Source organism: Centroberyx gerrardi, chromosome 6 (genome assembly GCF_048128805.1).
Source record: "Centroberyx gerrardi isolate f3 chromosome 6, fCenGer3.hap1.cur.20231027, whole genome shotgun sequence".
NCBI classification, from domain to species: Eukaryota; Metazoa; Chordata; class Actinopteri; order Beryciformes; family Berycidae; genus Centroberyx; species Centroberyx gerrardi.
Window position 1 is genome coordinate 28301444 of NC_136002.1, and position 142286 is coordinate 28443729.

Genomic DNA, 142286 nt, shown 5'->3' on the forward strand with positions numbered 1-142286 from the left:
GTTACTTTTTTATGATTTTTATCTTTTCCATATGATTCTAAAAGGAGAGAGGACAGAGTTCAAACTAAAATTGAAAATTACAAAATAAAGTGCACAAAGTAAAGCCAGATTACTCTTCTCTTATTTGCAATTGGCCAAGAGACACAAAATCTGTACTCTGCAATGGATGTGATTTAAAATGTAGAGAAGTTCAATATTTCAGCAAAAACGTAACTTGAGCAAAAGTAACTTAGTTACATTACAGTAACGTGAGTAAATGTAATTAGTTACTTCCCTCGGTGGAGGGTATGACTAAATCGGGGGGGGGGTCAACACACTTACTCACTATGCAATAGTCTCAAATACTACAGGATAATAAATAGTAGGAAACCCAGGATCGGCACTGTATGTAACGTATACTTCAGTCACACCGAGGCCTCGTCGCTCATTGGCTCCCGGCCCTGGAATGTCACTCGCGTCCCCCTGACCTCCGTCCGTCTCTTCCTCCAGTCGCTCGTATATCTGCGCTCCTCCATTTATGTTTGTTTTAACTTTCTCAGGACCCCCGAAGCCCACGCTCATGCATCTTACACCCAGGAGGACGGGCAATTTCCCTCCTCCGTCCTCCCACTCACCACATTTTCTACCTCTCCCTCCCACTCTGTCTCTCCCACTCACTGTCTGCGTTTACTCTCGTTCGGGGGCTGAGAAGTCTGGCCGTAACGTCGGTTCACTCTCAATCATACTTGTGGTGGTTCCTTTTTTCTATTTTCCTCTCTTCCCTCTACTAGTAAAACCATCAGAGAGGTAGACGTGTTATGGCTGAGCGGAGAGACGAGTCATAGATAATCTTGCTAAGAGAAAGTGAACTCATCACACTCCGGGGTTTGTAAGTGTTCGGCAGGGTCACGGTGAGTCACCCGGCTGATCGGGTTCTCGCTCTCTGCTGCGGGACGTCCCATGTGAGTCAGGGCAAGCAGACTGGACTGAGCCGTATCCTCTGTGTCACACGTTCTGCTTGAGCCGTGGGTGTGAGCGAGTCGACTTTGCTCGAGTCCCAAAGTCAGTCTCAGGTCTTGAGGTACAAGTGTCAAGTCAAGTCTCAAGTCTAAATTTAGAACACCAAGTCAAGTCCATGTCATTAATGTCAAGTCTCAAGTCCAGTCCCAAGTCTAAATGTAGATTACCAAGTCCATGTCACTAATGTCAAGTCAGGTCTCAAGTCTAAATGTAGATTATCAAGTCAAGTCCAAGTCAAGTCCATGTCATTAATGTCAAGTCTCAAGTCTAAATGTAGATCGCCAAGTCAAGTCAGAACAAATCAAGTCCAGCATCAATTTCATATCTTAAAGAAAACTAAATATCTAGGACTTTTCAATGCAATATGGTTTTAATAGGATACCAGCTTGGTAAGAGCATCATGAGTTTGATTTCTATAATCAGTTTCAACTTCACTAAATTCAATCATTCCATACAAATTCAGAAAACAGAATTTAAATTCAGTCGCCTGCTGGAACAAATCTCATCACTTTCAATCTAAATCATTTACACAAACACAAGATCTCAAGTCAAGACTTTAGAAACCTTTTCAAGTCATCAAAGCACAAGTCAAAGTCAAGTCCCAAGTCACCAGAACCCAAGTCAAGTCTCAAGTCATCTCTTCATGCATCAAGTCAAGTCTCAAGCAAGTAAAGTCATGTGACTCAAGTCCCCAACTATGACTTGAACTTCACTTCAACCTCACACACACACACACACACTCTCTCACAAACACACACACACACACACGCACAGAAAACCACAAACATGTCTTGACAGGTTGGCTCTTCCTTTGATCCGGATGACGGACGTCTCTCTCCATCCTGCAGTGACTGACCACTTACCCACAAACCCACAGTGTTTTCTGACTGCAGTATCAATTTTCTGGCAAAAGGAAAAAGTGTTTTTGGCTCGGACGTGTTTCTGTTTAAGGTTGCGTGATGTTTGTTGCAAAGCGGTTACTTGAGGCCGGGGTGCGTCAGATGCCATGTGCCGGTGAGTAAAGTTGCGGAGACGTGCACCTGTGCCATATTGTCCCCTCGCTCCTTATTATCTGCGGCTGCCAGAAGCCCACATGCTGTGTTCAGATGGCAGGAAACTTCCACTGCTGCATCCTCAAACCTCCAGGCATGTGGGAGAAGACCACAAGGAAACATGACTGAGGTTTCATTTTCATGTTAGGTAGGCCTCAGGTTTTTTTAATTTGAATTTTATTGCCATTATTCAGACAGGGAGAGATACAAGGCAAATGACAGGCAAAGTCTGAAATGAAAAGTTCCAAATCCAGATAAACTAAAGGAAAATCGGCTCCCACATGAATCATTTGCCTAATCCTGAACTAATGAGGTGGTAATTTCACATTAGTCACCATTGGTACATTTTTCTGGTTAACCTCACAGGAAAATAGTTCCCTCTATCAGCAGTCTTGTACTATTGCTGCTGTGTGTCATGAGTTTATTATGGGTATTTCAGTGAAGATCAGTACTGCCCCCTGCTGGTTGATGAACTGAAAGAATTCATATTTTCTACCTTTAATCTGGGTAACTTTGAAACGTTATTGCACTGTCCCTTTTGCAGAACACACACACAGTAGTGTAGCCTACATAGTTTACCCCCGGCCGTATTTATCTTTTACATTTTAATTAATGGAAAATTAGGCTACTTGAGGTCAGACAGGTTAAAAAATAATTTGCTTTAAAAAAATAAATAAAACACCAGTAGGCCAAAAACTTAAGGTGGACAAAGTTGACAGCAGTGTGTTAACAGTAGCCTAATAGTGGATAGTAGAAGGAAAGGGAGGGGGGGTTTAGAGTAATAAACGTTATGAGATGTGAGGGGTTTTCTTTAAAGAAACTTTCAGTGACTAGTAATTTAAAAGGCTATTTGTTTTTTGATTAAACATTTTGCTTGTAAGATAAAAAAAAATAGTACAAATTGAACAGGTTTGTTATTAGTGTTATGATAATAACATATTCTTTAGTGTAAAAACCTAGTTTAATGCATCCATGGTAAAAACGTAAGTTGCATTCACACAGCAAAATATTTTGCGACCTTTGCGACTGTCGAGCCAATGGCGCACGCATCGGAAAACGGCAGTGAGAAGAAGATGGCGGAGGGAGATAAAAATGCAGAGCTACTCAAGGAGAAGGCGAATAGTTACTTTAAAGGTAAATTGGCAAACCTGTCAAGTTAATGTCTTATCACAACAGTGTGTAATAGAGAAAGTTGTGACATGTAATTACAGCAGCGATACGATTCTGCTGCCCCATGCTCCAGCCGGAGCCGGTTGCTAACGTTAAGCTAGCTAACGCTGGCTAGAGAGCGTGCTAACTGTAAACTCCCATTCATTGGATGATGCTACTGAATTGAAGCAGCAAGCCACAGCAGTTAGCTAACCAGCTAGCTCGGTAGCAACCACTAGCAGCAGCATCTAACCCACACTGTCACGCGTGTCATGTATGGTGCACCGCTGACTTGCTAAGATTTAGTCATGTCTCTGGATTTTAAACAAACCCCCTGCTAATCTGGCCTACATTTCCCTCTTTGGTTTAATTCCGTCGTTTTGTCTTTATCGTGCAGGATAAGGGACAAATCTAACGTTAGCTCCTAGAATTTTCTGTTAGCCAGCGGGCGCGTGAGAGCAGCAACAAGGCAGAGTCGCTGTAACGTTAGTCTGTTGCAAGACTGGCAAGGCAGTTTTCAATTTACTATCGATCGTTAATATGTTAGAAATATGTCTACATTTGAATTTAGATGTGTTGATGTAACGATGTTCATATTCAGGGTTAAATGGAGGTAAATATTGCAGCATTAAGTCTGTTCTGCTCAAAGAAAGAGTTCAACTTTGCGATATGAAGCATCGATAACGAAAGTCAGGTTCTTTTGATCAACTTTCTAAGGCCAGCATTAGCTGGGTTTGCGGTGTCGGTTAAACTATTTTGTAAACTCTCTTAGGTTGGTGAAGTTAAATTGCAAAGTAGTGACTTTTTAAATGGCCGTAAAGTCGCCCATAGTTACCAATACTCTATACGTTAGGGTCTTTTAATGTCATTGTTTCAGAGTGTGTGAATACCTTGGTTACGCTGTAGGCGAGGGATTTTGAGTGAGGAGGCCCTCCATGTGGCCGTGAATAGGGCTGACATTGTGTGATGAGTCAGAGCAGATGTAAAGGAAGGCATTCTGTTGTAGGATGGGGATGATTCCCTTGTGTCTGATGGATATGTAGAAAATGGGAAATAGGATAACATTAGATCAGACTGGCTCCTAAGCACTCTGAGCCATTGCAATTTGAATATGCCATCACCTGCCCCAGTACATCACTCTTTTCTTCTTGGTATCGGTGAGAATGTCACATCAAACTTGTGATTTCTGGCAGTTTAGTATTCCCGTATTTATTGGCAAACATACAAACCTTGCGAAACAAGACTTAAGACCTGTTTTGAATTGTTAAGATCTGTTATCAATTGTTGTCTACTCACTGGTAAAGGCTTGCGATCTACCAAGCATCACTTCTAATCTAATTTTAGAACTGGTTAACATGTTATTCTAACTATTTTCCATCAACAAAATACACCCTGGTGGGTGAAAGCAAGCAGGGCAAAGTGATTTTTGGTGTATCATCTGTATGCTGAATTTACCTGCCAGTAAGCAAGGCAGCATTTAACTACCAGATTTTGCCATGGAGTTTGACATGAGGTTCTCTCCCACACAAAGAGAGAAACAGAACAGCATGAATCGGGCAAAGAGGCTACTAAGCATTCTGTGCCATTGCAATTTGAGTATGCCGTCACCTACCACAGTGTAGCCATGGTAATTGTTATAGTTGATTTGACTGAGAGCTCAGGAACAATAATCAATAGTCGAATTCTACTGGCATGACACACAGAGCAGTAGCCCGAATGTCTGTTGAGCAGTCAGGATGCCCTCATGTTCATGGTGATCTTTTTTGTGGTACAGTTTGTTAGTAGTGGCAACTGTCTTACAGTATATAGACTAAAGGGTTAGGGTGCTATGATGACCAGTGTCAGCTTTCCCATTGAGCTTTATAGGACCACAACTGCACTCTCTGATATATTGTGTCCAATGCTGATGTGGCATCTGTTTTGCAGAGAAAGACTATGAAAATGCAATCAAGTACTACACAGAGGCCCTGGAGCTCAATCCAGCCAATGCCATCTACTACAGCAACCGAAGCCTGGCATACTTACGCACAGAGTGCTACGGCTATGCCCTGGCTGATGCTACCAAGGCCCTGGAGATAGACAAGAACTACATCAAGGGGTACTACCGCCGAGCCACCTCCAACATGGCACTGGGCAAGTTCAAGGCTGCACTTAAGGACTATGAGACGGTAAGAAATATGGCTTCTTTCACTGTAACTAGCCATATAGTCTGACACTATTTTTGGTATGGACTGCTTCAGATAACCTAAAACATGCAGGACATGAGCAATGCACATAGCAGAAGACAGAACTAAACCATTGGTGGTCTTTCTTTCCCTGAGTTTTCTAAAAGAAAATGAGGCAAGAGCTCTCTAGCCCCATCTGTTGATCTGTCATTATGAGTTAGGATCTTCATGTAGCCTTTACAGCCCAGTATGGGGATTATCCTTTAATCCATTGATGATGCCAATTAGATCCAGTCTGAAGGCACTCATACCACAGCTAATTTGGTGTCTATTGTTGTAAGTGCTGTTCTCATAATGAACAATATAAATGTATCAGGGTTATGGCAACAAAGAACTCTAATGCTAAGCCACAGTCAGCAATTGCTTGGACAAACTAGGCCAAGCACCATTGACTGCAGAACCTAAGACTTAATCCATATGAATCCGAGAGAGGTTGCACTGGATTCATATGTATTTATAGATCTTTGAAATGTATAGGGCAAAACAGTGCATGAATTTTAAAGTACATTTACCAGACAGCAAGAATGATTTTTCAGCCCGTTGAAACTATTTACATCATTAAGATGCATTTATAATGAATATATTTTATTTTATTGTTATTTATATCCTGTTCTTTGCAGCTATAATGACTCAATTTCCATCAGATCAATACATTTAATTTGAAGTCTCCCTTGATTGACCAATTAATGATTAGCAAATGTGTTTGAGTCATTTGTGTTATTCCCATGTTCTGATGATAGGTAGTGAGGGTTCGACCCAATGACAAGGATGCAAAGATGAAGTATCAGGAGTGCAACAAGATTGTGAAACAGAAGGCTTTTGAAAGAGCCATCGCCAGCGATGAGATCAAAAAATCTGTTGTGGACTCTCTCGACATCGAAAACATGAGTAAGTTCACTTTGTTACATGATGAATCTATAACAAATATTCACATTGAAATCTGAACACTATGAACATGGATGCCAGTATATTTCAATAGAATCATAAATGAGCATTGACTGCTAGCAAACAAATGGTGATGGTGATTTTTTTTTTTTTTTTTTACCCCAAATTGTATTTGTTTATTTATTTATTGGGAAAATCACCAAGGATCGGTTTTAAAAATTGACAAAGACTACATAAACTGCTACCGGAAACACAACTGCTCATCATGTCTCAATGACTTGTGGTTGGATTTTTTTATTTTGTTGTCCATGTTTTGTCCAGTGTCTGTTGTATGTGTCTGTTTAAGTTTTGTGTTGTAGCAAACAAGCTAGATAATGTGTATTACAACAGACATCACATTTATGCTGATTGAGTAAAACTTTTATTAGCATTTGGTTAGACTTGAAACAGGAACCAATGATAACCAAGTGCAGTGGTGCAAGGGTTGTACTCCCTATTTCATTATACATTTCTGATATATGTGCGTTTATGTAGAGATGTTTTTATTACACATTCTGAAATTAAGATTATCTCGTAATGCAGCGATTGAGGATGAGTATGCAGGCCCCAAACTTGAAGACGGGAAGGTCACATTGAAGTTCATGAAGGAGATGATGGATTGGTTCAAGGACCAGAAGAAGCTGCACAGAAAGTGTGCTTATCAGGTAAACATGCATATTTATTTAAAAGCTTCCCGTTGAAGCAAACTGTTGTCAACTGTAATTTTACACTGTTTTTATATTGTTTCAGATTTTGGTCCAAGTCAAAGAGGTTCTATCCAAACTCCCAAGTCTTGTAGAAATCTCATTAAAAGAGGTGAGGTCATGCAGATTTGTTTTATAAATACTGAAATCAATGAATGTTTACATTTACATTTCATGTGTTAAGCTGGTGCTCTTATTCAGAGTGATGTACAATGAGTGCAACAGTAGAATAATATGAAATTTTATTGATTACCAATAATACAAACAATCATTAGTAAGGACTGCATGGGTCAGTCACAGCACCTTGACAATAAATGTAACAAAATATTCCTGTGACCCTGGGAGATGTTTATTTTTTGATGACAGTTTTACGCTGTTATCCTCTTTTTGTTTGGACTATATTGAAGGTTTTCTCTTTCTCCCTACCGCAGACAGAAAAGATAACAATCTGTGGCGACACCCACGGCCAATTCTACGATCTCCTCAACATCTTCGAGCTGAACGGCTTACCCTCACAGACCAACCCTTACGTATCCTTTGTCTTTTTTAATCAAGTATCACATCAGCTTTTGAATGCATGTCCTGTGCAGTCGCTCCCCTGGTTTGTACTTTTCTGTATAACAAAAATGCCTCATACTCAAAACGTCTGTGTCATAGCGCTTAACCGCAGAATTCAGCTGTTCAACGGCGACTTCGTGGATCGCGGCTCTTTCTCTGTCGAGGTCATTCTTACCCTCTTTGGCTTCAAGCTGCTCTTCCCTGACTGCTTCCACTTGCTTAGGGGTGAGAGCACTCATGTTGTGCCTGTGCATGAGTCTGTGTATACATAATATCTGCAGCTGTGTGCTGTAGCTTGGTATGTTACTGTGTCTCATAACATAACTTAACACATACAAGCTGCCACAAGGTTCATCCCCGAAAATCCTTCATTAGCCTTTTTTATTTACATGTTTCATCTAGTTTTTAGAATTAACTCACTGTCATCGTATTAGTATATACAGAAACTAAAGGTATTTAAACAAAGGATTGTACTTATGGAAGAACACGTGATCGTTGCCTACAGGTAACCACGAGACGGACAACATGAACCAGATGTACGGGTTTGAAGGGGAGGTCAAAGCCAAGTACACAGCCCAGATGTTCCAGCTGTTTAGCGAGGTCTTCCAGTGGCTGCCTCTTGCACAGTGCATCAACAGCAAAATACTGGTAAGTGGAGACATCGTTAGTTGAAAGCTGTCACCGGGCCGTGAAATTAACTTTGTTGTTCACTGGCTACAGTCGCTGATTCATATCAAAACTCAGTAGCCACTTGCACCATTTTACCAGCCAGAAAGACTTTTAGAATAGAATAGGACCTCCAAATTAAATCTGTTTACCTTTTACCCTGGATATCACAGTGTTTGCTATTTTTGTACTGTGTGCACACTGTCTTAATAATAATAATAATTATAACAATAAACTTTATTATTATAGTACTTATCTAAAAACAGATTTTTCAAAGGGTTTCACATAAAAATAGAAGAAATAGTGCTTGTGGAATATAAATAAATCAAACAAAATTAAGATCAAAATGAGTAAAAATAATAAAATCATAACATAAAAGCCTGTCTATAAAATTGAGTCTTAAGCAGAGATGTAAAAGATAATACAGTTACAAAATAAGTACAGTGGACAAACCTATTGGACACAATCACAGCCTGTGTGTGTGTGTGTGTGTGTGTGTGTGTGTGTGTGTGTGTGTGTGTGTGTGTGTGTTTCTCCCCCTCAGGTGATGCATGGAGGTCTCTTCAGTGAAGACGGCGTCACATTGGAAGACCTCAGGAAGATTGACAGGAACAGACAGCCTCCAGACTCGGGTAGGGTCAGACTCTGAGTGCCCAGTCAGTCCTAATTGGCAGTAAGACACAGTCTCTAGAATGAAAAGCAGGTACACTGACACACCTTCCTCTGCTCTTACCTCCACAGGTCCCATGTGTGACCTCCTGTGGTCGGATCCACAGCCTCAGGTCAGTTCCCCCGTGCCTCATTAAGATCCACATCTATTTTAACAGATAATCCACAGGTTGCGTTGTGCGTAGCTCAAAATTCAGACTCACTGTTCCCTCTCCGTGTGTCAACGCAGAACGGCCGGTCGATCAGCAAGCGAGGAGTGAGCTGTCAGTTCGGGCCGGATGTAACGGAGCGCTTCCTGGACCAGAACAAGCTGGACTTCATCGTGCGTAGTCATGAGGTCAAGGCTGAGGGCTACGAGGTCACTCACTCAGGGAAGTGCATCACCGTGTTCTCAGCACCCAACTACTGGTACGTAACTGAGCCGCCTTGCTGAGACTCTTGTGGCCTGTTAGGACTTCAGAATTCACCTTTAGTCACAATGAAACTGCATTTTGAGAGCATCTTGTTTCCCTAATGTGATTTATTTCCTGTTGAAATAGGATATAATGAAGTGTAAACCAATGGGATATCAGTTGGGGAGAGAAAGGCAGATTTATTTGATGGGAGGGGCGGGATTGTTAAAAAATCTGACGGATTTATTGGTTGGAATTTTGAAATGCGCCTCCTGGTACACGATGAAGTCACCAATAAAGATTTAAAATTTTCCAGGAAGTACATATAATGAGATTATAATAGAAAAATAACATTTTTAGCTTTTTTTTGGCACAGATATGTCAATTAGGTATGTTATGATAATTAGAATTAGCTAAAATGGTGAAAAAGGCATTTTTCATTTCAGTGTGAGTTAAATAGTGTTGTACTCTGTCTCCCCCCAGTGATCAGATGGGAAACAAAGGAGCTTATATCCACCTCAGGGGATCTGACCTCAAGCCAGAATTTCACCAGTTCACTGCTGTGGTCAGTATCCTACGTCTCTACAGTGATCTCTGATTGTACACATGAAGTCCTTTGCTGTGCTCTGGCTTGCAGATTAGTTGACTCTTATTGAATCATTCTAGGGCTTTAAGATTATAGCTAAAATTGTAATCCCTATTTTTCTTGATACTGTGATCACAGTTATTTATCGGTCTCCATGATTTGGGGAACAAAATTGTTTTATGGCACTATTTTGCATTATTAGAATCTGAAATATTTTCAACTACAGTGGGCTTTCTAAATGAAATGAAATGTTTAAACGTCACCAAATTCTATGATTATCAATTGGGGGAATTAGCATTGCAACAGGCATTATAGTTGATTAATTGTGCAGCCCTAACTCTTTGTTTTACAAAAAGGTATTTGAAAGTTCTCAGAAAAAAGTGGGAGTGGCAGTTCCAAGGCACTCAGAAAAAGTTAAATCTTTATTGAATGGGCTAGAACATGTTACATTACATACTTTACATTACATTTCATTATGTAATTTAGCAGACACTTTAGTCCAAAGTGACAATAAGTACATTTTGTCAACAGTAGTCAATCTGACCGTATATCATGGTCTTCTTCAACTAAGCCTTCAATAGGAGTAAGTAGCATGTTATGTCATAGCAGTTGTAGCCCATTTAATAAAGTCTTTTTTTTTTTTTTTGACTGCCTTTGAACTCCCTTATTTGTAAGTAGTTTGTTACCTCTGTTTCCAAAGAGCACCACTACAGTTCTGTGTTTTCACACCGTTGAAGAGCACCTTACTACTTATTTGCTCGAGTATTTGAAAGTTGTTGAAGTGTGATCTAATCTTTTATTCTCCTCTCACTCTCCTTCACAGCCTCATCCGAATGTCAAGCCCATGGCGTACGCCAACACGCTAATGCAGATGGGGATGATGTAGAGGCGATGCTAGTCTGTCTGTGACACTGACGACCTCCCACCTGACCTGAACCACCCCGGCCACCTCACTCCCTCCAGTGCTTAGACAGGCTCTTGTTCATGCTTAGCCTAAGGGATCCCTCTCCCTAAAACCTCTGCTAGTTGTATTCAGAACACACGTGGTGTAGTTCAGATGGGACGAGATCGCTTAGACCAGCCCGGTCGAGAATCGGGCGCGTTCTTTCATGTATCAGTTAAAACTGGAAAAAAAATATCCCAATTTCCGTTGTCCGTCTGCCCGCTCATGTGTTCCATCACTGGGTAAAGAAAACTACCCCGAGAATTGCAGATGCATCCCGTTGGAGCTGCTTGGTTTTTAAATATTTGACTCTATGATGTATTCAGCAGATGGGATAAAATAGCTGGTTATGTACCAAAGATGTGTAATGGAATTGATTGTTTGGTTTTTACACGGAGCAGCCTCTGACTCTAAAACCTAGCATGGTACTGTTGGCCTGCGTACACAGCTTAGAACATCCTGAAATGAGTTGAGAGCAGCATGTTCATGTTTATCAGTATTTCTCAAAGCATCCTACAGTTTGATGCAGTTTATAAAAATGAATCTTTTTGTTTTACAGGATTACAAACGATAGTTAATTGGATGTATGATCCCATTCCAAAAAAACAGAGTATTCATTGGAGACCGCACTGATTGGCTCTGGGTACACTCTGAACGGTGCTGTTTGCCATTAGTGGTGTATTTAGCTGGTTCAATCATATAACTGTTGACATTTATTTTGCACTGCTGCACTACTTCCCGTTGAGGAAGGTACTGCTGCTCTCCACATCTCATCCCTGTCTGTCATTGTGCCCCTCACCCGGCAGCTCCCGCACACTCTACTCTCCCATCTAGCTTTGGTGTAAGGCAAACACTGGTGGCACTCCAGTCTCCAATACATGTTTGATGACCAGTGACTTACCCCTTGTGTGGATTTCTTCAATACACAAACGTCCAGAAACCAATCCTCTCTCAAAGCGCACAGCTGCATTGTCCAATGGCCCTCAACTTTTTAGATAAGAAAAATACACTGATGTGTATGTATATATACTGTATCATTTAAAGATTCCGTGTACATGTTTGGAGAAAGTTATTGAATAAAAAAATCCAGTCCAGTGATTTTAGAAACAAGTTGGTAGCTTTATTTCTTATGTTTATGAAGGTTGGGCTCGTTTTATAACTCAGAGTATCCCTTGTGGGCGGCGGTTAGCAGTTAACCTTTGAACAACGCTTTTTCAATATCACATCTCACCTACCTGTGAACAAATGTATTTTCAATACGAAGTCACATACACACATATACGATATAGTTCATTATGATGGACAAAAACCAATAGAGAAGTACAACCTGCGCCACAGAGGCTTTAAAATGACGGTCGCGTGTATTTTGCGTCACGCGTCAAACAGCTGATCGTCAACGACGCGCCACAAGTTGACAACACGCGTTTCACCTTGTTGGAGTGAGTTGGAAACGGAGACGAAGCCACAGCAAGACCGGCCAGAGATGCCGAAATATTGTTCTGTCCCAAACTGCAAGAATGACTCTGGAAACGGCAACGACAGGAAAAGCTTCTACAAGTAAGAATGAATACAGAGGAAGTGTTAACGGTCATTTAGCTAGCTAACTTAAGACGGACGTTAGCTACAAACTTTGATCAACATGTTTTTTTTTATCATGTTTTTATTCACTGACGCAGTGTTTAATGATGCAATTTCACGACATGTTTTGCTAGCTCGATTTAATAACTGTTACCGTCATTCTTTAACTGGATGTTGTTGACTTGCTGCCCGGAGCTCGTCTCTTGTTGACCTTTGAGACGATTTGATGGAATCAGGATTTCAACTTAACGTTGGTTGTTCTAAAAAGGTTAAAACCATGTATTTTCTCCCATTGAATCTTGGGATTTATTAAAACAACAGACATGCGCTTATAAATACTTCAAAAATGGGAATTCATTGTGTTTTTTCTTCCTCTCTGTGTGCGTGAACATCCCACTGAGCAATTTTATTTGACAATAGCCATTTAAAAGAGGTCTAACTGGTCAGACGTCTAACTGGTTTGACGTCTAGGCTCAAATGAGGCTACATAGGGTTTAAAAGTTTAGGTTTAGTAGACGTCTAGATCTTCTGGGGTATATGACAAAAAATAAAGCATTCTCTTGTAGACATGGACCTCTCTGTTGCATACCTTTTTTATATTTACAGCTGGTTATGGATTGTTTAAATATGTAATAATGTATTTACTGCTTGGTTTAAAAGTGGGCTATACACAGCCAAAAAGATCCTGGGCTATATGAGAGCTGAAGCACAGACGTAATGTTGAAATGAAGTCTCTGGCTCAGCTCAATGTGACCTGTGTGTCCTCTCTGTGTCCCAGGTTCCCTCTACAGGACCCGGACAGGTTACAGCAGTGGTTGAAGAACATGGGCCGTGAGAACTGGGTTCCCTCCCGACACCAGTACATTTGCCACGAACATTTTACAGCTTCCTGCTTCAAGGTCCGATGGGGGATCCGCTACCTGGAGAACGACGCCGTGCCCACAGTCTTCCAGGGGCCCGAGGTAAAACAACAGAGAGCGAACCGTGGTCTGATGTGAAATTTAACCCCAGACAGAAACAGAAGGGAAGCAACGCTGCATTGAGTGTAGGATGGAGACAGGGAACAGCTGACTCAGGAGAGGCCAAGAGTCTGTCAAGTCCAGACCAGCAGTTCCCAGCAGAAAAACTGTAAGGCACTCTTTCATTGCAAAAATGAAAATGCCAGATACAGTTGTACGATATTAACAAGTAATCATATTAGGATTAGTTTGCTGAATATTGCAATTGTGATATAAATTGCAATGCAGTATACAGACAGCTTTTTCGATATTTCAGATTGTTCAGCAAACATGAAACATTGTAAAAAAAAAAAAAACTGAGATGTTGCTGAGATGTCTTTCTCTGTTTGAATACAATGAGTTGTGTTTTTTTTTACAATACTCAATTTAAATAATAGGACAGAAATTGGGCCCAGCACCAGAATACCATGTTTAGGAGTCCAGTTTGAGCAGCCACCACTCTACTACTATACCTATAATAATAGTTCATATTGGGATTTTTGATTGCCATGATGCAATGTTTTTAATCTGTTCTTGCCATGTGAAATAAAGCCATTTTTATTTTATCAGTGAGTAAGTTTTGATAAAATTGTTGTTGCGATCTACTGGTTGTGACTGGATTCTATTCTTAATGTGGATTTGATTTGATTTGATTTGATTATTCACAAAGACTTTCCATGCATTTGCCTATTCTGATAAAATTTCACCCTTTCTGAAGTCAGTATGAAAACCCCATGTTGTGCAGCTTCCTCTAATCTTAGCTATTGTTTAGTTTTGCTGAGCTGAGCAGTAAACCTAATTGTGTTACTTTTGTTCTGATAAACACGCATGCCTGCTTATTCCTAGAAACGGAAAGGCGAGGATCATAGTGAGAAGAAAACAAAACGTCTTCGAGGAAGCGGTAACCTAAGGATAGCGATGTCAGATGACGGGACGGTGGCAGCTGACACCATAGAGCTGGACGGTTGCGTCAATACGGTTCACCTGTACGAAATCACCGTGGACCCGTCGCAGCCGGGAGAAACCGTGCTGGTGGAATCGAGCGATGTCGGAGAATCTACGGACTCCCTCCAGATGGACCTGAACCCTCCAGTGTCAGTGGACGGATTTGACACGGGAGCTAACTTTCCCGTAACTTTTTTCCAGACTGTGGACGATCTGAGCGGTCTTGACAGTGAGAGCACAGAGGTGGTGGTAATGTCCGAATGCCCTGCTGGTGAAGGGCAAGAGGAGCTGGTGAACGGGATCACCGCCGCCATACTGACTCAGGGCCAAGGCCTGGTGCTGAACGACTGCACGGCGGGCCAGACGGAGGAGGCTGCGACCTCTCTGGGTGTCGAAGATGCAGCTTCTGCCTCGGAGGAGCCGTCTGTCGTCCACAACGACCACGGAGCTCAGGTCATCGCCTACTTCGAGACGATACCCAACGTTTTACCCAATGGGACCTCGGCGCACTTCGCTGTCCCCCCGGATACGGTGTTGTCGTCCGCTCTCAGCTCCAAGCCCATCACATCCACTCTTCCCATAGTGTCCAAACACGTGGCGGCCTCCCCCGCGTCACTGGTGCTCACCATGGAAAGACTTGACGCTGAGGGGGCGGAGGGAGACGGGAGCAAGCCGGAGGAGGAAGCCACCGAGCGGCAGGAAAACCAGCTGGAGGAACACTGGTGAGTTGGATTGACTCCTACCACTCCTACAGGGAAGATTTGTTGAGCATGTATCCTCTTTTTCAGCAACTTCATGCTTAACGCTTAGTCAGTCAGACATTAATACCTGGGAGCTGCCCAGAACTACCACAATCTGTTGGCCATTTGAAGTTAGGTGCCTTGTTCAAGGGCTCTTCAACAGTGTCTTTGAGGATAAAGTAAAAGGAAAGTGTATCGTTCACTTCCACCACCCAGGTTTTCCTTAACAAGATTCCAACTGGTTGTCATCCAGTCACAAGCTTGCGTCTCTCTTTTTGTCAGGTGAAATTGATTTGTACAGGCTTTAATCACAGTTACACTGTCAAAGGGCTTCACACGCCCACGCTTTAACACAATAAATGGAGAAAACGACTCCCAGCCACACACACCTTAGACCCTCAATGAGAACAAGGAAAAACATCCAGGAAAATCTGTTTGTTTGAGAGAGAATGTTGTACCTGTGCTTGTTTGCAAATATGACTTGAGACCAGAATGGTTAGTCTGTTCAGATTTCAAATTCAGTTCAAATTCAGCATAGCGATGATGCACCAAAGAGCACTTAGTTTCGTTTTTTCACCAAATATTTTGACCAACCGACCATCTTTTGTTTTTTTGTTTTTCTAAGTTTACAGCCACACTACCCTGGGCACGCCTGATCTCGCCCCACCGACTCATCTTTTTGGTCCGGTGTTACTGCTCTTACACCATCTCACGTTTTTCCCATTCACAGCTACCACAAGAACAGCTTGAGTAAGGAGCAGCTGGAGGCGATAGTGGCTGAGCTGCAGAAAAAGGTGAAAGTGCTGCAGCAGCGACACCGTCGACACCTGGAGAAACTTCTGGGCCTGGAGAACACAGTCAGCCAGCTGAGGCAGAACAACCTGCTCAATGAGGAACGACTGCAGTTGCTTGAGAGGGTGGGGAATTTAATATCAAACTGAAGGATAGTGTCTAGTGTTTTTTCAAATAATAAAACTTGTGATTTTAAGTAGTTTTTTCAATATTCACATTTGAATAAAATTGATGAGGGGAAAGCAACTCCAGTCTAAATTTTTATTTTTTATTGGGATCTAGAGGGTTAAAAACTATATTTCTTTATGCTAAAATGTCAAACAATGCATATAATGTCAAAAAATAACATTTGCACTTTGTTGTCTCCCCTGTTATCAGGCGTACATACAGACCAGTGCAGCTGTGTCGGATGCTGGTGAGACTGTGGCGATCATCTATGAAGAGGACAACGCCGCCTACTTGTACACGCCACTGAATGACGGAGAGGAAGAGCTGTGAGGACAGACCGGCGGCTGACAACTCTGTTTTTGGCTGTGCCAAAAGTCGGGTTACGTGGCTTACGCTATTTAAAACAAAATGCTACCTAATTGTTTTCCTGGGTTTTCCCCCTATCTGAACAGAATCTGTGTATGACGTGTTGTGGCAGTACAGTTTGTTTGATCTGCTGTCAACTTTGCACTAATAAGGATGAGTAATTTGGGACAATGGTGAATGTGTGTTTTTAAGGTTTTCCCCTGGCAGCACCCCTCCTTCCCCACCACTTGGTTGACTGATGAATTAAAGTATGTTTGTTTGCATTAATGTACATATATTAAAAAATACTGTTTCCATTTAGCTGTTGTGGTTCTTTTTTTCTACAGCTGCTGCATACCTCAGTCATTAAGTAAGACAACAGAAGATTACCCGCAGTGAAGTATAAGCACGTCAAAAAGAGTGTGATTTAATCAATGACAGTACTGACCTTTTGTCCTTCAGTATCAGGATGGTACAAAAGAAACTGACTCAACAACACAGAAATCAAGCTGTTTCATCTAACGGCTCACTGTTAGGTAAATACATCATCAGTCACCAGTTAAGTTCAAGTTACTTGCATGAGACATTTCAGCACAGAGAACTAGCAGAATGAACTCAAAATGGTGTCGGTCCATTGAAAGGAAACAGCCAGCTGAATGCCAGCTTGCATGGCAAGTGGGTATCATTGTTATGGAAACAAGCTGCAATGTATTAGCTTATATCTGGAATGGAAAGCCATCAAATTCTCATTTTCTGTTGCTATAAAGTGACAAAACACGATTTATCAGTGACAGAGAAGGAGCTGAATCCATCCCAGACAGCAGTAACCTGAATCTGAGCAAAGCAGACAATTCAGCTCATGATTCCTGAAGCAATTCTCACCAATAGTCAAAGGATTGTGTCAAATAATTGAATGTTTAGTGGAATCAGTAAGGCTGTTACATTTCTTTCCCCCAGCTATTGTTCTGTAAATTAATACAATCCCGAAAAAATGACCACTGCAGTTCTTGTCTTTGTCAAAGTTCAATACATTGTTGTGATGCCATTGATGTAGTCAATATATTTTTCCAGAAAATCTAATTAACCCAAAAATCTAGAGTCAAATAACATGGAATAGCCCTGTACTCCCACCTGAACGGACTTAATTTGGATTAAATCTAATTTTCAACTGTGAAATGGTAAATGTATGCCCTGTATTTTTCCCCTCTTGCAGTGCTCGTTCTGTCCACTAGATGGCGTTGACAGCTGTTTTGGGATCCTCAGCTAGACACCAACACAGTGGAAAGAGGAGAACACACACAAATCAAAGGGAAAGAGAGCAAACTTTTTCAAGCCAAGGACCCTTAAACAGATCTGAATTTGACCCAGGACCTTCTCATTTGACCATTGCACCAACTAATACTGCATTGTGCTAAATGAAACCTTTTTAACTAAAACTTGAGCCACAGTGTTGTAGAGGAAGTAGAGCTGATCCTGACTGACAAGAGAGAGCAGCTAAAGAAAAGGGTTTGTGGAGCGGAGAGAGAAACAGGTGGAGGAGAGAGAGAAAAGGAGGTCAGGCAGCTGGAGAGGACGAGGCAGAAGGTGGAGGAGGAACTGACCAAAGCAAGAGATACAGAAGAAGAGATACGACACTCTGCTCTTCACTCTATCAAGGTTTCACCCTATCCTATATAGCAACCATTTCTATTTCCATTTCATAATCAAAACTGGGATTTAATCCAGGTCAGGTCCACTCAAGCGGGCCCGATAATCAGTTTTTGCGTGGATTAGCCCAGTTGTTTCTTGATCTCTGGCATCACAACACTATTTGGGAATATGTATTGGTCCGTGACAAAGGCTACATTTTCTAGATTTTAACTCATTTTGCACGATTGCGTTAATTTGTAAGACAATAGCTGGGAAAACCAATTTCACATAGAGGAGGCTTGAGGTGCTGAAGAGAGAGATGGAGGACAAAGAGTGAACAGAAGAACAAGGCAGTAAGAGAAAAAAAATGAATGTCTAATTGTCTATAAAAGTGCATCGTTCTATGGGGAGCGACATGAGGAATATTTCATAGGGCTGAAATGACTGTTAGTAGCTAAAAGTGTAACTGTTATGTGTGTGTATGTTTTGCCTGAGAGCGAGATCTGGCTTTCCTCATAAAGAGTAAAAATGTACATAAATTACTGTAATTTAATCCATTGTACAGTAAAAATTGTTCAAATGAACCATGGCTGGCACATTTTCTTTTTCATCTTTCAACACAAAACGGCTTCTTTATACAGATTAAGAGTGTATCAAGAGGTAGAAAACGAAGAACCAAACATGTTTTTTCCTTTCTCTTCAGATGAGACAAAGGCTGTACATTGTTATATCGTTCTTGTCTGTTGCTTCCGCCATGAGAATGAAGAATTTTCCCTCGTTCCCTTCCACAGCGAGGTCAGAGGTCAGGTTCGGCTACAGAGCAGCACACCAGGAGAACAGAATTCAGGATTCACTTTCTTGCTCAAAGACACTTCAGCAGGGCGGGCGCTTGCCGATGCGAAGACTTGAACCCAGATCCTCCAGTTAAAGAACAGCAGGGTGGAGCTTACAGCTCCACCCTGCTGCCCTACAACCACGCCACAGAAAAGCTCCCTGTACTTAGGATCTGATCTACAGTTGGCACTGAACAAAATGTGGATCCAGACCACAAGGAATTAGGTTAATATTGCACCTGAGATGAGCCTTGCCTTGTCAGAGTGTGTGTGTGTGTGTCTGCAAACAAAGTCTAGTGGTCAAGAGTCCCAGAATGTTGTCAAATCTAAAAAAAAGTTCCCCTCAATGATGGATGACATACAGTACTTCCTCCCAGTCAGTTTGTGCGATTGCCTTAGACGCACTAGTCGCCGTTAGTTCCCGTCTTATTTTGCCGTCCTCATGAGATCCCAGATCGCACGCCGCCAAAACGACATTCAAGGCCATTTTGAATTTTCAGCAGTAACTTTCAGAATACTTGTCATCTTCATTCCCTCCCTCTCCTCCTCCTCCTCCTCCGTTCCCCAGTCCCTCCTGTCTATGAGCAGAGATGTAGCAGTAGGTCTTGACCTGCCTGGCTCCCGGGTGGTGCTGCTGGTGCTGCTGGTGGTGCTGGTGGTGGTAAGGGTGAGTTGGGGAAGGCTGCGGGACAGCAGAGGAGAGGGGAGGCGGGGTGGAGGAGACGGTCTCCCTGCTTTCCTCTTGGCAGCAGATGGGCGGCAGGCAGGGAGAGCGGTGGAGGCACTGACCAGACGGCGGCACGCTGGCTCCCACCTGGAGAAACGGTTAAACAGTCACATAAACACATTTTTGGAGCGTCTTTATTTTGGAGATTTTAAGGGAAAAATGGGCCCATGTAACTGGAATCCATTGTCTAATGAACTTAGTCATAGTGATGTAACTTAAAAGTCCAATCATAAGTATGTGTTGTATTCATAGTATTCTGTTACATCACCACATGGCCAATCTTGGCAGGAAAATAACAGGTGAGCTGTGTATGTGGTAAAGCAGCATATTGGTAAATGCATGTGACATGATGGGAATACTATGACTATAGGCCCTTTTCACAAACATGGCTGCCGTACTTCCGCAGGGTATAGTATAGTCACAGACAGAGTTATGGGCGACAGAAAAGCTTTTTAACATTGCTGGCAATGGTGAGAACTGATCTATACCCTGCAGAAGTACGGCAGCCATGTTTGTGAAAGGGGCCTACTGCAATATTCACCCTGTTTTTCAAAGAGAATCAAGTGTCGAACACAAGTAACCCTTTTCAATGGCCTTATTCCACTCTGTTAAACTATGTAACAATGAAATGAAAAAATACTTTTTCACCTTTTTTATTTAATTCTACATATCATAATGTACAGCTAACAATAGATGTCAAATGTTCTCTCATATTTTTATATCAATATCCCATTACTTTTACTTCTTGGAAAGAGTATTTTTAGTTGTGACTTCATTATGTACCAGTAAGCGTACATAAAATTTCCAACCAATAATACCATCACAGATTTTTGATTCAAATTTGAACTTTTTAAAACCTTTGGACAGTCCCTCCTCTTATCATGTCCCACCACAACATCCTGTTTCAACCAGAAATACGTCAATCACAGAAGCAAGACAGCATCAAAATGTCTTGTAAAATGGAAGTCTTGTAAATACACAATAATTTTGTGTACGTGCTAAATGAAAATCTCCCTAATACATAATGTAGCAACAAAAGGTACAAACATAAATATTTGACCTTACTTTGTGTTAGAAATACATTTGTGGGGAAATTTTAAATATAATTCTTACTAGTCACATTGTAATTGCAGTCAGAATGGAATTACCATTCTGACTGGTCGCCTTCTCTGACTGGTCACATTATAATTATGACTAGTCAAATTGCATTTGTAGATATCTATAATGTAATTATGGATAGTCAAGCGCAACCATTTTATGTTGAAACGGCTTGCCATAGACCCTGATGGTCCACGGACATCTCCTAGTATGTGTGTGTTGTATGTGTGGCTGAAAGGATATTTTATACGTGTGTATTGTATTTCCTTATCTGTTTATTGTCACTATTGTTGTCTTTTAATGTGAAGCACCTTGAACTTACCTGTGTACGAACTGTGCTATATAAATAAAACTGACTTGACTTTGGCAGTTTTTAAGTGTTCCGAGCCTACTTGGTCAAATTGAAAATCACAGATAAATGTTACAACAATAATGTGATCCAAGAAATTCCTACCCAAGTATGTGCAGTGTGTGTGTGTGTGTGTGTGTGTGTGTGTGTGTGTGTGTGTGTGTGTGTGTGTGTGAGTGTGTGTGTGTGTGTGTGTGTGTGTGTGTGTGTGTGTGTGCAGTTTACCATCCTCAACTAGGCTACCTGATTTCCTCATTGGAGAGCCTACTTGACAGGTCATTTGCATAACAGGTACGTCACGGATCACAGAGGCCTCGACCTGGAGCAGCCCTGACTAGTCGTCGTTATGCGATGTTTTGGCATGTTTTGGTCTCTAGGTAAGTTGTTTTATTTAAGATTTTCTTTTCTTTTTTTTTTTTTTTACTTTGCAACACGCATCTATATGTCAAAATGTATGTAAAAAAATCAAACTTAAGGGACTATTTTATCGTTTTTTTAAATTTTTATTAACTTATTACGGCGGCCTGGTGTTTGCAGCATCCCTCGGGTGTTTTAGCTTCCAGGTATTCTTGTTGTGCTACAACTCAAAACTCTCAAAAATGTACAACTCAAAAGTGTTTTTTCTTAACGCAGGCAGAGAAAACTTCAGTAACCACAGCGGTAGTTTAATTCCTTACCAGCAGCATCTGGTGTGAGTGTTGGACGACTTCTGGCCTCCAGAAGCTACACCGACCCGAAGGCCTGTATTTTGCACACAGTGTTTTATTGCATTTCACGTGTATTTTGTTCAATTTTTCCAAAACGTCGCCTTTTTTACTTGGTTTTCAGTGAGTTTGTGGCCCGGGGAGGAGGATTGACCCGCTGCACTGCTATTCACCTCCACCTGTTTATAAAAATAACTTTTAACAACAGTAATATGGGATGAATGGCTTATAGTAGCAATATCTGGACATAAAACGTGTAGGCTATATGGCGACTGGAGTGCAGGGCAATTAAGATTATACGTTGCAGGAGGAAATTCGGTCCAGATTGTTAATTGTACAGCAAGTATGTTAAATTAGCTCCATTATCCACAAGAGACTGCTACAGCTCGTTGTCATTGTGAGAAGACTGGACCGTAAAGCCCAATTATTTTGTTGTGCAGACTATATTCAGTTGGATTATTCAGAAGTTCTGTTGCATCTTTGTTATTTCAATTAGCAGAAGATCACAGCAACTTTCTGTTTTTCTCCTCTCGCCTGGCGAAATCATCGGCGCATGCGCAGTTCACTGCTCAGTTTCCGTATAGGGAAGTGGAATGCCTTGATTTTTGGCATATACTATAAAGATACTCAAATCGGCGTTATTTTAGTCAAATAAACAGTTTGGCAAACACGAAGTAGAGAATACTGTTTTGTGGTGACTTCATCATGTTTACTTTAACGTTTTAAACTGTTTTCTTTACAGCACGACAGACGTATATTTCGCAATGCATGGCGGGAAAATAAACCCTAAAACAATTCTTAAAATAACGTTTATATTGCCTTTAAATCAAATCTTTCAAAAACAGAAAAGCGCTTAAGGAATTAGAAAATACCCACACATGTTGTGTGTGTGTGTGTCTATATTTCCCGCTAACACCGTGAGTCAGAGCTGTCTGTCTGTGAATGACCTCACCATCTCTGACGTGTACAACTCATACTTACCTGGCAGGGGAGACACCATGATCAAGAAGGTGGTTCACCTAGGGCGAGGCTCGGCCATTGCACTCCGGCTGTGCTGACCTCTATGAATTCCCCAAATGTGGGAATCTCAACTGCATAATTTCTGGTAGTGGGGGACTGCGTTCGCGCTCTCCCCTGATAAACTGTCTAATAAAACAAATGAATCCAGTACTGTAGTGTTATTGGTGGTTCGTCTACGATAGAGTTTTGTAGTCCGTCGTTCCCGCACGACAGAATGGCGTCACGTCCAATCATATCACTCCGCAGGCAAGGACTCCGGCAGGTTTTATTAAGTTACCTGAAACACTGTACTTCTTGGTTACTGCAGAAAGTGAATCTCAACTGTTTTTTGGTGGAGGCTTGAAAATAACTTTGGGCTTTTAAATACACATTTCGTGTCAAATGATTAATGTCTTTGGTAAGCAGTCGTGTAATAAGGGCGAATGTACAGCGACGCTGTCATTATTTCAAAAAATATTTTTATATAGTGTGTTTAGTTGTCCTGTAATGGTGTCTTTTGTCCCATTCTAAACAAACTAATTTTCATAAAGTACCCATGACTTAAATAATGAATATTTGCCATTTGACCATACTGTATTTCAAGTGTTGCACACAGTGTAGACAGTCATTGGTTTATACTCCAAAGCAGTACTATGTGACAAAAAATATGGCATGTTGTATGCACGCCACTAATAATAATAAAAAAAACACAGTTAGTGGTTATTGATTGAGTGGGATAAAATTATTGTGTGCTCTGTGTTCACTGTTCTTTTCTTTCCACATTTGAGAAACTTATATCACATGAATTCATTGCAGATATGCTTAACTTGAGGCTTGTTTGAATTTGCTGTTGGGCTGCATTACACTGTGGTCGTTTTGACCCATGCAAGTTCCCCAAATGTACAAATCCTGATTCCTGACTGCATAATTTCTGGTAGTGGGTCAATGCTCTGGTGCTCTCCCTTGACATTTTATCCAAAGGAAGCCAAAACACCCTGCAGAAGAGGTTACATTATCATAAGTTAATATGTTATTTTTTGTTATTTATACGCACACAGGGGCTATAAGATACAAATATTTGCTACTTGATCTAATTTTACAAAAGAAACAGTTGTGCACTGTGGACAGTTATTAGTGTACACTCTGAAGCAGTAGGTGGCAGTCACGGGGATGTTGGATGCCCACCAGTACAAAACAGAAAATGGATATTGAGTGGGACAAAAGAACCATGTGCTTTGATTGACGTATGATAAATGTATGGATCTAATAACCTCTCATTGCTGGTATGCTTTAGCTTTTGGTTTGTCTGAATTTGCTGTTGAGCTGTCACTCTTTTCTTAGAGGTAGTGTAGATATATTACAGACATTTTTGCTGTAGGACATCATGTGGCAATACAGCAATGCATGATGGGTATTGTCAAGTGAAATGGCAGTCCCTTTATCATTTTAACGGCAGTGGTACAAAATTAAGTTTAGCTAATGCCACAGGCTCTGGTGATTTGGTGATTTATAGGAGCTTTCCATAAAATTCTTGCACAGTGTAAATCTACTGTGCAATACTTTCCCATACACAGGCTAATCCACTAGAATAAAGCCGTTGAAAAGTAAAGTGTTACCAGCACGTGCCCTTTGAAATGCAACACATTTGTAATACAAGCGTCTTTCCCGTGTTTTAAGTGTGTACAGTTGTGACCGGCTGCAGCTCGGTGGCGCCCACCTGTGGCGTGTTGCTGCCGGTGTTTCTCAGGTCGTCCAGGACCGTCATCCCCAGCTTCCACCTCTGCCATTTCTTCTTTATCTCCGCCTGCACCTGAGAGACCAGGATGAGTTGTGGATGGGGAAAGGAGAGAGAGGGTAGGTGGGAGAGAAGCAACAGTATGATGAATTATGAATGGGGATAAATGGAGAAAAAAGAAAGAAATGTGGGTATAGGCTGAGCTTATCAGAAATGAAAAAGGTATTTCCTTAGTAATTCTGAATGTCAGATAATATGCAACATCTCAACAGTAAACAGTATGTGACCGTTCATGCCCAAACTCTCTGTGGACCCTTTCTGTGCCTGTAGGCAGCTGGACATTTTTGCCTTGAGCCCCTGATCATTTCTACCCCTGATGCACAGTGTATATAGCCTGTGTCTGTATACACTCCCTAGTTTGGTGTCATCTCACCTACACACACACACACACCCCACTTACCTCCTTGTTGACAAAACAGTAGAGGATGGCCACAAGTAAACCCTGGGGAGAGCAGCAAAACAGAGCTTTAGAAAGGTTCTTATGTCAAACCAAACTTAAACTGTGTCCATAACATAAAATATGCCATTTGGTGGCTGTACAGTTGCCTGAGTGCATATATTTATATATTTTCAGTATGGGTGGCCCATGGCTGGGTATCCGACCTCCTTCTCCTACCTGGAAAGAGTTGAAGAAGAGCTGGAAGAAGAGGGTGACGTTGCGAAGTACTCCCTCAGTCTGATCCTCTGCCAACACGGCAAAAACCACCTCATGTATCCCCAGCAGAGGAATCAGGGTCAAGGTGGATTTAGCCAGTCTGGAGGGAAGGACACAAGGAGAGAGGAGAGACTGGTTCAACACAGCTGGTTCAATAAGTTCACTGTGTAGCAGAGTATTACTGGCTACAGACCCTGTACGACACATTTTGGAAACCTGCACACTGTCTGAAAAAGGACAATGTGCACACATGAGGAAAAAAAATCAGAAAAATCTAATAGATCAAGTGTTGAAGTGACAGTGAAATTGCTACAACAACAAAAAAAAGGCACCCCAGCATGTTATGTATTATTTTTTTCTCTCATTTTTGCCTCAAACTTCTGAGTGGATGTTGTTTTTCCGAAAGCAAGCAGGATACTTTTCTCCTGATATAATGTGCTTTGTTTCCAACCTATGCACCGGTTGCTGACAATTACATGGACTTGTTTTTGAAAAGCGCAGACGCACTCCACCATCGCTTGGATAATCTGGTTATGGAATCTGGTCAAAACTCACTTTCCAGCCCATACTCCATTTTGTGGCATTTTCAACTGTTCAGTGATGGAAGACAGAGCAACGACCAAGTGGGCAGCATCGCAAAAGACATTTCAGCTGCAAAAGCTAAAAAGCCTCATTCTCAAGCCAAAAAGCAAATGACAAAGCAGTAGTTAGCATGGTGACATATTACCTCCTCACTAGTAATTAGCTAGTGTACTCATCTATATTGTGAAAATGTGACATTATTTTTTTTATTAATTACAGGCCGCCGTATGGGACAGGAGGGGTGAGAGGGCTGTACCAGAGACTGTTGATGTTATTGCAATTCCTACTGGTACCGTGGAGGCCATAGATTACTTAATACCCGTTTTAACTTTGGAAGATAAAGTTGCATTTGCTTTTCTTTGTGATTCTCTATTGATCTGTGAAAGAGAAGTTTGTCTTTTAGCTCGCCCCTTCCTCAGGGAGCTTCAGGATTACAACATCACCTTTGGATCTGGTAGGGATTCAGTGTTTTGCTCAAAGACACTTAAGTAGGGCGGATGATTTGCTGTCACAGGAGCCTGAACCCAGGTTCTCCCTTCACCACCCTGCTGCCCTTTCAGCTGAAGTTGCCCACAAGCTCTGACCTGGGATAAGCTAGAAAAAATCAAAACGAACTCATTCAGATTCAGCATTTGTACCTGAACCAGGAGCTCAAACAGAGCATGATGGGAGATGAGCAAGTAGATCTTCTTGCTGGAAATACTCAATGACTAAATGAGTCCGTTTGAGCTAGATAACAATCAGATTTTAGTGCATGTGTGTGTGTGTGTGTGTGTGTGTGTGTCCTGATGGCCAGAGTTATGTCAGAGGATTACGAGGGGCCTTTATGATGTCTTAAGTTGCTAAAAGCTTTTACGTCCCCTGGGCCTTGGACTCACTATCAAAGACATTTAGGCGGTGTGTGTGTGTGTGTGTGTGTGTGTGTGTGTGTCTCCCTTGGACTAATTATAACAGACTCTTCAAAGAGTAAAGCCATCTCAGCTTCCTCAACTTGGTCAGAAACTGGTTGAGGAAATAACTGTAACTAAGAATAGAATAGCATTTGTCATATTATGATATTATATAATATACTGTGCCTGTATTATATTCTATATAAGAAAGGAATATCTGTAAAGTCAATTTAAAGTGAAGAAGCTAATACAAAGATTGTGTATTAGGGTTAATATCGGGTCTATATTGATCTTTTATTAAATATCAGATATCAGTCAATGTTGTCCACTTCCGATATGATGAAGGCTCGTCCCTGACCACAGCTACAGAAAAACAAACCTGCAGTGAAATGTTATTTCATTTCATATGCAGTGAAATGTTATTTCACTGCAGGTGAAATTTTGCAGGTGAAGTTTTATTTATTCATGTAATTTTCATGTAATTCTTCATTTAAATACCTAATGTTCATTTAAATGCCTAATGTTTCTCCTACCATTGAATAGGTGGCAAGAGTCACCCTGCCTTAAGGAGCTTCTAACTCTACAAGGATTTCATTCAAGAGTTTTAGTGTCACACGATGGACTAAATGCTGTTTCAGAGGCTTTTCCACCCTGAGAAGAATAAAATTCTGGGGGAAACACTGAATATGTGTAATTATTTGGCACGAAAAGGTCAAATTTAAAGATACTGAATATTGGTGTAAAAATATCGGTATTCAAAGACCCATACAGGTCGAACCCTATGTGAAGTCACGAAAGTTATCTAAAAGCCAAGCTGCCAACACTCTCCCATTGTTCGACTTCAGCTTGCAGATTAGAAGGTTGTGTCAAGTTGTACCAGATATCAAAGGGCTGACACTGGCTCTGTGCAGCTCCTCTCATGTTAATTCTGCTCTGATCCTTTAATACTTCAATAAGAAGTTTCCCACACTACTGGTCCCACTGCAGGTCCCATGTTCACTGAGTTACACCATGCTATTGACCTGAAAACCATTAGCCTAGTTATTGTCTTGCCCACTGCCAAGACCATTTTCCTTGACTGAAGGAAGGACTGTAGTGTGCCAGGTAGTCTGTTGTATTTGTAGGTGTTTGTTGTATTTATCTTTTAGTGTTTCTCTGGGTGAAGAGAATATAACTTTAACGATTACTAAACTGCCATTTCCATGATGTGTTTTGGTCTTACCTGAACTTGTAGTCGGTGTACCTCATCTGATGTGCCTTTAGCTTGGATATAAGGATCTGGATGATGCGGATAAAGATGAAGAAGTTGACCTAAAGGCACACAATCAGTTGAATAGGTCACATGTAAATAATGCATTGAAACAAAGATTCTACCTCCAGTACTAAGCATTGAATGAATTGCAGTTTCAGTTTAGATTTTGAATCAACGTCTGATTTGAGCCTAAACAGAATTACACATCTACAGTTGACTTGTCCTGGTTTCTTTATTTTCAGTTCAACCAGCATGAAGAGAATCCGTACACTACTTAACAAGAGGAAAAACGTCCTTCTCACTGAGGTATCCAGAAATATATTTTATTACATGATGCTCATAGGAAGTCTTTATTTCCAGAGCATGCTCTGTCGAGACTTTATACACCGAGACGGGAAGAAGCAGAGAGGGAGACGGAAAGACGGGATCAGATCGCAGCAGCTGATTGCTCACTTAGCGAGTTGGGTGGTATTGCTTCAGCAAGCTGCACAGAGAAGCAGCTCTGATGTGTCGCGCCATCCAGCATAAATACTGAAGATCGAACCACCAGTTTGCCCTTTAATGCCCCCCCCACCCACCCCCTCTTCACTCTAGTGTTGATGCTAAGAAAAGAGTTCTGATGACGCGACCGGTCGGTATTCGGAGGCAACGATGAGTCACCCATCAACCCCTCAGGACGTCAAACACGGCCACAGACATGCTCTCCCTCATTATACATGTGTGTGTGTGTTGTTTGTGCGTGTATGAGTGTGTGTCATGGTTCAGTAACTTCAAAGAGACGAGGAATACCAGAGGGAGAAGTGGCACGTATATGTGCGGTAGCTACCGGTGTGTCAGCCGTGGCCCTCTGACACGTCCTGAAGGAGCGCTGCAAGGCATGATGGCTCACAGGAAGGAGGACGACATAACGCAGATGAGATGTGACACACAGCAGAGCAAGCACAACGCACATGTACATATGTACTGAAGAATTTCCCACAGTGCTTTGATGTTATTTTACTGGATGCATGTAGTCCCTTTGCATTGGGAAGTTTTGTTGATGTCAAAGTACAGTTTGGACAGGCCCATTGGAAAGTCCTGGTACTGCCCATCACCCTGTGTGTGTGTGTGTGTGTGTGTGTGTGTGTGTGTGTGTGTGTCTGTGTTTATATGTTACCAGAATGGCCAGCAGGATGGGTGTGCGGATTATCCACCAGTGTGCCATATTCTCGTTTATCTCCCAACACCTACAAGCACAAACACACAAACCGCTGTGTTGAATCTTTTTTCAAGGCTTCATTTCCCCCAATGAGAAATATTTTTTTATGTAAGGCATATAACAATAAATACACAACATACATAATGCAATAAACAAAATATACCCAAAAATAGAGGCAGACATGACAAAATGAACATGGAAAAGTGCAGAAAATTAAATGAAGTGGGGACATGAGAGAGTTTATCAGTTACAGTTTAGTAAATTTACGGCATGTGGGATAAATGAGAATTTAAATATGTTTGCTTCCATCTAATTCAATCTAAAAACACAATGTGGACAACCGAAAGGCACAAAGGATCATGCAATACACAGTAATGTCATTCTACAACTGAAAATGACTAACCTTGTGTTTTCATACAGGTAACGTACGATAATCCATGGAACCACAAATAACACCGGAGTGCCTGAACACATAGCAAATACAGAACACAGACACACACACACGCACACACACACACACACACATATCAGGTCAAAAGATAACACTACAGCAGATAAATGGTTTAATTAATTTAAACATGGTGACGTTTAAAGTTACAAAAAACCGATTCAATAATTAAGGCATTAATCATATCTTGTTTTTACTTCATCGCCATTCCATGTATGTGTGTGTGTGTTTGTGCGTGCGTGTGTGTGTGTGTGTGTGTGTGCCCGTACCCCAGCCTATGAGGAGGTATCCACAGAAGTAGCTGTTTTCAGAGAAGACCATCAGCACCAGCAGGTTGTGCAGATAAAGACCTTCCACAAGCAGCCAGTAGTAGTTTGCTCCAACACAATACTGCATTAACACCTGAGCCACACGGCAGCCAGACACAGCCTGTGTGTGTGTGTGTGTATGTGTGTGTGTGTGTGTGTGTGTGTGTGCATGGAGTGAGAAGTAAGGGAAGAGATAAAGGGTTGTTCAGTAGTTATAAACCAACAGACTTTTAACAGGCATCCATTTGGGTTTGCGTAATTAAAACAAGTGGAATTCACTCTGTGTAACTGAATTAACACAAGTCAACTTTTAATGTTTTTCATCTGTTAATATGCCGCTGCTCCATCAACTCACTGCATTTTACAGGGTTCTCACCAAGGCTCTGATGAAAAATGACATGACTTTTACTTGTTAAAATTCCCCAATATTCCCCGATTTCAGAGAATTGATCAAATTTCTGGACTTTTCCTCTCAAAATTCTACGATATTCCAGAAATTTCGGGACCAGTGGCATTATCTGGTCCATCTACTCTGGTTTCCAAATACACTTGTGGTCTGCATGGTTGATTATGTGTCATTGATAACCCATCCTTACTCCTGTGTGTGTGTGTGTGTGTGTGTGTGTGTGTGTGTTGGTCCTAACCTGATCACTGAGTACGTCAGAAACATCCCTGTTGTCTCTGAACTCGGGTGCGTCCCTGGTCAGCAGAGCGTCTCTGGTCAGGATGGAAACGGCTCGCAGGATGAACGACGCAAACAGGTTGGTGTGGATGTAGTTCCTGGTGCAGCGCAGCTTCCTGGAGACATTGAGACACAACACAGTGATGTCCGACACGTTACAGTGATGTTTCACAAAATACAATAATCAAGTAGTTAAATGAATAAAGGTGAAATTTGAGCGCTCTTTCTCTTCTCTAATTTTACTACGGAGGCCACAGTTTATCAGACGGATACTGGGTTGAGTTCAAATGTTAATCTGCAAGATCCTTGTTTTTAAATTTTTATTTTGTCTCCATCTTTGTTGCTCAGCGCTCATTGCTGTGGTGTTTCTGCACTGCACTTCCCAGAGATCACCTGTCAATCAAATAGTGTGGGCGGAGCTTGGATTTTCTGTTGATGCAGTTTGAGTTTCTCTTTTCTTTGTCTGTTCAGCCATGGTGGCTATCGCTGCTCATGCTAACTACCCAGTTCTTCTTCTTCTGTTTATTCCAAACAAACTGCTGTTGCTGCTTCTGCTGCTGGAAACATAAAATGCATGAGAATTTTTCCCGGGAAACATCTACCTGACACTGTGTGTTGGTGTTATGTGATGGAGAGTAGCAAGACTGACATTTATTTATGTTAAAAAGTTGTGGATTATGGCTGTAACTCAGCGAAGGCAGTTACTTTTTCACACCTGAGGAATGCATGTTTACAAATTCGATGTGAATAATGTGCAAAAATGCAGAAAATCTAACTTTAACCCTGTTGGCTCAATATGTACCATTCTGTTTTTCTCTGTTTGTATGGAAGAGAACTCCACGTCAAAATCTGGATGATGAGAGCGAATAAGAAATGCCATAGTACCTTTTTCCCACCGTTTGCATGCTAAGATTAAAAACTGTACAGAAGGATACAGCTTACAGAAATGCGGGCCTACCTGAAGAGCAGCAGTATGATGAGAGCCAGACACAGGCTTGCCAGACTGACAGAGTAACCCACTGTGTACATGACTCTGAAGTAGGCCAAGACCGTGATCTGGTTCTCCTGCAGGAAACACAGGAAACACACAAGAGTGGGTGTTAATACTGTAGACAGAAAACACACATGGCGTTGTGAGTTCCGCTGCGTTGGCCTCAGCGGTGCAGATCTTCCCAGATGACTGTTTCTTGATATGTTTTTGTTCCTTTGATTTTACTGCACCTTTATAAAATAGTGTATAAACACACTATTTTCAGCCAGTCTCTGTTTTAGTACACAATTTTAAAAGATGTGGAAAAAGTGGGGTGGGGGAGCGAGAGTGAATAGCTGTCGGTGATAACAGATCACCCATCTCTAGTGCCAAAGGCATAATACCTGCCTTGAAAGTAAGCACAGGATTAAAGCTATTCATTGTATAGAAGTCATATAACCATGTTTCCAAAATACGGCATTCAGTGCTGATTCACTCATACAACGGACAAAAATGTGCAGATTATTTTGCAGATGTTTTTAATGTTTCACTCACTTCTTTGTAAACTCACTTCTTTGTGCTCTGTAAAATATACAGTAGGCCTATAGTAGGAGTCTTAATTGTCATAATTTGCGTATATATGTGTGTGAATGAAAGCTCTATGTGTGTGTGTGTGTGTGTGTGTGCGTGTGCACCTGTTCTGCCTGTTGGCTGTTATCAGCGTTACACTGAGAGTGATCCCTCCAGGTGCGGCTGCTGTTGTTGGAGGCCCACTGACCGCCAGGACCGCACTCCCGCAGCACAAAGCCGTGACGCACTGCACAAACACAGCAAAGACACAAACACACACGAGAAATAAATACACACATGAGATCAGCAACACATAGTTTGTATGTGTGTGTGTGTGTGTGTGTGTGTGTGCCTTGTACCTTGGCTGTACCAGGGCAGGTACCAGGGGCAGGGCACCTTGACTGTAGAGTTGGGTTTTCCATCCGGCCAGCAGGCGTACATGTCAAACATACGACCACAAAACACTCCTGGAGGAGAGGAGAGGAAAGGAGGGGAGGGGAGGGGAGGAGAGAGAGGAGAGAGGAGGAGAGGAGAGGAGGAGAGAGGAGAGGAGGGGAGGAGAGAGAGGAGAGAGAGGAGGGGAGGAGAGAGAGAAGAGGAGGGGAGGAGAGAGAGGAGGAGAGGAGAGGAGGGGAGGGGAGGGGAGGAGAGAGGAGGAGAGGAGAGGAGGAGAGAGAGGAGGGGAGGGGAGGGGAGGGGAGGAGAGAGGAGGAGAGAGAGGAGGAGAGGAGGGGAGGGGAGGAGAGAGGAGGAGAGGAGAGGGTGAGAACAGGATGACAGGTAAAGTTGTACAATGTGTTGTGCTGCATTGTGCTATATTGTGTTTTATACGGTCTGTGTGTGTGTGTGTGTGTGTGTGTGTGTGTGTTACCTGTGGGTGTGGGCTCTGTACTCATGTGGAGCAGACATTCGTTCCTGTACCGGTTCCATTCCTTCACTGTATCCTTCACAGTCCTCCCTGACACACACTACACACACACACACACACACACACACACACACACCACAGTGTCAAGCCTGTGGTAATTTATTAATCCTCATTCAGCTTGTTCGGTTCAAGATGGCAGTGTGGCCGTGAAGTATGGCCTACTGTCCAATTTTGTACTATTAGATTTTTTTAATTGAGACAATTAAATGTAAAACCTCAAATAGGATAAAATCTAGATATTTTATAATAAAAAAAAAAAAGAAAAACTGAGCTGATTCATTGACTAATTTGTGCTTTAACCAACATTCAATTTAGATAAGTGTGTGTTGGGTCCGGTCACTACTGCAACTTCCCCCTACTAAAATCACTCAGCGGCTCTTGATAACATGAGCTACAGAGGAAGGACTGGTTCTCACACTGCATACAACTTGTCTTAAATCTTTATTTCCCTCTTGTAATTTTTTGTTGATCTTCGTCAACCAAAAATCTACAAGGAGTCCAAGTTTCAAAGGGATTAAAAGGCCACATTATTTGACTAAATGCAGCTTTGCAGGTTTCATCTGAATCTAAATCTGCAATGCATTTTGAGATGGAAGCAATGTGATTAGAGGTACGGCATGTATGCTGGCAGTAAAACAGGTTTATACATTTGTGAGTGGGGGGGGGTTACATTGAATTCTGGCCCAGAGATAAAACTCCTACTGTTTATCATTGTAAAGTCAACATTGCCCTCACAGAATATTTCCATGTTTACTGGTTTCTATAAAACCAAGCTGGATACAAACAGTTACAATACACTGTCAGCAGATTGGAATTTTAGTTATAGAAACATTTCTCAGAGGCACAGCTGCTCTGGAGGCAGAAATAATCCGATTGGTTGAGTTAAACCTCAGTGGGCGGAGCCAAAGAACCACAGTTTTTGAAGCGCAAGTTAGCTAATTGGCAAACTTGAATGGCAAAGAAGGAACTCTAAAAATCGAAATAAAAATATAAATGGCAATGACTTCGTTTTTTTAATTAATTCATAACAATGGCATTAAATGATCTTGGAAAGTCAGCAGACCAGCTAATTAACTTATCTAGATAGCTATTGGCTAGTATGGCTGGTTTGAACTTGGATGGTCAAATGTAGAGAGGAGAGGAAGAGGAAGGTGGCAGATGAAAAGTAACATATTAAAGGACCGTCTTCCAATAGTATGTAAACTATCAGTAAAATTAAATATTAATTACAAGACATTTTAGATAGCTGTAGTCTATTTAAAAGCCCAACTAGGGACTAGGGTTGGGAATTAACAGTAACTACAAACTCCATGTGCACACATCTTTTATATTTCAAAGTGAGGCATACTAATTTAACTTAATTTCACTGTCACTATTAAATAAAGTACAAAATAAATACATGCCACTACAGCACATACCACAGTCCTGTAGAGGAGGGAGAGGATGAGGATGAGGAATGTGTCAGAGACCTTCATCACTCAGAGGTGAGCCAGGGCGGCCGGCGGGGGGTCATCTCACAGCTGGAGAGGATACCATGAGGTCACCGAGAGGTCATCAGGAGGTCATCAGGGGGTCATCAGGGGTCAAGAGGAGGAAGAGGTATGGAAGTCCAGACCAGATCTCAGTCTCCTTCCACCTGGAAATATACAAAACAACTTTTTGCTACCAGTGAAGATTTTGAAATGTCAATCTCTCTGTCACCAAGATTTACATCCAAACATGTTGGATAAGACAGCAATAAATGAAACAATATAGATAAAAAGTATAACTTAAAATTTCAACTTCTTGTCATATATGGGCAAGGTAACTGCTGGAGTGAATGACAGAAAAGCCAGAAAATCCATCAAGGACTCAACAGTATTTGAACTTAAGGCCGACTGTAAATATAAAGGATGTTGGAAAATAAATCAACATTTTGTTGAGTCCATATAGACTAACACAGCTGGATTCAGCTTCTCTACTCTGCAGTTCAGACTTATTTCTGATCATTGGATTTACAAGCAACTGGGATACTATGGCAACTTTATCATGAAGACAAAGAACCAAAGAATAATAAGAAGAAGATCTGATAAGACGAGGATGATGGGACCACCAAGTCAAGTCAAATATATTTATAGAGCATTTTCATACAATGATGCAACTTTAAGTGCTTTACAAACACAATTTCAAAAACATCAGAAAGGAGACAAGAGAGTGTGTTCCACTCTTCCGCAGAGAGGAGCACAAGTCTTCTGTTTAATCTTGTATGGAGCGGTAAGGTTAGGCTGTTCAATTATTAATTCTCAGTTTGTGTGTGTGGACAGGGATCTAGAAAGTATCACATTATTATGCGAATGTGTGTACAGTGCATATGCATGTACTGTATGTGTATGTATGTGTGTGTGTGTGTGTGTGTGTGTGTGTGTGTGTGTGTTTTGAGCCCTCTGAGTTGACTTGAGTTACCTTCAGTCCGACTGTTCATGCCTATAAGAAACAGGCACATTTGCTGTTATGTAAAAGAGACGACTGAGATCACTGGGTTTCTAAATGGGTCACATACTTCAGCGGGCGATTATTTCATGCAATCATGTGCAAACATAACAGGATATTTACAGGATTTTTGCAGGATATTCAGTCTCCTCTTATGGGCATGACAGTAAAACTCAAAGCAGAATACTACTGAAGTTTTTGACTGACTAAGACCTTTGCTTACCAAATAGTAACATTATATATGACGCAAACTAAGTTGTATTAGTGAAATCCCATGCGATGAACATCAGGTACATTGGGCTTTTTAGAGTGTATCAAGCACTGTAGGGGTCCTTGCAGCAACAAAAAAAAAAAAAAATTCCTTAAAGGTTCCTTGAAGAACCCCGATAGGTTAGAGGTCTGTGGAAGTACCATCAGGGATCATGAACCCTTTATAAGGGGATTCTACAAGGAACCTTCTGCTGGTTGCAGTCTGTAGAACCCCTAAAGGTTCCTCACAGCCCCACTGAGTATGGAGCCACGGATGCTAACAAAGCCCTAGCCTGGAGGTGTTAGGTGCAGGTGACTCAGCGTCTTGCTCAAGGGCACTTCAATAGGACACATTAACTGTTGATGTTGCTGCAGAAATCATACCTGTGACCTGCTAGTTACTGGACAGTATCTCTAACCTGAAGACCATCCTGCCTCCTACTATACAGAGTAAAGGCTGGGAAACTGCCTGCCAGCACATTGATTTTCTGATGTTAGTCTGATGTTAATGTTAGATTTCAGTTGCCATGCAGCAGGGATTCCTGAGTGTTTTTTGCAAGATGAGAGAGAGAGAGAGAGTCATCCTGAATGTGGATTAAGATCCAACATGAAATCATCATTCTGCCTCCAATCAAATCAGCTATCACTAAATTCATTATGCTATCATAGAACAAAAGTAGCAGAGTTTTAAAGGTGAAGAGTTTTGAGGATGAACACTTCTGATTGGTCCCACTATGTAGAGCATCAATTTTCTGCAATACAACATTAACTAGTTGCAAACGACAGCAACATCAGAGAGGAAACCGGCTGCACTTTGCTTTCGAAATCTAATCTTGAGATTTCCCTTTCAGTTCCAAACCATATTGGTTTAATCTTGAATAGATTGTTGTATTGAACACAGAAACAGGGTTGTAAATGGAAAAATCTCAAAGGCTTTCAATTCACAGCTGTCGTTAAAGCTCAGTGGAGAACTGAGTAGCTAAACAACGATCATAACTTCATATCATAATACACCAAACAAAGACCTCACACTCATCTTCACATCTCAATAAGAAACCGCTTCTTCAACCTGAACTGAATCTCAGCATCTTGGCAGGTAAATATATAAAATGAGACCAGGGAGACTGCTGGAGTTTTGCAGATTGACAGTTGATGAGATCATCTGCTTACTCAAACACTTCAGACCCTCCGCTCTATTCAACTTGATGTGTGAGTCAGACTACTGGGTGCAGTTTACAGCCATCAAAGCGCACTGAGGGAGGAACATGAAAGACGACAGAGTAATCCTGCTCTAATCCCACTGTCAATACTGGTGGGTAACTAACTAGGAAGTTAGTGGGCTGGCATCTGACAAGCAAAGCCTGCTCCTGCATGAGAAGGAGGGGGGAAGGAGCAAAATAAGCAAAAGCAAGTTTATTAGAGAGGAGAGAAAAGTCAAAAATCCGAAAAAGAAGATTCACTAGACAAGAGAGTGTGGAGATATTCACAGATTAATGAATCTTAGTCGAAGCAAACCTCAAAGTCACATCTGCTTTAGTGTTTACCAAACACATCCTTCAATGTTTGTAACATCCGGGCTATAAAACCACCAGGGATCCCAGTCTTTAACAGACCATGGTGTACATTAACCCTGCAACAATACTGCATAAGGGGTTTGATTCCTGCCGGGACCACCCATACTGAAAATTGTATGCACTCATGGCACCATAAAGTGCTTTGGATTAAATTAAGGACTGATATATCAGGCCGATATTGTCCTTTTATTAAATATCAGATATCAGCCAGTCTGATATGATGGAGGTTTCTCACTGAGCACAGATACATAAAACAGTCTGTAAAAACTGCAATAATGTCTTTTTTCTGTGCAAGTTTTATTTCTGAATATAATTTTCTAATATAATGAAGTACTTTGTGACTTTAAACTTTGTCACTTTATAAATACATTTGGCCTGACTTGACTAAAGATGTTTTTGGAGTGTAAACAGGCAGAATCTGGCTTTGATTCTAACAGGCCATGTTTAAATTCAAAGGCAGTCTGTATACTATTAAACAGCTGTGTAATGCATATTTTCTACTGTAAACACACCCAGAGAGGGAGGGTTAATGATTTGTGAAGTGATAAATCTTAATGAAGGCCTGCCTCGCTGCCTCTGCCTGATGCTCAGGGTAACCTGAACCCAGAGGCATGCTGGGTAACGTTAGCTAAAACCTGCCGCCGTTCCTCTGCTCTGCCACAGAACGGATCGTTCCCCCCCCCCATGAGACGAGCACTCAACCTGCCACAATCAAGTTTTTAATTGTCATTATTGAATTACGCCTTCTCACTCTGCATGACAGATTATTGGTTTTCCCTTCTCAATAAAAGTTGTTTGTTATTGTTTTTGTGCACTCATCATATTAAAGGTGGCACCACCTCAGACTGGTATTAAATCTGCCAAGGCTGTTGGGAAAAAGATAATCATTAAAATCTCATTACAAACTATTCTCTGTGGCTTTCTCCATGGAAGGCCTCATTATGCAGGTAAACTGTAGCTTGTATTTATAAGCTTGCATTTAACCTTTGGCTTATGATAAGCTATAGCTTATAATCAATATTAGATTTTACTATCTCATGTTACTTTTGATGGTTTGGCCTTTACATTTTACATGCTAACTTTAAGAAAAGAGCTATGCAAATATAGCTATTATTATTATTTATTATTATCCTACTATAAATGAGGAAATCTCTGTCCGTCTGTCTGTCCGCATCCATTTTGCTCCTCAACGGGTTGGCCGATCAATCTGAAACTGCACATGGCCATTGATCATTGGCATAGGCAGGGACTGACGGAGCTCATTTTTCCATTTTCACAAATTTACACTGTTTATACGCTGTTTATGCACCTTTTTGGCAAGTCTACGCGGAGTTCTGGCGCGCGCATCCCCGGGTAGGGACTAGTAGTTATTATTATGCTTGTCTTTCTGTTTTAAAATTGTTAACTTGGATCAGAAAGAAGGGGTCAGAGGAAAACCAGGCTACACCACAACTGGTTTTACTGATCCTGAATGGAGGGGATGAAGAAAAGAGAGGGAATGTTTTTCTATTTTTAAGTTTCAATAACAGAGTGAGAGGCAGAGAAAAAGAGCTACAGAGAGAGCAAGACTACCTTATTCTCTAAGTAAAAACAGTGCAGTGACTACAAATCACAGAATTCAGTTTATAAAACAATCAACTTACATAAACTTATCAGCTATTACTGTAAAGTAGAATCGTGGTTAGGCTACTTAATCAGGGCCTCTCTTACAGTAGTAGTGGTAGGAAAGACAAATACTATCGAAAAATGATATATATGTTTCTCTATACTGTACAGTATACAATATAAATATTGTAATTGCAATATCAAGATGTGGACAAGGCCTTTCCTGTAGCTATTTCATCTATTTCATCAGTTCTTTTAGAGGATTAATAAAGTGCTATCTTATCTTAACATGTTCAAAAAATGAGTGGGAGAGAAAATTAGATGCTTATGTTGAGAAGTTTGAATTACTATTTTTTTGAAGATTTTGATGTCCGACTTAATTTGCAGGCCAGGGATTTGCACAGCACTGGAAACCTGTAGGAAGATCAATAATAACACCTCTCCCTTTAAGAAAACAGGTTTTCGTAGTTTGTAAATTGCAGTAATCGATATTTTAAATTCACACAGCCCTATTCTGGGTTTATTCCACAGAGATGGTGTGTCATGTAATTATCAGGTATGAATTTGTGAGGGCAAAAAAACAGCTGCAACTCTCCTTGTATTTCTGCTGATGGAAAATAAAAAACAGAAATTGAAAACAGTTTGTTGTTAACCTAAATAGGGCTGCAACTAACGATTATTTTCATTGTCAATTAATCTGTCGATTATTTTCTCGATTAATCGATTAGTTGTTTGGTCTATAAAATGTCAGAAAATGGTGAAAAATGTCGATCATTGTGTTTCCCAAAGCCCAAGATGACGTCCTCAAATGTCTTGTTTTGTCCACAACCCAAAGATATTCAGTTTACTGTCATAGAGGAGTAAAGAAACCAGAAGATATTCACATTTATGAAGCTGGAATCAGAGAATTTTGACTTATTTTTCTTAAAAAATGACTCAAACCGATTAATCGATTATCAAAATAGTTGGCGATTAATTTAATAGTTGACAACTAATCGATTAATCGATTAATCGTTGCAGCTCTAAACCTAAATGACATGTCACTAAAGAATCTGTCACAGAAAATCTGGATGGATTCTCTCTCTCTCTCTCTCTCTCTCTCTCTCTCTCTCTCTCTCTCTCGCTCTGGCCAAAGATAGATCCTTAAACAGAACAGCCTCCAGGGTGGAGCAGTGAGATTGGCCTGTCAACTGGCAGAGAGGAGGTGCTTGTGTATGATGAACCATGACAGTGGTTGGATGTGACCTTCTACCTGCAGAATTAAAGCACCGACTTGCTATCTGTACAGTGAGATAAATGCCTAATATCAGAGATCTATGGACCGGCCACAGCACTGCAGACGCATTACAGAAGCGCTTTCCAGTTAATTTTCCTCTGAACAAGTAGAGACACATAATCTGATTTCATGTCCTTGCAGCTGAAGTATAGAGGCAGTATGGAGTTGTAAAAGAGAAAGAGAGAGAACAAATAGAGAAAGAAAGGTGTGAAAGGGTGTGAAGGAGGATGAGGAACAGAGAGAGAGAGGGAGAGAGACAGAGAGAGAGAGAGAGAGAGAGAGAGAGAGAGAGAGAGAGAGAGAGAGCGAGAGAGATTTACCAAGCAGGATGTAGTTTGTCAGGAAGGAGGCAGGAGAGTCTGGTTGCATGTAGTCACCAGATCTGTCTTGCCTATGTGTGTGTGTGTGTGTGTGTGTGTGTGTGTGTGTGTGTGTGTGTGTGAGTGTGTGTGAGTGAGTGAGTGAGTGTGCGTTTGTTTTTAAGACAGAGATCCGACAGATACCAAGTTTGCTGACTGTTCCTGTTAGGGTTACACTGATATTTACTTTATAAAAATCTGATATTGGACAGTCATGTTGTCCACCACTGACATCACGGAGGTTCGTCCCTGACTGCAGACAATGTGTTTTTATTACTTTATTTTGGGGATTTCAGACGGCTGAGCAGGTAGGGTATAGGCCAAAACGTTTGCACCTTTGCACTTTATACAATAAATATGTCAAGAAGAATATTCATTATCGTCATCTTGTGAAGACTTGATTTGTTGGAGTGCGGATCCTACGCATTCTTAAGCCTACTGGATTTTTCTACCAGCGCAGCCACAACAAGGACAAACGAAGCGAAGGTGCTGTGAGTCGCATTTGACAGCTTGAGACTGCGGACCAGAGAAATAATTTCCAGTGTGACGTCGGAGGAGCTTTAGCAGCGGCAGTGTGCGAAACCAGCCATGAAACTCTTCTTTCTTTGCTTGTTTTACTTATTTATTCAATTCTACAATAATGTTTTTGGTAAATAATCCTTCATTTTCCCTAACATTGAATAGGTTGGATGGGTGGCAAGAAGTGTGTGTGTGTGTGTGTGTGTGTGTGTGTGTGTGTGTGTGTGTGTGACTTAAGTCACTTTCAGGGACACACACCAGACTTAAGACCAGTTGATTGGGGACGGCTTGTGCAATTGGGGACAAAAGATTTTTGGGTCAGTGGTTAAGGTTAGGTTTAGGTTAAGGTTAGGGTTAGGGTTAGGGTTAGGTCAAGGTCAGGGTCAGGGTTAGGGTTAGGGTTAGGGTTAGGCAAGTAGTGGTTATGGTTAGGGTTAGGGTAAGTCTCCAGGAAATGAATGTAAGTCTATGTAAATACCCCAAAAGTGACTTAAGTAAGACTCTGTGTGTGTGTGTGTGTGTGTGTGTGTGTGTGTGTGTGTGTGTCCCAACACATCATGGACAAAAAACCATGAGTAGAGGGAGAGGATGGAGTGTTTGGTAACAGGAAGGCTCTGACTGTACAGCTCGAGCCTTGATCTATGTCTGCCATGAACTTCAGGTGACACTCTTATCATTTCATGTAATACTGATTACTAGTGAGAATATACTGTAGCTCCTGTCTCTCTGGATAATCTGTCACTCTCGCTCAGACTGTCGTAACTCAAAGTTGCACGAACGTTTGTGTGTGTGCATCTGCTTGCTTGCTGTTCTTCCACTTAATTCACAGTCCTAGATAAATGCAGTATGACTGAGATTGGTTACAGTTTGAGGCAAAAGCTCAAGTTTACAGCTCTGCAAACATCAGTAACAAACCTGCTTTACCTGCTGTGCTGCTCTTCAATGTTAACTCTAAATTACGGGTTTCATTCCAGAACACTCTGCATCCATACAGGGGAAAAACTATTACCTGAAATGTATTAAATTAAGAAACACAGATAATTCTATCATGAAGAACAGAACTATTTTATAAGCAAAGGATGTCAGAGGACTCATAACTTTAACATCAATCCAAAATTCCTAATTTTGTAAGAGCAGGCATCAGTTTTGTCAAATGGTGGATATCTAATTTCTGAATGAAGCTATTCAAATGAATGAAAGCAGATTTCTTCTTCTGCTTGCCTCACGTGAAGAAGTGACATCTCATTAGAAACACACATATGCTATTATCCAGTCAGCTAAAAATGACAAGGCATCCTTTATAAAGATATGTAGAAGAAGAGGTTTCTATAGAATTGATCCAAGGTCAGTGAGGGTCATATATCATTTAGAGGTTTTAACCATTACGCTATTCCTCTGGACAAAAGAGCATCCTTTTGAACAGTGTGTGTTTTTTGTTGCCCTCCAAACAACAAACGCCACGACAATAAGTGAGACTACGCTGTGAATAAAGATTTTAAAAAAAGATGCAAATATTAAGATGCCGCTCAAGTATTCACTCTTTAAGTCCATAATCATGTCTAATGCCATTGACTAAGAGCTTTTAGTAAGTTGGATATAAAAAGAATATTATTCGAGAATCCATATTCTCTGAATGTAATGAGCACTGACATGCCTTCAGCGAAGGAGATGCAAATCTAGTCCATCTGCACAGTATATTATTATCATCGTGAGAAAGAGTTAATTATGCAGTGTTTGTGTATGTGTGTGTGTGTGAGTGAGAGAGAGAGAGAGAGAGAGAGAGAGAGAGAGAGAGAGAGGTAAGAAGACTACATCTGGATGAGTTAAAAAGCTTTTGACAAGAAACAGAAACATGCAGAAAGAGGGAGACAGAAAGAAAGAGAGAGAGAGAGAGAGAGAGAGAGAGAGAGAGAGAGAGAGAGCGAGAGAGAGAGAAAGCATAACATTAAAATAAAACAAACTATGACCTCCAATTGGTGATTATCATAAGGCAAACAATCACTGGTGATCAGCTTGATTTTCACATTAATTTATGCTTCCTTTCCTTTCCTTTCCTTTCCTTTCCTTTCATTTCCTTTCCTTTCCTTTCCTTTCCTTCCCTCACTGTGATAATACTTGCTATGATGTTCTGTATTCTATGAATTTAAATCAGAAAGAAGTTTAGGAGCTCCTAAACTTTTTATCTCATGTAAAATAAAGGAACCTTTTCTAGAGACTTAGAGTACGGCAAGAATCATATCTTTTATTTAATACCCTAAAAAATTAATTCAGTAGTGCAGGAGTTTATCAATTCTACACTGTATCCAGAAAGATTAATGTCAGGCTATAAAGGTGCGTGAATTGAGTTTAGGTGGATTTTCCCTCCACTACCTCCCCGACACCGAAGCTGTCTTTCTCATATTTCTCTTGTCGATCTCTCTCTGTTCTATTTCTGCTGTTCTCTGAGACACACACACACACACACACACACACACACACACACACACACACACACAATGACAAACCAAACTATATGAAGTCACCCTAAAAGCTTCTGTCTCCGATCCTCTCCAGGTATTCAGGTAACTCAGTATGCTGTTCCAGACTTTCCATTAGAGTGACCATGTTTCTTTGTTCAACAAGGTCCAAATGTTTCCCATCTCCTCTTAAACAGAGACACAGCCTTCTAAATTAGCTATAAATGCAAAAGAGAGAGGAGAAGATATACAGAGAGGAGGGCAATTTAGTGCTGAGTGAAAGGACAGGACAGGCTAAATAGATTATCAGTGACTGTGGGCTAAACAGACGACTACTGATCAGATGATATTGACTCGAATAGAAACTGACATCCACTGTCAGCCATGTGGGCTGCAAGACGTTTAGGAAACCAGCGAAGACGAACCAGATAACGAAGCGAGTGTGTGGAACATATTAAAAGGAGAAAAAGACTTAAGTAATTATCCATAACATTTTCATCTCAATAGATGTCAGTTTTGCTACTCTGTACTGCGATTGATGCAACACAATAGTGATTCAAACTATATCCAGTTCATGAAAGCTTTTCCATTGTCTGTTATAGTCTGGTAGCTCTGGGAAAAATCCTCTGCCGCACAGGAAGTGATGCGTTTTACATTTCTGGTTTGTTTGGAACAAACAGAAGAAGAACTGGGTAGTTAGCACGAGCAGCGATAGCCACCATGGCTGAACGGACAAAGAAAAGAGAAACTCAAACTGCATCAACATGGACACACTGTTTGATTGACAGGTGATCTGTGGGAGGTGCAGTGCAGAAACACCACAGCAGTGAGCGCTGAGCAGCAAAGATGGAGAATAAAAAACCCCTGAAAAAACAAGGTTCTTGTGGGTAATCCACAAGAACCTTGTTTTTTCAGGGGTTTTTTATTCTCCAACTTTAAAAAGCTGACTTGCATTATTTCAGAGCTCTGCAGTGTGAATTCCACTTGTTTTAATTACACAAACAAAAATGGACGCCTGTCTCTAGTGAGGCCAAAATCAGCTCAGAGGGATCAAACCAAACACACACACTCTCACACACACACACACATGAGAGAGAGGAATCAAGAGTCCTGTAAATATCAACCATCATCCATGAGGTTTGTTCGTGTCTTTCCAAAGATGCCGGGAGCAAAGAGTTCACTTTCGTTCACTTGTTGCTGAAATCGTTGCTAACATTCCCAAGACTCAAGGATAAGGTTTTGTTTCATGATTTGTTGTTATTCTGTTGCATAACGCTCTTCTTATGGAAACTCCAACTCCCAACTTCTCTCAACTGGAGACGACGCAGTTTAAGTTTAAAGCCAACCTGTCTTTATTAGATTGATTACTAGAATGAACAGGATTTCAGCTAACTAAACAAATGCCCATACAGTCAAACTTCACTGATACGAATCGCTTTGGAATGGAATTTGTCCACACTAGTGACATGTTTGGATTAAAGAAATATATTGAATTACTGGGGCAATTTGTATTCAAAATATGACATATTTATATGAACACTTTCCAAAACCCTCACACATACTGCAGAACCAAACTGATCGAAATCCCATCAGTGCATACATATAATAGAAAATAGTTTCCATCACTGTGTTTTTGCTCTTTGTAGATGCTCATTTAACCAGTTAGATGTCAGAATGAGAATCAGGATCACTTTATTTGCCAAGTATAATAAATATACAGGGATTTGTCTTGGTAGCAATGGTGCAGAGATCACCAACTTACACAGAAACATGGATACTGACACATGGTTCAAGTACAACAGGACCTCACATGCAGTGCAAAGAGACAGTCCAAGACCTGCATTAGACAGCAGACTACACATACCGCTCTACAAATATACATTAAACATAAAGTCAGTGTGTATTCAGGCAGCGTGGCATGCAGTGTGTTTGCAGCGTCTGCTTTTCTGAGTGAAGGTTTTGTTAAGTTAGTTAAGGTACATTTAATCTTCTGTTAAGGATTTTGAATTATTTCGTAGATGTCATGGTGCCAGTGTTTTACAGTGCTACACATGTATGCAGACGCACGCACACACACACACACACACACACACACACACACACACACACACAGAACAGTATGGACAGAAAGTGTTTTAGCCTGACTGTTGACTCTGTTTAGTCTCATGTCACCCTGCTTTTCTGCACACTGACAGCTGGTTCACCTCAGTGACAGACACATGACACAGCTGTGCACACACACACACACACACACACACACAAGCACGCACACACACAGGCACGCATAGGAAACGCCTGGCCAATTATCCTTGATAACGCTGCATGCAGCCGACAGGGAAAGTTCTCACTTTATGTAACAGTGCAGCTTCAGCAGCTGGCAGGCCATGTCAGTGCATTCAGAGGGTGTGTGTGTGTGTGTGTGTGTGTGTGTGTGTGTGTGTGTGTGTGTGTGTGTGTGGTAACCAGCTTCCCCAGATACTTAAGGCATGCCTGTGTTTCACCACACTGCAAAGTGGTATGTAATAATTCACACCACTAGAATAGCTTGGCAATTATCACCCACCCATTTCTAATCAGTACCCACTTTGTATTAACGTTGTGACACAGCTGTTTTGTAATCATATGGAATGTCTTTCTTTTTTTCTTTCTTTCTTTCTTCCTTTCTTTCTTTCTTTCTTTCTTTCTTTGCATGAGTTACACGTCCACAAACTCTGTCTGCAAGACAATAAAGTTTGGACCGAACTTAGCTGACTTGAACAGCAGCTGCTTTCCACACTGTATCGTTAATGCACCATAAACTAAAACATACTAAAACATTTTCTGCTACATTAAAGCCTAGAAGAGATGCTTTTTATAAACAGACGTCAGGGAGATGATAAATGACTTGCCACATGAAATCTGCTTACAAAGCTGCCACATCAGGGTGCCAGGGAAACAGGCGGGACATTTTCATCCACGGGCCAAAATCCATCAGCAACTTTCACTCTTTTACTCTTTTAGAGGCTGGTGGAGTAGGCAAACTTACCAGCCATGGTCAAAATTCACCAACATCTGTCTCGTCCCTGGTGTTAACTCCCCACAAACAATACAGGTGACCATTCAAATCATCCGGACACATCACAGTGCCTGTTAAGCAAATATCTAATTATCTAAAGGCCAATATAATAATGAATATAATAATAGGCTATTGGGTTAGACGTCTAATATTCTCCTGAAATGATTTTTTTGGAGCCAGCAGCTGGACTGAGCAGTATGACTGACATCCTTGAATCATCAGTGGCTTCTTTTAACAGTAAATACTTAAAGGGCTTCAATTCAATTGTAAAAGTTTTTGTTTTGTTAAAGTAAGCGCTGCTTCGAGGATCGGATGCTCGAAGAGTGGAAAAGGTCTGAAGTCATTATTTATGAGGTGTGTATGTTTGCCGATAAGCAAGGCAGCATTAACTGCCAAATTTGGCGTTTTCTCTTCATACAATCTCTCTCCTGTTGTACTGGGACTCCAACTGACCTTTCCCATATGAGGCTGGACTCTGTTTACAGTAAATATACAGTAATTAACTCTAATTCACTCTTTCTGGTCCAGATCTGAACTCAACTCACCCTGGCTGCAGTAAAACCTCAAGGTTTGTCTGCATGAATGCTTGAATTGGATTAGATGGCATCTGCCCCCCATGTGATGAAATGTAATAAAACTTGGAGAGATGATGCATTGTGGCCCTGTGTTCTGGCGTTTAAAAATTATTTATACTGATGATATCGGCCTGATGGGAGCACTACAACTAAAGGTCAAAATCTCAAACTTTGACAGGCCTTAACTCTGACACTGTTAAGTCTGAGTGACATGAAACTAGTTACACAAATTCAGCTTTCCTTACAAATTACACTGATAGGCCTAATGGGGGCACTATAATTAAAGGTAAAAAATGTTAACTAAAACTTGTTAATCTCAGATTCCACCGGTCCGATTTTGATGAAACTTGGAGGGACGATGCATCTTGTTATTGATTGGCCCCAAGGTGTGCCTGCATCATTTGCCATGTTTACTTGTTTTCTTTTTACTTGCCCCTCCTCCGGTCTCTTTACTGACTACACCATACTGCCAAAAACACTTTAGAGGGACTCCTGTCTGGGGATTTGATCTAAAATACATCATCTTGATCTTGTTCAGTGTAACAGTGACACACCCTCTCCCCTCTGTTGCAGCTGCACCTCTGCTTCTGCACTGGGTTTCACTGTCATATTCCTCAGATGGACCATGAGCCTTCACATCTTTTATGGGCTGGTATATGTTTCTTGTTAGAGTTGTGAAGTTGTGAGGTCATTATAGGCTAAATTTCAACATGGAGAGGTCTTGTTTGTTTATGTTTGTTTGTGTTTTTCTTTGTTTATTGTTTTCTCTTTTTTTTTCTTTTATTCCCTTCCATTCACCCTGCCTGCATGCTTACATAATCAACACCGACCGCAAGCCAAACCGTCATGGTGTAACAAGCAAATATAATGAACAAATCCCAATCATCATTTAGAGCAGCATACCAAGCGCTGCAATAGATTCACTGTGACCACAAAATCTGAATAGGAAATCACTAATTAATCTTAGATGGAATCTGCATTTTAAATGGAAAATTTTAAAAATACATTGGTCTACACGTAATGGAAGAGAATCGGACCTCACCTTTGGGAGATTCATGTTGCCACCAAAAAGTCGGCAACTAAATTGCCGCTGCGAAAATGAAAAAATGTAGTCCGCGTGTCCAAAATGTTGTCCGGAGTGAAGACTGTCCACACTGAAAACTGCAATCTGATCACCTGAGAGTATAACACTGTAAAACGATTGATTAGAGTAGAAAGACGATAGAACTCACAGTCAAACACCGTGAAGCGGACAGAGAGACTTCCATTCTCTGCTGATGGACTCAGACCGCGTCTCTCTCTCTCTCTCTCTCTCTCTCTCTCTCTCTCTCTCTCTCTCTCTCTCTCTCTCTCCCCCTCTCTCCCCTCGTCGGCACACAGTTCATCAGTCGGTCACATGAAAGACGGTGTATTATTAATATTGATGGGTATTTATCGGTCCTTGGAAAGCAGGATGTTTTGGCTCCCTTCACTAAAAACAGCTGCTCATTTTGCCCCAAAAAACAAAAGTATTAATAGTATTCCCAGTTTTCCAAAAGCACTGGAAAAGCGAGAATTTCCACTTAAATAGTTAATTACAGCAATGAGTTAATTACAGCAATTACACTTAATAATAATAATCAATAAATGGTGAATCATTCATTCTATTCGTCTATTTATGAATTATTAGTAAAGGGTTAAGTAACAACTAATTGTTGATTAGTTAATTGCCTGCATTGTTCACCAATTAATAGTAAATTAAATCATGTATATCATCATTGATTATTAACACATGAATAAATCAATTAATCTTTATAAAATATATATATATATTTTATTCCTTTAAGTGATATTTTTTCATCTTTAGTAAATGGTTAATTTGTAAATCTTATTGTAAAGTTGCAACTGATGTTTACAGAGCCTTACAGTGTGGCAGATTACTTTGAAGGGGGAATATGTGTAATCTTTAAATTATTATATCCAACTTGTTACAATATTCAAATACTTGCTGGTCTAAGGCTGGTTTTGTCTGATTGTTGATTTGACGAAACAAGGAAAACAAAATCCTCTCTAAGACCATAAAATAAGCATAAAATCAGCATAAACAAGCATAAATAATAAAAGCTATTCAAAACAGCCAGAAAGCCATTAAAAAGGCATGCCTGTCAAACTTGGTTCAACTTAAAAGATTCATTAATAGTACTGAATGAATTTTACGTCTCTTAAAGGCAAAAGTATTCTAATAAATTTTCATGTAACAGTGGGAAGACCCAAAATAATTAATATCAAAGCCTATGACGTGAGGACCTGGACCATCTGGGGAAAATATGGGCAGGGAAAATAAGAAAATTGTCTGGATATTAAAACAACATAAGAGCATCATTGTCGCCTTTCTCCTAGTTGCGTAACATCTGTCTACAGGTGCGTCCATGCCACACTGATCGTTCCTTTGCGTGCCAGGAACATTCGTTCAATAGAAACCTCATGTTACAGTGTTTGACTGTATAGAATAACATGACTGGGCCTCACAAAAGACCATATTTACCGATCACACAGCCTCTCCTGCCCACACACACTCGCCCTCATGCATGTGCACACACATGCAAATTCATACCCTTGCATGGAGAGAGGCACACACACACACACGCACACACACACACACACACACACACACACACACACACACACACACACACACACACACACATACTTGGGCAGGGTGTGACTGAGTGATGGGTTACTCCGTTGGGCCAAACAAAAGAGATGTTCGAAGCTGAATAAATCATACTGATTGAAAAATGTAAACCACAAAACTTTCACTCTCCTTGATGTAAAGCTGGGGACAGAACAGGGGAGTGCTGCAGTACTCTAATTTATAGATTTGATCCTATTTAGGATTTTACTTGTTATTGTCTCAATTAGATGATGATGGTTCAAAATCAGGAAGTCGTTTTTTGATCTTGGACCAAGCCTGCAGAGCCAAGATTGGCTCTTTGTCAATATGCGTTCTTGTGCATTCTTGTGTCCTCCATGATGCATTTTACATAATATCTAACGGCGTAAGCATGATTCCAAAACAAAAGACCGCAAAGATGGAGGATGGATATACATTGCGGAAGCTTACTTGCCAACTGAAGTTGCATCAAATGGACAAAGAACAAGTGTGAAGCCCCAAGATTCACTGCGAGAACGATGCATCACGTCTTAGCAGCGCTACAGTCTGTGGTACAGAGTTCAAACAGATGGAACATGAACAGTAGTGCATGGTGCGCCATTAAAAGTGAATGAGAACCGGTTTGGTGTGTACCACCCCAGTGTGAATGCAGCATTAGGACGATGTGGTTGTGTGATGTTAAGGGCTTCTCATGACCCAAACTAGTCAAGACTATTCTGCAAGTCCATCTTCACACCAGAGTGCTACAGCAAACACACTGACACACACTCCCTCCGACTTCTGTCAGTGTAAATAAATCGATCACACACCCTTTTCTTGTCAAAACATTTCATCAGCACAAACAAGGTGCTGTGAGTTACATGACCAGCTCCTTTTACATAACTTCTCAGTCATTCTTCTGTCCCTCATGCTAGCACCATGTTGCTTTGGTTGCTGACCATAGATGATAGAGAACTGGTGTGTGTGTGTGTGTGTGTGTGTGTGTGTGTGTGTGCATTGATGTCTTTGAGTGTATGACTGTATGTGTGCAGTGTGATTTGGTGTTCTTCGGCACGCTCTCATCACCACATTCATCTTGCAACACCTCAGAGATTGAACTGTCCTGTCACTCAACAAGCCTTTGCTACGCTTATCTCACTCACTCTGTGATTTTTTTTTTCTGCATCATGTTACATTGTGTTTTTTCTAAAGAGTAGAGGTTGTTTTGGGGGGTTTTTTAGCGGGGAGGGGGGGTCTGTTAAGTGATGGATATCATCTGCATGTTCTTCCGCTCTCCTGCTGATTAAAATAAATGAGAGGAATGAGTGAGAGCGAGATATGGAAAGAGTAGAAGAGTTTGTGTGTGTGTGTGCATGTGTATGTGCATACATCTGTTTGTGTGTGTGTGTGTGTGTGTTTGTGTGTGTGTAGACCCTCCCCTCAGGGCAGTATGCAAATCCCACCACTAACCCAGTGTTGCTTTTAGGGTGTTTTCCTCCTTTGCTTATGGAAATGATGAATGTTGGAGGGTTTTGGTGTCATTAGGCATCACTCATACGCAACTGGAGGCTATCAATCCTCATTAGAGAGGAACACAGGGCGCTTCCCATTCTAAACACGATGATTGATGGTTAGCGCCCACACTCCCCTACTAACATCACACCGGGTCTCCCTGCATGCAAACACATGCGCTGCCTGTCTTCAACCCCCAACAATACACATGAAAAATACTCCAGGGCCTCAAAATCAATCCCACGATCCTGCCCCTCCTTCCACAAATCAGTTTTTTTATCCCCGAATGAGCTTGAAAAAATAAGGTGTAAATTAGTTGGCCACCAGCTAATACAGAAATATGATCCGAAAATGAATGAAACTGTGACAAATGAAAAGGTGTGAAATGATTTATTATTTATATTATTATGCATGTACAAATCCATATGCTAGTCCATCTCTACTCCTGATTTGTCTAGGTTTGGAAACTAACATGGAAGATAACACCATGTGAACATTTTCACAGATTTAGCAACCTTATTGTTTGTTAGTCTAAGTTAAAAATAGATAATAGAGATCCATTATTGTGTGTGTGTGTGTGCTGAGTGTGTATGTACTGTAATGGAAAGACAGAGGGAAGCCATTCTCATATTCTCTCTTATTTCTGTTATGTCATTGATACATTATTTCTTGTTTTTGTGCATTGGCATGTTTGCTTTGCTCTGTGAGTGGAAAAAAACTAAATTTTATCCATTATTTAATGAAAATCGAGTCTTCATTCATTGTATTTAGCTTCCACATTACCAAACCTCACGAGATGGAGGTCGCACACACAAAACTTGCGTAGCCACAGTGGCCTCACAAGGTTTGGTAATGCAGAAGCAAAATACTTGATTTTCATTAAATAGTGGATCAAATTTTGTTTTGTTTTTTCACTCACAGAACGATCGTATGGCGTCAGAAGACTTGGATTATGCTGTACGAGCTGTATGGAGTAATTTTATGGTTATTTTTTGTTATTTTTGGAACTCTAAAGAACCGGTCCCCATTGACTTCAGTTGTTTTGGAGAGGGCGAGGGAGAGTTTCAACTGGCATGGGGGTGAGTAGATAATGACTGAATTTTCATTTTTGGGTGAACTATTCCTTTAAGCAAGGCACTTAACCCCCAACTGCTCCAGTAGAGCTGCTAACTGACTGACAATGGAAGATGTCTGTTACTATGTGAGTGTGAAGCAAAGAGCTGATAAGCAAACCTTCCCAGAGTAGAGGTATAACAAATACTTAATAAGACAGGGTGGGGAAGAGGGAGTGGGAGAGATAGAGCAAGTCAAGGTGAAGTGAAGCGAGACAGGAGCGGTTGGTTTGCAAGCAATGGGAGAGATACGGAGGCGTAGCTAATTAAAAAAAACAAGAGGATTACAGGTGGGGAAGGTAGAAAAGAGGCTGAACCTGCAGCAACAGGATGAGACAGCTGCAGTGGAAAGACAAGACTCAGATGTTTGAACATTTCAGTTGCTGCCTCAGCTCACAGCTACACAGGTGCAGTCTGCATGTATGTTGACTAATCCTCATGTAATCCCTATAGGGGAACATGTACTGTGCCAAAAACAGACGGAGGGCCTGTGCTGCAGTTATATTTAATTTCAGTATATTTCAGTGCTCTGAATATTTTATCAATATTATATCACATCCTGCTCTTCCTCCTCTCCTTGCTCTATGAAAATTATTTTTGATGATATGTACATACATGTTATTGTGTATGTATGTATGTTTATGGGTATGAGTATATAGGTGTGTATATGAATATAACTATGGGATACAATATGGGATAACTGTGTATTTTGCCTATAATTGAATATTTTTTTCTGCGTTTTCTGTATTTATTTTTTCCATGCATGACCCCTAATAATGTTTCTTCTTTTCATCAGGGTTTCACTGGATCTGAAGCATCATGGGAGTCATAAGACTTAAGATCTTGTTACTGCACCAAATGAAAATGATACGCAAATGCAGACCAGGAAAAGTGAGTGGAAGACTGTCAGAAATAATGCTTTGATCCTCTTATCTGTGAGGAACTTCACAGGTCAAATGAAAGTCCATGTGAGTGAAAACTCAAGTCAAGTCAAGTCTCAAGTCTAAATGTAGAACAGCAAGTCAAGTCAGAACAAATCAAGAGTCCAGTATCCATTTAATATCTTAAATAAAACTAAATATCTAGGACTTTTCAATGCAATATGGTTTTAATATGATAAAAACTTGGTAAGAGCATCATGAGTTTGATTTCTGTAATCAGTTTCAACTTTCAACAGTTTCAACAGAAAAATTCAGTCGTCTGCTGGAACAAATCTCAACACTTTCAATTATTTACACAAACACAAGATCTTTTGTTGAGACTTTAGAAACCTTTTCAAGTCGTCAAAGTACAAGTCAAAGTCAAGTCCCAAGTCACCAGAACACAAGTCAAGTCAAATCTCAAGTCTTCTCTTCATGCATCAAGTCAAGTCTCAAGCAATTAAAACTGTGACTTGAGTCCCCACCTCTGAGGACAAAGTTCAGAAAACACATCAGAGGCAAGTACAGAAATTTGACTTGGACAAGTGCTGCAACTCGTTTAGGACACTCTGTTTAAAAACAGCAACAAAAATAAAATGAATGATAAATACTCCAGGATTGTTCTAAAAGAAGAGATGGTCTTTCAACGAGAAAATGTGCTGTGGTTCCCATCAGGGCTGCAGTTTTACGGTTCATTTAAGCCCCAGCGAGAGTCAAACAAACATAAATCTCTCACCCATGGAGGTCGATACACAGATAGTAAAAGATCTCTCCAGTGTGTCGTGTGTGTGTTCATCTGCAGGTGTGTTTTTTGTGTGTGAGTGTGTGTGCGAGGGCCTACATCTCTTGTTTTTGTGTGTTTGCGTTTGTTGTGTTGTGTTGTAACTGACTTAATAGACTGTCTTTAAATGCACAGCAGTTCTCATCAGGGATACCGTCAGAGTTTGGGAGTTTCATGTCTGTTATGTAGCGTGATGGAACAAGGTTTACATTCCTCCTGTCTCTGATTGGTTCACAGCGCAGATACATGCAGCCAAACACTCGTAAATAAACGCAAATGCAAACAAAATCGCCATCTTACAGAAAGCAGGCTAGGTACGGTTTTGTAAATCCCCCAACAAGGCGGCTTTCAACACGGCAGAGTCTGGTGATGTTATGAGCGAGAGCGTTAACCTGAGTGAAGCTGCAGTGTGAGGGTGGTGTAGGTTTAGTGTAGTCTGGGATGAAAGAATTTACTGTTGATCGTCTCGTAGGTTTCAAGTCAAAGAAACGTCTGTGATGGGAGAAGCCTGCTTGACATACCCGCTCTCTTTCAGCTCCTCCAGTTCTTCTTCATCAGGATTCACTCTAAATTGCACAAGGGCTGGTTAGATAAGATCTTGTGTGGCGGTAAATAATGGAAATAGCTAAAATGCCTTCTATTAGCTGATGGCCTGAACGGCCTTTTGGGTAAAAGCAATCAGTTGTCTCAAAATGTCTTAAGTTGTTAAAGTATAAATACCTTTCCATTACAATCCTAATAGGCCTGTATAACTTTGAGTTTCACTGCATTCCACTACCAGTATTCAACACGGAGATAGAAAGAGAGGGAGAGAGGGAGAGAGGGGGGGGGGGGGCAGAGAGAGAGAGAGATACACTTTTCTTTCTTCAAGTTGTTGTTAATGTGTTCTGTCTTCATTTGATAGACCTGGAGAAATGGCAGAAACACGTGCACACACACGCGCACGCACACACACACACACACACACACACACACACGCACACACCACATTACACATTACCAATCTGGATCCATCTCACGGCGGCAGAGAGATGAGAAAGGAAAAGAGAGGAGCACATGAAGAGGCTTTTATGCTCCTCCATTAGTCTCATATCTGTCATTTTCATTATCGCTGCAATCAGAGTTTGGTTGGGGTAAATGTGAAGCCAAAGCAATGGAGATGAAATATAGTACTATTATATATATATATACCTAAGAGAAAATTAAACATTAAAAGGAAGAACATAAAAGGTGGGAGGACATTTTCATCTGATGAAAAATTTACACATAGCTGATCAAAAAAATTACAACGATCTAAAGGGATAATATACCAAACCAGTGATGCAGAATCGAGAAAGCAGGTTATAGTGTTTCAGACTGTAGAGATAAAGAGCAGGTTATTGCTAAAATGCTAAAAATATATGTGCTCATGGTATTCTGAAGCACTTAGGGTAAAAGCATCCACCAAATAACATATGTCATGTCAAATTTTTACCACTAGTTGTTGCTCATACTGTAACACAGATCCCAGTGATTAATGGATTGAAATTTAGCCCACAGTGTGAAGTCATTATAGACCATATTGACCATGACTATGTACCAGTGAGCTGGAACATAGTCATATGATACAGACTGAAAACCTGAATAAAGATAGAGCCAAAATGAAAGTTGAGACGATGTAGCTGCTGCCTGCATCAGTTTGTGAGCAGAAACATATTAGCCAGTGTTATCGAAGTGTTTGTGCCTGCATGTGAGAATGATCACACAACTTATTCCTGTTAACTATCTGCCGACATCACCAATCTTAAATCAGTCGCATTTTGTCCAGCTGTTCACTCAGCTAAGAGGTATGTGGAGACTCCATTAGTGCCAGGTAAAAGTTTGAATGAATCATATTCTTCACACACGTTTGCTGTTCTGGAAACAGTAATGAAACAATACACCATGCTTTTAGAGAAGCAAATTTGGTCTCAAGATGAAGCAGTTACATCAACACAGGACCTGCTTTCCTCTAGTGTTCACAGCACTTTCTCTCTGAAACCCATTGCAAAGCTATTTAAATGTTTGTTGATACAGTTAGAACAGTTATCGTCTTACTGTCTGATTATTAGCACGGAGGCTTATGAGGCTTATTAGCGATTGTATTGGTGATTGCCCTTTGGCAATGTTTTACACAATCAGTTGCTACAAAGATCTAGCTGTAGTCTGCAGCGAGTATGTTTGCATTCTTAAGCCATTTACGATTGCATGAGTCCACATACCCAAGAACTGTAAGATTTGTGTGCAATAACAAAGGAACAAAGAGAGTTTCATCCACTGTGCTGTGGCACACAGTACTGTATACTGTATTTTACTGTGTAATCTGACACAAATCCCAGGGAATGAGGCTTGAAATTTACCCCATGGACTAAAGTCAGATTTTTGACCATATTTGACTATGTACCAGTGAAGGCCTGGGGCAAGTGCATGGGCATATTTTGGGGTGGGTGGGTGGGGTGGGTGGGATGGCATATGATTAGTTAAATAAGCTAAATAGCTGAACTTTGCAATCAAAATACACAGTTCTTAAGGAGCAAATGACTATGCTTATTCAGCAAAATTACACACCAGTTTTCTTGAACACACACACACACACACACACAGACACACACACACACACACACACACACACACACACACACACATCAAGGTTCAAGTCCCACTGCATGTGATTCGTATTAGTGGTGTGATCTGATGCTGTGCATTACTGACTCCTTAATGTGAATGTAAACTTCTGGCAGGCGGAACATCAGCAAATATAATCTGCTTCAGCACTTTCAGTAAGTATTGTATGTAATATCATTGCAATATTCTTATTCTGAAGACAATATTCTTATTTTTACATCTTGTCTACTAACAAACTGAGCTTTGATTTAGCGCATACGTTTATCACCACTGCTGTTTATGGGCTTATCTCAAGAGGCAGCAGTGCCACCTGATGGTTAGAAAATGAATAATACAAAAAAACAGCATCTGGTATTCCATGGTATTACATGTAGGGCAGAAATTACAGAGTTGGATGGGTTGTTTTATATATATATACAGTATATATATACAATCACACACACACTTGGACCGGTCACTGATGGTGAACTACTGGAGAGATGGGGTTTTTTTACCACCACAAAAGTCTGGTTAAGAGCTGGAAGTGTGAATGCAGGACACTGAAGGAAGCAGAAAATTCCTCTTATTCAGGACAAAAAATAAAGAAGACACATTTCTCATCATGTAGGATTACCATGTACAAGTTTATCTGTGTAGCCTGGGTTTAAAAAAAAAAAAGGCATTACTCCACTATGAAAGCTGTAATTGAAGTATCCCAGAAAGTCCACTTGAGGGCGCCAGAAGTGCAATATTTTGACAAAAATGTTCTTCACTGCATTATTCTCTTTTGTTGAAACTGATTGAAATGCATTGAGTTATTTTGCCCATTTGACACCATTTTAAAAATGACTTGTACACAGTTTTATGGAGAAATAAAAAATGTGTCTTATCACAGCTTTTACCCTTTAAACAGCATCTTTTAGACACACAAATCAGACTGAGACGGTGTATTTGGATTAATTGACTTGCATCTTTTCCATTTGGCTTAGCTGATGGTTGCATTATGCTTCTCTTTCAGTACAACACTGAATACACAGATCAAACACCTTGCTCAAGTCTACTTGGACAGTAGTTTGTTAAGGGAGAGTGTTACTCATCTTGGGATTTGAACCGGCAAACCTTCTGGTCATACCCGCACCCTCTGCTCTCATTAGGCTACCGTCACCCCAGACTACCCTTCACCGTTTGTTTGGATTATTTCAACCACAAAAACCGCGCTGGCTGTGTTGGAAGGTGATGAAAGTGAGCAAACTCTGCTGGAATGTATGGGAGGGATTCACTCTTTCAACCAACTGAGGAGTTTATCAGCAGGTGCACCGGCTCAATGTGCCGCACCTATGAGCTAATGGTCTGAACGCTCCCCACCGTTCCTACCAAACACACACACACACACACACACACACACAGTGATTTCTCCAGTACACCCTGACCCAAGTGAGTAACGCTGTGGCTCAAAGCGAGTAATCTGTCTTATCTGCACAGCAGCACTCCCTTAAGATTTTGGTAAAGACAAGACCACTGAATTATTTATGATCGTATCACAGATTCACACCTTGATCCTGTTCAGCTGCTTGATCCTGGACTTCTGACTCTTGACCATTCGTGTAGTACATTTTGAGATTACACACACCTGTTGCTTATTTACGTTGTATGTTGTTTGTCTTCAACCTTTAAGACAACTCAAAGGAAAAATACCTTTGTACAAGAAGCAGTTAACATTTTAAATAAGAACTGTGAGGTTTCCAACACTGGACAGTAAACTAATTTAATACGTATTTGACTGCTGATCTCTGTCTGCACTCTGCACCAACAGCACAAATATGCAAGCTGTTTATCTGGTAATATGTCCTGTCTTGTCTCTTTCTGTTATGTGATATGTGGATTCTATGTCTTGTTGTTGTTTGTTTGTACCTTTTATTGCATCCTTTAAATTGCCCCATGTGAAATAAAGTTGTGTTGAATTGAATTGAATTGAGCCATGATGAGACTTTCTTGGCCAAGCTTCTCTTGAAAAAGAGAGTAAAATAAAATAAAAAGTATAGTAATACTTTACAATGGCACTTTTCCAGTATATTAAGCTATGTATTAACGCTGTTGCACTGTAATACTTACACACTATATACTACACAAAAATATCATGTAAATACTTAATGACAATCTCCCTAACACATAATATATTCAAAGCGGTATAACAACACCATGTAATTACTAAAATAAGTACTTACATAAAAGAGTGTGCAAGTGTTTTAACACCGGTCCAATGTAAGAACAAACAAATACATTTAAACACTTTTCCATAGGTTAATATGTAGATTACCACACAGGAATAAGGCAAAGTGTTACCAAAAGTATATACTGTATACAGAAAATGCTTTGGCCTGAATGTATTATAAATAAGTTGTTTGTTTGTATTCTACTTGTTGTTTAGAAACAAGCTGTTTGTCAGTGGAAGAAGCTTTAATTCCTAGATCACCAACATTATAAACAACCAATGGTAAAAAGTGTAAGGATCTGAGCCATGATGCCCTGTTAATAGACGTGGCAAAATATTCCTGTTATCCTAGAATGATGTCAGTTAGAAGTGCCAGGATGAGAAATAAGAGCTAAGGAAAGAAGTAGAAGGGGTTTTATTTTTTACTTGAAGACAAGAACAGAGTGTAGCGAGTAGAGGAGGAAGACATGGGAGACAGCTATGATTCAGGGGGGAAATGGGTAGAAAATATTCAGAATACACAATGAGTAGGAAAAAAATGGTTCCAAAAGGGTTTTTTGCAGAGCGGTTTGGCTCTACCAAGAACTATTTCCTGCTTTTTTCACCTGAACACCCTTTTAAGGGGTTCTTCAACAGACTTTTGTAGGGAATAGGGTCCCGACTGGATCTGAAAAGGGTTCAGACGTGTGGAAACAACCTGAAGAACTCATCATGGTTAAACAGCAGATTTTTCTCCGGCTCCAGACAGCAGCATGCTCGTCGTATCGATTCCTCCGTGGGTCTGCTGCGGCTTAGATTTGGATTTAGATTTCTTGCAGTCGCTGGTAAGAAAACTCTGTGAGTTTCTGTTCCCACTGAGCGGACACAGTGAGTCTGTGTTGTTTTCAGGAGGGGGGGGGGGGGGGATAAAGGAAGGCCCTCTCTCTGTCTGACTCCAGGTACCAAGCAACCTCTCTGCCCTTCACATTCCCCAGTATCGGTCATGTGACCAGGGCCAGCGGAGCATGACGAGGGAAACTCATGGAAAGGGTTGGTTTTTTTTGTCGTTTTTTTTCATAAACCAAACAAGTTTAGGTATTTGATGTTGGTTCAGATTCAGTTTCATCACAGCCTCAGGAACTTTGGGTTCACTGGGCTGCTATCTGCTTTAAAAATATTACGATTTTTTACTTGAACTCTATGAACTAAACTTCCTGTCAGCGCGTGTGAACATGATCAGCTTTCTGACTCTTTGAACAGTTCAAATGAAGAGTTTCATTTCAAAATGAGATAAATCCACTATTTGGAAAAAGTGACACCTACTTTAACAAAATGATTATTGACATGAAAGTAAAACTCACTATAATTATCTGACAGTATTACTATAGGTTATTTATGGAGCTTCTGGTGTGCCAGCCTTATTATAGACTAGTTAATTAAATTCAGAATTAAATACGTTCATTAAATGTGTCAATTAATGATTCCATTTCATTTTTCTGTCTTTAAGCTAATAAATTACTGAAATTCTGTATCTGTAAAATGATTTTTAAAAATGCATTTGTTTAAATTGTACTTTTTGTAATTCCATTTATGAATGTGTTTGCCTATAACTTTGACACTTTCTGCTTGGGTCACACTTTACACTTTACGACTCATTTCATTGGCTATCTTGACACATTTTCTTATAAAAGTATAAAATTTCGGCTCCATGATCAGCTTCATTCTTGTAGGGATAGGGATCATGTATGTATATGTATAGATGATTATATTTTTTCTCAAAATAGATAGTAGCATTTTGGCATGAAACCCTTCACATATTAAAGCCTTTTGTGGTCTTTGATTTTATTTTCTACCAAACAAAAACTTTTAACTTCAACATAGTTAACTGATTCATGTGTGACTGGTATCAAGACTTCCAGTTATTCTCAAAACCTGAGTCAGTGAGAGGTTGACTACTCAACACGTGACTCTCTTGTTAGACTAACAGCTGTAAACAACATACAACCTCAAGCTTGTGCTTTATGAAGCATGGAAACCGAGGCTCTAGTCTCCAGTTTATGCTAGTTTGAACGACCGTGAAGCACACCAGTGTCAGAATCAATGATTAGCCTAACAACTTCCAAACCTGCCTTAGGGTCGTACAGAAAATCCTTCTGAATGGCAGACAGTGCTGCTCAGGAGGTGCTGCTCATGCTCAGCCATAATGTTGAACCTCTGTGGAAACTGCTTGGCTTCTCTGACTCCACAGTGTCATGGGTATTGAAACTCTGGTCCATGAGTTATGTTATCATGAGTTATCTGGTGCTGCTAGTTATGCAACCTCCTCTACAGGCCTGTTTACAATAGCTGATCAAGGCACCATCAGTCATTTAGGCACAGAAAAAATACAAAACATATATCAAATGAATAAAAAGAGATTTAACTAGACATTTATGAAAAAGGGTGTAACCCTGAAATACAGCCCTTGTCTTTGGTTAGTCATTATTTGGGACCCAGTCTGTAATCCAAACTTAAACTCAAAGGAAGCCCCAAAACCAAAACATGGGATTCTATTGTTTTCTAAATGGCAGAACACACAACATCACACACAGCAGCAGTGACAGAAAAACCTAAAACCAAAAATGTAATTTGAATCAGTTTATTGGTTGTTTACATTTGTTTTATTTGCATACAGTTAAATGCAAAAAGTAAAGAGTAAAATTGCCATTTGAGCATAATGCAAAAAGTGTTTTTGTTGTTGATTCCTCTATATATTCACAAGTTCTAAACTCAGATATATGTCACATATGGCTTTCATTAAAATCTTATACTTTCAATATATCATACAAAAGTTAAGGCCTGAGTTTTAGCATTAGAGCCATTAGTCATGACAGTAGGCATTCTGACTCCAGCTGACCACAGCAGTTAATTGGCTGATCAAGTGAAAAATTAATAAATTGTTTTGCTAAATGTACAAACAGAAAGAAATTCCTCATTATTCTTATTAGTCAGCAGGGTGGCTTAATGTTTAGAAACCCCCCAAAAAACCAGGCTCGATCCCAGCTTCAGCCTATTTGTTCTGTCAAAGTGTCCTTGAGCAAGGCACTGGCTCCTACTCCCTCGTTATAATTGGCTCTGGGGAGGAGGAGCATCAGTGAAACGACTAAAATGTAAATGTCCAAAATGCTTATTAGAATTTAGCTGAGATCTAATCAGTATTTACTATAATCATGACCAGATGTCAAACAGTTGGACAGCCGTTGTCAGAAGCGACATGGATATGGGAGGAAGAGACAACAGTTGGCTGGTAAGGCGATATAGTCTCAAGGGCCGTCTCCCATATTTACTATAAGATGCTCATCAATTTTTCAACTTCCTGCTTTTGTAAAGTGCGACTGGATGTGTTTCAGACTGGAAGGCTTAACTCACATCCATCAGGGAACCTTTGGCTGGGAGGATGAAAATGTGTCGGAGTCTGGATTGCTATGTACTGTTTTGTTGGGTTTCATCATTAAATAAATATTATTCAGATATCATTTAAAACAGAGCGGTGGTAGCCTATGGTTACACTTCTACCCCATCATTACAAGCACATGTTTCATGGCCAAACTTTGCTCAAACACACAGCTTTATTTTAAATTTTAGTCAAGATCCCAAGGTTTCCAAAGATATCAAATATGTCCTGCTTAATTACAGGGTCATGTGTATAAAATGATGCACAAACATCACATTTTTTTTCCATTTGTTGTAAAGGTGCAGCCATAAAAACAGTGGCATCTTGGGTTTGAATATTTCACTCAGTATAAGCAGCTATAGCTTCAATGAAGCGTTGGATCGAGCAGATACAGAATATGGATGTGACATTGTCGTACAGTTTGGAAAAAATACTACTTAAGATAAGCTACTTAAGAGGGAATTTAAGGGGAAACTCAGGGTGCGAGGGGTTAAAGAGACATGCTTGTGATTAGAAAGTCGCCAGTAAGGCTGCAAGCTGGGAAAATCTGGGCAGGGAAGTTGGACGAGAAACGCTTTTCCTTCCCTCAACAACTACTGTGCCCTTGAGCAAGGCACTTAACTCCTAAGTCCTCCAATGAACCTGCACAGTGGCCAACAGTAGAAGAGAGAGTTATATATAAAAGCAGAATAAAAGCAGAATACTCAAAATTAATAATAAAAAAAACCAAGAAGCAATGGAACAGTGTGAAATAGGGATTAAATTAAGAGAAGACGTCAGAGGCGGAGAAGAGCAACATTCAAATCAATACATAAAATAAAAAAAACAAAATAAATCCTACCGATAAAATAAAAAAACAAAATAAATCCTACCAATAAAATAAAGTAAAAATAACATAAAAGTTTTGGTTGGACTGGGCAACTCCCAGGAATGAATTTGCGTAACTGCATGAATGTGCAGCAGGGCGTTGCTGAAAAAACAGCATGCACCTTCCAACGATTGCTAAAGGTTAATAAAATGGATAAATCTTGTAGCCTCCCTTGAATGACTGTGGCCGGCTCCACTCCTCCCTACTCACACTTATCACCTCTGCCTGTGAAGTGATCCTGTGGCTAATTGTTTAGAGCGAGCGTGGTTAAGTTGCCAGTTGGTGGTAACGTAGCCCCGAGGATCGAATGACAGGCTTCTCTTACAAAGACACCTGTACAGATCCCATCATTTTCGTCACCTTTCTGTTGAGTCATGTGCTACGTAATCGCTGTGAAAAGCTTATAGTGGGTAATGAATATGCTGTTGAAATAATCTGAAATGGAGCATAATCCTCAATATAACCAAATGAAAAAGACAGTTTGAGTTTGAAATGAAACAGGACAACGCATATCTTAAAAAACACAGTGATCTTTATTTATTTGTTTGTTTAAAAAAAAAGCTAGTGAGATACCTGTAGTGCTGCATGATACACAAAGATGATTCATGTTGTGGCTGAACACAGGTGCTTCTGTACTGCCTCACAGTGAAGCATTCAAAGTCCTCTGTCTACCTGCACACACACACACACACACACACACACACACTGCACTAAAGCCTGTGTTGAATACACTTGTCATCTGCCTTGACCGCTACAGGTGATTAATGATATTCTGAATACAGTATTTACATCACAGAACCCTGCTGGTATAACAGTAAAACAAATTGCCAATAGCAGAGAAAAATGGATAGACCAGAATAAGGCTCTAAAATAAAAGATGAATCGTATGCATTTTCCTTTTGCTATGTTGTGAACTGGGAAATACAAAATATTTCCCATACTCCTAACATGTACATAGCACCTCATTATGAAGGTGACAAACGAACAGTAGTCATGGCAACGTCCATAAAAGAATATTCCATGGTAAACATGAAAAAGCAATGATTGTATCAAAAGCATATGATTGTACATTGATGATTACATTTAGTCGACTTTACATGACTGAGATAACTCTGTTCTGATTGAACAATAGCAGTAACAAAAAGCCAAAACACCAAAAACATAATTTCTTCGCCTTTTTTAAAACACGATGAAAGGAACGCTCCAGTCAAATGACATTTGCGTGCTATTTCAGTCTCTGAAAAGCGTAGAGGCTGTTACAGAGATATGTAACAGTAAAAAAGGTGAAATCAAACACATCCTTCATTGCGGAGTCTCCTTGGTCTTAGTTTCCTCGACCCCTTTCTTCAGCACACCATCATTTTGGTGTAGAGAGCAGGTTTGGGATTCAAAATCGTCTTTTTTTTCCCTTTTAATTTCTGCTCATACGTAGTCTTTCCTCTCGAACCCCGGACCACCTGCGGACCGCGGGGCAGAATACGCCATTCGTGAGGGGTTGTATCTCTTCTCACGCGGCGGGCAGGAGCAGCAGAGGAGCCCGCCGCCCAGAATCAGGAGGGCAGCCGCCGCCCAGCCGATGTACAGCGCGGCCCCCAGCTCCCTCCTCTGAGCGTCGGTCAGTAACGGGTTGTAGAAGTCCCTGATGATGGTGTTGGCCGACCAGGAGACGGGGATGAGCTGCATGACCCCGGACACGATGAAGAAGACGCCCGAGATGATCATCACCTTGGCCTTGGACGACTCGTCCTCGATGCAGTTGGTGCACTTGGCCCCGGCGATGGCGATGAGCACGGCCATGATGGCCAACAGGATGGAGATGACGGTGAGGGCGCGGGCGGCCTGGAGGTCCTGGGAGAGCGCCAGCATGGAGTCGTACACCTTGCACTGCATCTGGCCGGTGCTCTGGACCACGCAGGTCATCCACAGGCCCTCCCAGATGATCTGAGCCGTCACGATGTTGCTGCCGATGAAGGCCGTCACCCTCCACATGGGCAGGGCGCAGGCCACAATGGCAATAATCCATCCCAAGATGCACAGGGAGATCCCTATCAGCTCCAAGCCTATAGACATGCTGAAACCTCTTCTTCTGCTGCTGCTGCTGCTGCTGCTGCTGAATGTGTGTCACTCCTGAGAGGGGATAGAGAGAAGAGAAGATCTGTGGGGGGGAAGAGTCAAACCAGAGAGCCAACTGACAATTAACTTAATTTCAGCCCTTGCATCAGTGAGTGTGTGATGATCTGGTGCCTCGGCTTCACAAGTATCCTTTATAAGGCAGATCAGGTGGAGGGGAGGAGTCCTCGAAGGAGCTGACATCACCAAGAGGACGGAGGACCTGGACGCTCTCAGGATCCGAGGCTTTCTGCTATCAGCTTACATGACCGGCTTCACAATGGCCCCGGCTACAAAGAAGGCATTTCACAGTTGAAAGGGCACCTATGTGTCCTTATAACCAATGTAACAACTCTGAAATGGATTAAGGCTTATAGTAATAGTGTAAATGAGGGATTTTAATTGTTTTTGATTGTATAAGTATTATGTAAAAAAACCACATTATGTCTCTTAGAACTTTTTTCTATGTCTTGCTATGAAACATAGGCAATAAGCACAATCTGATCTTGTACATATATCACTTTTCTATGGCATGCCCTCAGCTCAACCCACTTATAACAGAGTTGTGAGTTATTTGAGGGAATTTAGTAACTCGTAGATCACCTTTTCATGACAAGATCAGGCTCCACTCTGCAGCTCCGAAGAGCATTTCATTAAACGTCTCATAAAAGAAGCTTGCATTCCTCAGTAACAAGCTATCCCCCAAACCATTTTTTTTTATCATCGCTGTCCGGTGAAAACCTTGCATCTCCAAAATGCCAAGTTTTCAGGAGCTAAGAAAAACAGTCTTGTTTTCAGCTTGACCACCATGCATTTTTGAGTTGAAGGGTTTCATAAGACTAAGGGTGGTAGAATTTTCTGAACCAATAGAGTAGCATGGGATTCTTCAATTGAAGTCAGAACATGAAAATCAGAAAGATTGGCATTGCAAGTTTTTTTTTACCTGACAACAGCGTTGTGTTTGATGTGCCCTAACGGCTCTGTCTGTCTGTCACTAGAGCGCCCTTGAAATTCTTCAGGGCCGGGACCGTCTCCCTAGAAATGCCCCAGAAACCAGACTAATAGCACCACCACCCCCCGCCACCCATCCACCCCAAGTATTCTGTGACCTGGCGTTGACAGTCCCCCCCCCCCACCCCCTCACCCCCCCACCCCTCCTTCCAGCATGAAACAGGCCCTTTGTTTGGGAAGGCTGTTCAGATGGTTGAGTGTGGGGAAGCTGACAAAGTAGCGGTTCTTGTTATCATTTGAGCCAACAGACATATGGGAGACAGCCAGGTGGATAGGTGCTGTAAGAGAGACTCAAAGTCGTCAGCTTAATAGTGGGGATATCCAGGACACATGGGATCAGCCATTTTTTCGTTATACGGGTTGTTATAGAGGCCAAACATCTTACAGAATCTATTTTTGAATATATTGTTTCCGATTTCTGTGTGGATTTCAGTTTTGTTATGAATAGTTGCCATTCTTTAGTGAACACTTTGTACAACTGACCATGCTCCTGTGACCTGAAGGCTTAATGAATCATATGCCATGGTAACCACCATACTCTCTAACAGAGAAATCAATTAATGAAGTCTAAATGATCAAGACAAATTAAGTACAAAAAAACCAAGACCTTTTTATTGTAAGAGTTACACATGTCAATCATCAAAAAAATATTCTTTGGTTTTGCAATTTTGGGAAGACAACATTTCCTTTTTTAACATTTCCTAGTTTAGAGTAGTATAGAAAAGTATAGAAAAAGTATCGAAAAAAATTAATTGTGTGATACAATTGCTTCACTTCACAAGCATCTCTCAACTTCTCAATCAAAATTGATGTTTCATGTACAAAACACAAATGAAAACACAATATGAATCAATTTAGTCAGTCTGTCAATACAGTAAAAACACAGTAGCAATGCAGATTCACTTATTCTGAAATATTTAGATTACGACATCTACAGTTATTTTGATACAGTATAAAATACAGGGCAGCCATGTCACTGACATGTCATCATTAGTCTCAGTGCTTCAAACAGCCTCAAAGTTACACAAATTTAAATTTAACAGTGGAAGTCAAGGTTGATGTCGCCCTGTCCAGAAGGGCATCATGAAAATATTCAGCTTTGTCCTCCTTGTCAAGGATTGGTTGTTAAAAAATATGAAACCCCCCTCAGTTCTCTCTGAGCAGTCCTTTCCTCTGTGGGAAATGCATGGGAAGAGAGCAGGTGCGAGGTCAGACGTAGTCTCTCTTATCGTAGGTGCTCGGGGCCATCGATCTGCTTTGAGAGTACACCATCCTTGACGGGGGGGCGTACCTCTTTTCGGGTTGCGGGGGGCAACTGCAGCAGAGGATGCACCCCCCTATGAGCAGAAAGGCGGCAGCTGCCCAGCCCATGTACAGAGCGGCGCCTATCTCCCTCTTCTGCGCCTCCGGTGTGACGACGCTGTAGAACTCCATGATGATGGTGTGGGCCGTCCAGGACACCGGGATCAGCTGGGTCAGGGAGGCCAGGATGAAGGCCACTCCGGCGGCTATCATCACCCGTGCCTTGGCCGTCTCTTCCTCCACACAGTTGGTGCACTTCGCCCCCACGACGGCCACCAGCACCCCCACAATGCCCACCACGATGGAGATGACGGTGAGGGCGCGGGCGGCCTGAAGGTCCGCGCTCAGAGCCAGCATGGAGTCGTACACTTTACACTGCATCTGGCCCGTACTCTGCACCACGCAGCTCATCCAGATGCCCTCCCAGATGGTCTGGGCCGTGACGATGTTCACCCCGATGAAAGCCGACACTCTCCACATGGGCAGGGCGCAGGACACGATGGCAGAGATCCATCCCAGGACAGCCAGAGTCACTCCAAGTATCTCCAGTCCAACCGCGGGCATTTTTGAAGCCTTTTTCTAAGAGTGAGAGTGCACAGATGTCCTTTGTATCTCAGTGGTAAAAAGTGGATTCACTGAGTGTGCTCTGGGGTTCTCATATAACCAGGTTGTGTTCACAGCGGAAGGTGGAGTCACTTGGTTATTGGCCAGGAGGGAGTTCAAATCATTTTCTGTCCCACCTTGTTTGAACGCCTAAAACCCAGCCTTGGCATGTAAACGGCCTCGGCTTAATCATTCAACCTCCTCGGCCCCGGTAGCTCTCCCAACTGTTTGGGTGAGGGGAGAGAGCAAATAAAGGGCCTGTAACTCAGGTCTGAGTAGTTAAAGGATAACAGACAGGTTAAAGATGTGTGGATGAATGATTAAAAGTGGAAGGCACAACATCAACTCCTGTGAGTTTTTCATTGTGCTCCTTTCTTGAGATAGATGTCAGATGTTGACCATTATACAGTTTGTATTGAAGTTTTGATTGAAGTATTTACCCCATTGTTTCATTTGGAATTCAATTCAATTCTGACAAAAATGTTTGAACACTTCATAGTATGTGTTATTAAGACTGCATCTTGAGGTTGTGTATAGTATTCCCTTTTACTTTTTTCTACTTCTGCCTTTTTTGAAAGAAATGTGATATCAGGTGTCTTCAATACATCTAGATTTAGATTAATCTAGAGTTTAGGTTGGACTGTTTCAGCACAGTGTGAAATAGGTATGTTAGCTCCAACTCCAGCTGTTCAGTGAAGTTTCACTGAAAAAATATCACCTTGCATTACATGTGAAAACACAGTGGTTGCAGCAGGACAGGAGAAACTGTCTAAAGAGTGCAGCCTTTATATTAGCAAGGGGAGCAATGACTTAAATTTATTTGACACCTCTGCAGCTGGAATCAAATTAATGTTCCATTCGTTCATTACTGAACCACATTTTCAACACTGCGTAAGGATTTTGATATAAAGTTAATTCGACACGCTAAAATCCCATTTAACCTGTATTGAGGTGACCTAACATTGACTAATGGTGACTACTGGTGCAAGAAAGACAAAGAATTGAGAGGAAAACATTACTCAAAAACTGTCAATCATCTATAGAGGAAGTCTAAGAAATATGTCAAACAGTGGGCACATTTTCCCCTTAAATTGATTTAGCTCTTAGCTCTTAAAAATATAGTTGTAGATGAGAATCTTGTTATTTGAATTTGGTACATTGATGTAAATCTGTAGAATTTCCTCCTGACTTTGATGAAACAGAGTACTCAAAACATTCAACGTTGATGCATTTAGAAACCACAATATAATGTAAGCAAAGCATTAGGTGGTGTTGGGGGTGTGTGCTGCTATGTAATATATGTGGAAATAAGTATTTTCAGCAGTCTGGACAGTCTGTTTAGTTGCCCACTCTGTCTCACACTGATAACCCTGTGAAAGCTATTAACTGAGGCCACATGCCTGAGCTGCAGTGCAAACAACAATGGCCTCTTCCCAAACCTGACTGCTTAGCTTTTCATTTACTGCAATACTTTCAGTGATACTGAAAGTATTGCAGAGTTGCGGTGGATGACACTGTCAACACCTGTCTCTTATTTCACAATGTTGTCTTTTTAAATTAGATTACGTTTCTCACAATCTCACAAGCATGACACCATATTTTGATGAAAACCACTGATGAGATTTTATGCTACTGATTCATTCTCCAGGAAGTGAAGTGATTTAAGTCTCAGTTAATGCTTTGATCATGGCACAAAGGACTGATGTTGAAAAACTTTTATCTATTACTGTAAGGGCATAGACAGGTTCCTTATAGTGATAGCAAGGAACAAACATACAGAGAAAGAGGGAGTGGGTCATTGTGTTGGAAGCAGAGTCTGTGTGTGTGTGTGTGTGTGTGTGTGTGTGTGTGTGTGTGTATTTGGGGGGTGGGGGTCTTATCAGTGTCCTTGCTCTGTAGGTCTTACAGCATCAGGGGTTACACGTTCCACATGAGAAGACCCTCCTAAATTCTGGACCACCAGCAGTTTCTACATAGATGACCAGGATCCTTAATCACTATTTCAGAGAGTACTACAGCTAAACCACACAACTTTTTAATTTGCATTTACTTTTTGTCTCAGGAGGATCCTAGTGGTGATTTACATGACACATTGCCTGGTCCTATCTGGAGTCTTTCCTGAAAAAAAACAGTCTGGAAAGCCTCTCTGATAGCTGACAACTTGGAGTCAGTAATGAGAAGCTTCATTTTGTCCAGAATGGAGCGTCCAGTGTTTGAACTGAACACTTGTGGGTCAATATGCTGAATCTGAGTTGTGCCATTCCTGATTCATTTAGGACATGCTGCTCATGTCTGGAGTAGAAAATGATTGACACCACAAGCTGACCACAAGCTTCCTTGCTAGATTTGTTGTAAGAAAGATCTTGCAAGGGCTATTTTACCATTATCATGCAGTGACTGTGGTTTTAGATCTATGTACAGAGTTGATAAGTGTGGAAAAAAAAAAAACATTACTTCAGATGTTGCATTTACTATAGACACCACGAAACTGTGAGGTCAAAACTGCCGAGCAAAAAAGCTCTAAGATTTAATTTCTCTCTATGATTAAGTGATGTGCTTCAACTGATCTGATGCAGGTGTAATCTGTCAGGAATGTGTTGTGAAATATTATGTCCTCCCATGAAGTGGGAGGCGGCGCTCTCACAATATATCCTGTGGTTTGTGTTCATTGCTCAGTGGCCTGTTGTCCAGAGAACACATGACTGCACAGGCAGGTGGGCTCAGTAACACAATACTGCCTGTGCTTACCTAAAGGGGAGGTTCAGGACATTTAGAAGCCTTTCCTTGTGATCGCTAATCCCATTAATCAAGTCCAGGCAACTTTATTAAGTATTAAAAACACTTTCACCCTGTGTTTTTGTGTCTGATGAAATAGCAGCATCTTGCTGTTAGCATTTGTCAGCAATGCTAGTGCCTAAGCTAGGAATAAAATAATGAATCTTAACATCACTGTGCAAGTCTGTAAATCCACTATACCTCTATATGCTAGTAAGAATAGTAAGAATATGTTGTAAAATTGTTTGAAAGGACTCAGAAGTATCCTGATGGTTTAATTCCCTATTAACTTGCTCAATATTGCTCTACTGCTAACAAATTCTAACACGTTGGCAGAGCTTTTTTGCAAACATTTTGAATGTTGTAAAAAAACAAACAGGGCCTGATTATTGATCCGTACGGTACACCTCTAAAAATGTGGACTTCACCTTTAAGCCTTAAGGAAATGCTTTTAGTTTCCGTCTATCATGATGTTGACGTGATCCTAAAAATACAGTTGGCCTTTTTTCCTTTTGTTTTGCCACTCTTTGAGCATTTAGATACACTTTTTCTCCAGTAAATCTCTCACCTGGGGGAAGAAGGTAAACAGTCACAAACCAACTGATCAATAGGGTCTTTGTTGACCTATTAGACTCTATTACAGTGTAGGTTACTTCCCGTGGAGATGGGGGCTTTTATCTCTGACTCGGTTTCACTCTCACAAATGGAGGACAGGATACAATAGAGGGGAGCAGACGGTGCTCCTCTGAAACAAGCCACCCATTGTTTCTGCTCCCATCTGCATTGAAATAAAAAACCTAATTTGTGTGTGCAGCAGTCCGACTCTTATTTGGTCAGACTGTGTTGTACTTAACAGCAGGCATTTTTCCGTACTCCCGACCAATTTCTCAAGATTTTAGTCATCAGTAGCATTTCCTGGCTCAATGTCCAGTTCTTACAAAAGCAGTGCAGAATCACAAATATTTCCACTTTAATATACACTGCATAGTCATAACTCAAATCACGAAGCTTGTAAAAGAAGACGACTTGAAATTGAATAAAGTGGAGGCTTTTGTATTGTTTTATTTAAAATCTTATAAAATTTGCTTCAATCAGAAATATTTTTTATGCAGATTGTCATCATTGTGTGAATTTCTTCAAGAACAGAAACAATCTTGATGTTTTTTATACAAAAGACAAAAAAGTACTAATACCAAGTCTAAGTAAAAACGATTAATCTTTGAAATAAAATATGAACAACACTGATTCCCACCACTACAGAAAAATGCTCATACTGAAAAACACAAAGCATGAAGCATCAGTCATTTGTACTTAAACTCCAAACCAAAGATGCTGCATTAACATCCAGGCCACCAAACATCCGCGGCATCGCTCATCTACTGCACATCCATGACAGGACAAGTTTTCTAACACTGGTTATCGCATCTTCACCTGAACCCACACGTCACATGTTCATACATAGTCTCTCCTGGTGTATCCATTGACTGACATGGTCTTGACGGCTGAGTAGTCCACCCTGGGGGGCGCGGAGCTGCCGCCGCTCTGCGCTGCGGCTGCTCTGGGGGGGCAGGAGCAGCAGAGCAGGGCTCCTCCTAGGATGAGCAGGCAGGACGCAGCCCAGCCAAAGTACAGTGAATTACCAAACTCTCTCTTCCCCGTCTCCTCCAGCAGCGGGTCGTAGAAGTCCAGGACGATGGCGTTGGCCGTCCAGGACACGGCCACCAGCAGCAGCAGCCCGGCCACCACGAAGGTTACTCCAGCTGCCAGCACGATCCGCGGCTTACTGCTCACATCCGGGCTACAGTTGGTGCACTTGGCGCCGGCCACCGACAGGCCGATACCCACGATGCACAGCACCATGGAGACGATGACCAATGCGCGGGCCGCCTGCAGGTCCACCGGCAGCCCCAGCATGGAGTCGTGCACCTTGCAGTGCATCTGGCCTGTGCTCTGCACCGAGCAGTTCATCCACAAGCCCTCCCAGATCACCTGGGAGATGACGATGTTCTGACCGATGTAGGCGGCCACGCGCCACATGGGCAGGCCGCACGCCACCATCACCCCCAGCCAGCCGGCCACGGCCAGGATCATCCCCAGGATCTCCAAACCTGCCGAGTACATCGTTGGAGCTGGAGCTGGAGCTGGCTGGGCTGGAGCTGGAGCTGAACAAGCCTCTCTTCCTGGGCGCAGTGGGATAGAAGGCCCTCTGTGTCCGCAGGCTCAACCCTCCTGAGATGAAGGCGATATCGGATCTCGTTGGCTCAAAGTCCCTCGTAAGGGTTTTAGTGAGAGAGAAAGAGAGAGGGAGAAACAGATTCTACCTTCTTTATACGGCTAAGAAGACTGAAGGTGGAGTCAGCGTAAGATGGCATCATGTTTACTTTCAAATCACACTTGCATTTGGGGCCCTTTAATATTTCTTACAGCTCTCTGGTCAGGTCCGGTCTGGAGGTGGTGTCAAATAGGAAAACCCTGGAAATCAGTAGTCAGCTTGAAAACATATTTTTGTCCATGTTCTTGATGCAAAGGCATGGATAGCAGTTCTTAAAAGAGTTAAAATATAGATTTAGTAGGATACCGATGTCTTCCATCAAAGCCACATTTACACTTTATACATAATTTTGATATCAGAATGCTACACATTAAGCCTTTATGGAGTCAATTCTGAATATAAGACTTACATAGACATTAGCATACCAGCATACCTTTTAAATCTCTATTTTAGATTTGAGAAAGAGTCCTTGTGTATCTGTGACATGTGACAACCTTGAAGGAAAATGCTGAATCACCCTCTGAATGAGATCTCCAAGCAAGGTAAAGGCAAACAATGACAGGCCTTGTTTTCTGCGTTAGTCAGCTACATAATCCCTCCTGGGAGAAAAAAATACAGGGTTTAGGTCAGGAGGCCTCACTGTCACTGGGCATGTCTGGGGAGTTTTATTTAAAATAGAAGCTATATGGTTAAATATTCAATTAAACAAAATATATTAAAAATATTTCACTGGCAGTCTATGAACTGGCATAAGTAGATAAGCTTTTTGAATTCTCTAAAGGTCACACCATGGCAAAAGTCAAACCATAAACACATAGCAGGGATGTGATGGTAAGTCATCTGGGCAGCTACTCCCTCCAGTAAATATCCCCTTTGCATGTGATCATTATTTGGGCACTTCAGCAGACAGAGTCAGCCTAGTTTTAGACTGAAACATTTCTTCATGAGATTTCCACTGACAGCCAAACCAACTTGACAAAAATGCATGAGCCTTTAACTAGGCTTTAATACATGCCTGCAAAACTGGCCCATTGCACCTCTATTTACAGTGACCTGCCAATTATATTTAAGTTATCATATGTGGGGCATCCTGGTCGCTCAGTGGTCTAAGGCGCATACCATGTAAACATGATGTACTGGGTTTGAGTCCAGCCTGGGACCTCTCTCTCTCTCTCTCTCTCTCTCTCTCTCTCTCTCTCTCTCTCTCTCTCTCTCTCATCTCCCAAACCTTCCTGTTTCTCTCTGCTTTGAACTGTGTAATAAAGGCAAAAATCTTAAAAAAAAATACAAAAAAAGTTATCATATGTGATTCTAATACTGTTTTTAATGAGCCTGTGAGTGCTAGATTAAAAACCAAAGAAAGGCAAAGTGAAGTGAAAAAGGCTCAAAAATAAAAATGAATGAGCTGTGTCTGTGTTCAGCATTCACAATGACCATATCTCAACTATACAGTCTTCCTCAGTGTCAGCATCACTCTTCTCTCATGTTGAATGCTAAATGAATCAAAGGATCCCTCCACTGGCTTGAGTTAGTGTTTGTTCTTTGATACACAACAGGACTGGTAGGCGGCTCTGTGTCATTACAGGCTTTCCTCTCATTAACAGAGGTCAGCTGGGGTCAACGGTCAGGATGACAATCACTGCTATGTCATCGTCCCCCACCCCCACCCCCTGCACACACACACACCTGACAGGGACCTCTGCACCTGGAGCATTTGAGTGGCAAATAGAAGATCTTTGGAGGTCTTGGTAGGAGAAGGAGAATAAGCTCCTCCCTAAATTATCCTAACATTGTCCTAGAGCTTCAATATTTTCATCTGGTACAGAAAATTCACCATTTGACCCATGACCTTGGTACAAAATGTCATTGGTACAGTTTCCAAACCATCTATTCATACTTGAGTGTATGGCATTTCTGCTAATCCCACTCAAAATACGTTTCTTCTGGCATTATTGGCTCAGTAAGAGAAGATGTCAATATATCAGATGCCTAAAGATTGCTGCTTTGACATCATTACCCCAGTCGCAGTATAAAAGTACCAAACTCAACATCAGTGATTTTAGTGGATGTTCACAAATATACAGTATATAGTGTCTCTCACTGCCCAAAAGCAAGAACTCCTTAAATAACAATCAGATGTTAGGAGTGCCCAATAGTAAGGAGTGCAAAGGTCAAAGCCACAGAACCCCGGTAATAGATTTGAGAAATACTGTTGCTGAGGTGCTGGGCTGAAGAAATAAGAGCTGGTTATAGAGGAAGTTCATTACAGGTGAAGTTCAGAACAGTAGGAAAGGTGTTGCATTCTGGGACAGACTGGGAGGACTGAATGGCATCAAATCAGGAGGCGACAATCTCTCTGTACCTGCTCTATTTGTGTGTATTCTAGATGTACGTTTTTACAGCCAGGGGGAGCCAGTATTGCATCCCGTGTTTGTTGTGTTTCCTTTTGTCTGGTCTTGCAGGTAGCACCTTAAATTACTTTGGGATCTTGATTGTATTAATTTAGTTAATGATCTGAGCTATAAAAGAGATATTGCTCGTGTTTTGCAAAGAGAAGAAGAAAGGAGTATGTGTATTTCTGATGAATGAAGACTTTATTGTGTATGATACAGAAGGGAAAAAACACATTCCATTGGGCTAACTGTGCATAGCAGCCTGATCATGGATACTGTCACTCTGATAAACTCCCAACATTTTCGGATGCCTCACTGCTACTGTCCAGATATACCCTATCTCTGTCCGCCCAGGCATGAGTTCCTCAAATATTAATCAGAGGGTTTTTTTTTCTTTTTTTACATGGAAATCATTTGCCACAGTTGGCAGTTGAGGACTGCGTTAGGGAGTTGCTACCGCTGTTTCCTAGGAAGCTCTTCTTTCCTGAGAAAGAAATGTTGAGAGCCAGGAACACGGACAGATTAAGTCGGGGATAAAGTTTGAATCATAACAGCAGATGTGATTGGTTTATGTGTGCTGCATTGGCAGCCTGTAGCATTTGGTAGATTGGTAGGAAAGTGTCTCTCCAGAGCTGCTCTTATTTTTAACCCTTATTTATGCAGGGATGGTTGGCTGAACATACAGGCTGTTCTTCAGCAACACCCCTGGTCACAAGGTTTCCATAATGCACCTAAATAAGAAATGGTTTACATGATCTGAGCCCTGATAAATATGGTTAGTAGTCCTACAGCAAACAGACTGGATAAACTGATGTGGTTGGATAATAAAACTGCATATGTAACGGGATTCATTTGTCAATACAATGCTATTTAAGGAAGACTTTTACCAGGAATGCATTTTAAGTATAGCTGGCTTCCAGTGGGAGTAAACCGCCCAACCCTGACAGTGTTATTGTCATGCTCTAGTACTGAAACCTGCACACAGTCGAAAAAAAAATGAAACCTGCACACAGTCAAAAAATAAAGGTGTGAGGTTTCTTATGTGACATAAAGGTCCAGGTTATTCCAAAGTGCAAGAAGTGCAAAAAAGTACACTGCTGCAAACATTTTGACATTTATGCACTGAAGATGGTAATTTGACCGAAATGTCTGCTGCACTGCAATTTCTTTTACTTTGGTATAAAATAGACTTATACTACTTATAATTCTGTCAGATGAGACCTACATACTTAGAAAAATGTGTTTGAACTTTAAATAAGCCGCAATAAGTTTCATTCTACTCAATTTCATCTACCCAATGAACTTCATGCAGGCCCACAAGTCATACTCTTATGCACACAGCGGTTGTTTGTGAGACACACAATCATTTATATGCTACCTAACCCTAACCCTAACAAACAGGTTTTTTGTTATTATTATCGACCCCAAACATGGACATTATTTAGGGAGTTCACCTTGCTTAAAGCAGGTGCAGGTGTGTGATGAGACGTTTCCCTGGAAAGAGACATGTAGCCACTTGCAGAGTGCCTTCCTTCACCTGTCATGGGAGCGGGAGCCAGTCTGACCAGTTTCCATGAGCTACAGGTACCTTGGCTGTCGTCACTTCTGGGCATGTACACACACAGCCTCCATTAATAACTAACGAGCCGAGACTCACGCTCTGGGGGAGAGTGAGAGAGAGAGAGAGAGAGAGAGAGAGAGAGAGAGAGAGAGTGACAGAGAGAGAGAGAGAGAGATTATTTTCAACAGTTCAAAGGCTAAAAAAAGGACAAATGTTTAACACCTAGCTCCTCACTGCCTTAAGCATGGATGATAAAAGCAACACATATTCCAAAGTTATCCAATTAAGAAACTATAAAAAACATAAAGTTGCACCTGTTTTTTGGCTAGAAGCCAGAAAAATTCCCTTAGTGCTCTGAGCCCAACAGTTCACACAAATGAGTAACTGAAAGTTCCCTCAGGCAAAAACACCAACCCTCTTTCCTTCCCCATCACTCCCTGACTGTTTCACAACCAAGATGGCTTATGTCCTGAACTACAAAGGAGCTAGTGTGGATTATATTTGCATAGATATCATTACCTTTACAGGTAACACTTTACAATAAGGGTACATTAATTAAGGGTTAGTTAATGCTTAATAAGCATTAACTAACCCTTAATTAACAATTAACTAATGTGTCTGGTAATAATTTACTAATGGTGTTCATGTTAACTAAGGTATTAATTTATACATTATTTAATAGTCCTCTTTATAAACTATTAAATAATGTATAATTTAATACCTTAGTTAACATGAACACCATTAGTAAATTATTACCAGACACATTAGTTAACTGTTGGGTAACCCTTAATAAGCATTAACTAACCCTTAATTAATGTACCCTTATTGTAAAGTGTTACCCATTTACATTTAACACAATAGATTAAAAGGGACAATGTGTGAAATATTTTCTACCTTAGATTTTATCAGATAGATTTTATCAGATCTCTAAAAGGAAATCTTAGTAAATAACACTATCTCTTCCTGAGGACCCTGGAAGATGTCAGGTTCATGTTCATGTTGTGTCATGTGATGTTGTGTCATGCCCGAACACGCATGACTCACTGAGACTTCCACATGGATGCTTAAACAGGCATGCTTAAATTACCCACAGAAACTGTGACAGTGTCCCTCCACAATGGCCTCGGGGCTCAGAATAATGACATCACACACCAAATACAGACACTACCCACCTACACATACACACACTGCCCACTCATATACATGAAACTACTCAACTTAGAGTTTCATTAATCAACACAGTGATCCAAACACTGAAACTAAGGACATTTCCGGCTAAATCACAAATGATTAATGTCGAATACATGGTCCAGATTCCCAGGGCGGCCATTTTGAACTTGGAGTGGGAGACTCTGTAGCAAGTAGCTACAGTAAGTGCACACAGTTAACTACAAGATGCAAATGTCGGGAATCAGACAAACATTCATAATTTCACAGATTCTAGACTTAAAAACTCATTTGAAATGAAATTAATGGAACCCAACATGGATATAGGTTCAAATTTTAAGCTATAGCTAGCTACCAGAAACTACCCTAGGTAGCGAGCTAGTCGCTAGCTAGTAAGCTAGCTTCGATACTAAATTCAAGTAGTCATTGTAATTGTTCCCAATGTTGTTAGCTTAGCTAGTTTGGTAACTGTTAGATCTATCTGAAGTCCTCATGTGCTTTGGTAATGCTAGTTTCATGCCATCTTTCGGGTAGAGTTTCCAAGCGATCAAAATGGCCATTGAGGAACATGGTTAAAATTTACACTTTTGTAAGGTCCTGTACTGTATAGTTCAATAGGTACAATAGGCTACTAACACTGCCAAATTTAGGGGTTTAATTCCCACTGGGGGCATCACATACTAAAAATGAATGGTACTAAGGCACTGTGAATACAAACATCTCCCAAACAGATGTAAAACACAGCATCCTAACCCTGTTGCCTGCACTCCCCATTTACCAGGCTGATATGAATACTCTTTTCTCTTTACATAACATGCATAGTGAACCAGCCAGTTTGTAACTGAAGGGTTGGACACTTGATTGAGAGCCAAAGCCAGGAGCCGTTAGTGTGAAGCCCAGGCCTGTCTGGCGTCTACCTGCTGACACTTGTCACTTTGGCTCCCTCAAGCTTTTTCTCACGGCTGTCAAGTTTTCTGTGACAGACTTGCCACAATGAGGAAGCTTGAGCCCTTCATTACAGCTTTCTAACACTAGAAAATGCTGATTCAGTAGCATACTGTCATTTTAACACTTACAAACACTTTGCCATTCACTCTCTCATTAGGTCAAAATCTGTTAATAGATTCACACACTCAGGATGTGAAGGAAGGCGCTCTGCAAGTGGCACTTCATCTAAGTACTGTACGTGCCTGATTATAAGATTGCTGATATTGCATTGATAAAATTATATGGAGCGTTAATTGATACAGTGACTTGTGGGGGTTTTCCACTGAAGTAGCACTGCTAACGTGTGTTTCAGTACCTTGTCTATTATTGTATGTGATTGTAAGATATTTGATCCTGCAACAGGCCCCACTGAGGCCTATCAGAGCCTACGCACCAGGACTAATCTCAGCAAGAAGCCGATATTCCCTGAAACCATCTCTCCTCAGAGTCTTAATTGTGGAAATTCCTCCCTGCCTACCTGTGTGTGGAACCCAATCTCCATAGCCAGGCCAGAGCAGCTTTAATGATCCTACCTTGGGTAAAATAGAGGCATTATAGTCCTAACGGCAGTTTTGGCTCTCAAACACTGCCTCCATTCATTTCTGAAACAATCTGATTCTCTTTCTACCTCTCTTTGCCCCCTCTCACTATTCCCTTTTTCTTCTTTTTTTTTTTTTTTTGCAACAGTCCGACAACTGGAATCACTTTGCGTGTTGTTTGCCGTTTGCCCCACGTCTTCCTGATGCCTCCTCGCTGCTGTGGAAACCTGTCCATAGAGCAAGTGAGACCCCTGGACAGCACAGCGCACACATTCCTCCCCGGGCAAACGACAGGAGAAGGCTGCAGCCCTCCAACCCTCAAGGACTGACATCACATCACTGCAAGGTCAGATCTCGTTTGATCTCGTTTTTTCCCTATTTTTCCTCCTTTAAAGTGATTCTCAGTGAGTGTATGAATAGGATTAAAAAAAACACACTTAATCACTCACAGACCAACTTGTTTCAATTCTTCCTTCAAGTATTTTTTCGTGGGCATTCTACAGGTGTGCCCAACATGCTGTACTTATTGTGTGAATTGGGTTATTCAGTTGTATGTAGGGCGCATTGTGTACTTGATTATGTATATTTCCGCTATGAGTAATTGAAGGAACCAACATGGAACTGATTGATGGAGCTTTTGGCATGTTTACCCAGGTATCTGTAGCCCTATATTCAATTAGTTTATCAGTGAGTGATTTGCCAATTAAGAACAACACTTTTCATTAGAATTTCAAGAAGGATTTGCTGATGAATTTGATGTCGACAATTATGAATTATTGTATGGTTTTAGCAGAAGCCAAGAATTTGACTTTTACCATTCTTATCAAACTTTCTTACAAGTATGTCTAAATTTAGTTCTGCATACATACTGAACATCAATCTCAATACTAACAACCTAAACTGGGATTAATGTAAACAAATTAATAACTGATGTTACGGTATATTTATGCAAGGTGTGACAACTCATGAACCGTATTCTGGCATTCACTGTTTTACACTTTTGTTCAGTGATTCTGTGCAGTATCATTGGCATGATTGGGAAGGTATCATGGACAAAAGTAGTTTGTATTTGAATTTGAATTTATTGAAAGTATAGCCCCTTGAGATGTAGCATCTCATTTTCGAGGGGGTCCTATAGACACAAATACAAAATTATAAAACACATACAAACAGAAACAAAACAGCATTACATAACATACACTACAAATACACAGATACAGACAGCTCGCTCACCCTCGTGTGTATTCTACCTTTGTCTCAAGGATCTGAAACTTCCACAGCTGAAAACATCAGACACCTGGGGTCAAAAGTTAACAGACACACAGTTAGCAGCCACATTCTGACAAGAGGACTTTGTAAAAGCATTCTATAATAAAACCAAGCCTCGAGACATCCTTGCGTTTTGTGTTATAAAAGGCTTTTGTTCAGTTCACAAGTATAGATGCCTGGAAAAAAATCTCAAATGACAGATGAAATTACTATCGTCAGACCTCCTTTGATGTCTTGGGCTGACATCAAAGTAAAAAAGTACTTATTCACCACTTTACAAGCAAGTAATCACTGTTGGGTGAAAACCTCATAACTCCAACTCCATTTTCAAGTTTTAACTTCAACTGAAGGGCTATATATTAGAGAAAATTCTACAGCCCTTGGGTTGATGAAACCTTTACAAAAGGAATTAAATAAACTAAAAATGTATCGTCATCAAGTATGAAGGTAAATATGTTGCAAAATGCGAGAGCTTGTAGACTTGATGTGAGAACTTGTAAAATACGATGTGAGAACTTGAAGAACAAAAATGAATGTGAAGTCACAGAAAAAATATTCACAAATGTGTAGATTGATATTTACATGAATACAATGACAGCTGCAAACTTCACATTTGTGAAGTTGCAGTGACCAATTCGAGAGGTTGTAATCACGGAGTTGTGGTTGTACTGGAAAATGGACTCAAGTAAAATAAATAAATATGAGTAAATGTTGGATTACAAGTTTGCAGCTGTCATTGTATTCATGTAAATATCAATCTATACATTTGTGAATATTTTTTCTGTGACTTCACATTCATTTTTGTTCTTCAAGTTCTCACATCGTATTTTACAAGTTCTCACATCAAGTCTACAAGCTCTCGCATTTTGCATATTTACCTTCATATCAAGCTAAAAACAAGGCTGTGTTTCATAGTTCCTCAAAAGTTGATATTTTGGAGATACAAGGTCTGTTTTCAGTTGCTATTATGAGGTATAGTCTAACGGGAAAAAATGTGTGAAAAGGAAAACAAGACAAAAAAAGCTACCTGTTGACTAATACTGTAATTCAGAGGGTGTGGCTGATGGTTGTTTTTTAAAGTCAGCTAAACCAATCTGAATACCTGTGAGTCACAATGTGGCTATTCCACCTGCAACGATTACTGACGAGAGACAAAAACTGACATGATGACACATGCCCCGGGGTGGGAGTGGGGGGGTGGTGGCAGTCACGTCAGACGTCTGCATGAAAGTGTGTGTGTGTGTGTGTGTGTGTCAAGCCCCTCCCGAGTAAAGTATATAAAAGACCTGCTCCAACCTTGCCTAAACATTTACACTTGGGGATCTCTCAAGCAAGACCTAACTGACTTTCAGAGACACAACTTTTGGATTTCCTTTGGACGACTGTGCAAGAAACTTTTGAGGAGACATGGTGTCTGCTGGGTTTCAGATGTTGGGCACTGCCCTGTGCATTATCGGTTGGATCGGGACCATCGTTGTCTGCGCCCTTCCCCAGTGGAAGGTGACGGCCTTCATCGGCCAGAACATCGTCACTGCCCAAACCACTTGGGAGGGCATCTGGATGTCCTGCGTGGTCCAGAGTACGGGCCAGATGCAGTGTAAGGTTTACGACTCCATGCTCGCTCTGGCCGGGGACCTCCAAGCCGCCCGCGCCCTCATCATCATCGCCATCATGGTTGGCATTGTTGCCATCCTCTTGGCCATGGCAGGGGGCAAGTGCACCAACTGCGTGCAGGATGAGAGCTCCAAAGCCAAGATCGGCGTGGCGTCCGGCGTCTTCTTCATCATCTGCGGCGTTATGTGCCTCATCCCTGTGTGCTGGGTAGCCAACACCGTCATAAAGGACTTCTACAACCCCTTGACGATGGGTTCTCAGAAGAGGGAGCTGGGTGCCGCCCTCTTCATCGGCTGGGGGGCTTCGGCCCTCCTCATCCTGGGCGGTGGACTCCTCTGTGCCAACTGCCCTCCCAAGGATAACTACTCCGCCAAGTACTCCGCTGCCCGCTCCACCGGACCAAAAGACTACGTCTGAGGAGGAGAGAGCCAATCGGAAAGGAGCAAGAGACTGAGACAGACTTGTGCAGACTATTGACTCAAATGCTGTATGATCCACGGATTTGATTCATACTGTCACATAAAATGTGATTTGTATTGCACAGTGGTTTTGATTTCACATTTTGGTTTGATGCTTATATGTTGACCTTCAGCACTTCAGGAGATTGTGCAACACTACTGAGATAAAGAGATGTGCACCACACCCAAACAACGGTGTGAATGGACCGAGTGAGATAATGCTCTATCAGTGGGATTAAAAATACATGGCAGAAATGCTGGAACAACACTTAAAATGTTGCATTGTAATACATTGTAATTCTTTCTTTGTTTTTTTTTCGCTGTGAAACATTTCATTTATGCTTTTTTTTTGTTTACATATTTCATTGTTAAGTGTGTGCATGGCAGTGATCAAAAATCTGTAAATAAAGTGTTCTTTTTTTCAAACTTGAATTGTTCTGTTTCATATGTTCTTTTAGATTTCATAACATGTTACAGTTTACTCTGAAGTAAAAAAAAAAAAAGAAGCCTTCACAAAGAAGATGTGAGGCGGGGCTTTGTCCTTGAATCCCACATCTTTGAGCTAATAATAATAATAAGACTTTATTAAGAATAATAAATAATGCATAATATTGATTTAAATTTGTACTTCTTATTGACTTGTCCCATAACATTCATCCCAACAATAGAAAATAGAAAAGAAAACCTCATTATGTATAGTAACTTACCCTTACATTTCACTTATCACCAAATAAAAAATCTCTGATGATTCCATTCATCTTTACTGAGTCAAAAATGTTTCAAATGTACAGTCAAAACATAAAGGACTGCACTTAATTTAGTCTTCCTACAAGTAACTACTTTAACAACATAATCATAAAAAAAAGGTTTCTGTGCACATTAAAACACTAGGATTTTTTGAAGACCAAGGACAACACTGAAAGTCAGTCATGAATTTTGAGATGCATGTAGGTTTTTTAAAATGTAATTACATTTGTCCAATAAACTCCTAAAAAGCCTTAGAAGTTGTATCTTAATGGAAACATAAGCCCTATTTTGCTTCTGTAGAGTATGAGCTTTTAATGCTATGATGTTTTTCAGAATTAATCGTTCTGAAAAGTCCTTGCTGTTGGAGTCATTACCTGTCCAACACTGCCCCTTGCAGTACACTAATAACACTATATAATACATCCTGTAGTTTCTCTCCCATACTTCTATGTGTAAATAGTCAGAATTGGGTAACTATACCTTTAACTTACCTTACCTTGTATTTTAATCAGAAATACAAGTTTCATGAACATACAGCAAAAAGATCCATTTTCAAATGAATGCACCAGTACTTCTGCCACTGGCTTGTATCTACCCTTGTTTGGACCTACAACTTGAATCCATGATAAATATATCCAGTTGTCCTCTTGACCAAGTGAGATATTCCCTACAAGCATTTAAAACTGAGTTAGTTTTTAAATGTTTTGATGGAAGGTTTGAAACGGTCTGCATCTACAAAAAGCCTAATTTCTTCATTTTACTTCTTCATTTTGTACGGACATGTAGCCAAACTTTTTACTCTGAAATGTAAATGTATCGGAGAATAAAAGACAGGCTTGATGAACAAGGAACTAGCTTTTTGTGTCTCTGACCTTGTAGCTTTGGTTTTCTGGTAGGTCAGCACAACTGAAGGTGACTGGGTCTCTGTTTGTGTGTAAACTAATTCTGGCAAATAGGAGCTGAGGACTGTGGTATCACATACCCTCATGTCTGAGTCCCCTCCTCTCACAGCACAGTCTATAAATACTGGCCCACTTCATTCCACCCATCTTTCTTCTTTCTGGGACTTGTGGATTTTAACTGGAGTGTGTAAGGAACAGGGCAGACAAGATGGTTTCTCAGGGGCTTCAGATCATGGGCATCTCGATGGCTTTGATTGGCTGGTTCATGGTCATCTTGGTGTGCGCCTTACCCATGTGGAAAGTCTCGGCCTTCGTCGGGGCCAACATCGTCACGGCGCAGACCATCTGGGAAGGCATGTGGATGAACTGCGTGGTCCAGAGCACAGGACAGATGCAGTGCAAGGTGTACGACTCCATGCTGGCTCTGCCCCAGGACCTGCAGGCCGCCCGCGCCATGATCATCATCTCCATCTTGACGGGAATCCTCGGTGTGGTCTTGTCGATCGCTGGCGGGAAATGCACTAACTGCATCGAGGAGGAGCGATCCAAGGCTAAGGCGTGCATCGTGGCCGGAGTCTTCTTCATCATCTCGGGGCTCCTCTGTCTCGTTCCGGTCTCCTGGTCCGCCAACACCATCGTCACTAACTTCTACAACCCGATGCTGATCTCAGCCCAGAGGCGGGAGTTAGGAGCGGCCCTGTACCTCGGCTGGGGAGCCGCTGCACTGCTGCTGATGGGAGGGGGGCTGCTGTGTTGGAACTGCCCCCCAAAAGACGACCACCCCCACTATGTACCCAAATTTACGCCTGTGAGGTCAAGCTCCGCGTCCAGGGAATACGTCTAAGATGTTTTGCACTTCCCACATGGACTCTTGAAAAAGCAAAGAGAACTTTAATATTGAAGTGATAAGTTTGCTTTGGCAATTCAACATATATTTACTTTTTGACAATATAATCATGGCTTGAAATTTGCACTTGCCACAAGCTGAATGATGGCAGATTTTGATTGTGGTTAGTAGCCTTTGTCTCTCAATTCTACTGGACATTTTAACAGGAATACAACTTATCTTACATGTCTATTTTATTCTAAATCAGTTTTGGCTTCTATGAAATGAAACCGGCTCTTGAAATTCTGGATCCACTTGCCACTGTGGCCACTTGGTTTCATGTCATGAATATAATGTTGTCTATTTAGTGAGTTCAGAAGGATTTCAGTAAGATGTAACTATCTTTTAAAATGAACATGATTCATACAGATTTTCATGACGATATCTCACTAAATGAAGGAAATAACAAAATATGTATAACTTCCATTTATTTAACTGTTATTGGGCGAAGAGAAGAAGAAGTGTGAGCAAATGCTGACCACTGCCTACTATAACCTCCTGAGACACAGCAGAAAAAAAGGTTTTGCAATTCTGATTATTTTTACATCTAATGAGTGTTTGGGGTGTAAATAACTAAGAAATAAGAAAAACTAAGAAAAACCAATCTAAATTTACTTACTTTCAGTTTTTATGGCACGTCCTTTGTAGTGGACATCAGGTCTCTACTGAATGGAAAAGTTATGTTGGATCAAAGAAATTATGCATTTTCATTAATTTAAAACCTTAAATACAAGAAAATATGTTTAGCTGTTTTTAGCTGGGGGGTTTTTTCATTTGAAGTTAGTTTTGAATAAAAATTTTTGTCTTTCTTACTCCCAGAATTCATTGTTGTTTTGATAATAAACTATAAAAAGATATTTGCACTTCATGTATCTCACAAAGGCTTTGTCTCATAACATGAACTTAAAAATGCATTTTTTGCAAAACATATTTTTAGATAATCTGTTGCATTCCAAATTCCACCTTTGTATTTGACTCACTTTATCTGAATCCTTTATATTTCTGCGTGTTTCCACTGTTGTAATGTTCTGTTACTGTAAATAAACCATAATCTTATTGAATGATCACTGTTAATTTGCTTCTGAAAGACACTGCGTAGAAGTAGTGACAGATGCCAACTTTACCATGAGAGGCTGCCTGTCACCTTGGCAGTTCTCAGTTGAAAGTCAAAGCATATGATGAGGGCAAATGGTTGCATTTTCATCACAGTATGCTATGCCTATGGTGTTATAAGTAGATTATGAATGGGGAAGAAGTGATAAAATTAATTGGCTATCACAGAGGAAGGTATTCGGAAATGTATTGGATATGCTTTGGCTCGTTCGGTCACTTCAGTAGCCATTTATGAGTTTCAATGTTCTCTGATGAGCAGGTTAAGTAAGTCGTGATTGTTGTGCTGATAGGAAACAGGAGGCAGGATGAATCACCTGTGAACTACTCAGCTGTTTACCTTGAGGTTGTTTTCGGCTCATTTGCAGATCAAAACAGCCATTACGCCACAAATTTATGCACCATGGTCCAAGTGTGCGTCAGTGTGCAAGATAACCTTTATAACCGGGACATCCTCAAGATAGGGACATCCACACCCATCCACGCTACCATGCCGTAAGTCCAGTTCCAGATCCTGGTGATCGCTCTTGCCGTGGTAGGATGGCTTGGCATTATCATCATTAGCGCGCTGCCCGTGTGGATGACTTGAGGATGAGGTGCATAGCTCAGATTACCGAGCAAAGACAATGTAAGTTCTGTGATTCCACACTGGCCCTCCCGCAGAACCTGCGCACCACCCCGGCCGTGGCCATCTCCTCTGCGGTCTTCTCCTTCGTCAGCATCCTTTGCACCAACCATCCAGGAGGAACCGGCCAAGTCCAAGCCATCGTGTCGGAGATGTTCCTGATCGTAGACGGGCTCCTGTGTCTCATCCCGGTGCCGGGACTCCCCGGACAAATTCTCAGAAGCCAGACCCACTTCTGCTAGGCCGGCCGTGTAGCTCTGTCAGGCAATCAGCGATCATGGGCAAAAAGTGATGGCAAGAACAGCTGTGCCCCATTCTAATAACATTAGCCATTAATCAGTCACAAGAATGTATTAAGGTTAATTGAGTCTCATTCTTCATCTTTAAGTTAAGGTTTATGGTCTGCATTACTGTCTCCACAGAGGAGAAACATGCCTATATATAGACATTTGATTTAATATAAGACATTTGATACCAAACAGTATCACAAAGTGCTTTACAGAAAACAAAGAAAAAAGGACAGCAATGCAAAGTACAATGTAAAGGTCCTGTTGAAGGCTGAAGTTTAAATGTTTGAGGCATTTGCTTCAAGATCTCAAGAGCTTCAATATGAATTGTAAAATTAATTTCAGCCCCAAAATGTCACTTAGGTCCTTCGGACTCTGAACCCCAGAGTTATAACGTGTGACACTTGTAAATGAGAGAGATCAACCCTGTTACATGTCTGATTTTTGCCTGAAAGGGACTTTATCAGCCAGATTTATTTTATTTTTGAAGTTTTCCAAATATAATAAATTTACACTTACCTGACTTGAAACTAAACTTGAACTTGAAACTTGGCTTTATTGTTTAACCACAGTTGAAAAATATTTTGTAGCTTTTGAACCTTTGAAACACACAACGCTTTCAATTTCTATTCACCTGACTGAACAAGACATTAAATGTTCGGAAAAGTATGTAAATAAAAGACTCTGATAAACAGGGTAGTTATGCATATGAAAATCAATTAAATTTGATTCTTTCTTGTGTCTTTTTAAGTGCCAGTGTCTGTGTATTGAGTATCAGTTAGTAGAAAGGATTAACTTAGCGCACTTCTGCATTTCAATGTGCGTTGAATCTCCCCCAATTAAATTCAGGGCTGCATGTTTTCCTGTGGTTTGTCCTGGATAGCAGTTAACTTTCAGTTTTACACAGCAATCCATTTCTTAAAGCATCTTGTTGGAATCTGGTCACACTGGAAAGCACCATCAAGTAATGGTGCTTTCCAGTGTGAGGGATGTGGGTGTTGACTTCAGTATTCAACATATCTTAGAGTAAGATATGATAAACCCATTCCTTACACTGACTCTGAGCTGGACGAATTCAAACAAAACTCGACAACTGACAACTTTGAGTTTTCTTTTTCAACCAGCAAAGCTTTAAAATGGTGTCTTGTGGAAAAGTAGTGTCCATCCTGGGTTTTGTCCTCGCTATCATCAGCTTTCTTGGAACAATTTTCATTTGCTTGCTCCCGATGTGGAAAGTGACCTTCGGTGTAGCAAAGGAACTGATTATTTTTGAGGGCCTGTGGGCAAGATGTGTGATCGAACGAAGTGGAAAGATGGAGTGTAAACAGTTTGCTTCTCTAACGGAAATATCTCCAGATCTACACGCAGCCCGAGCCTTGGTCGTCATTTCCATCTGTGCGGCATTTATCGGCATCGTCTTGGGCTTTTTCAGGTGCAAGTGTGTCAACTTTGCCAAGTACAAGACAATCAAAGCGACAGTGTCAGCTGCATTTTTTGTGGCTGGTTTCCTGTGCTTCATTGCTGTCTCCATCATTGCCGATTGGCGGGTTGCACTCTACCTCGGCTGGGCCCCATCTTGTGTCCTGATCTTGGCAGGAGCACTGGTGATTTGTGCTGCCTGTTCATGCTGTTCGTCTTCCACCAGAAGCCAAGAAATTCCCATGCACATTCACCATCAGGGACAAGAGAAACTGGCGGAGCCCATGTTGCAGTAAATCATGACTACCAGGACCAATTCCCACAACGTGTCCTATTTGTGATGTTGCTTATCATTCTGTCATAAAGTGCCACATTTTACTGTATGAAACACTGTATTTGCTGTAAAACATCTATCTTTTTATAAACCATTTATTTTTGAAGATGTGGTTGTGGTGTCCAACAGATATGTTCCACCTTATTTCTTATTATAGTGGTATTGACAATTCTAATCATGATAAAGATCTTCCTTCCTGATAAGCCAAAGTGTCAAATCTAACTCTTGTTTGTGGCATCATGATTTTGAGCTTCTGTGTTACGTTTTCTGTCTATTAAAAGTCAATGTCTCTAATACAGCTGCCCTTGTTTGATTTGACTGAATTATAGATAGTATAGCTTATAGCAATGGTGCAATAATAATCAGACTGTCTAAGTACATTTAGCCCAGATAGAAATACATTCATTTTAGGATTAGTGTTAGCAGCAGAAAAAAGAAAATATTTTGCAGAAAGAATAAAGACAAGGTCACAATTAACTTTTATCCTTTCCTCCAAAATTGTCACAATGTGATAGCAAACAAAATAGTGTAATGCACTAAAACAATCTAATGAGAGTCACTCTGACATGACATGTATTGTTGAAACTAAAAGTTGTTAAGTAGTTGTGTGTGTGTGTGCAATGCAGTTTTTGTCTTAACACGGGGGTTGCACACACCACCATCATTTTAAATTCAAATTGCTACAGCAAACAATCCATTTGTGAATACAACAATTTTGTGGTGTCTTGGTCAGGCGGTCATCATTCACAGTCAGTGCTGGATGGTTTCAGGATCTTTGAAGCCGCCAGGTGGTGGAGAGATAACTCCACAACCAGATCATTAGGAGGACAAAAGCATTGCATTGTTTAAACATGAGTGCCACTCCTCAACTTCTGTGTCTGAGTATCTACAGTGTGACAGAGAGAGGAATCTTGTTTGGCCAGAAGAACTCACCTGATGACAACACACCCCTCCTCCTGCACATTCTTTGACAAACACCAGTCGAGAAAGCTGTGTCATTTTGGTAGCACAGAGCTCCGGAGAACCAGAGCTGTAAGCTGAAAGACTTCTCTCTCCTGCCGCAGACGTAGCCTCTTCACCATGGGGAGGATTGGCAAGGAAGTGGCAGGTCAGGTCATAAGCTTCATAGGCATGGTAGGGGTGGCGGTGAGTTGCGGGGTCCCCCTGTGGAGAGTAACCTCCTTCATCGGAGCCAACATCGTGACGGGCCAGATCGTGTGGGACGGCCTGTGGATGAACTGTGTGATGCAGAGCACCGGACAGATGCAGTGCAAGCTGAACGAGTCTGTGATGAGGCTGAGCAGGGACCTGCAGGCCGCCCGGGCCCTGGTCATCATCTCCATCGTCTTCGGCATGATTGGCTTCTTGATCACCTTCATTGGAGCCAAGTGCACCAGCTGCCTGGAGAAAGATGGGTCCAAGGCCAAGGTGGTGATCGTGGGCGGCTGTCTCATCATTTTCGCTGCTGTCCTGATCCTCATCCCCGTCTGCTGGTCGGCAGCCATCACCATCACGGACTTCCAGAATCCCTTGACCATCGAGACGCAGAGGAGGGAAATCGGAGCCTCCATCTACATTGGCTGGGCCTCCGCCGGGCTTCTTCTGGTTGGCGGGATCATCCTAACCACGTCCTGCCCGCCGCAGAGACCCATGTATGGATACCCAGGCTATGGCCCAGCGCCTGCCTACCCATACGCAGGCCCAGCAACCTACGGCCCTGTGTACGCCCCCCCGCCCAGCAGACCCTACTCAGGAACAGGGTCGTACGTACCCAGCAAACCGTACGCAGCACCAACCACGTACTCTGCCAGACAGTACCTTTAGGCAAACTGAGTGAGACTCTCCATGGATTAAGACTCAGATTTCTGCCCTGATCTCTTCAGGAAGTTGTTTTGCACGGCTTTGCCTCTGCAAAGTAAAAATTGCACCAAAACATACACTTAATTTCTCTCGGTTGGTATGTATTCCACTGCCTTGTTGGGACGTAAAAATCCACTCACGGCAATCAATGTGACCTTTAATTATTGTGAATCTTTGATAATATTGCGCTCTTCTGGATCGCTTTGTGCTCAGAAGTAAGAATCTGCTCTTTAAAATAATGAAAAGACCTTGTAAACTCTTGTCTTGAGAGGAATATTGTCAACATGGTAATGTGTAGTTGTACCGTTTTTCATGAGGATATCAGTGTTGATATTTTTCTTTCCTCATTATACAAAACATAACATTTTGTACATAGTGATGATTTGTGTTGTATATGTTGTCTGTAAATAGCTCCTTTTCTGTTGCAATAATTCAAAAGTATTTCAATAAAATATTTTTATTACCTGCAGTATATGTGTTTGTGGAGTCAATTACCGTATCATATTGGTCACTTTTTCATACAATACAATGAAAAATGACATGAAGGGAACTGAGCTGTGACCTCTCAGATGAAATTAAATGTATGTAGGGATTCTGTCTTTGTGTGTGTGTGTGTGTGTGTGTGAGAGAGAGAGAGAGAGAGAGAGAGAGAGAAAGAGAAAGAGAAAGAAAAGAAAAAGGCCCATTTAAATTTCTCCTTTTGTAAATTCAGTAAGTCAGTAATTGCATTCTATACACAGTAAAATTAGAACAGAAAGCTATCTAAATCAATAATAGTTTCATATCGATCACTGTGTCATTTCACTGTCAACTGAGCAGAAATATTATGACTCCACTAAAGTCTCTCAAATGCAAGAGGAGACGTGACATCCCTTGTGAAAATGAAAAAATATATAGAAAAAAATGGTGTTTGTAATACTCTAATTAACTGTGATATTGATCAAAGTGAACGCTTCTGTTCTGATTAAAACATTGATGGATTAGTAGAAAGCTTCAGCAAAGATAAAGTGGCGATTAAACAAAAGGAAATGAATAAAAGCATGAAACTAGGAGCAATTAAAGGAAGCAACTTTCTGGTAACTTCTGACATCCGGTGATGACTCATGCTCCTTTTGTTTTTACCCTGAAACCAGCGGTCAGACCTGCTCCCCGGGTAACCTGCCCAATCAAAGGGTGAGCATTGTTTGAATGAAGCACTTAGTGCCTCTTTACAGGCTCCACTTTTACGCAGCGCTGTTTGAGACTGATGCTCATCTCATCGAAACTACTCCCCATCCGCATACTGATAATGTGAAGAATCTGGTTGGGCAGGAAAATTACCCTGTGCAGTGGTTTCAGGTCAGAGGGAAGGACGTTGGCTCCACCCTTCACGCACAACATCCTTATAACAGAAGACAATGTGACCCAGTCATTATCCAGCTTTACCACTGAGCTGAACTGACCTGCTACTGAAACCCTCAACTTCCTTTCTGCTTCAGTACTACAGAAGTGACTAAAACAAGACTCCGCCATGGTGTCAATGGGACGACAGATGCTGGGCTTTGCCTTGGCCATCATCGGCTTCCTGGGGACCATCATCGTGTGCGCTCTGCCCATGTGGAAAGTCACAGCCTTCATCGGAGCCAACATTGTGACGGCGCAGACCATCTGGGAAGGCTTGTGGATGAACTGTGTGACGCAGAGCACGGGCCAGATGCAGTGCAAGATCTACGACTCCCTGCTGGCTCTGCCCCAGGACCTGCAGGCCGCCAGAGCGCTGGTGGTTATCGCCATCATCGCCGCCGCCTTCGGGGTCATCGTGGGCATCGCCGGGGGCAAGTGCACTACCTTTGTGGAGAACGAGAGCTCCAAAGCCAAGGTGGCCATCGCTGCCGGAATCATCTTCATCTGCGCCGGCGTCCTCATCCTCATCCCCGTCTGCTGGTCAGCCAACACCATCATCAGGGACTTCTACAACCCCATCATCACCAACGCCCAGAGGAGGGAGCTGGGGGCTGCGCTGTACATCGGCTGGGGCACCGCGGGTCTTCTCATCCTTGGCGGCGCCCTCCTCTGCAGCTCCTGCCCGTCCAAAGATGAAAACTACCCAGTCAAGTACTCCCAGGCCCGGTCCGCAGCCACCAGCAGAGCCTACGTCTGAGAGCCTAATTCTCCTGAGAAAGACTGTAAATTATTTGACTATTTCATAGGTAACCCTCCTCCATTGTGATTTTCAGAGAGAGCCATAAGTTGATGGGATCATGTCTCACGTTTTTTGAAGGTGAACCGCAATGGGAGAGGAGCCTTTTAAAACAACAAATTCTGAGTAATTCAGAATACAATGGCTGAGGCGAGAGAGTGTTTTCTTAAGTAACGAGAAACACACAGTACAAAGGTGTAGTGTGTACCTGCACTAAGAAAATTGTACGACATGAGGCAATGACTGGACTGAATGAAAGCCATTCTATATTAAGCTTGTATCAAACCTAATCTTTTCTGTATATGAAGTAAATCTAAGATGTGTTAGAAGGATATTCATACTCAGGAAGAACTATGATGGAAGGAAATATGTGTACAGTATGATTGATATATTGTGAATTGATTGTATAGTGTATTTTACAAGCATCTGTGTTCAACTGCAATATCAAAAGACTGTTTTTGTTATCAGTATGATTGATTTTTAATAAAACATTTACTTAATTGATATTTTATTGTCTAACGACCTATTTTGTTTTACAATTATTAAATGTTGATGTTGAAGCTTATATGGTATTGGATAGTTGTTTTGTATTTACATTTATATTTCAGGTATTTAGTTGACACTCTTATCCAGAGCAAGATACAACAAAATAGAGTTTAACTCTAGAATGATCAAGTATGACAAAGAAGTTCTAGGTAAGGAAATAAAAGCTGAGGAGAAAAGGTCAAAGGGATTTTTTAAAATATATTTCACATATTGCGATCTCTAATTAAGGACAGTGAATCTAAGGAATGTTTTTTTGAAATATTCCACAACATCCAATGAAAGCATGTCGTAAATTCTGATCATGCCAGACTGAAACCAAATCTGCTCTGAACATCTTGTAAGAAGGGTTAAGGTATGCACTCATGACCCAGTTACCCATGATGGGTGTCAGAGTGGGTGTCAGAGTGTGAGGCACATGTTGCTGACTGATTCACATTCACATTAGAAAACACCACTCACTGAAAATAAACTGGTTTGATTCAAAGATGTCCCAGAGGAGAAACTGAGTTGTAGACGGTGCAACTGCAACACAGTGTATTCAAAAGCGCTCAAGCAGTTTGCTAAACCAGTTGAACCTGTTTTACAGTGTTGAATGCCAGTCACTACTTTCTCATGGCATGCAGTGTCTCAGTTTCAGCACTTATTAGGAGTAGAAGCAATGTTAACTTATGTACAGCAACAGCATTTAAAGAGTTTGATTTAAAAATGAGCCATTTGAAAAAAGTGAAAAAGTGACACAATACATGATAGAGCCATATTAAGGTTCTTTTTGATAATTGGTCACTTAAGTTGCTTTTTGATAAAATACTAACACCTTTAAAAGACTCGATCCTCCACATTTTACAGATACTGAATTACAAACTTCATGTAATGATTGCTTCTCCTAAATGGATATATAGCATTTTGGAAATGAACTCTTGATTTCTATTATTACATGTTACAAACAAATCACATTGTCCACTTGTGAGGACAAACAAATTGTCAATTTTCAGCAGTGACGGACTGGCCATCTGCCAAGGTGGGCAAATGCCAGAAGGGCCGCCAGACTATGGGCCTCTTGGGCCACTCAGAATGGATTATTACATTGGTCTAAAAAAGAAAAGAAAAAAAGAAAAACGAAATTATTTTCTCTTTGATGATTTTCATTGAAAATAACTTATTTCAGCGGCCCAAAACATTTTATATTGGCCCTCATATATTTGTACTTTTTAATAAATACACACGCATTTTCTCGCGATCAACTCGTTGCTACACAACGCAACGTTAGCTAGTGGAAATGAAAAGGGATGATGGGAGGTATTATACGACAGACAGAACACGGTAGAAAAATTACGCCAGGCTACAAGAAAATGAATCGGGGCACCAAACGACCAAAGGGTGGGGCAGAGAAAAAGAGAGAAAAAACAAAGAAAGCTCTGCTCACTGAGGGTGAAAAATGTGCTAAAATAACAGATTTATTTTCGCAACAGTCCGCCGCTGAGAGCCCGGATATAGTTGCAGTAGCAGAGAGAGAGAGAGAAACATACAACTGAAGTTGAATAAGCCACCTAAAGAATTCAGATATTACTTTGCTGTGTTGGAGTTTGATTTCAGAATTTTACAGCTGGCAGTGCTCTTTTCATGTTTTGGTAGAGCTATTGTATTATTATTTACTGAGGCTTAATAAGTCTGGCCTATGTATTTGTGCCGAATGTGCCTTACCGTAATTTACTAGTTGCGCGTATCATGGCGTAGCGCTCTGCCGCTCACAGTATTGTGTGCATTGTTGTCGGCATTCATCAGCGATTGTAGTGTGTGTGTTCTGTGTTACGAATTAATGCATTCTAGTCAGTCTGTATGGTTTTATCTCAAGCTTTTTATGTTAACAATTGGGGTTGGTGTTGAGTTTGGAAATAGGGCCGTTGTGTCGCAAATGCCAGGCCGTTTTTTGATCCCAGTCCGTTACTGTTTGTCAGCAAAGCAACAGGCAGTTTCATCCGTGCAAACACCCGATTTTGTTGTTTCACTTCCCTTGGTATCGTGTGTCACAGTTGCCCTGTCAGCAGATAGAGAATGTCCCTAAAGGTCCTGACACACCAAACCGACGCCACTTGGTTGTGGCTTGTGACTTCGTCGTTTGCTTTTGCTTTCGTTACTTCCGCTTCTCTTCTCGTGCCAATCAGAGTGATCTCTCTCACCGACGGGCTCCGCTGCCGATTCAACATGCTCAATCGGCCGAAAAGCCGCCAACAGGGTCCGACTAGTGCCGACGGTGCGGGACACACCGCAAAAACTAGGGACACCGACGCTTACCGACGGCCCGACATTGGCCGACGGCCGACCGTCGGTTTGGTGTGTCAGGGCCCAACCTGCTATGGCATGATTAGTTGTTTTGACTGCTTCAGAAAATTTGGTGCCAAGTGTCTTTCAATATGTGTGATAGCAGAGATGGGAACAAATGCATCAAAACCTATTTTGCTACAAATGAAAAAAAAAATGCTGAAAAAATATGGGGGGCAATTAATGAATTTAATTCGAATACATTTACATACGTTTTTCCACTTTCAAAATATACACAAATTAAAATTAAAAACCTATCGGAAGACCAGCAAGCTGAGAAAACTGTCAATTCTTACTATCCAAGCAAAGTGATTCTATTTGTACAGATACTAAACTATTTAAAAAACCTCAGTTTCCAGGTTTTGATTCTCCTAAAACCTGCCAAATCCCTAACGGGCATGAAGCAAAGCGGAAAGTCATAGGAAAACATAAAAATAGTTTTCCGGCAGGAGGTGCTCATGTTGATTTTCACTGAATAATCAATGAAGTCACAGCACTGAACTGATTTCTATGCAGATCTATTTGGGGGAGTAGGCTATGGAAATGCCATTTATTTCCTGTTTTAAAGTCTTTTCCCTGCTACAGAATATTTTAGAGAGCACGGTTTTAAAGGTATCCGGTTAAAAAACAATTGATGTTTCATTTAGACTCAATGGAAATACCACTCATCTCTGTGTGTATGGCCAGAAACAAATCACTGTTTGCCTTGAGACTGTGTAGTGAACAGCAGGATGGATTAATCTCTCTCCCGCTCTTTACACACTTGTGTCCTCATCATTCTTTAAACCCGTATGTCAACGCTTTGCTCTGTCTGTTGGTATGCCAAACAATCCCTGCTCTGCACAGTGCATTCAAGCTGCTTACATTAGCAAGCTGGTGTATTTTCAGTCACATATATCCTCTCTCCTTGTTGGGAGTGCGAACAAAACCCTGTGTAACACAATCCCCATCTCCATCCAACAGAATAAATGAAACCCCCACCTTTATTGTTCCCTCACACAAAGAATCCTGCACGGCTGGTATTCTTTGGCAAGGCCTCTACAGTGTCCTTAATAGCTTGCATAGCACACCTCCCTTTCTTCGTCTGCTTCAGATGCTCATAAACACCTGATCAGCTCTCAATATTCTCTCAGAGAGAGTCGGAGAGAGAAGGCGATGGGTTCCATGGGGATGCAGATGCTGGGCAGCGCTCTGGCCCTGTTCGGCTGGATCGGGGTAATCATCGTCTGCGGCGCGCCCATGTGGCGGGTCACCGCCTTCATTGGCAACAACATAGTGACATCCCAGACCATCTGGGAGGGCATCTGGATGAGCTGCGTGGTCCAGAGCACGGGCCAGATGCAGTGCAAGGTGTACGACTCCATGCTGGCTCTGAGCTCCGACCTTCAGGCGGCCCGGGCCTTGGTGGTGGTTTCTATTGTCACCGGCATCGCCGGACTCCTCATGGCCTTTGCTGGCGGCAAGTGCACCAACTTCATTCCAGAGGAGGCAGCCAAGGCGAAGGCCACGGTGGCGGCCGGGGTGGTGCTGATCATCAGCGGGATCCTCTGCCTCATCCCCGTGTCCTGGACGGCCAGCATCATCATCAGGGACTTCTACAACCCTCTGCTGACCGACGCCCAGAGAAGAGAGCTTGGGGCAGCTCTTTATGTCGGCTGGGGCGCCGGGATACTGCTGGTCATGGGAGGGGGGCTGCTGTGTGCCAACTGCCCCCCCAAGGAGGACAAAGCCCCGTCTGTGAACTACCTGCTGAATAAGTCTTCAGGAGGACGCAGCAAGCAGGACTCAGTCCGGTCTTCTACTCCGACAAAGACTTATATTTGAGACAAGGGACAAATGGCAGATTTTTGTCTTCAACAAGTAATAGAAGCTTGAAGTATGTAAGTAAGGACTAGCTGTGAAACATGAAGGAAAAGCTCCTGATAGAAAGGATGTATGCACAGACAGCGCACTGTGAAGGAAATATGCACTTCATCGTTGAATTTTTACCTGGCATTCACACTTTGAATGAGTGTATGAAGACACTAATAATTGAGATTTCTGTAAATATCAATGTTGTTCTTTGCAATGAACATGTATATGGATGTAGTTTAAATAATGGTGACTAGGTATTTTTATATTTGGGAAAATTGGTAATTCCAATTTGAAGATGTAAATTTAAATTCTGTGATTGCACCTTTTTTTGCTTTGATATTTGTGATTTTATCACAATAAATGTCTTTGTAGTGCGAGTTTTTCTAACACTCATCTGGTTTGTATTCATTCAAAAAAATGCACCCATGGATATTTAAACCAAACACTGTGAGAACCTGTTTGTCAGGTACTTAACACAGAGATCACTATCCAGCCTACAAACATGGTGTCATCCAACACTGTTGAAGTTTGTTGCATATATACTTGGTTTTGTAGGAAAAGAATATAGAAATCTGGAATAAAGGAATAAAAAGGGAGCTAACAAAAGTGAAATGTCAGAAAAGTGAAATAACAAAAGGCTTGTCCTCAATAAAATTATGTTATATAAAAGGATATAAAAGGATGGAATAAAAGGATGTTAATTCATTTTTCACCTCAGAGCCTCAAATGAAAGATGGAAGTTGAGGTCTTAAATTCATGCCAGGACTGTTTCGGTTTGACTGGAGAAGTGGTTTGTGTTGTTAGTGTCGGTCGACTGTCTCACCGACTTGACGGAGGCCCGCGTTGTGTTTTATCATGTTATCAAGCTGGGGATCAGGAACAAGAGCGGGTCACGTTACTCCATTCTCACAGGAAATGTCTTAAGAGCTTAAAATTGTTTGCAATGCCTGAGGGTTACTCTCATTGCCACAGGTGTTACTGTTATCTCAGTGATTTACATTTACACTTTGGCAATTAGCTGATGCTCTCACTGTAAAACGTGTACAACAATGGAGTAAAGACAGAGGTTGATTACACTACGTTCAACAAATCAAATCTATACTGATTCTTGATATTTAAAGGCTTCTTGTCCAACTTGATGAGGCTGCTGAATTTTCAACAGTGTCTAATAACTTGTGTCACAAACTGGCTCAGGGAATGTGACTTAAAACAAACATAATTTATTAAAACTAAGGTTAACACAAATTAACAATGGCGTGTGTAGATCAGCATGGTCAGCAATGCAAGCAGTGCATGGATGTGTGGTTGATGTGCTGTGGCGGTGTTGAAGGCGCAAACCAAAAGGGAAGCGATGCCAAGTGGATGTCAGCTGTAGAAAGGGAGCGACAAAGTGAACACATGGGCCAGTTTATATAGTCCAAGGGCCCAGGTGAGCTTCAGCTGACGACCCTCCACTGTCAATCAATTGTCTGCTGAGGTTGGCCAGGACAGCCTCCAAGACAGTGGGAGGGGCATCACACCCCCCCTCTTAAGAACAAGGTTCCACCTTGACATCTGAAAACCAAGACAAAGTCAATATACCAAAAAGAAAATCTAAGACAATACAATAGGCTTGTAAGACAAGAAAAAAATAACATTCCCCGATTTAACTTGTGGTCTTTACCAAGTGTCCCCATTACCCTGGAATGGATATCACAAACTACCATACAATAACCAATACCGCCAACCACTGCCATCCATCTTACCAGATCCAATCCCAGCAACCTTGGATCCAGGGGAGCAATTTAAGGATGGGAAGCGGCTAGCAAAACAGAGGCAAGTGAATTGACAAGTAAATAGTCACATGACAAAACTGGTGCTTAGTTGCATGGCTTTTTCTGCATGATAAATATCCAGAAGAATACAATGTAAAACAGTACCCACCTCAAAATGCAGATCTGGTTTTTGCAGGAACATAGGAAAGCAAGGAAGTGAGGAAGTGAGAAGTGAGGAGTATGGTCAGCAGGAAAGTACGTTCAACCGCTGACCCCAAGTACACATCAAAATGTTGATCTCAAAACGAGCACCAAAGCTCATCAGTGGTGTCTAACACATGGTCTGGACAAAGCAAACTCATGATGCTCTGTCTTCACAAACTTCCAGCTACCAAATACTTACCTTAAATTCCAAACAAATGGGTCTGCAAACGAAACAACTTGGGGACAAATGCCGCTCCCTTCAGACATCCACCAAAAACATACACCACAAAAGTAACCAAAGTAACCTGCCTAAACAACAGAACAAAAATCTCTTGCGTGATGCTCCCAAAAATCTTACCCACAATGCTAAATACCAAAGTTTACTTTAATCACACTGCTAAAAAGCACCTAAACTCAATTTAGCATACAAACCACAAGGGTCACAAGCCACAGTAGTCACCAATATACCAATCAACAATTCCACATCTGTCACACTAAGGCTAGGTTGAACCTTTACCAAAACCAGTTTGTATCCCGGACGAGCCCCGATTTGTCACAAACTGGCTCAGGGAATGTGACAAGGAGGGAGTCCACGCAAGAGGTTTTACTTAAAACAAACATAATTTATTAAAACTAAGGTTAACACAAATTAACAACGGAGTGTGTAGATCAGCATGGTCTTTGAGAATTGAGAATTATAGATATGCAAAGGTTTTATTTACTTTATGGCTCCTGCCCCAGAAGCGTAGTACAGTAGGAAGGATATGTAGTTTTGTTTGGCTACCTGTCACAGAAATATTGTTTAGGGGAAGGGTGTCATCTTTATAAAGAGCCCTCCCTGGTCTTGATGTTACTTTGAAGTTTGGGTTGGATCAGGTCTGCCTGGCCTGGGAGTGCAGGTCAGACATTAGCTGATCTAACATTTTACTATTTGTTTGCATTTCCGTCACCCAGCATCACTGTATTTTGTAATTTGCACTTGTCATATCTGAAAAGACCATTTTGTAATTTGTAAATGGCACTTTTGAGGACAGTGTGTTGAATTGGTGAAATACCGAAATACTTACTTTCATTTCACAAATCTATTTCCCTGTATAAAGCTACTTGAAGAACTCATTAGGCTACCATAATATGAGATACATGAGATTGAGATTAATGATATTATCTAATAATATTTAGAATTATTTAAAAGAACATGAGCCAATTAATCTGCAAGAGTAGATGGTACAGGATGCCCAGTTCAAATGATTTCTCTATACTTTCTCTTTAGCTTCAAGTCATGAAACAAAAACAGACACTTTCTATATGGGCAGAAGATATTTAACACATCTGGCTTCAAATTTACTCCACTGTCCACCAGGATTTTGATTGTTTGTGAATGTTCAGATGTTTGCTCTATCTTTTGAAAATGAAGGGTTTTGACTTCAAAATGCTACATATCCATTTTGATAAAAAAAAAAAATGCTGCTTGGAAGTCATAAACACAGATGATTCAATACTCAAAAACAGAACTAATTTGTAAGCAAAAGTCTTAAGACGACTAACTTTAGTGATGGTGATAAAATGTTTTACTTTCATGCCAGCAATCATTTTGTAAAAGCAGGTGACAGTTTTTTTCAAATAGTGGCCATCTCATTTTTGGAATAAATCTCTTCACCTACAAGCCTGTAATCTCAAAATACATTTGTTGCCTCCAGTCATAAGCAATTTGTTAATTAATTCCTTATGTATTCCTTATGTATGTGTGATTTAGAAGAAGATAGCTTTGTTGTGCTTTCTGTCCCTGTCTTTGGGGACATGCTGCTCCCTAGTGGCGTTTTGCCTTCATGCACAACTCTGCCGTGTCACGGTCAGGGAAGTAAGTCTATCTAATGCTGAAACTATGACAAGCATCACAAAAATATTTATGATGGAATTTAAAAAACAAAAATCCATAAATGTTTATCTTATGACAGCAGTTACAGGAAATGACTTTGGCTTTACAGAAACGCATCTTGATGAGTGAATAATTGTGTTTTTAATGACATGGAAACGCTATAAGCATTAGCACTGTGTTGTTATGCCGACTGTCTTCAGTGCAAGGACAGCCATCTGGACAGTCTGCTCACATGGCAATGGAAGAGAATTTAGATGTTCATTTGTAAAGGGAAAGTGGTTTATTTGCTCCACAAAGTCTGATAGATGAATAATGGAATCAGCAGTGACCAGTTTAGAGCTGATGCAGTACATTAAATTTCGGTGATTAAAAACAGTTAAACTGAATGAAGCATATGGCAGAGCCGATAAGTACTGTGCTCTGCTTGCTGACCACTTTATTACACACTTCATTACACAGGTTAGGCAAACAACACTTAAACAATACTGAAATTTTAAGCCAAATTCATTGTGCATGAAATGTACTTTGAGGATAATGGGGTGTTTTAGTTCACCAGGTCTGTCAATTATGAACAAAGTGTATATTATGTATGTATTGACCCATGGAAGCCTAGCTGCCACGATGGAGCCAGATCACTGGGATCATAACGACATTATAAACTGATTTCCTGATCCCTGTCCTCTCTGTGCTCCTCAGGGTCTGAGACAGAGGGCACGGTGTCCCATGGCTCTGGAGGAGCTGGGCATCAGCCTGTCCATGATGGGCGTTGCCGGGACCATCCTGATCTGCGCTCTGCCCATGTGGAAGGTGACGGCCTTCATCGGCACCCACCTGGTGGTGATGCAGGTGTTCTGGGAGGGCCTGTGGATGACCTGCGTCAACGAGTACACGGGTCAAATGCAGTGCAAGATCTACGACGCCCTGCTGGACCTGTCGCCGGACCTCCAGGCGGCCCGCGGCCTCATCTGCATCAGCCTGGTGCTGGGCTGCCTGGGGTTCCTCATCTTCCTGCTGGGGGCGCGCTGCACCAACTGCCTGAGCCACCCGCGGGTCAAGGCCCGGGTGGTGCTGAGCTCCGGGGTCATCTTCGGCGTGGCGGGCCTCACCACCGTGGTCGCCGTTTCCTGGACGGCCAACTCCATCATCAGTGACTTCCACAACCCGCGCGTCCCCGAGGTGCTGAAGAAGGAGCTGGGGGCGGCCATCTATATAGGCTTTGTGACCTCCGGGCTGCTGGCCTGTGGGGGGGCGGTGCTGTGCACCAGCTGCCCGCCGCAGAGGGCCAGGTACCCCTCCAGTGGGTACACACTGGCCAGGACACCCACAAACAGCGGCTACGCCATCAAGAACTATGTGTGAAGGGAGCAGGTGGAAAACACACATCAGGCCAGGTGTTTGAATACTGAAAAGACATGATGTCAGAGTATCTGTTACCGCATTAAGATAAATGTAATAAACGGTATGATATAATATCATTGGCATGGATGTTATATTTAGCCTACTCAATGCATTCTCTGACCAATACAGCTTTAAGTAATTGACATTGATCTGAACATTCAAAATGGCTATCTGTCTAAATGAATTATCAAGTGGAATTCCCAGGTATCATGAAGAATTAATGTGTTGCCAATGTCCTAATAGGTTTTGAACTATAGAAATCCTGTTGTTGAATCTGCATATATTTTCCATCCAGTAGAAAAATGTGTTGTGTTTTAGTAACAATGTTTAGTCAAATTATAAAAAGAGTACATTTGTCACATTTCTAAAGGTTCATGTGCTTTTGTGATTTGCCTCAAGGAATTACGAATAAACATTTTAGTATAAACATGTGCCAGTTGCATCACTATTCTGCAATGAGAAAGGTTATGGCCTAGAATGAGTCTCATTGTTGTTTGGGATAGCGTCACCACCCAGTAGCTCCACAGAGAACCCGAGAAGTGAGCTGCACTGGTATTGTGAAGACACACATCCCAATATCACAAAGAACTTGTGGCTCTTTAAATTGAGTTTCCTCTCATAAACAAGAGCCAGTGGCTGAAAAGTCAGAGCACAGTGGCATCTTTGTTTTGGTTTCTCAACAGAAACTGAGAGAAAGGGATTGTTATGAAACCATGGCAGAGCAAACAGAGGGATTTCCCTTCTCCACCCAGCTGCGGAGTCGATCCACGCCTGCTTCTTTCCATGAATACCGGAGAACCGGATTTGCTTTCAACAGACATGCAAAAGAGTCACACACACATACACACACAAAGTTTTTTTCTCTCTCTCTATCTCTCTCTGACACACACACTCACTCGCTCACACATGCACGCACAGGCTAAAACAACACCCCACCCCTCTGCGCTCCGCTGCCAGCTGTTTCTGGTTAGGCAGCTCGGCCTGCAGTGAAGAGGAGGAGCGGGCAGGCCGGAGTCATGGAGCGGTGGCTGGAGCTGGCTGCGTTCGGCCTGGCCGGGACAGGGTGGCTGTGTGCCATCCTGACGCGCTGCCTGGCCCTCTGGAAGGTGAGCGGCACCGTGGACAACACCACGGCCACTCTGCCCGCCTACTGGGACGGGGTATGGCTGGAATGGGACCACTGGGACTTAGCCCACGACGGCAGCCTGCACTGCTCCTTCTACCAGTCTCTCATGTCTCTGTCTGGAAGCTTCCGGACGTGGAGAGCCCTCATCATGGCAGCCATCGGGGCCGGGGCTTTTGCTGTGGTGATCGGCGCGGCGGGGGCTGTGTGGTTCCCCAAGCGCGGCCAGGTCAAAGTGGTTTCTGGTGCTCTCTTCGTTTTGTCCGGGATACTGATGCTGGTCCCCACCGTCTGGACGTGCCATCACACCAGCCAGCCGCTGGAGGGCGCCGTGCCGCTGCGGAGAGACTGGGGAGCCGCGCTGTACCTGGGATGGATCTCCTTGGCTTTGATGCTGGCCGGAGGGGGGGTGCTCATGACCAGATGCCCCACCTTTGAGGAGCGCGAGGGGTCCGAGGAGAGGAGGAACCCTGATACAGAAGAGGAGGGTAACCACCCGCTGAGCAGCATCCACAGGACTACATTCACACACAGCCAGTATGGACGGAGATCAGAGGCTCTCTGAGGGGGTCCAGGCTCCTGCAGGACCCAGATGGGACTGTGATGTGTTTAGTGTGAGTGATCAAACTGCAAAAAATATGTGAAATGGGTGTGGATAGACTTAAAGATAGAGGTAGAAGTCTGGACATGTTGAGTAATGATGCACTGGCTAATTTATAGTGTTTAAAAAGCAGTAGGCCTAACACCAAAAAGCACATATAGAACTTACTTTTATTAATAGGGACCTTTAATGGACTGACGTTTGCATCTCGTTTTGCTGTGTTTCTTACATTTCTATTACATTACATTTATTACATTTATACTGAACTTAACATATAAAATTACCACATTGTCATACATGCAGAGATAACAGGAGAGAGCTGCTGCTCTGTTTACTGATCAGCACAGATTCGAAATGTAAATGTAATACTGAATAGGGCTGCATTTTATTAGGTTTTTTTGATACTGATAATTCTGATACTTTAAATTCAATTGCTTCAATGCTTTTATGGGTGTCTTTATTTTCTAAATAACATTTGTATACTGCTTTTGTAAACGCAATTAGACCATAATTGATTCCCTTAATACCCTACAAACTAGTAGAACCAATCCAACATGTTAAAGCCTTTTGATACCTTTTGATACATTATGATGCCTTATGACCTAATATTGATACCAAAAAGACTGTACAGCACTTGCCCTATATGAGAGTAATGACATTTGCTTAGTTTGTTGAGAGTGTCAAAAATGTTTACATCTGAGTGGAATTCATTTGAACAAATGGTATTGTGGAATAAAGCATCAAGCATGACTTGGATTACAAATTATTCATTAATATATGTTTACAACAATCACTTGATTATGAAAATTCAAGTGGTTTTAATTGCCTATAACATGGACCTGTTGAGCATGACTACATGGCATGCAAAGACACAAAGAACACTTTTATGTTAATGAATAATCCAGATGGACCTCATTACTCAAACTGGTCAAAGCCTTTCTGGACATGATACACTAAAGGCAATTTGAGTTGCTAAGCAGAAATTTTGAAACCCCTTCCATTCATTTTCAGGATTTGCCTTTTAAAAGGAAGATGAATTGTGAGGGAAAAGTAGAAACAGCTGATGATAATTGTTTTTGTGGTTAAATGTGTAATCATGCAAATAAAATGGTGTGCTCAGAGATTCAGAAGGTTCCAGTGTTAGACAGGGGTATCAGATGAGGCTGGCCTCATCAGACCCCTGTTTGCAGATCAATACCAGTGTTCAGAAGGTTATTCATTAGACTTTGACAGTCACTTTCCTGAATAAAGAATACTGAATCCAGAAGGTGCAATTTCACTTTGTCCTGTTCAATTTTACAATGGAAGTCAAAGGAGAAATCTGATGGGAAAAGCTCACAGAAATTTGCACTTTTTGTAGTTTTGCATGTAATGATTGGATGATTACTTTCTATTTTCTTTGACTCCAGAAGGACTGAATGTTATCCATAAATGAATCACATATTCCATACTGTGCTTGAGTGTTGTGATTGAGAGTTGACCCTGCATCCTGAATTCCCATTAAGATGTAATGGACCTGTTTTTGGCTTTGTTACAAATAAAGATGATAATACAAACATTTTTAAAGTAAATCATTTCCCCAACACCCTCAATACAATTTGGGTAACACATAACATCAAATATTTAACAAACTGGTTTAAGTGGGGGCAATTCAACCCAAATTTAGAGAGGGGGTGAATACTTTTACAAACTGTTATTTGAATTTTATATTTTCAATTTCTTTTTACTTTTATAGAATGTTTTGCATAGAACTCAGAGACAAAAAATCCCAAATAAATGCAATCTGAAATCTCTTTAGAGCCCAAGGTAATGTGCAACAAGTCAAAGAGGCTGATTAATCGTTTGAGCAACTGTCTATAAATTTTGCCTGGGATTAACACAACACTGCAATGATGTGATACTTTGCAGGAATAACAGGGTCCTGCTATTAATCCTAACAGGCACTGACAGCACTGACTGCCCCTGTTAATAACAGATGCTGTAGGGTGAAACAAGAATTTACCAGTCCACCATTTTTCTAGTTGAACTTGAACAAATCGCGGTTACTCTATTTCTCCCTGCTGGTTAAACAGTAGGGCTGCTATGTCAATTATGTACAACAAAGTCAGTAACCCTTCAAATTACAGGCCATTAACTATGCAGTAATGACTGGAAATAACTAAGTAATTTCCAAGTAAAATAGATGTAATAACTCATTATAACATTAGAATGACTGGTAACTACTAAGTAATATACAAGTAAAATGTGCAACTGGGTAGCACTGGTATCATGTAGAGGCAGACGTCTGTCTGTTGGGTTTGTGAATACACACAGGCTCTACATGTGCAGCTTACTATACCAGACAATGTGTGTCTGAGACAAATCACTCTGTACCAGTCGTTGTTAGCAAAATCACTGTGAATAAAACAAAAAGAAAATAGATGGTTAGATAGTTAAATATTTATTTGAGCACTCATTTCAATATGACAAAATATAAATTATTGGGTTAAAGAAACTATCCATAAAATAGGGATATTAAGCATGATTACATGGCACACAGAGTAAAATGGAAGGCAAAAACAATTGCTGATGAGTAATGCTGATGGTCCAGTGATACTAACTTAAAAACACCTAGCTTTTCTTTTTTTTTAGCTTTTTTTTTTTTAACCATGCTTTTCAGTGAATAAATGAATACAGGCCATCTGAACTACTAACTGACCTGCAGGTTAAGGTATAACTGCTCAAACTTCTTTTGAAATACATTCCTCCCTATAATTGCAAGTTGGGCAGAAGAAAATAAATTCTTACAGAATCTTTTCAGTCAAAGAATTCCTTTATATATACAAAGGCTGGGAAACAGGAATGGCTATATTGGTATAAAATAGATCTTAAATATCAGTCTTTTAAATGAGTTTGCAGTTTGTGTGCCATGGTGGTGGCCTTTAGTGTGTTAAAGGGCTCTGGGTGGTTGGGTTACTCCAGCTTCTCGTCTCCCTCCTCCACATCCTTCAGACTGAGGACCTCCAGGGAGCCTCGGCCTTTGGTCTCGCAGCGGATCAGCTCATCGATCTCCCTGAAGCAGCCAGGATCCACTAGACAAACCTGGGAGTGAGGAGAGGGGAGGTAGAGACAGAGGGGGAGTATGGGTATGGATTAACACAGACAGAATAGGAACTGAAAAAAACATGGGAGAGAAAGCAACAGTGTCCACCGCACTGGCAGATACATCTCACAATCACCAAGCAACCAGTAAGATTTTAGAAAGACCAGACCTTTAAAATCGTGGTTGGCTACCAAAATGGCCGGTAGAGCAGACAAACTTACCAGTAATTACCAGTTATTCTAATGCTATAACTAGTTATTACATCTATTTTACTTAGATTTTAGAAAGACCAGACCTTTAAAATCACGGTTGTCTACCAAAACGGCAGGTAGAGTAGACAAACTCACCAGCTACAGACAAGAATTACTAGCATTTGTCTGGTATCTTGCTTTAATTTCCCACCCTGCATGCATTCATAGCCTGGAAAATGTGTCAACACCCCTCACCATTTCCAGCTCCTCGTCAAAGTCTTCGCTCTCCACCACCTTCAGCAGCGGTTTGAGCTTCTCCTTCAGCCTCTTGCCCTCCTTGGCCGGCAGCACCAGCCTCAGCCTCATGTGGGCCCTCTGGATCTGCATGGACTCCTTCAGCTGCCGGATCACCTCCAGAGCCTGGGGACAGGGGAGACAGACAAATGTGTCAAGATCATAAAACAGGATCATTATCCCCTATAATGAATGTTTTACAATGTCTATCCTTAATCACATTTTTGTGATCAAAGGATAAACTACTGAACAAATCCCCGGGAAATAAAGTGTAAACATCCAAGATAGAGACTCTTACAGCTTGCATATGTAATGTGTAAACTTAATTTTGCCAGCTTCGATTAGGACTGCATCAGTTCCAAAATGTATTTATTTCATCTAATTTACTTATCTACTTTTCTCGATCTAATCATTACCTTACTAGGCATATCGATCAACAACAAATTTTTATTACAATGACGATCTGGCAAAACCCAGTAGGGATTAAACAACAAAACACATGTGGTGTTTCTGCTCTGCACTTCCCAGAGATCACGTCAATCAAACCGTGTGGGCGGGGCTTGGATTTTCTGTTGATGAAGTTTGAGGTTTTTTTAGGTGCCGCTCTTTTTATTTTTTATTTATCTGTTCAGCCATGGTGGCTATCGCTGCTCATGCTAACTACCCAGTTCTTCTTCTATTTATTCCAAACAAACCGGAAATGTAAAACGCATCACTTCCTGTGTACTAGAGGATTTTTCCCAGGAAAAGCTGCCAGACACCGGCTGTTTAGAACAGACAACGTTAAAGCTTTCATGACCTGGATATAGGTTGAATCACTTCTGTGATATAAATATCACACATAATTACTTTAAGCAGATTCCCTCTATAACACAGCCTTGGCTTCAGGAGACAGTGATCTTACAAACTTCTACAGTGTGCACAGCATTAATCCTTTGTGTTGTTTCCAACACACAGGAAACAAACTGAAGTGAAATGTAGCTCCTCACCTGCTGCTTAGTGCTCTTGTTGGCCTTAACTGAGTAGTGGATGTCCTTCATTGCCCGCTCGATGAGATTGACTGTGTACGGCCTCTTGGTATCGGGGTTCACACACTTCTCTGCCACAATAGTCGCAATGTCCCTGAACATCGTCTCCAGCTGACTCTGCCTCTCCTTGTCTGACACCTGCAGCTCTCCTTTAGCCAAGATCTGTCCAAGGAAGAAACAAATCAGAGGAATAGTCAGGAAATGATACTGAATGCTGGACAGGTCTGTGGTGGCAAATGTTGAGTGAGTAAGAGTAAGAACTATTTGTTACTTACTTGTTTACAGATTTCTGTCAGATCATCTGTTCCAAAAGCTTTGGACAAGTCATCTTTCTTCGCCACCTGACCCTTGGACACATTGACGAAAACAGAGTTTGTCTGCAAAACCTCATCCAAGTCTTTCTCTCTGGAAAAAAACAGAACATACTTGGAAATTCAGTTTGATCTCGTTGAAATGTAGTTGAAGGACTGTAACGTGGTGAAAATACTGGCAGACTAACTAGTTGTGGGCTTAACTAGCTAGCTAACGTTACCAGTTAGCTATCAAGTTAAATCAGCAAATGTATGTTGCTTGTAACACATGAGAAACGGGTTATCTTGGTAACCGGTTACATTAGTCAAATCGTTTCAACGTCATGTTAACATTTAGCTAACGTTACTCACGCTCCTGATCTCCAACTCATAACTTTGTTTTTGTAGCAGGCGATTTCAAATCGTTTCCCTCCTTTCTTCATCCTCACCACCGCCACATTGGTCAGCCGTATTTGATTTGTTGGCGTGAATATAGACATGTTGAAGTTTAATAAGACAGAATACTCTGTCTACGCAGCTAGTTACAGGTAAATGTGAAATTGCTGTCAGATTACAACAGTCGTCGTTGTGCTGTGAGTGTTATAAATGAGTGTCCACTCTGAAACAGAGACATGAAACAAACGTTCCGCTCCGTTTTTCGATTCTATCCTCGGTTCCAACCTTTCAAATCAAAATAAATCGCTTTTTTGACGTGAAACAAGAAAATATTATTTAGCGTACTATGTCTTCGTTAAAAATAAAAAATACAGAGGAAAAAAGTACTCAAAGTCACAAAAACACACAAAACTACACTTCCCGGCATGCACATCGGGCAAACAGGACAACAATATGGTTTCACACGGCAACAACTGCTGAAGACCTCTTTGACACAAATATTAGTTTCGTTTTGCAAAATATGTGCACCAAAATACTGCATACTGTGATGCAGGGTTTCTTCGTATTTCTTTTGCATTTCATAAAGCATGTGTCTTCGTCGGACACTAAAGGTGAGTTTATTTGAAATCTAAGTGGAATTGTAAACGTTAGCCTGTAGTAACATTGCTATGGCTAGCAGGCTAGTTAGCCGCCTTTTATTTGCTGCAGGTGAATTGAGCTTGTATCCTGTTAACCTGTTGCGTGCTGCTGTGCAAAGAATAAGATAAGCATTAGCCTAGCAAAACCATAGCAGAGCCTTTTGCATTTGCATCGTAGCTAACCCTAGTTAACTTCCTCATGTATCTCACAACAATAATATTGCATGTTACTTCCCTTCCAGTGTCAAAGAATGCCCACAGTCCCAGTGAGGGCTACTTCATGTCGGTATGGCACAACAGACTGTACTTGTATTCAGCCGCTGCACTTGTCTTTGGGATCTGGTTCTCTGTGAAGATGGCATTTAAGAAGGTAATCTGTCACTTGCTGATGTGTGGGCTCCACTTATTGCCTGGTGTATTTGTTAGGCTTTATGTGATATTGTGTATATTGCACTGTTAATCTTTTCAGAGGTGCTGAGTTTTGACACTGGCCACTGGTATGGAGTTGCAGTTTCTGAAAGCATTAAATACTCTTCACGTTTCCAAATATTGGAGACCAACTGTGTCCTTCCATGAGAAGACAGCTGTGTGTGTGTGTGAGAAGACATGCCAGGTCTTATGTCCTTTCATGAATTGTCTTCTTCTGTTTGCTTTTTTAGAAAAGCTTCTCCAACCAAGTTGGCCCGTGGCTCTACAAAGCTGTGAAGGAGAATGGCCACTCTGTGGAGAGAGACACTGTGGTTCATGTCTCAGGAGTTAAAATCTTCTACGGCTCACAGACTGGAACAGCAAAAGTATGGATTTTGTTCTCTGAAAACATAAACATGCTCAGGATGATATGGTGATTCTATGATATGATGTTACATACAGTAACACAAACTAAAAGTGAGCCTGCATTTATGAAGCTTTTAAGAATAGTAGTATTGATCTGGGGTTACTACCCATGTTGCATGACCTTATAGACTTCACTGCGACTTAACATGTCACTACATACTTACTTTTGGCTGTTTGTATGGAAATTTAGTAGCTCAGGGCTTGTCAGCAGAAAAGAAACTCCCACACCAGACTGTAAAAAACACTCAGGTTTATACACACAATCAAAAGAGATAAATAAGCTGTTAAAGGAAGCAATAAGCTGTAAAATGTAAGATTGAATTTATGATTGATTTGTTCAAGGCTAGATAGATTAGCGGCTGATAAACAGTGAATTGTAAAGATATTCTAAGATGTCTTATAAGAACTAACTGTGATTCTCACCTTGACTTGTCCAGGGCTTTGCAAAAGAGCTGTCAGAGGAGGTGAAGGCTTTGGACATACCAGCCGAAGTGATTGACATGCAAGACTATGATCCAGATGACCAACTGGCTGATGAGGTAGGCCAAGTCATGGGAGCCAAATAACGATTTGGAGTAAAATGACGATTTGCATTTTGACAAAATTTTGCAGCAGTTACAACTCTTATGTGGCAGTTAGTCCAAATTAAGCTTAGGGGTTTAATATTTTATTTAACTAGATTCCTCTCCTATTTGAATTTTATACAGTTACTGCCACATGCAGTTCTAAATTTTTTTTCAGTTTGGTAAAGTAGAGCTCCATGCATAGAACTGACTTTTGAGTAATTACACAAATACGACATCACAGGAATATTTTGTTAAATCTGTCGTCAGCGGCTCTAACTCTTGCTCTCCTTACTTTTGGTTGCTTGTAATGTTGGTGACACAGCTTATTCTGCTGTTGCACTCATTGTAACTTACTTTTTAATAGCATCAGCTAAATGCCAAAAATGTAAGATGAGGACACAGCAAACTTAGCCAGTCTACTCTCTGTACAGACTGCACTTTGTGGCTGGTTAGTAATCCAGGAAGTCAAGCCTCGACTGCACTCACAGTAAGTCGCTCTGGAGTGTCAGCTAAATGTCTGAAATGTAAATGTAAGTACACAACAACAGGCAACGTGATTTAACGGGGAAGGTAATCCTCAGGAAATGCTTTATTAGAATAAAGTTAATCAGAGTGGAATAAATCACGACTGACATTCACTGAAAGCTTACCAACAAAACAGCCAAGTAACAAACCACAAGCAGCCTCAGGTTCTTCTGACACTGTTACGCTCCAGTCCAACTTTTCCACTTCATTGTCCAGTGATTCAGTTCCTCAAATAGCTGGCACAGAGGACAGACGCGCTAAACAAATCCCGCTCAACTGAGGAAAGATTGATTATTTTCATCAACGTTGCAGTGCATTGAGAAATGAATAGGAGATTGGCTGGCCGGTACACAGCAGGAGAGGAAATTGCTATTTATTCAATAGGATAGCGATACAGTTTTTGGTGATGAAAAATCTCGCCAAGAGAAATGACCACAGGCAGCAGCCGGCCCCTAGATTCAGTTGTAGACGCTCAGTGCATTGACTCCCACTGGCCAGCCATCAGTCAAGAAGACACTCTCTCCTGAGCAGCGCAGACCCAGCTAGACATGAGGCATGATAACCGCCTCGGTCCGGCAGTTTCCTGTTCATTTACAAGGGGCCAAGGAGAGGATGTGTGCTTCATATTTCACTTTAGTAGTCCCTTTGTAGCTACTCTGAGAGTGATTTATTTTCGCCTGTGTGCCGGTGAATTGGTTTTCTATTAGTCTGCTGTCTTTTGTTTTGAAATATCAGCCTTAGAAATAGACTCGTATATTTGATTGTATGTAAACATATATCATGATTTTAGTTTTCACAAATAATAATTGTTGAAAATTTTTTCAGTAGTTAAACATGATCAAGATGTTGTTATAAGATCCCAAAAGTGCATTTAAATTTTTTTTTCCTCACTTCAGAACCATTAATTAATTCGATTATTGTGATTAATAATCTTGTTCACAATATCTATCAAAATGATCGAGGTCATTTCACCTATAATCATGCAGTCCATCTTACAGATCATTATTCTCCCTCATTCTTTGCTGAAATGCCCTAATGCATTGTTTCACTAATTCCTCTTGTCCGTTTTGATCGTTTCTCTGCACAGTGCACCAACAAGTCGGTCTGCGTGTTTCTCTTGGCCACCTACACTGACGGACGGCCCACGGAGAACGCTGAGTGGTTCTGTAAGTGGCTGGAGGAGGCGTCCACCGACTTCAGATATGGGAAGACTTACCTCAAAGGCCTGCGATACGCCGTGTTTGGTCTGGGCAACTCTGTCTATGTTGGCCACTATAATACGGTGAGAAAGCTTTCCATCTTGAAATCCATCAGTGTTTTTGCTGATCTGATAATCCTCTTCAAACCTTAGTCTGCAGTGTTTTTGACGTTATCAGTTATGGGCATCTATATACACAAAGAAGGATAAGAATTCAAAGGGGTAATCTCTTAAGTAATCGCTGAGCTTTATTGACCCCTATTGGTGACTAGTAGGAATTGCAACAACATTGATAGAACTTAAATCCTCCTACACAAGTCTCTGGCAGTTAGATGGCTAATTTTCATCTGTAGCCCCTGGCCAGCTGTTAAAAATGACTACCTAGAATACAAGGCTATGGTGGCCTGTAATTGACACAAACAATAAAGTCTCATTTTCACAATAGAGACGAGTAAGCAAGCTAATTAAAGCAGAGATCCAACAGAAACGTCTAGTGAAGAGGCAATATATCATCATGCAAAATACTGTAATAATAATACTACTTTTTTTTTTTTTGGGCTGTTTTTTTTTGCCTTTGTAGCTGAAATGTCTTGTGACCTCGTAGCACCGTGACAGTTGAAAATGCATGGGGAGCAGGTGGGGGGAGGAGACTGGGATTGTCTTGAAATGCCAGTGGGGAGTTTTTGTTCCAAAAGGGAGTGCAGGCCAGAAAGTGAGTTTTAAAAGCCAGACATCTCAGCTCCTGCTGAAGTAATCATTGAGTCACTGGTATCGATCAGCAACCCTATTAAACCCCCGCAGATATATTAGGATCATTTTGTGCTACGGGACAGTAAAGATCTAATTTATTACCCCCTTTAACTCAAAGTACAGGTCACTTTCCTCAGTTTACACACAACAATAAACCATTTGCAGCTTTGGATTACATTTAAACATTGTGTGTAGCTGTAACATTATTTCTATGCTTATGTATCGCAAGTGCAGCAAAGTGTTGAAATCCAAATAATCAAAGCATCCAAAGCTACTAGTCAGGTGACTGTAGCTCAGCAGGCGGCAGCATATTCCAGTTCCAGACTGGACTTCAAATCCACAGCTAAATTATTGTTTACCAAAACGTCAACTTGGGTGAATGAAACAAAAGGCACTCTTCTTTGAAATTCTTTAAAAAGCCTTTATTTTCTCATCTAGGGACATTTAAATACACTTACAACACTCCAAAGTGCTTCAGTATTGGCTTCATTTTTGAACATGAATTGTTTGAAGCTCCCTGATGAAGGCCAGTGGCGAAACACTTTGCTCCATTTTTGTAACACTCTCTGTTTTTCTTCTCTTTTCTTCTTCGTTCCAACTATTACTATGAGTTCTCTGGCAGAATAAGCCAAGCACTTAACCCCATTCAGTCTTATTTAACCCCGCTTCTTTTTTTTTCCCTCTCCAGGTGAGTAAAAACGTGGACAAGTGGCTGTGGATGCTGAGCGGCATGCGAATGCTGACCAGGGGAGAGGGCGACTGCAACGTGGTGAAGAGCCGTAACGGCAGCGTCCAGGCAGACTTCCTGGCCTGGAAGGTGAAGTTCCTGAACCGCCTGCAGGCGCTGGCCAAGGGAGAGAAGAAGAACTGCAGCGGGAACTGTAAGACAGGAGGCGGCTCCTGTAAGAACAAGGGGAAAGACAGCCAGGGCCAGACAGACGAGGAGAAGGCAGCTCCGCAACACAACAGCTCTGAGGTAATGGAGGAACAACAATGCATTTAGCTCTGTATTGTGTTAGCACGGCACACTGTGAACGCTGGACGACACGGGTTCAAGCCCCTGTATCTGCCCTGCTGAAGTGTCTTTGAGCAAAACACTGAATCCCTACCAGCTCCTGGAACGCTATTCTGTAGCTGACCCTGACCCCCAAAAATGTCCCTACAGGGATCAATGAAGAGTGATGATGATGATTTCTATTATTGTTGTTATTTCATTGGACGGAGAACTATTGATAGAGCCGTGTCCGTCAGTCCATCCGTCAAACATGATATCTCAGGTTTTGACCAAACTTGGAAGAATGATGCATTTTGGCACTATTCTGGCATCATATGTAAAAAAAAATACACCAATTGACCTGATGGAGACACTATAATTAAAGGTCAGAATTTCAAACTTAGAAACTGTTAAAACACTCTGATTGCTGATTGGCCTGCATCATTCATGGTGGGCGACATGTTTCTCTTGTTATTATGCTGGCATTCTACTGTATAAAGCCCACTTTTGTAAAGCCCTTACATACCCAGTTCAGTCTGGAGACATTCACTTTGCAGACAATGCTAGTGTGTGTGTGTGTGTGTGTGTGTTTGTCTTTCTATCTGTATTAGCCTTGTGATAGACTGGCGACTTGTCCATGGTGTTTCCCTGCCTCCTGCCCAATGCATGCTGGGATAGGCCACAGCCCCCCGTGACCCTGAATAGGAATAAGCGGATGAATGAAAGAATGAAGAAAGAAAAAGAGAGAGAGTGTAGTTGGTGTCTGTAATTAGGAGGGTGCCCTCTGGCTTGTGATGATGCCTTTCAACATCATATGGACGCTTCAGATATCAAAGCAGCTCTTATCACACTACTCAGGGAAGTGGACCGGCTGTGAGAACAACCTCGTGTTGCGCTCTAACAACGTGATTAAAATCAGATAAGCGCTCTAAATGTCTCAGAAAGACGAGCGCTACTCTCAGTTTATCATGTCCTGATTTAGTAGCACTGATGTCCTGCATTGTTAGGGATGGGGTTGTGTTATAAAATGTTCACGACTTTTATGAAATTTCTCATTTCCGTCAACACCAGGATGTTTTTGCAGCACGTCAAAATATCACGTTTTTGTTTTTCTCTTGTCATTCACTGAAATTATTATTATTATTATATACTATATATATATTATTATACACTTTTCACACGGAGGCAAGTACATCCACACACACACTAAGTAACTGCTTTTATACACATCACATCACACCACACACAGATGACCAGCTGTCATGGCAGCGGGCGTCTCTGAGCCGACTCGGGGCCGAGAGTTTTCCCCCTCTGTCTGCAGCGCTCGCTGCACGCAGCAGGGGTGACATTCAACCGGAACCGAGAGTAGTGGAGAACTGTGGCGAGGGGACCATCATCGAGATTTATCTACCTACCACTCATCCATTTAATCTCGCCGCCGCACATGTGGGCGAAATCGTCTAGATAGGGCACGCGCTGTGATAAAATCCTCTGAAGCGCCATAAATATGCATATGCTTTTCTTATTTAATCAGACAGCCTAAGAGAAGATAATGACGTGCAGTAAATGCGTTCCATATGGGCCCCCCTGCTTAATCATGGACAAATTTTAGATGGGTCATGGGTGTACGCATATGCGAATCTGGAATAGGCTTTACTCCACTTTGGAGGAGACTTCTGGAAGTGAAAAGACACTTTATTATCATATTACACCCGCCATTATCTTGTTTTTTTTTTCCCGTCCTCATCAATATTCTACACCACCTGCTGTCATTTACAGTTTCCACTATGCTGTCTTCCCTCTGAGTCTTGCTGTTTCCTTGTCCTCTCATCTTCAGTAACTTTATTTTGTTTTAACCCTCTCTTTGGGTCCTCCTCTCTCTGGGGCTGAAAGATATTGACAAAAAATCAAATTGACAGAAAATTGCATTTGCGATTTAAACTGCGATTCATATCATCACAAGTTTTTCCTGTCATAGATTTTTTTGAACTTTAAAATTGTTTAAAGAAAAGTAATTTTGTTAAAAAAAAAAGAAACAATGTCAGTGTGCGAATGATGAAAGTTTTTCACCAATATCGTACCAAAGATTACCCGGAGCTCTAAAACACTTTGTTCAGAAATCCATTTTGGACGCCCCTCTCTCTTAAGCAATTAATTGCAGCCTCTGCGATTTGGAAATTGCAGAAGTTCATATTGCGATTTCGATCTTTTTTCGAGTAATTGTTCAGCTCTACCTCTCTCCCTGCAGGAGGAGCTGATGGAGTCCAGCAGTGATGAGGAGGAGTCTGCCATGACAGATGAGAGGAAACCTGGTTCTGTAGTGGACGTGGAGGATCTGGGCAGCATCATGAACAGCGTCAAAAAAGCCAAGGTCAGACTCAAACCACCAGCACAGTAACGCCAATGTTTTAGTTTACCCATTAGGGACGGGACGATATGCTTATCTCGCGATACGATTCAATACGCGATATGGGGTTCACGATTCAATACAACCACGATACGATGTAATAAATAAAAGTTCAATGACAACAAAGTCTGACTGTGCAGAATTATGTTTATTTCTGAGCCACAAATCTTTCTAGCAATGGCATCGGCTTGCTAGAATGTAAACAACAATTTAAAAATGTCATTACAAAGTGCAAATAATTAGAGCTTTAGAACGATTAATCGATTAATCGATTAGTTGTCAACTATTAAATTAATCGCCAACTATTTTGATAATCGATTAATTGGTTTGAGTAATTTTTTAAGAAAAATAAGTCAAAATCTCTGATTCCAGCTTCTTAAATGTGAATATAATTCTGGTTTCTTTACTCCTCTATGACAGTAAACTGAATATCTTTGGGTTGTGGACAAAACAAGACATTTGAGGACGTCATCTTGGGCTTTGGGAAACACTGATCGACATTTTTCACCATTTTCTGACATTTTATAGACCAACAACTAATCGATTAATTGAGAAAATAATCGACAGATTAATCGACAATGAAAATAATCGCTAGTTGCAGCCCTACAAATAATATAATTTTGGATGGGAGATCTTGTGAAACTGTCATGGTCAAGCGTCTCATTTGTGATTACTACAGCAGAATAAAATGGAGCTAATATTGTGATTCATTTTTCTGCCCCACGATACGTATTGTCACATTTTTGTATTACGATATATTGAATTTCGATATATCGTCCCATCCCTAATACCCATGTTTTTCATTACAGCTGTGTTTTCCATAGATATTTTATCTGATGCTCTTATCCAAAGAGACTTAGATTGAGTTCAGTGTCTCCCTCAAAGACGTTACGCCACCTTTCCATAGCTTGGCATAACGCTGCTGCCCAGGCAGTCGAATCATCCAGAGATTTATATTTATACTTGTGTACAGTTATATATACTTAACGCTCTGCTGCACAATACTACAGTCAGTTGGTTGTCGATTCGCTACAACTGTACCGATTTCATCATCAAGCAGCTCTATTTTCAGCATTTCCGAGTTAAGGCCTGTAAGGGGGCACCATCGTGGTGTTGAGCCTCCAGCGCCTTAGCCCGACATCAGTGTGTGAGTAAAGAGAAAAGTGGTTTCATTGAAGGAGAAGCGGCAGATGGGTTGATAGACACCAGACCCTGGCAGGCGAGAAGCGGAGGCTTGCGTAAGAGCGAGGACGCCCACTTCACAGACTTGCGAGGAACGAGTGACTCAAGAAAACGGAGGGGGAAAAAAAGAGAGAGAGAGAAGGAAGAGGCATGATCGCTCCCCTTTTACGAGCCGATCTGTAAAGATTGGGCCAAAGAAGTGAGACGTGAGAGCGGGTGAAAGGGAAGGAAGAGAAATGCAAGTAACCGCCCCGTGTAATGTACCTGTGCTTTTGACTGGCATGTTGGGAAAGTATTGACGCTCTTTAAATCAGAGTGAAAGCCTTCTCTGAATTTAGTTGCTCATTGGATGTGTCATGTTGTAACAGGTGTCCAGCACATCTTTCGCTTGTGTGCCTTGCATGTTGTGCAGTGCCTAACACTCGACTAACGTTGACATGACTCTACTACACTAACTCAGTAACACAGCAGCCTGTCAAACAAAAAAATAGTTGGTGGTTATCGCAGCCTCCTGCTGTCCATTGTGTCCCGCTTCAGCACGCTGCCGCTCCTGCAGTCATGTGACAGTGACAGACTGGGAAGGAATGTCTTCGACACCTCTCTTGGGACATTTGTCACTCACACAGAGTTTAGGTTTTGTCGGCGTTATCCACAGTTGGTGCTCTTCCTTACAGTGAATGAACAGTATTGAAATTCATGAATTATTTGCCGTCCTACCTCACTTTTCTTGATCACAGTACTGCGAGAGAGCATCTGAGAAAAATCACGGTTGGGGATTTTCACTTGAATCTTGAATCTTGAAATTGGTGTCGGCGTAATTTGAGCTCAAACTGGAGCTTTAAAGTTACAGTGGAATGAAAAATGAAACCTTGCTAGCTCATTTTCCATGTCATAAACCTACGTCACAATAAATGCTGTAAAAAATGCAATATTTTTGTGTTCTTGTAGTTTTTATCAAAATCCCATTACTTTCACTTCCTGGAAAACGGGTGTTTTTTTTTAGTGGTTACTCTGGTGTGTAGGCATACATAAAAATGTCCACCAATAATACCATCACAGATTTCCCCCCCCCACCCCCCACCCCCCACCCATCATATAAGACCTTCCCATTGCTTTACATCATCAAAATGCATGAAACTACACAAGTGAGATTTTCTTGAAATGCTGTTTTATTGTGACTTTAACAAAAACGTCTGTTGTTAAGCAGACTTGTTTGCCAGCATTTGACCTCAAACCGAACTTCTGAGGAAGATGTGTTTCCTATTACTGTCTTTTAAAGCGTATCGTTGCCCGAGGGACAAGGAGTGAGCGACAGTGTTTGGTTTGGACAGGTGTGAAAGTACTTTTATGTGTTTTTCTGTAACTCAAGGGAACGCTTTAGACATCAGCCACACGTACATTTCCCCCTTTTCTATTTCATTTTTCTGCAGATGACAGAGGTGTTGTGAGAGCCCTTCTGGTCGCTAAAGTTTGTACTCATGAATGCGTAATGCTTCACGACAAAGCTGGTGTTTTGCTAACAGTGATGGATTTCAGGAGAAGCGACCACGACACAAACAGCCAGAAGAGTACATAGGTTTTTTTCAACAGATCGTTCCAGGCTTGTCTCGTCTCCTGTGACATTAATATTACAGTATATGGTGTGTAAGCTCTGGGAGGTTTGGACAGGCCCTTTGTAAGCCCTCCATGAATTTATGTATACGGCACTGCTGGGAAAGTTAAAGGCAAGTCAGATGATGACTTGAGGAACCTGGGCGGCTCGGTATTTTTCAGTTATGTCTGGCACACTGGAAGGGGCCAGACCCGCTTTAAATTTTTTATGAGGTTTCATTTCGTTTTTATGACGAAGCCGTGGATTCTCATTGTCATTCTTGTCCCTAGAGTGTTTCCTGTACATATTTGTCATGGCCAACTGCAATATTTGACAGGCCTCACCACAAATACATTTGACATTAACATATTAACAGCGCCTCTTGCATCGCGTGCGCGCGCACACACACACACACCATAAGCCTATCCATCGGCAGTTAATTTGGATATGATACTGTCCGACATACCTGTTTGGATGGTCGATGTAGGTCGGGACAAACCTACTCATGACGAGCCTTACGTAGCACGACAACAACTACCAAAATGGCAGCGCTGCCAAAGGAATTGGATGATAGCAAGCTAGATTTTGCGATTTTGTCAACCCTTAAAAAACGTTATGGCATCGATGAATTAAAACAGGAACAATCAGTTTATAAGGTCAGAAGTGAACACCGCTATGATTGTTGTTGCTCTGAGGCGTTTCCAGATTATGTCAATCTGCTTTGCTACTGTGATTGGTCAAAGATTTTGATAATTGACAACTAACACCAACCAATTGGTTGGGGCCGAGAAATTACATCAGTGAATCAGGCTTGACCAGACCGCTATGAAACAGCATGCAAATTCAAAAGGTGCTAAAGACTGCGATTCATGGGGGCTGGACACCAAGCAAGTGTTCCTTGTTTACCCCGGCCTGCCACCACTACAAATTAATTGAGAACCTGTGGGAAACCCTGTCCTGTGTAAGGCAATTCAGAAGAAAAAAAATGCTTTAGGTCAAAGGAAGGATTTGAACCTTCTCTGCTGGGGTATTGCGCTCGAATGGCAATTTTGCTACTTCTCCATGCTATGGAATCAATGTTTTTGCAGAATTTGGTCTCAGAGAACAGGCCGTGCAAGATGTAATTAGTTTGTACGTTAAACATTTACTATTGCCAAGAGACGACAAGCATTACGCCAAGCTGCAAATTAAGTGTGAACAAGGAAATCTCTCTGACTTGAGTCTGTTTGACACTAAATCAATTTCGCAATTAGCTATTCTACAGTGTTCATCCAGTGCAGGTCCAGGAGTTTAATGTCTGTTTTGTGTGACCCAGGGGTGACTCCCTGTTTAGAGTAGACTGTTGAACAGGGTTTTTTTTAATTAGTCTCAAGTCGTAGGAGCTCATTAAAATTCACTCTGTGTGTTAGCTGGGAGGAGAGAGATGAGATCACAACCACGAACACAGTTGGGTCTTTCTGGTGCTTGAGATATCTCACATCAACCCTGCAAGTAACAGATCAGTTTGGCAGAGTTTGACCACTAGGTGATGGCAGAGACTCTCAGTTGCAGGCAGCTGAACTCAAATCACTGAGTAAGAGACCTTTGGCAGCCTTAAAAAATGCCACGACATCTGATATTTCAAAGCATGCTCTCATTTTACTTGAATCGCCAGCTAATATGGTAATTTGTTGTATGAATTATCTTGGTAGGCATCAGGAAGATGGAAACAAAACAGAATTTTATACACTCTTACTCCCTGACAACCAAACTAAAGCCAAATGTCATTGGCTACCTGAATCTGTACTCAAGCACTTTGTCTATATCAGGAGCAACTGTTTTTGGTTGAGATCCAGTGCAAATTTGTATCTAAAATAACGGTAAAAAAAAAAAGAAAGTTGTGGTACTTCAGAAAAACGAATGACAATATTTTCCACTGGTTCCTTTTGCTGTGTGCTTCCCTACATGACTGCTTTCAAAATAATCTAATAATAAAATGGCGGCTATTCAGTTTTCAAATCAATATTTTGCAAGCACCACAGTTTCTTACAGATCACGTTGATATGCTTATCATTAGAAAAAAAGATGCATTGCACAGATATAAAACAGGACTGCAGAGTAACCCTAACCAAAAATGACTTTGCAGAAAGCTTCTGCACACACCCATTCACCTTTTAACCCCAATTTGTGCTGTGGCTTGAGTCCAGAAGTCAGTCTTGACTGAGCAGAATGAGACACTTCAGTCCAAATCCAAAAGAGCGTCCAGTCATGGTTCAGCATCACCATCTCTAACATTTATAGTTGAAGTGTAATTAAGTTATTAATTGGAGGAATAGTTTTGGGGGTTTTATAGTCAGATCCTAGATGGAGGACCCAAAATTCCCTACACTAAAAAGATGTCATACACAGTATTGATCAGTCAGTGTATTTTCTCACTAATGAGCCTCACTGGTTGAGGTTGCCCAGGCTCTCAAACCCATTACACTACAAGTTAACCTATTTTTGTTTGGAGTTCATTTTAGCTCATAACTACTAAAGTGCTAGTAACCATAAAGTGTCATTACTTGTCTAATTTGTTCACACATCATCTCTCATTAGCTCATGCATCCTTCAACACTTTTTTGCCGTCATCCCTCTGGCTCTTCGTTGATGGAGACCAACCCACAAAAAAAGGAAAGGGCTGTAGAGCTAAATACAGCAGGGATGGATTTATTTTTTATTTATGTCAGTTGTACTTGTAGCCAGGCTGGAATGAGGATGACTGGATGACTCTTAAACTTGATGAGTGTGTATTTCCCACAGCTGTTTTTCTTCAAACGTGCACTGCGATAGACTGGCAGGCAGGCTGTGGTCGGCTGCCAGATCGCACCCCTCAGATTTCCCCAACCCCAGTCTGTATCAATGTTTTTCTATTTGTCTCCTGCCAACTGCCAATAAGCTCAATTTCCATTATTTCTCCAACTGATTTTGCACAAACGTTCATTGAATTGCCATCTATGAACTTCATCCTGGGAGGGCCCTCTGCTGCTGCCAGAGTCGTCCATTTGTAATGCTGTAGTTGTTGTTGCGGGACTGTTGCCAAACAGGAGTGAGTCTGGAACGGATCATTAACCTAGCTGCACAGCTTTCTGGGTTGGGTTTTGATGTTCTTTAGCCCGCTGTCCGGAGGGAGTAAGCGGAGGTCAATATACGACCATCTGAAGTGGAGCGCTGCTGCATCGCCTCACAAACTGTAGCCTTGGCGTAGTTTAAATGGAGAGGAGTCTATTGAAAACTCCACTGGCTTGGATAACCATCCGTCTGCCAAATATGTGTCAATTAATGTTGTTTGTCACTCATGCTACATGCAGATAACATTATCTAGAACATGCTAGCCATGTTGCAAACATTATCTGCATTTATAAATATGTATGCTGAACATGACAAATTCAACATATTGAATTTAGTACTTACTGAAGCTTAAATATGCACACTCCATCCTCACGTATTTGGTGTTTGATCTGATTTAATCGTCACTCAGTGCCACACAGGGATATGGGTGATTGTGGTAACACTTTGCTTTGCTTTATTTCAAGTAAATATTGAGGTCGAAAAAAAGAAAATGTGGATACTTTTTAACCAGGACTCAATTTGATGGATGAAATGTATGTAAAATGGTAACTGTTAGACCTATAATACTGCTATACCAGCTGCTATAACAAAACAAAAAAACTATCGGTATGGCCGATCGGTATCGGCAGATATGGCTCAAGGCAATCGGCGATCGGGGGCAAAAAACGTTATCGGGGCATCCCTAGTTTTCTCCTGAGGAATACTAACATTGTGGCTTTTTGGCATATTTATTTCAGTGCATTGAAAATCAGTATGTTTTGAAAGCCCGCTGATCAGTAGTCTGTAAGAGTTCTCTGTAGCAGCCCAAAGTTATCAATACTACAGAGTCCAGTCAATACCAACACTCACCTGGCTAAGATTAATGTGACCTCTTTCTAACACAGAACAATTACCATTAAAGGATCATTCATTTCATGTGCAATTTAGATGTGTGTTTAATTTATGATTAATCCAAATATAAAACAAACGAGAATCATTTGGATAAGAACACCATATTTAATTTTTTTTGGCCAAATCACGCTCCTTTACCTTATAATACAGCACTGTTGTTTTTAGTAAGTATGTATGACAGAGAATTATGAAACTCCCATTCATTTAGCATAAGCAGTGGCTGAATGTTATGATGTGTGGCTTTTACTCAGGAACAAATATTTCCAGGTTTCAGCGATGCATTTCAGGTTCACCTGGCCAAAGAACCATCTCAGTATCATCAGTAAAATGAGAATTATCATTTAACATGACCTCTGCTGCACAATGATAAGCTGTCCACTTGATAACTGCTCAGCCGCACCACCAAATGACCACACAGCGTTGAGGCTAATGGGGTTACTGACAATCTCAATGAAGCAGGGTTTGGATAGTAATGGAGATCACTGGGCTGCAGAGCGTCCATAATATCTGGACTGGAGCAGTGTGGAATGGGACAGTGACATTGGCTAGTGCTGGAGAGGCTCAGTGTTGCTGGCTGTCAGCCTTTATCCAGTCCTGGCAGGCAAAGCTCATGTTCCCAAGCCTGCTTTATTTTGTTTCTTTCCATCTTTCTGTTTGTCTGTCTTATTGTTTTTCCTTGTCTTTATATGTTTGTGTCTCTCTTTCTTCATGTCTGTGTTCTTCTCCTTCTCCACCGTCTCAACTTGATGGCTCTCTGCTCTGTTTCCCTCTCCCTTCATGTATGCTTTTTTCTTCTTCCTCTTGGCCACCTGCTCCCTCTGTGTGTCTCTCTCCGCTGACCGTCTGCGTCAGCCCCATGTTGTGTCAGGGATCCAGAGCGCAACACGATGCTGTGAGATGTCCTAGTTCTGTTACTCCAGACAGGCCCAGGCATGACTGGGCGTCTGTGAGCTCCAGAGCGAGGGGGGCAGGCCGAGCGGTGGGCACCGGTGACCGGGGCCAGATGAATCTCCAGGGTTGCACACACGCACCGCGGGGACAGATTGTTGCACTGTTGGCTCCATGTTGCGTGTGCTGTCAGAGTTTTGCATGTCACGGATGCAGTGAGTGAGGGTGGGCATCTGTGCAGGGTGAGAGTGGCAAACCAGCAAAGACCTCAGCCATTTTTGGGTTTAAATTGCTGCGTTTTACCTGGGTTGCACAGTTTTCAATGTCAGTTGAGATAACTGGCGAGCTTAAATGGCCATTTGAGCCACAGCCTCCTGATGATTGCAGCTGAAGGTAGTTGATGCTATCTCACATCGTTTTTGTGTGTGTGTGTGTGTGTGTGTGTGTGCGGGTTACTGTACACCTTCACTGATGACCAGAGAAGATCATGACTCATAGCATCCTTTAAACCACCCAAAGTAAGCACCACCCTGTGTATTTGCGGAGGGAAATTAGGTTTCCAAATGTCATCCGGCACAACGCCTAATCCTATTCCACTGTGAAACGGGAGGTAGGAGGATTCTGACACAGCATGATGGCTTACTTATTCGCAGCATCCCCTTTCGACAAAGGAGCCGCTCATCCGAGGGACAGTCGTGGCTGTCAGGAGTTTGGAATCCCTCCCTTAAGCGCGGCTGAGGCTGGTTGATGGCGGGCACGCTCCTCCGCTCCGGCAGATACCCCAGCTGCACAGGGGAGATAGAGCTGCTAGATAGCTACAAGGGCTTAGACTCATCCAGGCGGAAGCTGAAAGTACACCAGTGTCTGGTTGATAAGCAGCCAGAGACAGATGAGCTCCGAAGCCAAACACCTGAGGTCATGCTCAGATGCACATACATGGGTTGTGTATATACACGGCTCCCGTTAGGGCCCGCTCCGTCTAGGCTGATGTCTGCTCTCCCTGATGCTCGGAGCACGCCCTGCATTACAAAGTGTGTGGGATGACGAGAGCAGGATCACACACTCGGTTTACAATGGAGTGTCCTGGATGTGTGTGACTTCTGTCAGCAGATCATTTGGGGTTTGGATGGCAGTCATTAAATGTGTTTAAAACCTCTCGGCGTAATTGCGGGACGGCTCCCCTGTTGAAGCTCTGTGTGCGCGTTTGATTGCCTTTTGATGAATTGAGATGGGGCCACAAATGTTTTCACTTTAAAAGTAATTGAGGGATCCTTTGATAAATGGACTGACAGCATGTCACATCTAAACATGAGTTCTGCATATATTTTCAGGCTGTTTCATTATTCATGTTTTTCTTAAGCCGGGTGATAGTTCAGTATGTACTGGTGATCATTGAAATGAATGAGAGCAATGAAAGAGTTTGCCTTGCATTGAAATCTGTGATGTCACACCACAGGCAATCATTTGGAAAAAGATGGAAAAGGTGACTGTCAGAGAACCCACGGGATTTTCTGTGGATATGGATGTTTTTTCCCTTTCAAAACTGTTCACACTAATTATTTCCCCACTGTTGGGTGGTTTCATAGTGTTAGTGGCACACCTCACAAGTGTTGAGAGCATTGTGGCGGATGAACAAGGGTCACACAGCGTCCAAAAGTAGCAGTGAGACAGTCTCTGATGTGAGAGACACCCGTTTTTCAAGGATTGCACACACACACACACACACACACCTCTTCCAGCTACTGCTGACAGAGTATCAGGCCAGTGATAACTAGCCCCTGATGAGCGCTGCTGTTCTGAGAAGATGACATATAGATCCCTGTAGACGGGTCCAAGCAGTGGCAGCAGTACAGTAATTGGATTGGGCGGAGCTGTCGCTAAACATGGCTAATCTCCAAGGCTGGTCGTCCATCACTCCTTTCTGAAAACTAATACCTACTCCCATGCTCCGGGAAACTTTCTGGCAGGAATTCATCAATCTTCTGTGTTGTCTGTAAACAGTATATCTCTAAGAAGTGTAGATTTACATAGAATATGTGGTGTAATGTGCAGCAGTGGACGATTGCCCCTAGGAGAGTTGTTACTCTCACAAAACAAACAAGCTGCAGTGGCTTTCCTATCATAAAAGAGAGCTATTATGGTCAAAAGTCCAACATTTGTCTAATTAGGCTGTAAACCTTTTAATGAGTTTCACTGGCCAACTGGACTGACTTATATTAAACTAGCCAAGTCTGTGCAGGTCATTGTATCGTGTTGCTTTTGCCCAGTGCACAGGGTTTAGATTTTCCTAATGTCTTTTCCAGCTTTCATTATGCTTTTCTGAGCTACAGTCCAGACACAATAATGCCTCAAAAATGGTTATTCCATGCAATGGTTAATGGTTATGTCACACAGAAAGTCATGCAAGGACTTCAGAAAGAATCACATAACCCTTGATCTTCACAGACCCCTCCAACATCAAACACTTAACTTAGGAGTTCTTTGGAATTGCACGCTTTTAACTTGGTTCTTTAAAGTGATTAGCATCAAATCATGTGCCGACTACCAAAAACTCAGTTTGGCTTTTTTAGCCGTTCTGGATACTGTTCCCTGCCGTTTTGAAGTTGGAGCTGTGGCTTTGAAACTAGAAAACCGATCGTATTACAGTGCAATTTTTGTTCGAACAGTTATTCTTCGGGGTCTTTTCTCCTTTTGTATTCACAGTGGAACCCGTATTGTTCCACTGACCTTCTCTGTAGCTGTGGCCAAGTTAATACCTTTGAAGACATTCAGCTCGCACCTCTCATTAATTGAATCAGCATCGGCACTTCAGGACTTCTAGTGTATTGTGGAGGACGTTGTGATTAATGTGCAGGTTGTAGAGCAATGTCCTACACATCTCTCCATTTGTCAGCATTGTTATGGAGGGAAATTGAGAGCCGTGATGTCAATGTCACACAGTGACTTATTGCCAACCCCCATGAGCCTTAACCAAGTCTGCCAGGACATAATAAAGGGCTGTGATAATTATGCAACATGAAACCACATAGCCATGAGGCCGTGGCGACCGTCCGTCTCCGTTCATTTCAATTCATTTTCCAATTCATTTTCTGATCTTTCAGAAAACGGACAGAATAGATTTAGATATAGAGTCTGTTGGGCTGTTTTGGAACGTCAACATGGTGGGAGAGGCAGAAATACAGCAGCCTCACACTTTGCTCATAACAGAGCTACTTCATAGAAAAAAGAAGAAACAGACTGTACTGTAAGAAACTGACCTGGAAAACCTACAGTCACCCCAACATTATACCAGGCTTTCTCAGTTTTATCTTTGCTTTGGTCGTACTGTTGTGTCTGTGATCGGCTCTATTTTTTCCAAAACAAACGTAGGAACGCCTCTGATTGGCTAAACGGATTGTGATGAATCCGCTAGAAAAGGTTCAACTGGGTCAAAAAACGGACGGTAAGCTGACAGACGGACGCGTCATCAGCTCTGTCCGGACAACAGACAGCTCTTATTGAAAATGAACTGAAATGAACTGAGACAGACAGACACAACGGATCAGTGTGGCCGCGGCCTCAGGAGGCACCGATGAGGTCACACTGACAGGTGATAGCAGTGTGGTCAAATTGTCACTTGTTTTACTCTCATGTATTATGTATAAAGCCTTAGCATGAGCAGAAAGCACTGCTGCAGTGTAAAATTGCATACTTGTGGTAATCATGGTTGTGGTGTTTGTTTGTTTGTTTGTGTTGAGTGTTGTGTTTGCAAGTCCTTATCAAATTGGTGAGAGAACATTAATGCAAAATTGACACCTTCTCATTTCTTACACCGGAGAAGGTAGGAAATAGTAGTAGTCATCAGTGCACATCTCAATTAAATAAAGGAGCAGAGAATCAATTTAATCTCATTAAGTAGGCGTTGAATATGCATTCAGTTTCAAGCCTCCTTACTTTTGTCTATTTACTCTATTCGTGTTTGATGTGCTTGAGAAATGTGGCAGTGGGTATTTTCCCTATGTCAAGGGACATTTTTAGCATAGAATTTATGCCCAAGAGGTGGTGAGTTAAATTTTAATGGATCTTTCATTTTAACAGTCTTTGCCCAAATGGAATAAATGAGGAATTTAATTTAACATGCTATAATGTTCTTGACTGTGAGATGGGATTATATGTCCTTAAGGGGATGAACCTTATAGTGCCTCCTACACCAGGTGATGGCAATTATTTTTGTTTTGTTTTTTTAATATTAGCTTCCGATTAGTCTATGGGCTGTGAGACAGCCATTTTGGATGTATGTACTCAAGTAAACCTGACTAAGGCTCTTTCAGCCGAAACACGTTGGTTTTTAATATTAAAGCTTTGTTTCCCGAGAGAAGCTGAATTTTTTTCTTTCCTTAGCATAGAATTTATAACGTTATTCATAATCACCATGACAGTTGACAGAGTCTTGACTTTTCACAGATGCCTTCATGGATATAAACATGAACTAACCCTGGTCTGTGTGTCTGCCACAGAGCAAAGATGAGGGCCAAGGAGACGGCCAGATGGTGAAGCTATCCAAGTTGAACGGAGTGAAGAAGAGTGAAGATGAGGAGGAGAGAAGAGAGATGATCACCCCCGCCCTCAGGAACGCACTGACCAAGCAAGGTGAGGAACTGCAGACTGCACGGCTACGGGCTTTTGTTTTGTAGCCCTGTTTGGTAACGATTTGAGAACGGGCAGAGTCGGCGGTAGTCCAGGGTAGTCCAGGGTAGTCCAGGGTAGTCCAGGGTAGTCGTGCTGTTTAGTCGCACCTGTAATCGTTATGTGTGTGGAAATGAAAGACTCAAATCTCTCTCCTATGATCCCAGTCGGCAGCGTCACGATTAGATCAAACATGTTTGATTTTATCGGGCCTCGTCAAAGACTTGAATCTTAACAGCAATTTTCAATAGCCAATGAAAACGGAGATTGCGACAGACGAAGCAAGAGGGGAAAAAATACGGAAGTGTAAACAAAGAAAAAGAAAAAGAAACCTGAATGTCTTCTCAGTCTTTTTTCCATGCAAATCGCAGCACAAACTTGCAGAAAAATCACATTCTTGCGAGTGCAGGTGTACCATGAAAAATCACATTCTCGCGAGAGATCATCACAAGAGACTGCTCAATGTTTTCATTGTTTTTGTCCCAATTGCCTGGATCCAAAAAAAAATGGGGGTTAGAGCTCTGGTAAAACACTGTATCTGGGAGGAGTGCCTTTAGAGAGTTTGAGTGAAATCAGACAAATTAAAAACAAAGATAACATGGACTGAACTGAACCTTGGCCTGTAGCCTGCACCGCTTCAGTTGGTGGTACAACTTTATGAATCTTTGGCACATATGCACACAGTCACTTGCAAAAGAACATCTGCTGGGTGTCACTGGTGACCATGGGTAATATATTCAAATTACCTAGTCTGCACTGCTTTGCAATAAAAAATCACATTAAATAGACGTAGGCACGCCAGCTGCTTGCGAGCACATCCTTAACCTTGCTGTTTTCACAAGGGCGGAAAAGTTATAATTCACTTTAAAAACATGAATGATGAGTCAAACCTAACAAGCTTATGCAAATTGCCGGCGGAGAAGTCAATTTAACCTTTTTTTGCTGAAACGTATTTTAACCCATTATCGAAGTCATTGACATGGGTGTCGATGTTCTCCAGCTATTTATGTCAAGAGCCTAAAGGGTTTTTTTTGTAATTCGTCAAACCTCATGTTTACTGGCCTCAAATGCTAATTACTTTGGCGTACCATGCAGAAAAAGTATTAAGTCGGCATCTCTCGTTGGATTATGTTAATGTCCTCAGCTTTTTTCCCCCAGTATCCTGCCAGAGAAGGCAGGCTGTGGTGCTGCATGTGGAGAAGCGTGGAGCCGGGGAATGTGTTGCCTAATGGCACTTAATGATGCAGCGCGGTCCAATTACCCCCTCTGCCTCCTCCACTCCTCGGGGTCCAATCCCAAGAGTTTTACTCTCCTCTTCTCCACAACACACTCTTGCTTCTCCCACAGTTGCAGAACCTCGACAAATCCACTCCTGGTGGGCGTCGAGATGGCGATTTGGATAAATTTCCTGCTTAGAATAATTTAGTTTCAGGACCATGTTGTTAGTAAAGGTAACTTAGTAGTTACCTTTACGGAAGAGAAAAAGTTTAAGAATAGAAAAGAATCCATATATTTTGAATGGTGTATTGAACAGTACAGAATATGTGTCTAACAGCATCAATTGAGAGCAAACAGAAATTAATTAATCAGAATTAAAGAGAATGATATTACAATTGCTTTTGTCCGTTAGTGAGAGAAGACTTGAGTGAAGCATTTCTGGGCAGGCATATTGTAGGCCAGCTAAGGTTGGGCAGAGATTGCCGGTAGATTTGGAGAAACGGCTAAAAATCCCACAGGAAATAGTGAGCACTCCCTTAAGGCCAGACTTGGTGTTCAGAGGCACAGCGGATTTTATATTTTGTGGAACTCGTGGTGCCATGGGAGGACGAGGTAGATGAGGCATAGGAAAGGAAAATGCTTGAGTATTGTAATGACTTACAATTACAAAATGATCCTCAGAGGGCTTGTCTGTGACTCGGGTTGCAGCCTGATTGATGCGTGCTGTGGGTCCTAAACCAGTGTCTAAACATATGCTGTTTACACTGCTCAGTTAATTTATTGCTCACTTAAGTCCATATAATCCATAATTCACACAAACCTAGAGACCTAACCCTAACCCCTACCACAGGTCCACAAACCTCGATGCGGTCAAAAAACTGTGTGTTTCTCCCATCATGCAACACCTCACTAGCTGCCTCTGCCACCTCATCTATGTGCCGATCCCTGAGCTCAGTACACCACCCAGTGTGCAAGACAGGTATTATGTTAACAAGTGTGCAGACATTAATAAATATAACCAATGGAAAAAGATAGAAATGGCTGCAACAGGTATATTGAGTTGGCAGCAGAGGAGGAGCAGCAGGATTCTGGATTCTTGATTCTGAGGATTTGGAGCGAAGTCCTAGAAGAAGAATAAATTAAAAACAAACAAATCAGGTTTTTTTGCTGCTTTAAAAGAGGACGCGGTGCTGCAAGCCTCATCTCCTCAGGTAGGTCGTTCGGCAGGTTAGGGTCTCTGACTGAAAAAGCCCTGTCAGCCTTGGTCTTTTGCCTCAACTATGGAACAGCCAGAAGGTCCCTACGCCCAAAAAACTCCTCGGCATCAGGTAAAAAAGTGTTAGTCTACACCCTCCGTGGAGCACATTGGAAATTGGCAACAACAAAACGGGGAAAAGAATAGGGAAAAAAGACAAAAAAAAACCCTGAATTTCTTCTTCTTTCTGTCTGATGGTCCTACATTTTTGATGGTATTGCGTGATGATCACCCTGGATTATGGCAGAAGGGGCTGTTACATCACTTGGTAAATGAAGCTACATGTAATATATTCATATTATTCTGTGTATAAGAGCGACAGGCTGCTGACACACTAGCTCAGTCTGGACCGTTTTACTATCCCCTCTGTATTTAGCCCATTCACCAGGGCAACAGTACAGGCCACTTGTAGTCAGCAAATGATCCCCCGCTGTTCGCTTACACAACGCTCTATAAATAGACTCTGTGAGCAAGATTTTTGCTTCATCTGACCAAATGTTGACCCATTTCATGTTTTGTTTTTTTTATGTTGGCAACAAACAGTCCCTGTGGACGCCGGTTTGTTTTATTTGGAATAAACGTGTGAAGGATGAAAGTGTTGGCATTGTTTAATGATCTTGGGTCTTGGAAGGCTGTTGTTTTTCCGTATAGACTATTCCCGGCACAACGTGGATGCCAACAGTCATACCTCTGTTGGATACTCTCTTGTCTGAAGTCCAAGGAAGTTTTAACGTAACACTGCTCTTTTTATAGAGAAACTAATTATTTTTTCATCAATAGAGCTGAACAGACTTGAAATTAAATTTGTACTTAATCCTCAGATGATGTCGTCAATATTTCAGTTTGTATTAAAACTTGATGGATGAAGTTTGCTGCCAGTCAATATTCATTACTCATTCATCCGGACTGGGTAATGAACACAGAAGACAGAAGAAAAAGATAGAAGTGTGTTGTTGGTCTACTGACTGTATTGATATTGTAGCACTCTCTATTACACTGGGTTTCTCAGACAATTCTACATTAATTCATTATGACAAATAGTAATATCAAACTGGTTTCTGACAAAGAGAACATCCTTTTCTGTGTAACAGTGTTTTAATAATGATTTGAATATTTTGGGAGCACAATGAAATTTTGGAGCAGATATACAGTATATGCTAACATTGTTACACACAGTGTTACACAATGTGTCATTTGTTTGTCGTCTTATCATTGCTGCAAATACATTGTACGTTTGTTTGTAACAAGTTATGAACGATAATATTGAGTTGAACGTAAAGCTAGCAGAAACAAAAAGAAGATACCTGACTAGACCTACATTATCTCTGTAGAATGTTGCTTTAAGAGTTGTTTTGTAATCTCTTCACAGAAATCGTAAGTTATCTCTGGGGGAGGTGTACAGTTTGAGTTGAGATGTAGTTGGTTGGGAGGCTAGTTGTGGACTTGCCCCTATAGTTATCTCCACACCAGGAGACTACAAGGCCCCCAGAGGATTATCCTGCACTGCTGTTAAGCTGAATTTGTCATTATTTTCTCTAGCATGGAAGCCTTGAGGATGGGAGATTATCCATGGCCGCATTGTACTCCCCGATCAAATAGAAAGAAGGCTAACAGAAGCACCTTTCCTTTCTTCTCTCCAACCACCTCCCCCTCACTTTGGTTCGATCTTCTGCATTTATCTTTCACATAAAAGGCTACTGAGGCATCGGATGTTTTCCCTTACAAACACAGGAAGGGAAACGGTCCTTAGATTAGGATCAGCAATGCTTCATAAATCATTAAAACTGCTTCCTCTCTGTGATGCCTCCAGTCCTGTTGGTCTGGGTTTAGGTGTGTTCATGTGTCTCGTAGCTGCTAGGTACGAGGTTAGAGGAGGACACGCGCTCTCAAGGTATTTTCGGGTGAAAAAATGATTTGATGTGGGTCAGCGAGAAAAGGGCAGTAAACATCAGGTGTAGAGCAAGAAAGAGATTGAGTCTGGTGTTTGTGTGTGTGTGTGTGCGCGTGTGTGTGTGGTTAGATTGATTTTTTTCTTTTTCAAAAGAAGCGTCCTGAATCAATAGCAGACCCCTTGTTTCAATTAGATGGTAAATGGAGAATGAGTATTCCGACATTCAGCCGGTTGGAGGTATTTATAGCCTGGATGAAAAACATCTATATTTGAGTCATCCAGCATCAGACTTGAGAACCGTGAAACCAATGAGAGCTTATAAACGCCCTGACACAAATTGGCTGCTGTGTGTTAATTAGACATTTAAACAACAAATGGCTGAACGGCAACTGACACTTGTGTAAGGTTCCAAAATAAAAAGCTACCACGTGAAATCAACTTGTATACAACCTCAATACCTAAGAATGGATTCTCTCTCTTACCATCCACACCAGGCTGTTCTACCTGGCGTGAAACTTTCTTTACACATTGTGACTTTTAAAGCGAGCGAGATGGTTGATTTCCCCATAAGCAATCTCTTAATATCATGTTGTGGTATTTCTTGAGCAGATTAAAAGATGCAGGGGTAAATTCATAAAACTCTGCAGTAACAGAATAGCGCCGTGCAAAATCCGCGACCCGGTAAGTTTACCTAATTCATAAATTTACCACAGCTGCGAGTACCGTGAAGGAGCCAGAGTGACAGCCAATCAAAACCAACATGTTAATTAAGCTTTACATAGTCAACACCGTGTCATTGCCATGGACCGCGTAGACGTGTCAGAACGGCAGAGAAAATAACCTCCTTTCTCTTCATGCACTCCTGCTGTGATTGCAATGTTGACCATGATCAACCGAATCATATCAGATGGAAACTGGCTTTTATAACTGCAGTCAGAGCGGTAATTAATAATTGCAAAGCCAGTGTGTGAGTCATATTTATTGAACATTTTGTGTTGTGTTTCCAATGATAATTAATGGCCTGGGACACAATATAACGTCATCTACTGATTTTTTTTTAATCCTTTAAATTTATTTTCATTAGTTAAGATGAATTTCTTCAATATACCGTCTGACGAGAGCAGGTGGTGTTTTTTGAGCCACGGTGTCCTTCTATGAATCGCTTTCACAATATGCAAATGATCAAAAGGGGTGGACGTACCGGATAAAATCCTTAACGCTAATAACAACCACGTTTCACGTTTATGAATGAGAAAACACCCCGGAGGAGTCACCCAAACATGGCCGCTGTTAGCCAGTTGCAGGAGGCGGTGGTAGTCAAGAGGTTAGAGAGGCGGGCTTGTGACTGAAAGGTCGTCAATTCAAATCCCAGAGTGGCTGAAAGAATCTAGGTGGAGAAAGTGAACATGAAACACTTATTTTTTACAGTCTATCTGGCCAACAGTAGAGGACTGCGGCACTGGGCAGCTCCCAGGTGTGAAGGAGTGTAGCTGTGTGAGTGTTAAGTAGGGCATTGTTAAAGTAAAAGTTTCTTTATTACTTGTGCGACTACATTTAATCACATAAAAAAGAAATCCAGTTTATTCCAATGTATTTACACATATGTTAGCATTCTTCATCCGAAACCAGCCCGTGTGGTTCTGGTTCAGAAGTCGATTGAGAGCCTTATTTCTTCTTGTCTTTCTTGTCTTTCTCTCTCTGCACAGGATACAAACTAATTGGAAGTCACTCGGGAGTGAAGCTTTGTCGATGGACCAAGGTAATGTCATTTACTCTTCTCAGCAGAGCATCGGGCTTTTTGACAACCGCACAAACCACATAAAAGGTGTTTGTTTCTGTTTCTCAGTCCATGTTGCGGGGGAGAGGAGGCTGCTACAAGCACACCTTCTATGGCATCGAGTCCCACCGGTGCATGGAGACGACCCCCAGCCTGGCCTGCGCTAACAAGTGTGTCTTCTGCTGGAGGTGGGTGGCCCGAAGAGCGAAGCCACTCTGCAGTTCAGCTCTGCACTTTGTAATTGGTTTCACACTCGATGCGACCGGACTGGTCCTGGTGGTTTGGGTTTCAGTCAGGCTGAATTTGTCGCTCAATTGCTTAGGCTCGGGTCAGGCTTGGATGCGAAACTATTTTTAAAAACTATTATCAGCAATTTGTCATTACTAATTTTTTTTGACAGTTAATACAGTGATTCTCAACCTTTTTCATATCAAGGACCCCTAACTTAGTACACATTAGAGCCGCGGACCCCCATTTGATGAGATTTCCTCTCTTGAAACCAAATCTGAGAATATTGTTATTGTTAGATTTGATTTTGTCCAGAATTCCAAGACTATCTGTATTGTAAGTAGAGAGATAACAGAGAAACTATGATCAAAATAGTCATTCTTCTACATTCTGTAATTGTGTTAACTTCTTGTAAATGAAATAATGGTGAAGAACAATTCATCAATTTGCTGGGGACCCCCTGGAACACCCTCAAGGACCCCTGGTGGTCCCGGGACCCCGCGTTGAGAACCACTGAGTTAGTAGACGCCGGCTTCACAGAACATCAGGTTTGGGTTTTTCAGGTTGGGGATGGGCAAGGCTCTATTTTTCAGGCTCGAGTCACCCCTAATATATTGGTGTTTAGTCGCTTCTGCTATTTTGCTTTACTGCTTTATTTTGCAAGTTAATGCAAAATTTAAGAATATCCCATTACCTCGAACTCTTATATAAGTTGTTTTTAATGATGTAGTTCCAGAGTTCTTAAACATTTTTTAGCTGCAGAATCCTTATGAGAAATTTAGTCTCTAGCCTTAGGACACAGGCTCATTAAAACACACTGCTGCTTTAACCATGGTGGGATCCGCCACAAGTAGGCTGGCTGCCCACAGCTTAACAAACCAGGGCGTTGTGTATTACTCTCTGCATACTTAGTTATATTCTTGTCTAAACCCAGCTTCCGCACCTCTTGTCTGCCTCGTTAGTCGAGACCGCTTCCCGTCATTGAGCGATGCCGTGTCTCTCGACTGGCGGCGAACGAGCTGGTGATTTACGAGCCGAAGACTTAACGGCCGGCATAATTGGGAGGCCCGAAGGTGGATGCTGATTCATTATGACACCGGTGGCGAGAGACAGGGGCCCTTTACCCCCCTCAAGTTCCCTTTTTGAAAGGGCGACTGTTTCGAACACTGTGAAAGGTCGCTGTCAGCGTGTGCTGCGGTGAGCGGCTGCCCTGTCACCACAGATATGCCAGTCTCTGTTAAGGCCGCTATCTGGGTCGACAGGGAGTAAGCAATTTCAGGGCAAAGAGGTATCGTTATAGCTGCCCTCGCCGTCCACCTCTCTGCAGCAACAGGTGGCAGTAGATTTGATGGACAAGGGAAGTGTGTGTTGTGTGTGTGTGTGTGTGTGTGTGTGTGTGCATCCTGGGAGATCCTCATGATAGCTTAGGACACGTTGTTGCCCCTAGACATCATATTCAAACAGTAAGAAGGAGCCACTAACGCCCGAGCAGAGGTGCAGTTATTTACAGTAGGATGCACTCTTTAATATATTTTTTCTAGCAGTGGGAGTCAGCCTGGCACTCACAACTCACTTCCAATTTACGAATTCACTTCTTCGTGTCTTGATATTTGCTGCCCTGATGCTAAATCTACTGAAATATAGATTATATCTCAGTCGTCTGTGTTAAATGATCCCAATCTAATGGCCTGAATCTGTCTAAATCTAAGTAATAGCTTGGAGCGGTCCCGCCTATCGGCCGATACGTCAAGTTTAGTATTCGGAACAGGCGGTGAATAAGTGGTATGGTTGCGTCCCTAGCTGAGTGGTCATGTCGGCTCTCATCTCCTCACCTCTCTGTCTGTGTGCCTCCGACCACCAGACATCACACCAACCCCGTGGGCACAGAGTGGCGCTGGAAGATGGACCCTGCTGAGAAGATCCTGCAGGACGCGCTGGAGAAACACCAGACCATGATTCGGCAGTTCAGAGGTTGGTGCCGCAGCGGTTGATGGATACAAACGTGATTTTTCTCTCTCTCTTTGTCCATCTCTACAACACAGAAAAATAAAGGTGCCAACTGGAACCGAAAATGGTTCTTCGGAGTGATGCCATGGAAGAACCATATCTGGTTCCACAAGGTCCTTTAAAGAACCATTTCTGCATTCCTTTTTCCACACACACACACACACACACACACTCCGGACCATGGAGGGGGTATGGTTATTTTCCAAATTTATGCCATCACCCACTATCCAATAACTCAAATAACAATTAAGAACCTCTCCGAAAGAACCATATGAGAACCACCCACTAAATATAAAGTGGTTCTTTAGTAGGTGACGGTTCTTCGTGGAACCACACAGCCTTTTAAAGAACCAGTTAAGAACTCACATTATTTTTCTGTGTGTATAACTTTCTGTTTATCTCTCCCTCCCTATCACTCTCGCTCCATCTGTCTATCCAGCTGTCTGCCCATCCATCTATCTGTCTCTCTATCAATCCGTTACAGCGTTGAGCGCACATCGTACATTTTAGTCCTGCGCCTAGAAATAAACAGGAACACAACGGCCCAACCGCACCGAGACACCGCGTCATCTTCGTCATCTTTGTCACACACACATCGCTACTTCACTATCCTCAATTTACTCCTCCTGACCCCATTTAACCCTCTGTCTAATGAAGCAAAGTGAAGATCAAAACGCTGATGTTTCGTCTCGTCACGCCCCTGTCATACTGCATCATCAATCACTTTTCACACACACACACACACACACACACACACACACAAAGCTGATTTCCCTGTCTCGGCACCTCTGCTGTGTCCTGTTTGTCACAACTTCACTCTTTATTGTCTCACACTTCCTTATCCATATTTTGCAGTAGCCTCACATAGGGCTGTCTATTAGTTAAATTGGAATTATCTCATGTTTTCTGTCAGCAGAATTTGTCTCGTATCCAAAGTTTATTGGGTTCCATTTGTACAACTTGTACCAATATTGCAGGCATTTGGGATTTATTTTCTCTGGCTGGTGGAAATATTGGCTGAGAATGACTTTGGATACCCACAGCTCAGTCGAAAACAGCATCATGTGATCATCCCATCAATATTCCCTAAGCAGCTTTTTCTTTGACAGGTTTTGAGAAATACTGTCAAAATATGTTGGGAAGACATATATCAGAATTTCATTAAAGCAAAATATTTGAAAGGACTGTAAGGTGATTGAGAGGTATGGTTATATACGATTTAAACCACCGGTCTTGAACTATTGCTTTTACATTTTCCTCTTGTCACCTTTTATTTGATGTAAATGACTTGTTTTTCAGTGTAGTGGTTGTTGTTTGGATTCTGTTGTTTTTTATCTTGTTTGTGTTTTGTTTTGACCTGCACAAAGGGTTGCGGATCAATATGTTTGTGCCTGACGTTCAAAGACAAAATTAACACACATACACACACACACATCGTAAATAGATTTTAGCTTCTCAGCAGTACCTTATTTTGAGCATCTTCAACCTGAGTATCAACTATGACACAGCAATAAGCTCCTGGCTCGCCCCGTCCAAACTGCATCCCATTCATTATTTCACAAGGATGCTGCGAAGATAACTCTTGGTTTTCGTGACATGACTGTGGCTCTGCAGCCCGCTGAGACTCGGGACTAATTTAGCCAACAGACCCTTGTCAGCATAGCTGCGCACACCCACACACACACTAACACACACCCACACACACACACACACACACACACACACACACACACCCACACAAAGACCAGTGCTGACAGGTCCAGACTCAGTTTGCCAAACTGTCTTCTTTTCAAGGCAGTTCATTGTTGATCATTCTGTTTTCTGTTTCTGTTTTTGGTGTTGCTGCAGGGCAGTATACTATCTTTTTTTGGTCCTCAGTCCACACTGCCTGGTACATCCCAAAATTCACTATTTTACCAGTCAGCTACATGATCCAGACCAGATGATAGCTGGTTACCTGTCAAAGTGGTTGGTAGACGAGCTTAATTATGTGTTTATCCTAAGCACATATTGATTTTTTTTTTTTTTTACCTTTATCTAAGCAGGGAAGACTGACTGAGCAGCAGGCCCTTTTCTAGCTGGTTCACATTCACACAGTAACACACATTCACACCTGGGATTTGCCCAGTACAACCACAGTCTGCTACCAGGGATGCGACAATACGAATACGTGTCGTGGGGCAGAAAAATGTATCGCATTAGCTCCATTTTATTCTGCTGTAGTAATCACAAATGAGACGGCTTGCCCATCACAGTTTCACAAAATCTCCATCTAAATTATATTATTTGCACTTTGTAATGACATTTTTAAATTGTTTACATTCACAGCCCTACACAGTAAGACTTTGTTGTCATTGAACTTTTATTTATCACATCGTAGTGTGGTATGGTCGAATCGTGAACCCTGTATCGCGTATCGAATCGTATCATCATAAGCATATCGTCCCTATCTTCTCCTGTTGGCCACTGAGATGGGGCACCTCACTGATGGTTGTTGAGGGAGGGAAGAGTGTTTGTCATTCACTTTCCCCAGCTTTCTCAGACGAACAAAACAAAAAAATGGCGTCAAAGGCTGCTCACCCAACATCCATGACTGCATCCCCCAGTCAAAGCAGTCTAAAACCAGACCTGGTTTGATCCGGCAGTCTTCCAGTCATAAGTCTGCTTCTATAACTTCAAGGCTGCTGTCGCCTTTATATTTTTTTAACAAGAGTAGTTCACAGTGCACTCAGAGTAAACAACATGATTTGTCAAAAAAGGGATTTCACAATTATGACTTTGTTTAGAAAAGAAAGAGAAGTAAATTTACAGATGCTTTTACATTTGGCGAGATGTTTTAATTTGTTGTAAAGCTGTGTGCTATTATAATTAGAAGCATACCAGAGCGTGATGCAGGGCTATGTTGTCATTATCATTCCTTACTTTCTTTCCAGTTGTCATTCTGTCATTGTTAATAATACATTTTAAGACATCAACAGCGCGAGGCACTATCCAGAAAATGGCCCCCCAAACCTCGACTGAGATCAAGAGAGTTCATCTGTGCTCCGAGTCGTGACTGCGCTGATTAT

The 142286-nt window shown here is 41.6% G+C and overlaps 15 protein-coding genes and 1 non-coding gene across 16 annotated transcripts in view; 11 read left to right on the top strand and 5 right to left on the bottom strand.

The window, feature by feature from the left end:
• Positions 1-3077: 3077 nt before the first annotated feature.
• ppp5c (protein phosphatase 5, catalytic subunit) lies at positions 3078-11959 on the top strand. The gene is made up of 13 exons (XM_071912522.2): positions 3078-3185; positions 5127-5368; positions 6166-6313; positions 6893-7014; positions 7100-7165; positions 7485-7583; positions 7731-7836; positions 8117-8259; positions 8822-8909; positions 9019-9059; positions 9176-9354; positions 9822-9903; positions 10748-11959. Exons 1-13 carry the CDS (start codon positions 3089-3091, stop codon positions 10808-10810), a joined length of 1476 nt encoding a protein of 491 aa, XP_071768623.1. The 5' UTR covers positions 3078-3088; the 3' UTR covers positions 10811-11959.
• A 342-nt stretch (positions 11960-12301) lies between these two features.
• On the top strand, positions 12302-16754 carry LOC139922080 (uncharacterized). The gene is made up of 5 exons (XM_071912530.2): positions 12302-12424; positions 13224-13407; positions 14290-15110; positions 15859-16045; positions 16299-16754. The coding sequence occupies exons 1-5, from the start codon at positions 12351-12353 to the stop codon at positions 16416-16418; spliced, it is 1386 nt and encodes a 461-aa protein (XP_071768631.2). The 5' UTR covers positions 12302-12350; the 3' UTR covers positions 16419-16754.
• Positions 16755-18761: 2007 nt separating this feature from the next.
• On the bottom strand, positions 18762-48450 carry gipr (gastric inhibitory polypeptide receptor). The gene is made up of 17 exons (XM_071912540.2): positions 48230-48450; positions 34469-34686; positions 32994-33090; positions 32482-32589; positions 32248-32369; positions 31541-31647; positions 30545-30698; positions 29862-30021; positions 29548-29608; positions 29103-29172; positions 27917-28005; positions 25184-25322; positions 24968-25009; positions 24490-24582; positions 19414-19709; positions 19013-19085; positions 18762-18875 (listed from the first exon to the last, which is right to left on the bottom strand). Exons 2-17 carry the CDS (start codon positions 34523-34525, stop codon positions 18762-18764), a joined length of 1782 nt encoding a protein of 593 aa, XP_071768641.2. The 5' UTR covers positions 34526-34686; positions 48230-48450.
• Positions 22747-22910, top strand: LOC139922096 (U1 spliceosomal RNA). The gene has a single exon (XR_011785132.1). It is a non-coding gene; the product is annotated as a U1 spliceosomal RNA (small nuclear RNA).
• A 16230-nt stretch (positions 48451-64680) lies between the features above and the next one.
• Positions 64681-65462, bottom strand: LOC139922062 (claudin-3-like). Its single transcript, XM_071912505.2, has one exon. It carries the CDS (start codon positions 65326-65328, stop codon positions 64681-64683), a length of 648 nt encoding a protein of 215 aa, XP_071768606.1. The 5' UTR covers positions 65329-65462.
• Positions 65463-67587: 2125 nt separating this feature from the next.
• On the bottom strand, positions 67588-68244 carry LOC139922078 (claudin-3-like). The gene has a single exon (XM_071912527.2). The coding sequence runs from the start codon at positions 68242-68244 to the stop codon at positions 67588-67590; it is 657 nt and encodes a 218-aa protein (XP_071768628.2).
• A 4266-nt stretch (positions 68245-72510) lies between these two features.
• Positions 72511-73179, bottom strand: LOC144539420 (claudin-9). The gene has a single exon (XM_078284335.1). It carries the CDS (start codon positions 73177-73179, stop codon positions 72511-72513), a length of 669 nt encoding a protein of 222 aa, XP_078140461.1.
• A 9376-nt stretch (positions 73180-82555) lies between these two features.
• Positions 82556-83750, top strand: cldna (claudin a). Its single transcript, XM_071912546.2, has one exon. It carries the CDS (start codon positions 82654-82656, stop codon positions 83275-83277), a length of 624 nt encoding a protein of 207 aa, XP_071768647.2. The 5' UTR covers positions 82556-82653; the 3' UTR covers positions 83278-83750.
• A 1382-nt stretch (positions 83751-85132) lies between these two features.
• On the top strand, positions 85133-86917 carry LOC139916887 (claudin-4-like). Its single transcript, XM_071905905.2, has one exon. It carries the CDS (start codon positions 85176-85178, stop codon positions 85809-85811), a length of 636 nt encoding a protein of 211 aa, XP_071762006.1. The 5' UTR covers positions 85133-85175; the 3' UTR covers positions 85812-86917.
• Positions 86918-90571: 3654 nt separating this feature from the next.
• Positions 90572-91957, top strand: cldnf (claudin f). Its single transcript, XM_071905879.2, has one exon. The coding sequence runs from the start codon at positions 90709-90711 to the stop codon at positions 91450-91452; it is 744 nt and encodes a 247-aa protein (XP_071761980.1). The 5' UTR covers positions 90572-90708; the 3' UTR covers positions 91453-91957.
• A 927-nt stretch (positions 91958-92884) lies between these two features.
• On the top strand, positions 92885-94173 carry cldne (claudin e). Its single transcript, XM_078284131.1, has one exon. The coding sequence runs from the start codon at positions 92999-93001 to the stop codon at positions 93626-93628; it is 630 nt and encodes a 209-aa protein (XP_078140257.1). The 5' UTR covers positions 92885-92998; the 3' UTR covers positions 93629-94173.
• A 3457-nt stretch (positions 94174-97630) lies between these two features.
• LOC139916866 (claudin-4-like) lies at positions 97631-98763 on the top strand. Its single transcript, XM_071905881.2, has one exon. It carries the CDS (start codon positions 97688-97690, stop codon positions 98354-98356), a length of 669 nt encoding a protein of 222 aa, XP_071761982.2. The 5' UTR covers positions 97631-97687; the 3' UTR covers positions 98357-98763.
• Positions 98764-102943: 4180 nt separating this feature from the next.
• cldnj (claudin j) lies at positions 102944-103899 on the top strand. Its single transcript, XM_071905880.2, has one exon. The coding sequence runs from the start codon at positions 102944-102946 to the stop codon at positions 103577-103579; it is 636 nt and encodes a 211-aa protein (XP_071761981.1). The 3' UTR covers positions 103580-103899.
• A 607-nt stretch (positions 103900-104506) lies between these two features.
• On the top strand, positions 104507-106886 carry LOC139916885 (claudin-4-like). Its single transcript, XM_071905903.2, has one exon. The coding sequence runs from the start codon at positions 104635-104637 to the stop codon at positions 105304-105306; it is 672 nt and encodes a 223-aa protein (XP_071762004.1). The 5' UTR covers positions 104507-104634; the 3' UTR covers positions 105307-106886.
• An 890-nt stretch (positions 106887-107776) lies between these two features.
• sbds (SBDS ribosome maturation factor) lies at positions 107777-110820 on the bottom strand. Its single transcript, XM_071905897.2, has 6 exons — positions 110600-110820; positions 110213-110342; positions 109899-110099; positions 108871-109035; positions 107990-108423; positions 107777-107956 (listed from the first exon to the last, which is right to left on the bottom strand). Exons 1-5 carry the CDS (start codon positions 110725-110727, stop codon positions 108295-108297), a joined length of 753 nt encoding a protein of 250 aa, XP_071761998.1. The 5' UTR covers positions 110728-110820; the 3' UTR covers positions 107777-107956; positions 107990-108294.
• Positions 110821-111106: 286 nt separating this feature from the next.
• The window catches only part of tyw1 (tRNA-yW synthesizing protein 1 homolog (S. cerevisiae)), a 71129-nt gene continuing 39949 nt past the window's right edge, over positions 111107-142286 (top strand). Inside the window, exons 1-11 of the mRNA XM_071905895.2 lie at positions 111107-111234; positions 111504-111631; positions 111921-112055; positions 112533-112634; positions 114274-114468; positions 115823-116110; positions 118377-118499; positions 130674-130806; positions 136913-136965; positions 137053-137171; positions 139073-139182. Of these exons, the coding sequence (XP_071761996.2) occupies positions 111144-111234; positions 111504-111631; positions 111921-112055; positions 112533-112634; positions 114274-114468; positions 115823-116110; positions 118377-118499; positions 130674-130806; positions 136913-136965; positions 137053-137171; positions 139073-139182 (1477 nt within the window). The 5' untranslated portion in view covers positions 111107-111143. The remainder of the gene's footprint in view (positions 111235-111503; positions 111632-111920; positions 112056-112532; positions 112635-114273; positions 114469-115822; positions 116111-118376; positions 118500-130673; positions 130807-136912; positions 136966-137052; positions 137172-139072; positions 139183-142286) is intronic.

Bases quoted from the DNA above. Each gene is read 5' to 3' on its own strand.
- ppp5c (XM_071912522.2), top strand. From the start codon at position 3,089: ATGGCGCACGCATCGGAAAACGGCAGTGAGAAGAAGATGGCGGAGGGA. The intron at 7,837-8,116 runs GTGAGAGCACTC...CGTTGCCTACAG, and splicing joins CTGCTTCCACTTGCTTAGGG to GTAACCACGAGACGGACAAC. The intron at 9,355-9,821 runs GTACGTAACTGA...GTCTCCCCCCAG, and splicing joins TTCTCAGCACCCAACTACTG to TGATCAGATGGGAAACAAAG.
- LOC139922080 (XM_071912530.2), top strand. From the start codon at position 12,351: ATGCCGAAATATTGTTCTGTCCCAAACTGCAAGAATGACTCTGGAAAC. The intron at 12,425-13,223 runs GTAAGAATGAAT...TCTGTGTCCCAG, and splicing joins GACAGGAAAAGCTTCTACAA to GTTCCCTCTACAGGACCCGG. The intron at 16,046-16,298 runs GTGGGGAATTTA...CCCTGTTATCAG, and splicing joins GACTGCAGTTGCTTGAGAGG to GCGTACATACAGACCAGTGC.
- gipr (XM_071912540.2), bottom strand. From the start codon at position 34,525: ATGAAGGTCTCTGACACATTCCTCATCCTCATCCTCTCCCTCCTCTAC. The intron at 25,010-25,183 runs GTAGGAGAAGGA...TGCTCTCCCCAG, and splicing joins TCTTCTTCAACTCTTTCCAG to GGTTTACTTGTGGCCATCCT. The intron at 18,876-19,012 runs GTAAGCTCCACC...GCTGCTCTGTAG, and splicing joins TAGGGCAGCAGGGTGGAGCT to CCGAACCTGACCTCTGACCT.
- LOC139922062 (XM_071912505.2), bottom strand. From the start codon at position 65,328: ATGTCTATAGGCTTGGAGCTGATAGGGATCTCCCTGTGCATCTTGGGA.
- LOC139922078 (XM_071912527.2), bottom strand. From the start codon at position 68,244: ATGCCCGCGGTTGGACTGGAGATACTTGGAGTGACTCTGGCTGTCCTG.
- LOC144539420 (XM_078284335.1), bottom strand. From the start codon at position 73,179: ATGTACTCGGCAGGTTTGGAGATCCTGGGGATGATCCTGGCCGTGGCC.
- cldna (XM_071912546.2), top strand. From the start codon at position 82,654: ATGGTGTCTGCTGGGTTTCAGATGTTGGGCACTGCCCTGTGCATTATC.
- LOC139916887 (XM_071905905.2), top strand. From the start codon at position 85,176: ATGGTTTCTCAGGGGCTTCAGATCATGGGCATCTCGATGGCTTTGATT.
- cldnf (XM_071905879.2), top strand. From the start codon at position 90,709: ATGGGGAGGATTGGCAAGGAAGTGGCAGGTCAGGTCATAAGCTTCATA.
- cldne (XM_078284131.1), top strand. From the start codon at position 92,999: ATGGTGTCAATGGGACGACAGATGCTGGGCTTTGCCTTGGCCATCATC.
- LOC139916866 (XM_071905881.2), top strand. From the start codon at position 97,688: ATGGGTTCCATGGGGATGCAGATGCTGGGCAGCGCTCTGGCCCTGTTC.
- cldnj (XM_071905880.2), top strand. From the start codon at position 102,944: ATGGCTCTGGAGGAGCTGGGCATCAGCCTGTCCATGATGGGCGTTGCC.
- LOC139916885 (XM_071905903.2), top strand. From the start codon at position 104,635: ATGGAGCGGTGGCTGGAGCTGGCTGCGTTCGGCCTGGCCGGGACAGGG.
- sbds (XM_071905897.2), bottom strand. From the start codon at position 110,727: ATGTCTATATTCACGCCAACAAATCAAATACGGCTGACCAATGTGGCG. The intron at 109,036-109,898 runs GTGAGGAGCTAC...CCCTGTCCCCAG, and splicing joins ACAAGAGCACTAAGCAGCAG to GCTCTGGAGGTGATCCGGCA. The intron at 108,424-108,870 runs GTGAGGGGTGTT...CCTCACTCCCAG, and splicing joins TTGACGAGGAGCTGGAAATG to GTTTGTCTAGTGGATCCTGG.